Source organism: Nuphar pumila, chromosome 2, assembly GCF_984573655.1.
Source record: "Nuphar pumila chromosome 2, dmNupPumi1.hap1.1, whole genome shotgun sequence".
NCBI classification, from domain to species: Eukaryota; Viridiplantae; Streptophyta; class Magnoliopsida; order Nymphaeales; family Nymphaeaceae; genus Nuphar; species Nuphar pumila.
Window position 1 is genome coordinate 135,870,772 of NC_143250.1, and position 144,179 is coordinate 136,014,950.

The 144,179-nt window shown below is 37.1% G+C and overlaps 2 protein-coding genes and 2 pseudogenes across 2 annotated transcripts; 2 read left to right on the top strand and 2 right to left on the bottom strand.

Moving 5' to 3' along the window:
• Positions 1 to 21,875: 21,875 nt before the first annotated feature.
• LOC149847219 (Vacuolar protein sorting 55 (VPS55) family protein) lies at positions 21,876 to 63,858 on the bottom strand. The gene is made up of 4 exons (XM_089996874.1): positions 63,795 to 63,858; positions 23,162 to 23,201; positions 22,977 to 23,061; positions 21,876 to 22,192 (listed from the first exon to the last, which is right to left on the bottom strand). Exons 1-4 carry the CDS (start codon positions 63,825 to 63,827, stop codon positions 22,009 to 22,011), a joined length of 342 nt encoding a protein of 113 aa, XP_089853000.1. The 5' UTR covers positions 63,828 to 63,858; the 3' UTR covers positions 21,876 to 22,008.
• Positions 63,859 to 79,487: 15,629 nt separating this feature from the next.
• Positions 79,488 to 81,429, top strand: LOC149847220 (transcription factor SRM1-like). The gene is made up of 2 exons (XM_089993634.1): positions 79,488 to 79,760; positions 81,133 to 81,429. The coding sequence occupies exons 1-2, from the start codon at positions 79,488 to 79,490 to the stop codon at positions 81,427 to 81,429; spliced, it is 570 nt and encodes a 189-aa protein (XP_089849760.1).
• A 16,013-nt stretch (positions 81,430 to 97,442) lies between these two features.
• LOC149847221 (benzyl alcohol O-benzoyltransferase pseudogene) lies at positions 97,443 to 98,021 on the bottom strand (annotated as a pseudogene).
• A 24,932-nt stretch (positions 98,022 to 122,953) lies between these two features.
• LOC149847222 (transcription factor DIVARICATA pseudogene) lies at positions 122,954 to 125,473 on the top strand (annotated as a pseudogene).
• Positions 125,474 to 144,179: the final 18,706 nt, after the last annotated feature.

Here is a 144,179-nt window from a genome sequence, read left to right on the forward strand (position 1 = left end):
TATTTTGGTATTTTGATTTACGACGGCTTAGCGACAGAATAATTCTGTCGCTAAGACGTCGCTAAATGTCACGTAAATCCCTAATCCCATCCCTCTTTCTCTTTTCCTGTTTCGCTCTTCAACTGCTCCCTCCCATCGCCCTCTCCCTCCCGCCGTCCGTCGGCCTCTCTCCGGCCCCCACCGCTCGCCAGCCATCGCTCTCGATCAGCCTCCCGCCACCGCCCGGCGACGCGCAGGTAAGCGCTTCCGTCGGCTGGGGGTCGACCCCCCCCCCCCCCCGCGTTTCCGGAAGGGGGTCGCCTCTCCGCGTTTCCAGCAGGGGGTCGACCCCCCTACATTTCCGGTAGGCAGGGGGTCGCCCCCCTGCGTTTTCGGCAGGGGGTCGCCCCCCTGCGTTTTCGGCAGGGGGTCGCCCCCCTTGGGTTTTCGGCAGGGGGTCGCCCCCCCTGCGTTTTCGGCAGGGGGTCGACCCCCTGCGTTTTCGGCAGGGGGTCAACCCCCCTGCATTTCCGACAGCAGGGGGTCGATCCCCCTGCGTTTCCGGCAGCAGGGGGTCGCCCCCCTGCATTTTCTGACAGGGGGTCGCCCCCCTGCGTTTCCGGCAGCACGGCGCAGAGGGTCGACCCCCCTGCATTCCCGGTAGGCAGGGGGTTGCCCCCCCTGCATTTCCGGCAGGGGGTCGCCCCTTGCGTTTCCGGCAAGGGGGTCACCCCCTTGCATTTCCGGCAGGCAGGGGGTCGCCCCCTTGCGTTTTCGGCAAAGGGGTCGCCCCCTGCGTTCTGTGAAACTGCATCTGCCTCGGGGTTTTTTTTTTCGGCAGGTGGTGACTTCATTTTAACACAGTGTTTTTTGCAGATTTCTCAACAGAACTCGCTTGTGCCCCGACACCCGTGGTAAGTAAGTGACAAAAACAATGCAAATCGGGTAAATACCTGTGGTGAGTAAGTGATGCAAGTGCATCACATGTTATTTAATTTATTGGATGTAACACTTTATTGTTCACACACTCACTTAGTTGTTGATATCTATGACTGCTTTGTTGGAGTTCGGAGATCATACTGAGCATGATTTTAATGTATGAGAATAGAAGTGTTCTTATTTTTGGAGTATGAATTCCATGCTAGGCATGGTAGTAGTTAGTGGGATATTAAAGTGTGTTTGCTGCAGGTACATGTTTGACATTTGTTTGATATGAATGATTTCGATGTATTGCAATGTTTGATGTGATTGTATCCATGCTTGCATGTAGTTACTTTCAATTTGATTATGTCTTCCATGTGAAATTGTATAATGAAAGCATGCTTCAAATGAATGTATCGTATCATGAATAGTTTGCACATGAAAATATTAAGTTATCAATGCATGCATCATAATTCTTGTGATTGTATGACATCATATATTGCATGATAAATTTGATATTTTCTTCATCATAGCATTCTGATGGTTCTCTTTTAACTGGTTAGGATACTATTTGTAACATCATACGACAAAATGACTGCAAATCGTGAATGGATGTACCGTAGGATAGTGAACAATGAGTTATCGCATGAATATATGGATGGTGTTGACAGTTTTACTGAATTTGCAACGGCAAGTGTCCCTGCAAGATTTGTAAGAATAATCGATTTGTAGAACCTCATGGCGTTAGACATCACCTATACAGGAAGGGTTTGTGAGTGATTATCAAAATTGAATGTTTCATGGAGAAGAATTTAGAAACAATTTTGATGCACGGGTGAATGTGGAGCACGATAATTCATATATGAATTTGATATTTGATGCCGCATGAACAGAACTGGGTTCTGCTATGAGTCCTAGTGATGTAAAAACTGCAGTAGATGAAGAATCACCAAACGATGCAGCTAGTAGATTTTATGATTTACTTAGAGATGCTGATGAGCCACTTTGGAACGGTTGTGAGAGTCACACTATCTTGTCTGCAGTTCTTCAACTAATGAATTTGAAGTTCGAGTATAATTTGAGTCAATCATGTTTTGACCGTTTATGCATGATTGTGAAGAGTATGTTGCCCAAAGATGAGAAATTGCCACAAAATTTCTATTGTGCGAAAGTTATAGTCAACGCTCTAGGTATGGGGTATAAAAAGATAGATGCTTGTCCAAATCACTGCATGTATTTCAAGGATCAGGAAAACAACATATCATGCCCATCATGTGGGCATCCTCGGTTCAAGCCAAAGACAAGAGGCAATGGTAGCACGAGATCAAAGGAAGTTTCATACAAGTCGCTTCGCTATTTTCCTATCACTCCTAGATTGCAACGATTGTATATGTCTTCAAGGACAGCTAAACACATGAGATGGCATGCAAATAAAGTTTGACACGATGAAGACAAGATCACGCATCTTGTTGACGTTGAAGCTTGGAAGCACTTTGATCGTACTCATCAGAACTTCGCAATAGAAGTGCGAAATGTTAGACTCGGTCTATGTACAGATGGATTTAATCCATTTGGGGGTAGATCAACTCCATACTCATGCTGGCCAGTATTTGTAACTCCATACAACCTTCCACCAAGCTTGTGTATGAAACGTCTAAATCTTTTCTTGTCTCTGTTGATCCCTTGTCCGACCTTACCTGGCCAAAATCTTGATGTATATTTAAGGTCATTGATTGATGAACTAAAAGTATTATGGGATGACGGTGTTACCACGTATGATGCCCACAAAAAACAAAATTTCAACATGAAGGTCGTTGTTCTATGGACAATCAGTGACTTCTCTGCATATGGTATGCTATCTGGTTGGAGCACACATGGGAGATTGGCTTGTCCGTACTGCATGGAGGATTCCAAAGCTTTTAGATTGAGGCATGGAAGGAAGCCTTGCTGGTTTGAGTGCCATCGTCGATTTCTACCCAGCGATCATCCGTTCCGACGACAAAAGAATGCGTTTAAAGCAGGCACAACTGAAACAGAAGGTCCATCCTCAAGATTGTCTGGCATAGAGATTCTAAGAAGATTGCGATACTTTCCAGATGTATTAACAGATGCCCGCAGTCCTACACCCTTTCGTGGATTTGGGAAGGATCACAATTGGAGGAAAAAATCTATTTTTTGGGAACTACCGTATTGGCCGACTCTATTGATACGACATAATTTGGATGTGATGCATGTAGAGAAAAATGTGTTTGATAATGTGTTTAATACAATAATGAATATTAAAGGAAAAACTAAGGATAATCCGAAGGCCCGTATGAATTTAAAATTAATATGTAAAAGACCAGAATTGGAACTCAAAGAGTATAATGGCAAAGTACTGAAACCAAAGGCAAAGTACGTGCTCAGACCTGATCAAATAAAACATGTATGTCAATGGTTGAGACAACTGAGATTTTCAGATGGATATGTCTCCAACATTGCTCGGGCTGTGAAGATTGACGATAGACAGTTATATGGGTTGAAGAGCCATGATTGTCATATCTTTATGCAACGATTGATACCCCTAGCATTCCATGATATGTTAGACAAACCTATATGGGGGGTATTGTCTGAGTTGAGCGGATTTTTCAGAACATTGTGCGCATCGGATGTCGTAGTATCAGATGTAAAGAATCTCGAGGACTCTGTCATCACCACTGTTTGTCTGCTAGAAAAGATATTTCCGCCAGCATTTTTTGATGTTATGGAACATTTGATCATACATCTGCCATATGAACTAAGGGTTGGTGGCCCTGTGCAATATCGATGGATGTACCCATTTGAAAGCTATATGTTTTTTTATATTTGTCTCTTTAATGACAGATATTTAAAATTTGAAATGTATATTCTTGTCAGATGCATGTTCGACCTAAAAAAAAAGGTTCGTAATAAAGCAAAAGTAGAAGGCTCTATTTGTGAGGCGTACACTTTAGAAGAGATTTCAAATTTCTCATCTATGTACTTCGAACCTCATATTCCAACACGTTACACATGCCTGCCCTGTAACGATGATGGAGAACAAGTAACTGTAGCTGACAAGCTGTCGATATTTCAACCACTTGGGCATGCATTTGGTAGTTGCCGATCAAGGCTATTGACAGATCGAGAGCAAGATGCAACACACATCTATATTCTTTTTAATTGCTCAGCGATTGACCCATACATCGAATAAGTATATGTATATGCAACTCAATTATAAATCATTTTATGTTCTATATGTGGATACATGGCTCGATAATATAAGTATTTGTGGTTTGCAGACGATTTGATCTGGAGTTGCAAAGCGAAGTTTCACATCTCACTGATGCAGAAGTACAAAAAGAACGTGAAACTAAGTTTGTGGAGTGGTTGAAACAGTTGGTAAAGAAGCTAACATAATTTTTGTACTTATAAACAACACTAAATTACTTAATTGATCGTGATCACAATCATTGTTTATGTTTGTGCGTAGGTTCGCCATGGTGATGTTAAAGATCAAGGAATATGTGATTTAGAAAATGGTCCGACCAAAGTTGTGCAATGCTACAACGGGTATATCGTAAATGATTATCGATTCCATACAAAAGATTATGATATAAACAAATCAACGATAAATAGTGGCGTGTGTGTCAAGGGTAGAAGCTACGGTGAAAATGAACATGATTACTACAGTGTTATAGAGAAAATAATGAAGTTAACTTACTTAGGCATGAATAACAGGGTAACTTTATTCATGTGTCATTGGTTTGATCCAACTGCAACAAGACTCGACAAAGCTTCAAGCATTGTGGAGGTGAATCATAAATCCAGGTTTGGAACATATGAACCATTCATATTAGCCTCGCAAGCTCAACAAGTTTATTATACTTCATATCCAAATATAAAAAGTCAGATAGAAATGAATGGTGGGCAGTTTGCAAGGTGAAGTCCAAACTATACCCCGAGTATGATCAGTTACAGGAAGATGAGTTAGTTGAAGACAGCGATTACTATCAATCAGATAATGTCTATGACTTCGCTTATGGTCACGATGTTGCGCATGATATGCATGTCATATCTCCATTGACCGATGAAACATTCATAGAGGAATGTGATCCAAATGATGTACCAAGTGGATGGGCAAACAATGAAGAAGAAGAAAAAGAAAAAGAAGAAGAAGAAAGTCAAACTAGTGACGAAGAAGACATCTCAAGCTAGTGAGCAAAATCTTATACTACAAACCTCTATTTAAATGCATTGTAGTACTTGATGTGAGTTGTATTGCAATACTTGGTGTGAATGATTAAAAATTTTATTTGAATGTATTGTAATACTTGATACGAATGATTCGAATGCATTGCAATACTTGATGTGAATGATTTGAATTATTTGAATGTATTGTAATACTTGATGCGAATGCATGAGTTGTATTGCAACACTTGATGTGAATGATTAAAAATTTTATTTGAATGTATTGTGATGCTTGATACAAATTATTTGAATGCATTGTAATACTTGATGTGAATGATTTAAATTATTTGAATGTATTGTAATACTTGATACGAATGATTCGAATGCATTGTAATACTTGATGTGAATGATTTCAATTATTTGAATGTATTATAATTTATGCAACGAATTATTTGAATTATTGCAATACTTGATGTGAATGATTTGAATTATTTGAATGCATTGTAATACTTGATGCGAATGATTTGAATGCATTGCAATGCTTGATGTGAATGACTTGAATGCATTGTAGTACCTGATATGAATGATTTGAATTATTGTAATACTTGATGCAAATGACTTGAATGTATTGTAATACTTGATGTGAATGATTTGAATATATTGTATGACATATGTTATTTGTTAGAATATGATTCGTGGAGGTTACAGTGGTCATTCATTCAGTAGTAGCCAGGCCCAACCTTCATCTTCAGGGGCTCCTGTGATAGATATATTGATTAACTAATTAGATGCTTGATTAGTTCAAATGCGCATTCTGAGAACTTCTAACGTATTTTTTTACAGATGATGTTTCGCTTATAGACGACCCACCTACATCAGTTGATCACACAAGTCAGGAGCCAACACAGGAAGCAGGGTCTTCTCAGTCTGGTATAAGAAGACTCATTCGAATAGTGTATATCGATAATCGACCGTAAGTATTTTGTTTTCAATTATTGCATATCCTATAAATATTTTATATTGATATTTACTGTGTAGCAATTCATGTGCAGCACGAGGTTTGAGTCACAAGAAGTAGTACGGGAGATTAAGAATTCACTTCTTCAACATCTACCAAGACCGGTTGCTCAATGGAAAGAGTACCCAAAGGAGGTGTTAGACAGATTGTGGTCCTCATTCACGGTATACAGTTGTTCCTCATAGTTAATGTGTTTCATATTTAATTTATTTAAGTAATGTCTACTAACTGTCTAAAAATATTTGTAGGCTTCGAATCGCTTCGCAACTACAATGGAAGAAAATGATGCAAGAAAGGTGTGGCAGAAGGTGGCTGCAAATCGATTTGCAGACATGCTGCACACTATGAAGACTGCAGCAAAAAAAGCATCTGGCGTAGTAGATGATCCATTACTGTGGAAGGGCCATGACCCTATTACTATCAGGAGAGATTACTGGGATGAAATGTGTGATAAGTGGGCGAGAGATGCATTTAGAAATCGTTCTGCGAAGGCTGCACAAAATCGATCGAAGATGCCCAAAGCCCATCTACACACAGATGGATCTAAGACATTTGAGAGCCACCTGAAGAAAATGGTAACTCATCAATATATAATATTAAATTTATAAGTATTGTTGCAAACTTGTGTACTAAATCTTTTGTCATTTAACTTCGCAGGAAGCAGAAAAAGGAGACAGTGTACCATATAAGGATGTGTTTGTTGAAACACATAGACGTAAGACCACGGGAGTCTTCGTATCAGAGAAGGCGAGAACGACAACGGTATGTATTTATTCTATTAATAATCATTGCAATATATATGCAAGTTATCATAATGTTATCATTAATTATTAATGAATACTTTAAACATTATTTTGTAGGAGGCATATGAGCAACAGATGGTAGAGCGATATGGCGATGACGCTACTCAGCATCCATCATTTGATCCTACAACATGGGTGATTGCAGCAGGTGAACCCAAAAAAGGTCGGGTGTTCGGGTTTGGGAGTAATATAAACACTTCACCAGTTATTGCTTCTTCCAGTTACGGCTCACCGACTTCTTGCGCCGACATAAGCTCCAAGCAGCAGACTATTCTTTCCGGTGATGATGTACGCCAGATCGTTACGGAATCACTGAATAACTACTTCCATGACACCGCCGCCCCCTTTCTCCGAAATGAGATCAACAATCTTGTTCTGAACAGGGGATCTTCGATTCCAGGTCCCTCTCAGGTATAATCACATATTCAGTTTTTTGTCTGCCTTAGAACACATAGGAGCATAATTGAATCACATATATAACTTTTTGCCTGCCTTAGAGCACATATGAGCATGATAGAATCACATATAGAGTTTTTTGCCTGCCTTAGAGCACATATGAGCATGCTATAATAACATATAGAGCTTTTTTATTGCCTTAGAGCACATATGAGCATGCTATAATCACATATAAATTTTTTTGCCTGCCTTAGAGCACATATGAGCATGCTATAATCACATATTCAGTTTTTTGACTGCGTAAGAACACATATGAGCATGATAGAATCACATATAAAGTTTTTTTGACTGTCTTAGAACACATATGAGCATGCTATAATCACATATTCAGTTTTTTGACTGCCTAAGAACACATATGAGCATGTTATAATCACATATTCAGTTTTTGACTGCCTTAGCACACATATGAGCATGATAGAATCACATATAGAGTTTTTTTATTGCCTTAGAGCATATATGAGCATGCTATAATCACATATAAAGTTTTTTTGCCTGCCTTAGAGCACATATGAGCATGCTATAATCACATATTCAGTTTTTTGACTGCCTAAGAACACATATGAGCATGTTATAATCACATATTCAGTTTTTTGACTACCTTAAAATACATATGAGCATGCACAAATCACATATAGAGTTTTTTTACTGCCTTAGAACATATATCATTTATGATAGAATCACATATAATTTTTTTTGCTTTGCCTGCCTTAGAGCACATATGAGCATGCTATAATCACATATTCAATTTTTTAACTGTCTTAGCACACATACGAGCATGATCGAATCACATATATAGCTTTTTGTCTTCCTTAAAGCACATTTGAGCATGGTAGAATCACATATAGAGTTTTTCTAGCTGTCTTAGAACACATATGAGCATGCTATAATCACATATTCAATTTTTTGACTGCCTTAGCACACATATGAGCATGATAGAATCACATATATAACTTTTTGCCTGTCTTAGAGCACATATGAGCATGATAGAATCACATATAGAGTTTTTTTATTGCCTTAGAACACACATGAGCACATGATAGAATCACATATAGTGTGTAATTTATTTCATTATATTTTGTTTATCAATACTGACTGTTCTTTTCTTGTGTAGGTTGCTAGCGATAATCAGCGTAGCGGAGCTGAAGGGACAGATAAAGGCAATGAATAAGAAGACGCACAAAATCTTGGCGATGATTAGAGAACTGTGTTGAAAAAGTTCTATTTTTTTATGTTTTCTAATTGTAATTGTTGAATTGTAAATAATTAAACTTGTTAATTTTAAGGCGGAACGATTAATTGTTGTAGATTCTTTTTATATGGAATTTTTTGTGTGGTTTGTTTTTTATTTACAGGAAATATAAATTGTACAGGAAATATAAATTGTACCGTTCTCGGTATTTAATTTTCAAATAAATTTTTTAAATTTTTTTCGTGTTTGCGACGGATTAGCGACGGAACCATCCGTCGCTATTCATATAAATCTAGCGACGACATAGCAACGAACGTAAATCCGTCGCCAAGCCGCGGTCACCGTTTAGTACCGGCGGATTGGCGACAGAATACAACGCTCGTTAGTCTGTCGTAATTAGCGACGGACCTGGCGACGGAATAAATCCGTCGCCAGTTAGCGTCGAAAAATTCGTGATGTAAGCATACTGTCGTCTCGTCGTCGCTAATCCATCGCTACGCCTGTTAGCGACGGATTAGCGACAGAATGTGGTTGTCGCTAATCTACTGCTTTGTTGTAGTGATTGATTTTTTTTACCTCTTTAAAAATACACATTTGAGCATAAAGATGTTTAATAAAAAATGTGTTTTATATTGAGTAAACAATGATAGACACATCTAACAGTTCATATCTAACATAAAACATCTAAAACTATGATTTTTGCATAGTTCTAATAGTAACCTAATGAAAAAGGGCAGCATAATCCCCATTCTTATATATATATATATATATATATATATATATATATATATATATATATATATATATATATATATATATATATATATATATATATACATACATATATATGGTTCCTCCTAATGGTAGGGTGGGAAGGTACAAACAATCTTATTTTTTCATTTTTTTTGGAAACTGATGTGATGCACATGGTATGTTTACTAGGAATAGACTTTTAGATCATCCAATTATGACATGTAAGTTTATTGTTAAACGCTTTAAAAAACCCATGACTTAGATTTTTATTAAATTTAAGAACTCATAAAATCATATTCTTATCTCAAAAGAACACAAACCAAGAGTCAATCTCTAGCCAATGAATCATAATTAATATATATGAGGCATCACATTTGCCAAACATGACTTGAAACATAAAAAATCAGTGCTATCTATACCATATGAACTATTAGAGGGAACCAATTCTTTCTCTCTCTCTCTCTCTCTCTCTCTCTCTCTCTCTCTCTCTCTCTCTCTCTCTCTATATATATATATATATATATATATATATATATATATATATATATATATATGTGTGTGTGTGTGTGTGTGTGTGTGTGTGTGTGTGTGTGTTGGGGGGTGGAATGGGGGTGTAGGGAGGGGATATTTGGTACCCTTGTGGGTAAGAAACGCCTAGATGGAACTTGGTGTGAAGTTTTATCATAATCTAACATCATGGATGTGTTCAACTTAGTCAAAGTAGTTAGTAGAATCGACTTGAATCATTTTTTTTTCAACCTAAAAATATTGAGTGCTGAAAAAAATTAGTGTGAAGTCATTTTATCCAAATCTAATGTCATGAATGACACGTCAAGGTTAAGGATCATATTGATAACAATTAGATTCGTCAAAGCAAATATGTAGTCTCCTTCGAGTGCCTGATGTGGTCAAGCAAGTTGTCAATAACCAGGTATGTGGTCCTGGGGAGTCTGATCACCTTAAGTGGTTACTGTAGGTTCAGTTTTCCGTTAAGTCGGCATGTGTTAATGATTCCATCTTATCGTTGACAAGGCTGGCACATTACATTTGAAGGTAACATGATAAGTTGCTAACATTGGTTATTTTTTCCTGATTTTGTGCCAACTAAAATATGGCAAGATTGAGATCATATTTGTTGGATAAGGAATGCTAGATTGACCTTAGAAGGCTCTCCTCTCAGCCAATTACGAGATATGTAACAACCACTTTTTTTGTTCTCTTATTTTTTACTTTTTCTGTTAGTTGTTATATTCCACAAATCATGGGTTTTACATTTTCATGTAAACATACAAATTATATCATTTCAAAATGTGAAACAATGAAACCAATTTTCACTCATTCACTTGAAGGGTCTCATCTTCACATGGTATCAGAGCATGTGAAAAGCTCTCATGTGAATTGAGTATTCTTCTTCTTCCTTGTGCTCCATCGTGTTCATCGACCTTCACTATGTGCCAAGGCGAGATCAATAACGTTGAGCACTTTAAAACTCAAGGGAATAATGAGGCAATCGATAATCCCTATTACCTCCATCATTCAGACAACCTACGATAAATCCTGATGACAAGTCCTCTCATTGGTGACAACTAGCCATCATGGAGTCGTGCCATGATAGTTGCTCTATCCGTCAAGAATAAAATGGGATTCAACGATGGATCCATTTTGAAGCCTTAGTCTACGTCCGCCCAACTGCTAGCATGAGTTCGATGCAATAATATAGTACTTTCTTAGATTCTTAACTCCTCTCATGATTTATCCGAGCAAGTCATTTATGGCAAAACTGTTGCCACTGTTTGGAGTGATTTGTTCTCTCAGAAAAATGGATCTCGAATATTTGAAATTCAAAGGTCTATCATCACATTGCGCTAAGATAATGTGTTTATTGTTGCATACTATACAAAGATTAAAACCCTTTGGGATGAACTTTTTACCCAAGTCACACTACATACGTGTCAGTGTAGAGCGGCAAGAGAACTATTCGAGCTACACCATCAAGAACATCTCATTCAGTTTTTGATGGGACTGAATGAGATGCACACACTGTTCACAACCAAATATTGATCATGGATCCCCTCCGAGCAGTGAACAAGGCCTATAATCTGCTTCTCCAAGAAGACATTCACCACCCATTTTGGATCATAACATGGCTACTACAGTGAACATTGAAAATCGTCCATTGCATTACCAAGGCTATGATAGACGTGCCAAAGACAAAAAATCAGCAGGAGAGACCCAAATGTGATCACTGTAACAAGCTCGGCCACACTAAAATCGATGCTACTTTCTTCACGATTTCCAAAAAAAATCTGCTAATGTTACCCAAACAAAATTGGACAATGAAAGTTCTTCAAGTAACATAGTACCATCGATCATTGTAGACCAACGTAAACAACTGCTATTGTTGATCTCCGCAGGTAAACCTCAACCAATGGCCAACATGTCAGGTAATCTCCATTCCTCTCCAAAATCAATTCCTTTAAAATTTTGGATGTTAAACATTGGAGCCATTGATCATAGGTGCTCCTCCATTTTTTTACTCACCACATCAAAACCGAGTGAGTTTCTCAAGCCCGTTAAATTACATGACTGATCATTTTCCCCTATAACTCACATGGGGACAGTCTCAATAATCTCAAAAATCCAACTTGATCATGTTTTAGTTGTTCCTTCATTCAAGTGTAATTTAATCTCTGTAAACAAACTCATAAAGTCCTTGAAGTGTAACATTGTTTTTTTTCATCTCATTGTGAAATTCAGGACCTTCTATCGAGAAAGGCAATTGGAGTGGGCATAATGCATGTAAGCCTATATTTTCTTAACATGGAGCCAAGTAGCATAAAAGAGAATAAAGTTAGCGTTGTGTCCACCATCCCTGCTCCCCTATTAGACCTTTGGCATTGGCGTCTAGGCCACATTCTATTATGTAGATTAAAGTTTATCTCTCAAACTTTTAATTTCATTCATTTTAATGATTTTCATTGTGATATTTGTTCTCATACTCATCAAACATGATTATTGTTTCCTCATAGCGAAAAGACTACCTCACATCCTTTTGATTTAATTCATATAGATATTTGGGGTGGATATTTCATACCATCTATATGCGAGGCTCATTATTTCTTAACCATTATGGATGATTTCACCATGCAGCCAATTGTGTTTGGTTGCTAATAAGGACAAGCAATGTGAGGCTTAGCTTGGGTGTCTAGCGCACTCAATAGTGCATTGGTCATTGTCGGTTTGGGACCCTAGTCAGCCGTTGCATCCTTGGGTGCTCCCTTGCTACTTAGGGGAGTCCATCGCGGCCTAGGGGGTTTGGTTCTCTGTTGCAAATAGGGGTGCGTCCTTGTGCATGTTGGTATTGTCACCATGGTTGTTGTCACCATAGTTGCTATGTGATGTTGGTTGGTTGAGCTGTCAGCCCAGTTGGACTTGCTCCTGACCTGTGGCATGCGACTGTGGCATTGGTGATGGTCACGTCGGGGGAGGAATCATTGTTAGTATCAAATCTGACAATGCAGTATTCAACTCTATAAAGTTGTCATGTAGGGATTGGGGCCTCCAAAGGCAAGTACTGCATGTAGCCTACAATTGTGTCGTGCATACATGGTCTACGCATGGATGAAGCATCAATCCTTCCTTGGTATGTGTTGTATACATGATCTCCATAGAAGCTCGTTGGGCTGCCACATTTGGTGATGATTGAATGATAACTTGTATTGCTCTTTCTAATCTACTTGGAGTCTCGCACACATTCCCTATGATGTTCGGTCTTTTAGATAGCAAAACATCACTCATGGGGAATCAATACTCATCAATCATCCTTCTCCATCCAGATTTGCTTTGTTCAACTAGACGGAGTAAGGATTTGAAGTGCATCTCGAACACCCTATTATGGAGTGTCCACAACAAGTTTCCAAGGGACATATCCATGTTTCATATATGTTCCCTCTATTGGATCAACTTTACCCGTAATACGATCTTTCGTATAGCGTTTAAACTTCTCAACCATTTTTACTAATGCATGTCTCATCCTTTTATTTGGACTGAGTCTCATGTCATACATCATTTTCATGATTGCGACTATATCCACATGTAACGTTTAAAGTAAGTCATAAAATTCATGTCCTTAATTTGAGCCTCGTGACTTGACTTGCTTAAATTTTATCTTAATACTATGGGGTACCCTAGTATAAACACCTCAAATTTTCCAGGTTCATTCCGAACACCCTCCTTTTATAGATGACAACCCCTTGTAGTACAGTGTAGGAGTCTCACCCCTAGGTATATCCCACTTTATAGGTCATTTTACCCTATTCTGTTAGTAAAATTACCATTTTACTCCTAAGTCACCCTTACATCTTTGTCAGTTAGACTCAATCAATCTCATCTTAAGTTCAGAAGAGTTACACTACAACAAAGCAATGGATTAGCGACGAATTCATTTTGTCGCTATTCCGCCGCTAATTCGTCACTAACCGGCTTAGCGACGAAGTAGCGACGGATAGCTTACGTCGCAAATTTTTTGACGCTAACTGGCGATAGAATAAATCTGTCGTCAGTTCTGTCGCTAATTGCGACGGAACAACGAACGACAAATTCTGTCACAAATCCACCGATACTAAACGACGACCTCGGCTTGGCGATGGATTTATAGTTGTCGCTAAGCCATCGCTAAATTATATGTATAGTGACGGATATATATGTCGCTAATCCGTCGCAAACAAGAAAAAAAATAAAAAAATTTATTTAAAAATTAAATATCGAGAACGCTACAATTTATATTTCATGTATAATTTATATTTCCTGTAAATAAAAAATAAAGTACACATAAAATTTTATATAAAAGGAAACTAAAACAATTAATCGTTCCACTTTAAAATTAACAAGTTTAATTATTTACAATTCAACAATTACATTTTCGAAACAAAAAAAATAGAAAAAATTCAACACATTAATCTAATCATAGCCAAGATTTTGTGCGTCTTCTTGTTCATTGCTTTGATCTGTCCCTTCAGCTCCGCTACGCTGATTATCGCTAGCAACCTACACAAGAAAAGAACAGTCAGTATTGATAAACAAAATACATTGAAATAAATTATACACTATATGTGATTCTATTATGTGCTCATATGTGTTCTAAGGCAGTAAAAAAACTCTATATGTGATTCTATCATGCTCATATATGCTCTAAGGCAGGCAAAAAACTCTATATGTGATTCTATCATGAATGATATGTATTCTAAGACAGCTAAAAAACTCTATATGTGATTATATCATGCTCATATGTGCTCTAAGGCAGCCAGAAAAACTCTATATGTGATTCTACCATGCTCATATGTGCTCTAAGGCAGGCAAAAAGCTATATATGTGATTCGATCATGCTCATATGTGTTCTAAGGCAGTCAAAAAACTGAATATGTGATTATAGCATGCTCATATGTGTTCTAATGCAGTCAGAAAAACTCTATATGTGATTCTATCATGCTCATATGTGCTCTAAGGCAAAGCAAAGAACTTTATATGTGATTCTATCATGAATGATATGTGTTCTAAGGTAGTAAAAAAACTCTATATATGATTCTAGCATGCTCATATGTGTTTTAAGGCAGTCAAAAAACTGAATATGTGATTATAGCATGCTCATATGTGTTCTAAGGCAGTCAAAAAAACTTTATATGTGATTCTATCATGCTCATATGTGCTCTAAGGCAGGCAAAAACTTTATATGTGATTATAGCATGCTCATATGTGCTCTAAGGCAGACAAAAAACTCCATATGTGATTCTACTATGCTCATATGTGCTCTAAGGCAGACAAAAAGCTATATATGTGATTCGATCATGCTCATATGTGTTCTAAGGCAGTCAAAAAACTGAATATGTGATTATAGCATGCTCATATGTGTTCTAAGGCAGTCAGAAAAACTCTATATGTGATTCTACTATGCTCATATGTGCTCTAAGGCAGGCAAAAAGCTGTATATGTGATTCTAGCATGCTCATATGTGTTCTACGGCAGTCAAAAAACTGAATATGTGATTATAGCATGTTCATATGTGTTCTAAGGTAGTCAAAAAAACTGAATATGTTAAGGCAATCAAAGTTACATGAAATCTAACGACATGCAATATATTGCATGAAACTTTCATACCTGAGAGGGACCTGCAATCGAAGTTGCCCTGTTCAGCAAAAAACTGTTGAACTCAGCTCGAAGAACGTCAGCGACGGTTTCATGAAAATAGTCACGCATTGTGTAAAAACCCATAACATGTGTAAAAACTTCATACTTGAATATGAAAAGATTTACACAAGTGTGTGAAAAATAACTCATACCATGTATGAAATCCTCATACTTGATAATGAATGATAAAAATCCCGTAAGATTATGTAGAAACATAAGCCATATCATGTAAAAAAATATCATACCTAGATATTGATATAATCCAAAGAATTGTGCAGTTTTATTTAATGCATGTTTTGTCATGAAGTGCTATATATGATACATGATACATCGATTATGATATAATATGGTTGTTCACCTCGTATGGCCAAGTGAAAGATGTTGGATCTTGAAAATTGAATTTAGTGTGGCCAAAGGGGCTTATAATGGAATCTAAGGAGCCACACAATTGTGAGCTCGTAACTCACAAAACATGTAAATTAAAATTCCATTATAACATAATAAATAAGATTAAAATCTCCATTCAATGCTGGAAAAATGACTGCTCAGGAAAAATCTATAAATCCCCCGCCCTTACGCACTACAGGAAATAACCGAGCGACATCCCCCCTAACGCAAGGTGTTTTCCTCAATATCCTTCTTCTCTCTTAGTTTTCTCCTCCCGCATTGTGCACACTTTGGTCCCGGAAACCCAATATCAACATAGTTTATTTGATAAGAATCATGCTTTGAATCATGGTTTTTAGACAAAACATTGAGATTTTTTAAGTCATGAAATTTTGATACATTGTGAGCCATTGATTTTTAAAGGTCTTAAAAATCATATATGTATGTTATAATCACATGATCCAAAACTTGTTTTCTACTAAATAATGCTTATAGATCATATCTGTAGGGACTGATTGACAAAAAAAGTTTAAGAATTTTGAAAATTTTAAAGCTTCTATTAGGTGAGAGTAGGTACTCCAGAAACACCTTATCATTATCAATATAAATGAGTAATGCTACGGTGCTCTGGAAGTACCTACTCTCACATGTTAGAAATCATGGTTGTAGGTTGTATTTTCTCAATCAATCCTTATGATGCACTCAACATAGTTTATTTGATAGGAATCGTGCTTTGGATCATGTTTTTTTAACATAAAAATAAGATATTTTTAGTCATGAATTTTTTATACATTGTGAGCCATAGATATTTAAAGGGTTTTAAAATCATACATGTATGCTATAATCACATGATCCAAAACTTGTTTTCTATTAAATAATGCTTGTAGATAATATCTATAGGGACTAATCACAAAAAAAGCTTAAGAAATTTGAAAATTTTAAAGCTTCTATTAGGTGGGAGTAGGTACTCCAGGAGAACCTTATCATTACCAATACAGATGAGTAATGCTACGGTGCTCTGGGAGTACCTACACTCACTTATTAGAAATCATAGTTGTAGGTTGTATCTTCTCAATTAAACCTTATGGCATTCAACATAGTTTATTTGCTAGGAATCATACTTTGGATCATGGCTTTTAGACATAAAAATAAAATTTTTAAGTGATGAAATTTTGATACATTGTGAGTTGCTATGGGCTATGGCCTTCACTATATATATAAGCAATTATTGACTTTTTTATTAATTTCATTGACAACATATATTTCTACTCAAGATAACATGCCTCTTCCTAGTATGGGTGCAAAGGGATTGGATACATGCAAGATCATGCCAGATCTAAATTTGAATCCAGATTCAAATAATAGATCAAATCCAAATCATATATATGCGAAGATGCATTGTTTAATTTAAATATGAAATATATGTGATTTTTTTATTACAAGTTATAATTCAGGATTACAGATCTTCTAGTGAAAAAAAACAGTCTGGAGGCTTGTCCTTCCAGACCCTATCTTGACTAGTAATACCCAGCCGAGCTAGGTGCATTGCCTCCAAACTACAATATTTGTCAACATGGACACTTTTTTTTTTTGGATAATCTAAGGGAAACCCCTCATCACCGACAGCACCTTGCCTGGCCTCCGGTTGGTAAAACCCTTAAGGTTCCCCCTGCCCACTGAGTACTACACCCAGATTCGACCATGCGGCAAGGGATGCCACCCGTGGGTTTTGAACTTGTGATGTCCCGTCAACTTGGTGACATTCACAAGTCGCCCCTACCAGGTGAGCGGAGCCCTTGTGGGCAACATGGACACACTTGATAAGTTCGGAATTGAATAACATAGTCACAAGGGAGGATTCCATGAACACTAGCAGCCTCTTCCATGACATATTTACTTGGAACTAGCTTAAATCCCATCTAAAGTACTGGTCCAAAACAAAAAATAATTGGATTTTGCAAGTACAAATTCAATTCAAATGTCCATTTGGATCTTATTTTAATATTTTAAGGATCCAAATTTGTAATAACATTTCAGATATGGAACCATTATCCAACGATATTGGATCTATTCTCATTACTAACTCCTATGCAAGGGTAAGGACATAATCACTTTTACACCCTTTGACACATTAGAGCTTTCAGTTTGGCTCAAATTCAGACAAATTCAGCTCCGAACCCAACGGGGGTACGTTCGATTATCTTTGGATTAGAGATCCAAGGTTTTTGAAGTAGAGATCCTCCGATTAAAGTCCGACCCCCAACTGTACTTGAAAACCTCGGTTTTGGAGCGGTTTTGGATAAGAAGGTTGGATCAAGGCATGGGCCCCATGCCTCAATCCTGTTTTTCTTAGAAATCCAAGGTAATCAAACACACCCTTCAATATTAAAGTCAGCCAAAAAAAACAAGAACTGTAGACACCCCAATTTTAACACATCATAATTCTATGGATTTTATACAAATGATCGTTTTCTCAAAACACCGATGTTTTATGTTCAAAATGATTGGATCCACTTTAAAGGAATTTTTGGCCTAGAAAATGATGTTTTCAAGCTTTTCATCAAAAAGATAAGTTGAAGATAACATCATAAAATTTTCAACGCACTAAAAATTACATCAAACGGACACTCCGATCAAAAGATATGGCCAAAACATAGTTTTTAGCTTATTTGGATTTGTTTTTTGATCCACATCCAATCTATGGTGTCACCCTGCCTGTGAGTTGCCGCCCAAATTCACTTTTTTCCCTAAGTAATTGGATCAAGAACGTAGTGACCATTCTAAGTTTGGATCTAGACCCAAGTTGCTGCCTAAACTGAATGGATTTGGATCAAATTCATTTCAGTTGTCACCATTTATGTTTGGATCTGTATCAAGACCAAACCAAGTTGTCACCCTAACTAAGTTGTAGTCCTAACAGTTTGCATCCAGACCCAATCTAGTCTAATTTGTCGCCCTTGCATTTGGATCTGGATCAAATCCAAGCCAGGTTGTTGCTTGTATAGCCTACTGGACCCATTTTGTTCAAACCGTAACCTAGGTTATCGCCCAAGCTAGTTACCCATTTTGTTTAGACGACAACCTAGGTTTTTGCCCAAGCTAACAGGGTGTCACCTGGACCCAAAATTATTGTTTTGGATTTAGTTCTCACTTGAAAGGAGTTTTTGATCTTAGAACTTGACAAAACTCGTCTCATAAACCTTAAAAGACCCTAGCTTGGCCCCCTCAACCTGACTTGTTCAATGAGTTAAACCTCTTTCCACTAAGAGCTTATCACATTATTCTTCTTCCAAGCTTCTGCATGGCTCTTGAATATGGATCTTTTGGCTCATATTCTCGTAGATCTAAGTTCAGGACCTAATCTTGTACCTATAAACAAGTGACGTATCCCCTAGTCCAGCATCTATGATCTTGAAACCTCTGCATCCAACTATGCTAGATTGACATCGGTCTAGTGCACCCCTACATGGAACCTAGACCCCACCCCTGATCTAGATACTTGTCTCACCCACTCTCAAGAGACTCTGCCTAGTCGAAGCTCTGCTAATTCGTCGCCACACTTGTCACCATCGACCATCGTAGAAAGGGCTATTTAAGCCTAAAGTGACTCATATTCGTGTGTTTTTTTATTTTATTTGTTATTTTATTCAATTTAAGTGTGAATTTGTTTGACAGATCATATTTGTCTTTTTTTTTGTTTTTTCGAGTCTTGGTAGTGTCTCTGCACTTCAAGGTCACTTGTTTTTTATAAGACTACGTACGAGGTACATTGATTTGCATGCCATAGCCAAGATAGAGGGGGCTGGCGTTCTTGGCCAGGTTGATCCCTTCTCACTAGAGAAGAAAAGATGCTCAAATTGCAAGCGAGGATGTCATTTTTACAATAAAATCTTGATCTAGTCCAACCAAAACATTGTTGAAGATAGTCAGATCTAAACAAAGAATGGTGATCGTGATGGGATTTTTACTTATTCATATGAACACATAGCAAGGATTGAGCTTACAAAAGGTAAAGGATGCCATATCAAAGTAACTTCTCCCATAAAGTTGCCTAAGGGGGTTGGCATAGTGAGGTGGGGCCATGACCACTATATGGGCAGTCAAGGTTCGATTCCTGCGAGAGTCACCTCTCTGTGCAAGGCGACGCGCAACATAGGCCCTGGGAAGGGGGGTCCTAGCCTCGGAGTTTTACGCTGCCAGCACGATGACGACAGATATGGCAAGCTTAGCCAATTATCCATTTTTGTAGCCCAGTCCTAGCCCAGCCCTGACTGCAGCAAATAGTTTGATTTGTCCATATGAAATAGATTTTTACATGAATCCTAGCTACGCCCCTGGTTGGTGGGGGCCATGACCACTATATGGGCAGTCAAGGTTCGATTCCTATGAGAGTCACCTCTCTATGCAAGGCGACACCCAACATAGGCCCCGGGAATGGGGTCCTAGCCTCAGAGTTTTACGCTGCCAGCACGAGTGCGTGGTGCGGTTTCTTCAGGTTATAAAAAAAAATCTCTCATAAAGATAAGAACCAATAAGAAAAGAGTGAAGGCAGCAAAATTATGTGCACGTGACGTAACAATTATTATAAAAAAAAAAAACTTATCATAGAAAGAGATATTTATGAAAAAGAAACATTAAGCAAAAGAGATAGAAAGAGAGAGCGCTTGGGGGTTTTATTATTGGTTAAAAAATCCACCTATTACTTAAATATTTATTAGTTTGACTACTCTATCATATAGGTCTTGATTTTTTACTGATCTATTGCAAATAGTATTTTAATTTTTAAATTTTTAACAACTTTTGATTAAGATGACAAAAATTAAGCGTTTAACTAAATATCAGTTTTTAAAATCTCTAGGATGTAGATGATTTCTAACATTAAATATTTTCACGTTTAAATAGATGAGGCACAGATGGTAGTAAGCCTTTCATGCCTAACACTGATTCCACATTATTTATTGTATTAAGATTAAACTTGCCACGTGTCTATGGTAGTGGCTCAATTTCTTTACTAAATATTATTAACATTTTACTCATTTTTTTGCAGGCAGTAATGAGGAACAAAACAGGGGAATTTGAGCGGCGATAGGAATTATATTTGGCCTTATATATCTTCAATCCTTCAATTTGTACTATTAAATTTTTTCATATTTAAACAACAGATGTTATTATGCCACTCGTTACACGTTTTGATAATGATGATTATTTAGGTTATTCATGGTATGAGGACAAAGAGGAAAGCGTATCTTTTTTTTTTTTTTTTTTACATGAAAAAAAAAATGACATATACACTGAGAAACCACCACCAGGATCAGAAACCTAACAGCACTAGTTTGGACTGCAGTATTTCCGGTTGCTGTCCTGGCAGCGTAAAACGTGTGCATGGTTGCAACTCAGTTTTATTGGTAAACATTTTAAAGTTGAGTGGCCAAAAGAATTGGCTTCTGTAATTAACAAGACGTGGACATGGTTGTAGATGAGTTTGATTGATAAACATTTTTTCTATTTTTCCACCCAATAGTAAGGAACCAAATGAGTCGTTTTGAATGGCAAAGCAGATTAACTTTTTGAATTTATACATTCCTTTACCAACCAAACATTAACATTTGCTATCATCCAACAAGAGGAGGGAGCCGCCTTGATCTTTTCCCCTTTATATATAGTATAGATATAGAAATAGATTTATTGTCATTGTTATACTCTCTCTCTCTCAGAGTAGCTAATGTTCATGTAATTGTCTTGGAGAAGGCAGACATGATACTCATGAAAGGAATCTTTATCATCAAATGGAAGCTTACATGACACGACAAAGTTCTATCCCAAGCTTAATCACACTGTAATACTGTCAAAGACTTGACAGGCTCTTATGAACAGAAGTCCCTCCAACATTGTTCCATTGCATTTAGTTGGATGCCCAGCGAACACAAACAAAGTGTTGTCCAAGAATGCTTTCAATCTGACAGATGGCAGAAAAATTAAACCAAAAAACTAACGCAGAAAACAGCAAACTTCCACATTTTGGATATATATTAAATTGAAAAAGCATCTTCTTTCAGCCTCCAAGTAAAATATACATATTTTCCTTTATTTGTACAGATAACGGTTAACGGGTTAAGCAATACAAAATAGCTTCACCAATCTTCCTCAAGGCTCACTCTATGGAAACACAAAACCGTGCAAACAAGAATGAAGAAGGAAGTAAACTCGATGAACATTGCACCGGTTTCGATCAGATGGGCGTGTCTCAAAATTGCAGGGATGGCAATACTTCCAACAGCAGATGCACCAGTTAGGAATTTTGCAGCATCTATCCATCTGTCAGAACAATAAACACTGCAAAAAATCAACACCAATCATGTAAAAGTAAACAGGACAACTAGACCATATTAACAATTTGGATTGCATAAGACACGAGGATTGAATACTACTGAAAGCCTTCATTTTTAACATTGCTAGTTCTAGTCTTGGTGTCCTACTCGACTAGAGTCTGGTAATCCAGGAACTTTTCAGCAAGGAAGTCTATCAAGAATACAAAATTTAAAAAAAAAAATCATTTTGCAAAAATAAATATTCAAACTTAATGAACACCAAACAGTTTCCTACTCAACTAGAGTTTGGTAACCCATGAACTTTTCAGCAAGGTGCTCCATTAAGAATACAAAAAAACAAATCATTTATGAAAATAAACATTCCAACTTAATGCACACCAAATAGAGAAATACATCTGGAGAGATTGATTCATGAACTCTGAGCATACTGCAAACTTCTTAGCCACACTAGGATGTTGTCAAAGAACCAAATGATGCAGAGGCTTAGATGCATGAACTCAGACTCCATCTAACGTTTAGGTGACTTTTCATCAAATATGAATTGAACAAAAAGGCACAAAAACCGTAAAGTGGCCGATTTTACATTCTTAAGGATAGTCTTGAGAATATTCAGAAGTAATAATTAACCAACTCAGATTTTAGACAATGTCCACTAGGATTTGCGCTAACTAAGCACAGGTGTGATGATACACGTCTATCCTACTAGAGCAAGCACTGTGTACTGAAGGATTTCTATTATTTACTGAAGAAAAATCAGAAAAATTACTCACCCACCACCGTCTCTGGAGCTCAGGAACTGAGTTGAACCACCACCAAAAAATAAGCAGGGCATAGGCACCAACACATACATGAGAGCTGCAGCCATGTAGAATTACCACAAGTAAATTTCTCTCAATTGTAGAAAAAAATGAAATGCTTCCTTTACTAGAAATATGACACAATTCAAAATATTTACCTGACAGTAAAGGCCACCAGTTGCTATATAAGGCACAAGCCTGCCCAAAAGAGAGGAATAATCTATATATTACATGGTCATTATCAAGATCAAATGCCAAAACTGTATGCAACAGGTCCTAATTGACATTTAGAAATTTCAAGTTAACCTTAATCTTAGAGCGGATTCTTGGTCAGATTTGCCAAAAACCTTAACCAAAAACCCAAAAAAAAATCCCGGTTCCAGACTTCACATAAAACCCAAAACAAAATATATCTGAGACACATACATCATATTAAAAACAAAAGCCCTGCTTTTCCAGGGTTTGCTCCACACCTAAATGAGAAAATGAACACGTATGAAAATGGACATTTTCTCACCATTTTGGGTGTTGAGAAAGGCCCTAATGGAAGTGTTTGCTTCACATCTCATTAATGTAAATGAAAGTTGATTATCACCCATGATGAATTCGTAGCCATTTGATTCCCTCCTTGAGAGCTTTTGACTTGCCCATCCGTCTTCTAAAACTATCCCATCTTTTCTATGATTTTGTCTATTTATTCACATCCGAACTTTCTCTTGCATTCTTGACATATGCTCGAACACAATAATGTCATTGGTGCTCCACTGGCTTATTGTAACCTCTCTCTCTCTCTCTCTCTCTCTCTCTCTCTCTCTCTCTCTCTCTCTCTCTCTCAGAAACTTCATTGAAAAGAAAAAAGAGTTAAAACTTACAACAAAATATATGGGTCGCCCCCTTTTCTAACTGCACATATGAAATGGAACAAAAGACCTCTCATTTTGACTTTTACGACAATACTATAATAATGGACAAGACTGCCCTTAATAAATAATAGAAAATACTACATGAGGTAGCACTGGACAGAGTAATACAACTATATTATATATTTCAACACTTTCCCTCAAACTTGGGATGATGCCAATGGAATCATTCCAAGTTTGGAGAGGAATGACTTCAAATACAAAGCAAGACTCTTCGTAAACACATGTGCACTCTATCCTTAGAGCTTATGTGTTCAAGAGAAATAACTTCATCTTCATATACCTATGTCACAGGGACACTTCAACGTGCCATGGTGTCGGGTTCTCTTGTATACTACTCTTAATAGAAAATTGCATAAAAATGGTGTGTCTCGTATTCTTTTAGCCGTGTCCTTGTGACAGTCATATACTCTCCTTGTAAAGCGACAATCTATCTCAATATGCTTTATTCTCTCAAAAAAAATTGGATTCTTTGCAATATAAATTCCACTCATGTTGCCATAGTACAAGGTAGTTCTCCCACATACACTAACCCCAAGCTCTACTAAGTACACACCCACCAAGTAACAAAGTTCTATTAGTCTCCAAGATATGTTGATTCTTTCTTAATGCAACTTCATTATATTAAGGGTATAAGGACATGACTTTTGATGAGCAATCCCCCATCATGCAAGAAACTCTCAAACATATGACTAAAATATTCACCACTAGAATCAATATGAAGAATCTTAATCTTAGCAATAAACTGTGTTTCAACCATATAGCACAAAGTTTCTTAAAAATCTCAATGAGTTCATTTCTATCTTTCATGAAATAAATCCAAGTGTATCTTGTACAATTATCAACAAAGGTGACAAAGTATGCAAAACCACCCTTAGAAAAAACTGGTGAGACACATCATAATGTACAAGATCAAAGGCTATATCAAACTCCCTATCACTAGACCCAAAAGGTATAACATAAGATTTAGCCAAACTACAACTCTCACACTCATGAATTGACTATTTTATACCCATCTAAACTCCTCGAAGACACCAAATGTTGCAACCTAAAGCTGAAAATATAACCCAGTCTCTAGTGCCACAAAGCAGACTCATCCAAAACTGCAACTCCCAACCCGAAACCAACTCCATATCTCCTCTAAGTACTCATATCCGGCCAATCCAAGTAGTACAAATTCCCTCTCCTTATGGACAATCTCAATGCTCCTCTCTAACAGTTGATCTTGATAATTTAGTCAACAGAAATAAGATTCATAGCAAGAGAAGAGACATGATAAACTTGCAAAATATTCAATTTACTTCCGGGAGAAGAATTGGAAGTAATGGATTTAACTTTAAAGACAAACATAGAAGACTCATCTAGAGTGCAAAACATATCACTGCACAGATGTCAGTTGGTTAAGTTAGACTCATGAGCAGTCATATGAGATAATGCTCATGCGTCTATCAACCAAATAGGATAATTAATATAGATACCCGCATAAGTAGTACTAGAAGATGAAAGAGAAGGAGAGGATGCACAATGACTGACTAAACTAAGAGTCACAACTGTTGCATCTACTCCAAAGACTGTAACTGACTACCACCCAAATGCTCAGAAGAACTCACTGCATAAGGGGTAGTAGACTAAGTATGCCCACAGCTATCAACTTTCCCATCCTTGGGTCTCCATCCTTCTCCAATGGAAGGAGCTACAAAGACTCTACCCTTCTGCATTAAGTTTGGGCATGTATTTTTCATATGATCATATCTTCTACAATAAGTGACACTGAATTGAATTCATATCTCCTCTAGTACCTCCAGATTTACCACCTCCTGACTGCTGGGCTACTGCAAGCATTGTCTCCTTTAAAGACTGAGAGCTAAGAGACTTAATCTCAGTCACTTTCAACAGCAACTCTGTCAAAGTCTGGGCAAAGATAGGGAGGAAAGGACAGTGAAGAATGCCATTGCAAATGCTATCAAACTCGGGATGAAGTGCCATTAGAAAATCAATTATACACAGCTAGTCTCACTTTTGCACTCTATGCACTCATCACACTTCATGCACTTGGTGTAAGGTAACATCAAGGCTAAGGCATCAGGTAGATGCTAGAACCTAGCAAAGAACACTTGAATAGACTCATTTCCCTGTCTTAATGCCTTAAGTTATTGCTCTAGCTGATACCTTTTAGCCCAGTTTGACTGTTTATAAATTTGCTTAATATACCCTCAAGCATCTTTAGCTGCTTCATAGTTCAAAATATTGACTACAATATTTTTCTCCACAATACCCAAGAGACATGATTTAAATTTGGCATTGTCCTCCCATTCTACAATATCGGTGTCATAATTTGCATCACCCTTCTTTAGCTTAGATTTGGTACCACCTAAGTACCTTAGGTGCCCAAATCTCTTTACCACTGTCCTTATAAATTCAATCCAACAGGCATAATTTGTGCCATCAAGTTTGATGGAAATGATTTGAATGGTTTCCTTCTTCTACATAACTCACCAAACAATCAACTACAATATTTAAAAATCTTGCACAAAGCAAAGTACAGAAAATTGAATCACAGTTACAGCAAGCAAACACTACAAAACTTCAAGGATAAGCACTACCAATGGGAAGCCAAAACTGATACCTACAAGAACCACACAAGAGTCACCACCCAAAATGCTACAATAGGTAATGCCAGCAAAAATATCACTATACTGGTGCCAGCAGGCAATTATTACTACCTCCAGTAATATCAAGACACCAGCAACACCAAAACTTGACTATAGAATAAAGAACCAGTTACCGCCCAATACAAAACACCCAAACCATCAATAGAATTCACTTGAATCTCAATATTAGGCACCCAAATCACATTCAAAGGCTTACTAACTCAAAAACGCCCTGAATCCATCTGATTTGCATACCCAAAAGCTACCAATAAGACCAAATGCATCAGATCAATCAAACTGGACTTTATTTGGCATGAAATCCACAATATAGAGAAAAAAATGTAGAAAAACCAATGACTCCGATTTACACGATTCTCGATACAAACAGCTAAAATCAACACCTAGTAAAATCCTACATCAATCAAAGAAAACTCAACTCCGATGCTGACATCAGCAACTCAAAAAATGAACCCCAATGGCTAGTTCTGTTTGACTGAGGATGAAGCATTTAGCACCTCCAAATCATGCTCTAATGGCTCCTCTCCAGTCTAGATATGGCTCTGAGATCATATCAAGCAAAGAAGAAGAAGATGCACAAAAGAGGGTGTGAGAGAAAACTATTCAAAGAAACTTCATTCAAAAGAAAAGAGTTACAACATATATGGACCCCCCCCCCCCAAACGGCACATCTGAAATGGGACAACAAAAGAGCTCTTACTTTGACTTTCACAACAATACTACAATAATGGACAAGACTGCCCTTAATAAATAATAGAAAAGACTAGTGGTAGCACCTGTAATGAAATATGCGGAAAAGAAATGTATGTCCTACAATGGACATTCACACATAGAAATCAAAGAACAAGTCCAAAAGAGGACATACACAAAAGCCAATAATGGCTAGAAAGCATAAAATCTTATAAATGCACTAAAGGGCTTGAAGAAGCCACACATTACAAAGGGGGAGACCCCACTTATTTATAGGCAAGAGAGGAGTGAGAGAGGGTTTAGAGAAAGGAGAGAAAAGGCACCATTGGGAGACCCAACAAGGTGTTGTTGGGCTCCCAACGGTCACAATTGTGACCGTTAGGGGCCCAACGACTCCTTGTTGGGCCCCCCAATGAAGGTGCATTTAATGCACAAAAAAGAAAAAGAAAAAATAAAGAAAAAGGAAAAAAAGGAAAAAGAAAAAGTAAAAAAAGGAAAAAGACTATACTGCCCCTATTGGGCGATTTTACAGAAATACCCCTTATCGGGTATGGGTGAATATATTTATATATATATATATATTTATATATATATATATATATAAATATATTGATTACATGTATATTTTAACACCCCCCCTCAAGCTTTATGGGGATACAACCGAAAGCTTGTTGAGAAGAAACATGAAACGAGGAGTAGCAAGAGCTTTAGTGAAGAAGTCCGCCAACTGGTACTCGGATGTGACGTAGGGCAGTGCTATGGTTCCTTTTAAGTATTCATCTCGAACATAGTGGCAGTCCATCTCTATGTGTTTAGTCCGCTCATGGAAGGTGTGATTGCTTGCAATGTAAATGGCACTTTTGTTATCACAACACATCTTCGAAGGAGTGGAGATGATTACGCCCATATCATTGAGGAGATTGTTAAAATGTATCATTCAACATTTGTAATATTATATATATTTTATATATATATAAAGTATAATACATATTCATATATGGTATATATGCATATGTATTATCCTAATTATATATATAAAATATATATTTCTCTATTTATAGGCATAGGGGTAGTTTAGACATTTCTAGTTTTACGCATATTCCATTTGGAATATGTTTGTAATTTTTATCTTTTATTTTATTTTTTATTTTTTCCTTTTTTCATGGTTTGCGCAACCTAGGATGGCTCCCCAAAGAGTCGTTGGGGAGCCCCCAACGGTCACAAATGTGACCGTTGGGGGCTCCCAACGACTCCTTTGGGAGCCCCCTAGGTGGCCCCTTTCTTGTGTTATAAATAGGGGTCTCCCCCTTTGTATTTTCTACTTCTTGAGGGAGCTTATGCTCCATTGTAATGGGGTTTTTACCCCTTCTCCATTATTCTTCAATGATATGCAACTTATGACTTTATGTCATATTTTTCCCTTTTTATGGGTTTTATGTGTTAGCACATTATGTGCTTATGTTGTTTCCCTTTAATGGGTATATTTGCACTCCACGTGCATAAGTATGGGTTCATTATTGAACCCAATGTATTCCAAGTCACTCTCTAACATGGTATCAAAGCGAGGTCATGATGGGGCTGTCTCTTGGTGCAACGGAAAGCGTGTCGCTCAAGAAATGGTGAAGTATTCATTGCTCTTCCTAAAGTATTATGCTTTTGAAGTTATTTGGTATGTATCCCTTTTCTTAAAGTATTATGCATTTAAAAATATGTTTCTTGCATATAGTTTGTTCGTTTAATGGTTATGATAGTTGAATTATGTCTTTTCACATTTCGTGTGCTCGTATATTTTAAAATTATCTCCCTCAAATTTGGTGAACTCGTTTGTTGTTCAAATATATAATTTATGTTTATCAAACTACTCATCGCATATAATAGCAATTTATGTTTTTTTTTAATTACCTTCAATTATGTGAGATTTATAATTCTTACATAACTATCTCATGATTGACCTATAAGTTATTTTTTAAAATTATATATATGATTTCTTGCTAAAGTAATGATCTTTGCTTAAAATTTCTTAACTCTCATATGAACTCTAAGTTGATTTGAGTTCCTCTTTTGATTATGAATTTTAGTGCATTCTTTGAAAAATTTGATATAATCCTTATATGAAAATCTCTCTTATCTAAAAATCTTTGTTGAATCTTAAAGTAGTTCTTGTTAATGATAACTTATAAGAACTCCTAAAAGTTTTTCAATGTTTCTTTTTTGAAAAATTGTTTATGATAAACCATTAGGAAAGATTTTTTAAAAAGAATTTCTCACACTACATAGAGTGCATAGTTCATCTTTTGCATCCTTTTGGTATAAATGATTTCATTTTTCATCTTGTTGGTTTGTATTTTTCATAAGGTTTCGAAACCTCTTAATAATATCTTTTAAAAATGCCTACATTGGCCATAATATGGTTTTCTTTGTCCTCAATTGCAAATTGTTAAAGTTTGAGAATTTCAAGCATTGCTCTTTTTATAAAGTGCATACTTGCTCACTTTTGTGTATTTTTGTGTTTTGTGCACATTTGTTTCTCAAATATTTGCGCTTGTATGCATTCCCTCTTTTTATGAAATACATGCCTTAGTGCATGTTTGTTTACACCTTGGTGTGTATTTGTTCAAGTATTGTATGAGTGCCCTCGTGCACATCTTTTATAAAGCCTTTTGTGCTCACATGTGTATTGTCTCTTCGTAGACATTTTTGCATTATGGAGCCTTTATGCACATTTATTTTTGTGAAAAATATATTTAGATATTGAGTCCTTTTTAAATCATTGTAAGTGCTTTTAGCACTTTGAATGTTTCCGCATATCTCATCACAATCAAAGGTTTTTTTTAAAATTGTTGTATGGGATTTAATCCCAAATTTATAAATTTTCAAGTGTTTTAAATATTCATTCCTTGAGTATTGTGTTAAAGCCTTCTTTGTGAACCATTACGGTTCTTATGATTTCTTTGATTAAAAGCTTGATTGTCTTGATGAATTCTTTATGTTGTTGTGGTTATTGCTTAATAAGTCCTTTTTGGTATAAATGACTTGTTTGAAGATTAAGCATAATTTGTGTTTATACAAAATTGTTGTTATAAAACACATTATTGATTATTGGACCTTTTTGATTCAATTTTTTAATCGGTCCTCTTTTCTTTGAAAAATGATTCCTTAAGTGTTTATTGCCTTTTTGTGGCATTTATATTTGTCCATCACATGTTATTTAATGCATCTTTTATTTGGCCTTATTATTGTTATATTAGAGATGTTTGTTGAGGTGAGTTATGGGCACCTCGTGTTATATCATTTTAGTTTGTCCACCTTCCATATTATAGATGGTTGTTGAGGTGAGTTATGGGCACCTTGGGACTCTAAAATGATTTGTTGTATGATCTCTAATTATGAGTGTGTCACTCATTTTTTCTCTTGTGGCCATTGATATTATGGATGCTTCTATGTAAATGTGATGGACATATGGTGTTTTGAAACCTTAAATGTTTTAAGGTATATTTAAAATCAAGGGTTTTGGGATTATTGCCCAACCTTTTCTTGCTTATGGATCTTATGAGTGCATTTGCACATTTATGTTTTTGTGTTTTTGTGTTTTTGTGTTTTTGCACAAGTGTTCTTAGTGTGTGTATGTTCACACATTTGTTCTCAAGAATTTTTATCGATTATAGTATCTTGTTGAAGATATTTTTTACATGCATTTATTCCAAAATGTTATTGTTATGAGAATTCTTTTTAAAAGGAATATTATGTTAATTCAAGGTTTTATTGTTGTCATTACAAGTTTATTGTCTCAAAAGTCTTTTCCTTTTATGCCCATTATCTAAGTGTCATCATATGTAGACAAGAATTTTATTACACCTTCGTGTGTTTTTAGCCCTTTGTTGGCTTTTGCTCTCTTGGTCTAGTAGCTGAACACACTTGTCTTGAGTGATCTTATATGTAGACAAGACACGTTGATTCACACCATCGTGTGTGATCTTAGTCCATGTTGGCGTTTGTGTTCTTGTTCAAGTCGCTTAGATGTATGCCCATGGTTGGCTTATTTCACTCATTTCAAGTGCCATCTTATATAGACAAGAGATGTTTTATGTTTTAGCCCATGGTTGGCTTATTACTCTTGTTCTAATAGCTGAACATACTTGGTTTTAAGTGTATTTTTACGTAGACAAGAGATACTTTTTAGTCCATGTTGGCATGTATTCTCTTGCTCTTGTCGTAGATGCACTTATTTCAAGTATTAATATATGTAGACAAGATGTTCGTTTACACACCTTTGTGTGTGTCTTTGGCCTTTAAATGGCTTTATATTCTTGATCTAGTAGCTTATACACTTGATTTATGGGTTTTGGAGGACTAATGAGGAAGTTGTTTGTAATGAATAAACTATTATTGAAATTTGCAAAATTCCATTCATGACTTGTGTTTTTCAAGTAAATCATCTTTTTGATATGCATATCAAGTTGATTTCTTAGCATTTAATCTATATATTAAGTGCTTATGGTTTTTGCCACCCTTATATGTAAAATGTTTTTTTCATTAAGTGTGACTTTCATAAATGTTTTTAAAAAAAAAAAAAAACCTTGTGAACTCTTGGGTTTATTTTGCCTAAAGTATGCTTGGAGACTTCGTTTCTCTTTTTTGGAAATTCACTACATGTTTGAAGCATGTTTTAGTTCTTTGAGTATCAATTCATATTATGATTCGTATATGCATATGCTCTTTATGGCCTTTTTTTGGACTCTCATTCAATAAAGCATATGTATGTTATGCCTCTTCGTAAGCTTCTTGTGGTATCCCTTTGTGGATCATTTTGTTATTCCCCATTATGGGGTTATATTTGTCCAATGTTGGACCTTATGAATGCATTATGCATTCTTGTAATTTATTTTTGCATAATGTGCTTCCGCTCATTTTTGTTTTAACATAATGTATGATTTAGAAACTTTGGTTTTCTAAATTTTTCGTTTCATGCTAAAGTAAGTATCATATTATAGATAAATTTTTGCACCTTGTTAGGAATGTTCCTTTTTGAGTAAAGTGCAAATGTATTTTTTACTTGTTCTTTGTTGTTTTCTTTTCTCAGGATCTTGAAGATAAGAGAAAAGGAAGTCCCTTGGATAGAAGGTGCTCATCGATAAAGACATTGGAGGAAGATATTTACAATGACATTCGTTCTGAAAGCTCTTGAAGCTTTGAGATTCTTCCTCTTGCCGTCTTCAACCTTTTTGTTCCCCCACGCAAAGCTTGAGGGGGGGTGTTAAAATGTATCATTCAACATTTGTAATATTATATATATTTTATATATATAAAGTATAATACATATTCATATATGGTATATATGCATATGTATTATCCTAATTATATATATAAAATATATATTTCTCTATTTATAGGCATAGGGGTAGTTTAGACATTTCTAGTTTTACGCATATTCCATTTGGAATATGTTTGTAATTTTTATCTTTTATTTTAATTTTTATTTTTTCCTTTTTTTCATGGTTTGCGCAACCTAGGATGGCTCCCCAAAGAGTCGTTGGGGAGCCCCCAACGGTCACAAATGTGACCGTTGGGGGCTCCCAACGACTCCTTTGGGAGCCCCCTAGGTGGCTCCTTTCTTGTGTTATAAATAGGAGTCTCCCCCTTTGTATTTTCTACTTCTTGAGGGAGCTTATGCTCCATTGTAATGGGGTTTTTACCCCTTCTCCATTATTCTTCAATGATATGCAACGTATGACTTTATGTCATATTTTTCCCTTTTTATGGGTTTTATGTGTTAGCACATTATGTGCTTATGTTGTTTCCCTTTAATGGGTATATTTGCACTCCACGTGCATAAGTATGGGTTCATTATTGAACCCAATGTATTCCAAGTCACTCTCTAACAGAGACTTCTAAGCCATACAAGCTCCATGGTTGTAGTGGCCATTGCACGATATTCCGCTTCAGTTGAGGATAATGACACCTTTTGCTGCTTCTTGCATCTCCAAGAGATCATAGAGTCACCTAGGAAAACACAAAAACCGGTAGTTGAGACTCTATCATTAGGGTTTCCTTCCCAATCAGCATCAGTATAAGCAATTAAATCAAGAGATGATGAAGAGGAAAGAAAAACTCCCTTAGTTATGGTGTTTTTAATGTATCTGACTATTCTTAAGACTGCACTCATGTGCACAGATGTAGGTGCATGTTGAAACTGACTGACTGAGTGAATTGCATGAGCTATGTCTGGCCGAGAGATGGATAAGTAGGTCAGGGCCCCAACAAGTTGCCGGTAGGGAGTAAGATTCTCGAGAAGTGTTTCATCTTCCAACCTTAACTTTGCATTGATGACCTCAGGGGTGTCTGCCTTCTTATCATCGGAAATGCCAGATTTGGAACAAATGTCAGCAGCAAGTTTCATCTGAGAGAGAATATACCCTCGGGGAGAGTAGGCAACTTCAATACCTAAAAAATATCTTAAGAAACCAAGGTCAGACATATCAAAATTTTCTTTTAAAACTTTCTTAATATCATGGATTCCTTGTTCATCACTTCCAGTGATGATCATATCATCAACATATAGTAGTAGAATCACTACTGAAGATCCTGCACTTTTCACAAACAACGCAGTGTCAGTATAACATGGACGAAAATTCAAACTAGTCATTACACTGCTAAATTTGTCATGCCAAGCTTTCGAAGCTTGTTTTAACCCATATAGTGCCTTTTTTAGTTTAAGTATTTTGTTTTCACCAATAGATACTCCCGGTGGAGGATCCATATAGACCTCTTCACTTAATTCGCCATTAAGAAATGCGTTCTTAACATCCAATTGATAGATAGGCCATTTTTTAACGGATGCAACTGCAATAAGAGTCCTAACACTAGTCATTCTAGCTACGGGAGCGAAGGTTTCTTCATAATCTATTCCGTACTCTTGAGCATACCCTTTGGCTACCAACCTAGCTTTATAACGCTCTAATGACCCATCACTTTTAGTTTTAATTTTGAAGACCCATCTACATCCAATAGACTTCTTTCCAGTGGGTAATGAAGATATTTCCTAAGTTTTAGCCTTTTCAAAGGCACTAAGTTCTAGTTTCATGGCTTCAACCCATTGAGGAATGTTTTTGGCTTCATTATAGTGTGATGGTTCATGATAAGAGTGTAATGCAATTAGGCATGCCCTATATTTAGGTGTTAGGGACTCATAGGAAACAAACCTATTTGGTGGATTGGAGATCCGGCTAGATCTCCTTAAAGAGGTTTCTTCTATGTTGGAACTTTGAGAATATTTTTCTAACGCACTAATGGGAGTTTCTTGACCACGCCTAGCATAGGTTTGAATTAACCTATTTTCAACATCATTACTTCCATTTTCAACATTACTAAGAGGAGTATCCTCTAAATCATTAGAAACATCCTCAACGTGGGGAGTCACATCTTCTTGAGAGAGAAGATCAAATAAGAAAGCATATTCGCTTTCATCAATATCTTTATTTTTCTCAAAACCGTTCTCATTTTCTAAAAAGGTAACATCTTTGGATACATATAGTTTGTTGCTTTTGGGATCGAAGCACCTAAAACCCTTTTGATTTTCTCCGTATCCTAAGAACACACATTCGATAGCTTTGGGAGATAACTTATCTCTTTTATGTGTAAGGACAAAACACTTACACCCAAAAATTCTTAATCTATTAAAATCGGGTGTTCTTTCAAAAAGTTTTTCATATGGAGATATATTTTGTAGAGATGAGGATATCATCCTATTTATCAAATAAGTAGAGGTTAAGGCGGCTTCGGCCCAATAACATTTTGGAATTTCTTTGGAAATGAGAAGAGTCCTAGAGGTTTCCAAGATATGTCTATGCTTTCTTTCGGCTAGACCGTTTTGTTGGGGAGTCCTAGGACATGACCTTTGATGACAAATTCCATTGGTTTCCAAATATTCTTGAAATTCATTTGATAGATATTCTCCACCGGAATCGGATCGAAGAATGGAGATATTAGTTGAAAATTGATTTTTGACAATTATATGAAACTTTTTAAAAAAGTTAAAGACTTTGGATTTTAGATTGAGAAAATATATCCACACATATCGAGTGAAATCATCAATGAAAGTAACATAATACGAGTATCCTCCTTTTGATATGACCGGAGAAGGACCCCAAACATCCGAATGAACTAGTTCAAAGGGTCTTTTTGACACAAATGTTCTTTTTGGAAAGGGGGTGGATTTCATTTTTCCAAAAATACAACTCTTATAAACAAAATGTTTCTCATTACAAAATTTCTTTCCAAAAGGAAAGGAGTACATTTTTGAGAAGCTTGGATGTCCAAGTCTTTGATGCCAAGTTTCTATATTTTTATCTTGGACATGATTACAAAATGAGTTAGTAGGAAGTTTCAAATTGGTCATGTAGTAGAGATCTCCCCTCCTATGGCCTTGCCCAATCCGCTTCCCGGACTGGAGATCCTGTATAGAGCAATCTTGGGTTGAGAAGGAGATTTCACATCCATGATCACATATTTAAGAGACAGATAAAAGATTTAAATTAAGTTGAGGTACTACTCTTACATTTGGCACAAAAAAATCTTTTGAAAAATCTAAGGTTCCAAAACTTTTAACTTGTAAAGAGGTACCATCGGCGGTGGAAACATAGGAATTTTTGGAGTTGCTACATACATTGGATAGTCCATTTTTAATAGGGGTCATATGAAAAGATGCTCCAGAGTCAAGAATCCAAGAAGGCGTACCTGGAGGAGAAGAAGAGGCAATGGCGGCTCCCGAAGTTGATGGTGACTTGAGTAGGATTTGAAGTGCTTCGGATAGTTGAGCAAGGGAGAAAGACTCTTTTCCTTTCATTGGCTCCTCCTTCTTTTGCGGGATTTCTTCAATAATAGCAACTTTACCTTTTGGAGGTTCATTTATCTTTAGACAATTAGGTCTTATATGACCCGGTTCTTGGCAATGATGGCAAATGGCTTTCCTATAATTGCCATTATAGTTATTTTGCCTCCCAAAGTGTGGAGGCTTGTAGGTTTTCATATGATTGCCGGGTTTAGTCACGGCAAGAACTTCATCTCCTCCTTTAATCATACCAAGACGTGTTTCCTCTTGGCATATTTCGGCTATTGCATCTTCCAAAGGAAGTGGTTTGGATCTATGAAGGAGGGAGGACCTCACTTGTTCATATTCGGGCCTAAGCCCATGTAAAAATTGGAAAAAGTGTTCTTTCTCCATTTGTTCTCTTCGCATTTCCACATCTTCACTTGATACCCATTTAGGTTCAAGAAGAGATAACTCATCCCACAAAGGGCCAAGAGTGCTATAGTAATCTCTTACACTCATTTCACCTTGCTTAATGGTACGAATTTTTTCTTGGATAAAGAATTGACGAGCAAGGTCTTTTTGGGTATACATACCTTTCATAAAGAACCATGCTTCATTTGCTAGGCGGAATTTAGCAATGTTTGCGCAAATCTTTAGCTCCACGTTGTTCATGAACCATGCAAGAATTTTTGCATGCTTACTTTCCCAATCTTCAACCTTGGATTGGTGATCTTCAATAGCCTTCATGCGAGCATTTCCTTCTAGGGCTTTTTCTTGATCACCATCTATTTTCGTAAGTTGAAGTTGAGGTTCCCTAATGGTGCCCATAACGTATCCCCAAAGCTTTTTACCTTTGAGGTTGTTCTCCATGGCGGCGGCCCACATCATGTAGTTAGTACCATTGAACTTGAAGGAGAAATCAATCTTTTGTTCTCCTTCCATTATATAATCAACAATGGAGGACAAGCAAAGAGAGATAGAACAAGACAACTAGCTATATGAATCAAGAGCACAACCAAGGCTCTGATACCATGTAATGAAATATGCAGAAAAGAAATGTATGTCCTACAATGGACATTCACACATAGAAATCAAAGAACAAGTCCAAAAGAGGACATACACAAAAGCCAATAATGGCTAGAAAGCATAAAATCTTATAAATGCACTAAAGGGCTTGAAGAAGCCACACATTACAAAGGGGGAGACCCCACTTATTTATAGGCAAGAGAGGAGTGAGAGAGGGTTTAGAGAAAGGAGAGAAAAGGCACCATTGGGAGACCCAACAAGGTGTCGTTGGGCTCCCAACGGTCACAATTGTGACCGTTGGGGGCCCAACGACTCCTTGTTGGGGCCCCCAATGAAGGTGCATTTAATGCACAAAAAAGAAAAAGAAAAAATAAAGAAAAAGGAGAAAAAGGAAAAAGAAAAGAAAAAGTAAAAAAAGGAAAAAGACTATACTGCCCCTATTGGGCGATTTTACAGAAATACCCCTTATCGGGTATGGGTGAATATATTTATATATATATATTTATATATATATATAAATATATTGATTACATGTATATTTTAACAGCACCAGGCACAGTAATCCAACCATATTAGATATCTCAACGGTCATATTGCACCCTTTATTTGCACTCAAAATATGCTCTAACCCAAAAATAGCATACCCTTCTCATACACTAACATAATTCTCTTCTCCCACAATAAGATCTAGTGTACCCGGAATATACATGGGTCTGTGAACTCCAATGATCATCTACTAATATATCAAGGTCTTTGGTCATCTTAGGCCTGCAATCAGTACACAATTATCCTAGCAAAAATGTCATCATAATGCTCACTGTCCGATTGATACCGCCATCATCAATCACATCCATTTTTGACAGGTTGCTCCTAATGAACATCTGCATCAAGTTTAGTGCCAAGAGATCTGTATTGACTCAACATCATGCTTAAATTCTTGGAGGTGACATTTGCTTGAGTTCATGAAGGTGATTAATGGTACCATCAGCAAAACGGTCCTGGCAAAAAACTAAGCAAGCATAATGTTGTGACTAGGAAGCAGAAGTTCAAAGTGATATAGAAAGTAAAACCAAGAAGCACACATTTTAAAATTTCCAGAAAGCAAAAGCGGTAATCAATTTGAAAGTGAAATCAGAAGCAAAGCAAAGTCAAGAAAATTGAATTTGAAACAAAAAGGGAATCAGATAAAAGAAATAAGAATCAAATAATCAAACCAAAAACAGAGTCAACTGAGAAGCAAACACATATTGTTTTTTCTTGACCAACATGATCCGTGCTACTATTGAGATATGAAATTAAAATTATCACAACCTTAAAAAGTTAAAACTAGGTCACATATACAACTATAATATTATACCTTATCTATTGGCAATTAAATGATAATGGAGTTCTTTGATGTTGTGCTCTATTTTTCTATTCAAAAGTGCATTGCAAATCCTAAAACGGTCATTATATTAAGTGAAATCATAGTGTTCATGGAGTTGGTAGAGAATTACATGAGTAAATTCAGAAACAAGCGGGAAAGAATGTAAAACCGACTAATAGTTTTAACTCTTTTTTAACTAAAATTACTATTTCACGATTTTGTTAAAGCATGCTCAAATGTAGGGATGGCAGTGGACCAGAAACAACGGAGCCCCGCTTCGCCCCGTTTGGACCGGGGATGAAGGGCATGAAACCGGGATGGAGGCGGGGATGAAGGTTAAAATCTATCCCCGTGCGGGGATGGACTTACACTTTCCCCCACCCCGCCCCATCTCAATCCCCGCCTTGCCCCGCCCCGTCCCTAATCCTTCAAGGGATGACTATAGACCAAGGGGAAACGGGGCCCGCCCTGCCTCGCCCCCATTTGGACCGGAGATGGAGGACATGAAACGGAGATGAAGGCGGGGGTGGAGGTTAAAATCCATCCCCGGCGGGGATGGAGGCATGGATGGAGGTTCAGATTTTAAAACGGGGCGGGGGTGGAGACCTTGTCCCCCACCCCCGCCCCGGTCCACTGCCATCCCTACTCAAATGTTTTTCCCCAACTAGAAAGAAAACTCCTATTCTTGAAAATTCATGATTTTTAAGATCCCTAGACCGAAACTCAGGAGAGGAAGTGTGAAATGAAGCATGTGGGAAGAATAAGAGTAAGTGTAGGGAAAGCGGACAGGAGATGCAATGGAAGCATGAGCCAAGCATGCTATATATCTTGCTCCGGAGGTGAGGCATCCCATGCTCCCTACCTCTATATGGTGCTTTCAGAACTCACTCAACAATTTTATAAATAAAAAGCATCTAGACTGATGGACGGTTAAATAAACCAGAACGCTTTTTTTTTTTTTTTTTGTGTGTGTGTGTGGGGGGGGGGGGGGGGGGGGGGTGAATCAATTGATTTAAAATGTATAGCTGGAAAAACCCTTTGATAAGGGGTTTCAGAAGAAAAAAGAGAATGGATTTTGCCAAATCTTTGAAGGGTTAAATGTGTGACATATCATCTTCATCAAAATGCAAGTGATCATCTGCTTCACTTCAAACTAAGATCATGATTAAGACAAGGAGAAAAGTACTAGCATTAACCTACAGGGCACATATGGGAAATGCTTGAACTATAAAGAAGTACTAGAAAAGATCATGATAGCATAAAATCTACCTTACTTCCACCATTGCGAGAAAAAATAATATGAATTAAATGCGCCAAAATCATTCTAAAATGCCTCTCATCTAGTAGTTTTGCACAGGTGGGGGATCATGATTTTACAGTTTGCAAGTGCAAGGACAAAAATAAGATTCGCCGAACTATTATTCACATGCACACTCTCACTCACTTATGCCCGCCATGCACACAAAGTGTATGCACCCGTGGTGCAAGGTCAAAAATGAGATTCAGTGATCTAGAATTCACACACATGCACGCGCAGGCATGCAGCCATGCACACAGATTCGATTGTACTTTATTTTAAAAAATATGGCACCTCTCAATGTCCAGACCACTCTAAAGAAGTAGGAGGAGAAAAGAAAAAACAGAAGCTGCTGCTGAACCAATTCCCAATGAGGAACCGTGAGATAGGATGCTGTTATTTATAGAGTATGAGATAGTCTTTTCTTTACAACAATAGCTATTTTCTTATGCAATAAGGAAACTAAAATACAAAGGTATATTTCCTTATACAAGAGGGAAACTGGATAATAAAGGAAACAACAATTATAAGGAAACCACACAAACAAGGAAACGTGATCTCCTATGCATGCTGAATCTAGGTACTGGATCTGGATCAGATTTGGATCTAGATCCAATATCCAGAGTCATCTGACGTTAGCTCTTGATAGCCTTCCTCAAGTTGAACATGGTAAACACCAATGTTGCCAACTTGGAAGCGGAAGCGGAAAACGATACGGAAAGCGAAAGCGAGAAGCGATGCATTTTAAAATGTATAGGAAGCGGGAAGCGAGGAATAAAAAAAGAAATATAAGAATTGAATGTGAATCAAAATGAAACACAAATAAAAACTAAAATAAAAGTGACTAATATTAAATTTCATGATTTTTTAGTGTAAAAATTAAATTTTAACAAAATATACAAATACTGACTGCTAATTTAGAGAAAGCACATGGAAGTGAGTGAGAAGAGTGAGAAAACATATAAATAACATGAAAAGTTGAATAAGATAACATATAAGAAGAATAAATGAAGCGTGTGGAAAGCATAGGAGATGCGTGAAGGAATCGAGGTTATCATCAAGTTTCAGAAGCGAAGAGTATCACGCTTCCGAAGAAGTTTTCAGGAAGAAAGCTTCACACCTATCTAAGAAGCTTCTGGTAACTCTGATAATCACCATGGACAACTTGGACTTCAAAAACCAAAATTTTTGCTTTGTCAAGCTCTTTGTAAAGAGATCTACTACTTGGATTTTTGAACCAATGAATCTTGCTTCAAATTCTCGGATTTGAATTTGGTTTTTGACAATCATATGGAATTTCCTAAAGAAAGAAAACACATCGGATTTAAAATCAAGGAAGTAGATTCATACATATCTAGTGAAATCATCGATAAAGATGACATAATATGAATATCCTCATTTTGACACGACAGGAGGAGGTTCCCAAACATCTGAATGCACTAATTCAAAAGGTATCTTAGAGACAAAAGTTTTGTTAGGAAAAGTGATGGATTTCATCTTTCCAAATATACAATCTTTGCAAACTAAATCTTTTTTGTTACAAAATGTTTTCCCAAAAGGAAGAAGATACATCTTTGAGTAGCTTGGGTGTCCAAGTCTTTTATTCCAAGTTTCAATATCCTTATCTTGGACATAATTACAAAAATAATTTGAAGGAAGATTTAGATAATTCATGAAGTAGAGATCTCTCCTCCTATGGCCTTGCCCAATCTGCTTCTCGGACCGAAGATCCTGTACGAGACAACCCTTAAATGATAAAGAGATTTCACATTAATGATCATAAATTTGTAAAATGGAAAGGAGGTTTAAATTTAGTTGAGAAACAACCCTAACTTTTGGCACAAAAAAGCTTTGAAAAGGATTTAAGGTTCCAATACTTTTAATTTGCAAATATGTTCCATCGACAGTTGAAACATAGAAAGTTTTTGAGTTAGTGCAGAAATCGAATAGACCATTCTCATGAAGTGTCATATGAAAAGATGCCCATGAATCAACGATCTAAGAAAACATACCTGGAGGAGAAGATGAGGCTATCACGACACCCGATGTAGATGATATTTGAGTAACAAATGAAGTGCCTCCGATAATTGAGCAAGTGAAAATGAATCTCTTCCTTTGATTGGTTCTTCCTACCTTGGTATGGTTTTTTCAACGGACGTCACTTTGTTCTCAGGAGCGTCATATGGCTTGGGAGAATTCACAAATAACCTTCTTGTAGCCACTATTATAGCTATTTTGCCTCCCAAAATGTGGACGCGTGTAAGTTTTTACATGATTGTCAGGTTTGAACACAACTAACACTTTATCTCCTCCTTTTATCATACCAAGACAAGTCTCTTCTTGGCATATTTTGGCAATAGCAACTTCCAAGGGAAGGTGCTTAGATATATGAAGAAGAGAATATCTAACTTGTGTTAAAATTGTATATATATATATATATATATATATATATATATATTATTATGTATATATATATATATTTATATAAATATATATTTTTCTCTTTTTTCTTTTCTTTATTTGTAAATGAACTACTCAACACGTGTTGACTAGTCAAACATAAGAGTTGTTGGGGTCCCAACAGCTCTATTTTGAGTCGTTGGGTCTCCAACAACTCTCTATGGAGTCCTCCTCCTTTGTGTATAAATATGGGGCAAAGCCCCCACATTATGCATGCTTGTTGGATAAAGGTTATCAATAAAATATTATTTATTTTAGCCTCTTGTTCTTGCCCCTTGTATAATTGTTTAGTTATACACTGTCGATCCCAAGCCCAGATAAAGGAGGAGGGTTGCGGAAACTTAGTCACACCCTATGAATATGAACCAATATGAGAATTTCGTTGGGGCGTTCCCTACTGAGCGACGCGTTGTACTCTATAGGCCCGGAGGCAGTGATAAATGGACAAGGGTTGCTAGGTCGTCGCCGAGAAGCGACGCATCACACCGACGCCCGGGTGTGGTGTCAAATAGGCAAGGGTTCCCTCACTTTGTTAGACGGGTGGGGGGTAAAGAAGATAGTTCAAGACCATAAAATTAGGTTAGCCACTAGGAACATAGGGTCTTTAACTGGTAAATCGGTAGAGTTAGTAGATGTTATGTGTAGGAGAAAGATGGATATTTTATGTCTACAAGAAACCAAATGGGTAAGTGAGAAAGCAAAAGTGATAGAACCTTGGGATATAAGATTTGGTATACAGGAATAAATAGGAATAGGAATGGAGTAGGGATTGTTATTAGTCGTAAGTTTATAGATAATGCAGTTGAGGTCCGTAGGAAGGGTGATAGGATTGAAAGTTTTCCTTTGCACCTGTATTGAGAAAAAGAAGAGAGAGAGAGAGAGAAATCGATTGCGGCTGTCACGATTTCAGTAAAAATGAAATCGTGACCTAAACTTGTGTATTTAAGTTTACATTACAATATGGGTCCGGGTTTGGTGTATCCAGACCCGATAAATGCAAAAGGGTTACATGGTCTTTACATGGATCGGGTCAGATCCTTTGCACCTTTTTCACCCCCCCTCAAGTTGATCATGGTTTTGGACCATGAACAACTTGCTTTTAAGCATCCAAAAGTGATCCTTGGTTAACCCTTTGGTAAATATGTTTGCAACCTGTCTTTCAGTGCTGACAAACTCAGGCTCAATCTCTTTTTCTTCAACCTTCTGTCTCACAAAGTATTGGTCGATCTCAATGTGCTTGGCACGACTGTGATGTACTGGATTGAATGACATGTTGATAGCACTTTGATTGTCACAGAGCAAGGTAGTGTGAAAGATCTTTTCTCCTACTTCAATTAGAAGATGTCTGATCCATGTGACTTCGGTAGTGGCAGCAGCCATGGATCTATATTCAGCCTCAGTGCTTGATCTAGCGATAGCTTTTTGTTTTCTACTGCTCCAAGAGACTAAATTTCTTCCAATGAAGGCACAATATCCTGATGTAGATCTTCGTTCGTCAGGATCTCCTGCCCAGTCTGCATCACAATATACAGTAATTTTATGCTCGTCTTGGCCATATGACTGTGGTAAATATATCTCCATCATGAGCGCTAAGTTTTTTATGAAGTACACTCGGAGTTCCTAGAGGTTTGCAGTCTTTCATGCCTGCCTTGCTGAGAACATCTACGGTGTACTTGTGTTGAGTGAGTGTCAAGCCATGAGCTTGGTTATCAACTTCTATACCAAGGAAATAGCGTAGAACTCCAAGATCTTTCATTTTGAACCTTTGACCTAATAAGTCTTTTATTTCTTGGATGTGGTCCGCAGAGTTTCATGTGATGATAATATCATCGACATAAATTAATAATAGAGTGGTCATAGGCGAGCTTTTAAAAATAAATAATGAGTGGTCCAGCATGGAACGTGAAAATCCATGTTTTTGAATCTCTAGCGAGAAACAATCAAACCAAGAGCGAGATGCTTGCTTAAGGCCGTAGATGGCTCTTTTTAGCTTGCATACATGGGTTTTACAATTTTGTTCTTGATATCTAGGGGGTTGTTCCATGTATACTTCCTCCTTCAAATTCTCATGTAAGAATGCATTTTTTACATCAAGCTGACTCAACTTCCATCCATGTTCAACAGCCAAGGAAATGATAATTTGAATCGTTCTCATTCTTACAACCGGACTAAAAGTCTCATCATAGTCTTGCCATGCTTCTTTAGTGAATCCTTTTGCTACAAGCCTTGCCTTATATCGTTCAATGGTTTCATCTGGCTTGTACTTGATTTTGTAGACCCATTTGCATCTGACAACATTTTTGTCAGGTGGTCTAGGAACAACTTCCCATGTTCCACATTCATGCAAGGCTTGCATTTCATCATTCATGGCTTCTACCCATTTCATAGAAGCGGTTGCCTGATAATACATGATGGACTCTTCGTCCTTATTAATGGCAGTTAAAAACAGTTGAAGATCTAAGGAGAAGTTGTTATAACTAACCCACCTGTCAATAGGATGTCGTATGCGGTTTGATTTTCTAGCTGCAAGAGTATGAGAAGGAGTAGGATTGGTGACTGAGACATGATCTGAATGGCTTGATGTTGTCGGTCTCTGTCTAGAATAGACAATGCCTTTGTATCTGCCCGATACTTCATCTGCATTCTGTGACCCCGACGTCCCAGTGTTCTCAAACACCTCTTCTTCTTGTTGCACGCAATTTGAGGAACATGCTTCATTGGAGCCAGCAAAAAGTTCTGAGCTCAGCCAAGGATAGTAAATTTCAATTGACATATTCGTTGTGTCAGCTCCGTGATCAAAATTTTGTTCATCAAAGACAGCATTTCTTGAGGTTCTGATGCGTTTGTTGGTGGGATCATAACACCTATATCCTTTGTAGTCATCTGCATATCCCACAAATCTGCACTTTTGGGCCTTGTCTTGAAACTTGTTTCTCAGGGACTGATCGATATGCACATAGCAGACACATCCAAAAACACGCAGATCATAATAACTAGGATGAGTTCCAAAAAGACAGTGATAAGGAGACTTATTTTCCAGAATAACCATAGGCAGTCTATTTATCACATGCACGGCAGAATGGAAAGCTTCTGTCCATAGGTTGATGGGAAGATTGTTGTCATGAAGCATACTCATGGCACTTTCAACGATATGCCTGTGTTTTCGTTCAACAATTCCATTTTGTTGAGGGGTGTGAGAACAGGACACCATTCTTCCTATTCCGTTATTTTGAAGAAAATAAATAAAATCACGGGATGAGAATTCCCCACCTCCATCACATTGGAAAAATTGAATGGACTCAGAAAATTGATTTTTGACAAGGGAAAGGAAATTTTGAAACAAAGAGAAGATTTCCGACTTATTTTTTATGAAATATATCCAAGTGTATCGAGAATAGTTATCAACAAATATTAGATAGTATTTGCTCCCAGATCCAGAAGCAATTGGGGCGGGTCCCCATACATCAGAACAGATTATCTCAAAAGGTTTTGAAGTTCTCTTATTAATGAAATGAAAAGGCAATACATGACTCTTGCAGGAAAGACAACTGGAACATTTGTGACTGTTCTCATCCCTATTGAGACTTTCTTTTGGAATGAGATTATTAGATACAAGTTTCTCAATAAAATTACTCCCACAATGTGCTAATCGACTATGTCATAAGAATGGCTTATTACATTCAGAAATACTAAAAACATTAGCAGAAGAGGATGAACACGACTCTAATGAAGGCTTTGAATTCAGGTGGACAGGGCGAACAACACAACAAGGAGCTTCTTCAAAGACATACATATTGCCTCGTCTCTTTCCTTCGGCGAATGTTTCCCTCGTACGTAGGTCCTTGACCTGCACAGAGAAGGGAGTGAATTCAACTGAAGCATTATTATCATCAATAAGTTTGGAAACAGAGACAATATTTTTCTTAATGCCAAGAGCATGAAGAACGTCAGAAAGAGTAAGAGTGGAATATGACATGGGAATGACAGTTTTTCCAACATGAGAAACAGGATGGTGGGATCCATCTCCAGTGACAATCTTACTTTTTCCAAAATAAGGAATGGGATTAGAAATCTTACCTGCATCACCTGTCACATGAGTCGCTGCCCCTAAGTCGACAAACCAAGTGCCTTCATCACTCTGCTTCAATTTCAACTCTGACAAGGCAGATATCAGCAGATCTTTAATCTCTCCACTATTTGAGAACTTCCTTTTGTTTTCTGTCTGTGGACCCTTTCCTTTATTCTCTGGATTATGCCAACAATTCGCCTTGATATGCCCATTTTTGTTACAAAGGAAGCAAGTATGAATGGATCTTGATCTCTGTGCATGAGCTAACATATTTGGAGTGGGAAGCAGACCACGCCCTCCGTGTCCACTTCGCCCTTGTCCTCCTCGTCCTCGTCCTCTACCATAAGTCACTCATGTGGCAAAAACTTTCTGAGAATTTGTGTGAATGTGAGATTCCTCAGAGAACCCTTTCAGAGTCATCTCATACTGAATCAATTTTACTCGCAACTCATCAAAGGTAGGAAGGGCAGGGAGACACAATAGTGAAGTGACGATCATATTATAGTCGGATCCCAATCCACTCAGAGTCTGTTATACCATATCACTGTCACTCACCGCGCATCCTATAACTGCAAGTTGGTCTGTGATAGTATTCATCTTGTTCAGATATTCTATGATGGTCATGGAATCTTTTCTCAGCATCTGAAATTCCCTCTTGAGAAAAACCATTCTCGCTTGCGAAACTTGTGAATATGTTTGAACCGATTTTTCCCAAAGTTGCAGAGCAGTACAATTGTCGGGAATTGCAACAAAAACCTCTTGGGACAAGGTAGAAGTGATATATGCAACCACTGACTGATCTTTCCTTTCCCAGTTGAGGTACTCTAAATTCTTGACATACACAATTGAACTTACTCCTTTGTCGTCTTTTTCCTCTCTCGTAACAAATTCGAGTGGAGCGGGAGTGGTTCCATCAAGGCGACCTAAGAGACCTTGACTCCTTATAAAAGGAATGATTTGTCTCTTCCAAATCAAGAAGTTTGAGGTAGTTAACTTTTCAGAAACAAGTTGAGTGAGAAAACTTGAAGAAAGATTAGATGAAGAAGAATGAAGATCCATAAAGAAAAGAGTTTTAACAATAAAAGGAACCCTTTTTTTTGTTACCAGAGTATTCACAGAGTGCTCAGTCTGCAGCCAGAGAGGTTTGCTGATCGTCTTTTTTTTTTTGACAATTGAGTAACTCAAAGATTGGCGACCAGAGGTTGTCCGAAGAAGGACTGAATTTTCTCTTCTACCTTCTGTAAGGTTGGATATTTAAGCAATGAAAAAAAAATCAGACTGTATTTTTAATGTGGATTCCACTCGTAACAGTCAAAAGAAATATGATACGAGAAAGGATAAATGAGAGCAAAAGGAATGAGAGTCGAATCAATGCTGGACAGCAAAAAAGGTTTAGAATCCCAGATTTGATGTCGCAGGTCTGCCCGAAATGCACGATCAGACCTGGATATCCAGCCCAGTAGAAGAAGGGATACGCAGAAAAAAAAAAAAGGTTTGAATAAAGAATGAAGTGTAGGTTGGGTTATAATTTGACCTTAGTGTTTCACGTGGAACAGGAGATTCACGTGAAACGAGCTTTTCCCTTTCTTTGATGTACAGGGTTTTCGTGAACCAGATTCACGTGAACTCTTCGTGAAAAGAAAAGACTGGGAAAACAGAAAAGGGAGAAACGAGAGATGGAGATTGGGAATGGAGGTAGAGAAAGAAGAAATCTGAAGGAGAAAAGAAGATGAGAGATGAACGAATCCTCAAACCTTTGATCTGTCGCACCTTTGGAATCTTCTTCAACCCCTAGATGGATCTATGCTCTGATACCATGAAAGTTTTCCTTTGCACCTATATTGAGAAAGAGAAGAGAAAGAGAGAGAGAGAGAGAAATTGATTGCGGCTGTCACGATTTCAGTAAAAATGAAATCATGACCTAAACTTGTGTATTTAAGTTTACATTACAGTATGGGTCCGGTTCTGGTGTCTCCAGAACCGATAAATGCAAAAGGGTTACATGGTTTTTACATGGATCGGGTCGGATCCTTTGCACCTTTTTCAAGGATTTTACTTATTAAATTAGTATTAGGTACGGATATTATTAATATTATTAGTGTTTATGCACCTCAAGTAGGTTTAGATGATTCCATTAAGCATCAATTTTTGGAAGATTTAGATATAGTAGTACAAGAGATATCTTATGAAAAAAAGCTTTTCATCGGCGGTGACCTTAATGGACATGTAGGCATTAGTAGGGATGGATTTGAGAGTATCCATGGAGGCTATGGTACAGGAGAAAGAAACGAAAGTGAAGAAAGGATTTTAGATTTTGGTTTGTCCTATGATATGATCTTTGCAAACACTTGGTTTAGGAAGAGTGAGTCTCACCTAGTAACATTTAAAAGTGGGGTTAATACGAGTCAGATAGATTTTTTCCTACTTAGAAAGAGAGATAGGGGTTGTTGCATCGATTGTAAGGTTATACCGAGAGAAAGTGTAGATACACAACTTAGAGTCTTAATTTTAGATTTTAGAATTAGAAAATGTCGCAAAAGGGATAAACATAGGATAGATCCTAGAATTAAATGTTGGGCACTGAAAGGAGCTAAACAAAGAATGTTTGTAGAGCAGGTAATTAAGGAAGTTGATTGGTGTCTCGAGGAAGATTCAGAATCAATGTGGAATAAGATAGCGGGTGACATGAGAAAGATGGCTAAGGAGGTATTGGGTGAGTATAAAGGCGGTGCACCGCTAGGTAAGGATACATCATAGTGGAACGAGGATGTCAAATTAGCTATTAATGCTAAAAGAGAGTGTTATAGAAATCTAAGTAAGAGTCGTGATAATGAAAATTTGGAGAAGTATATGATAGCAAAGAAGGAAGCTAAAAAAGTAATTTGAAATGCGAGGGATAAGGTATATAAGGAAGTTTATGACAAGTTGGATATCAAAAGGGCGAAAAGGATATTTATAGGCTTGCAAAGATGAGAGATAGGAAATCGAGGGATCTGAGTATGGTTAGATGTATCAAAGATGAAACGCAAAGGGTTTTAGTCAAAGATGAGGAGATTAAGGAGAGATGGAAAGATTATTTTGATAAGCTATTTAATGGAAGTCATGCTCAGGATCTTGGAGACTTCTTCATTCCTTTTCATGAGATGAATCGTGACTTCATGCGAGAGATTCAAAAGAAAAAAATTGCAGAGGCTTTGAAGAAAATGAAATCAAGAAGGGCAGTTGGCCCAGATGGTATAACTATCGAGGCTTGGAAATGCTTGGGTAAGAAAGGTTTAGAATGGTTGACAAATCTTTTTAACAAGATTTGGCGGACAAATAAAATGCCTAATGAGTGGAGGAAGAGTACTTTGGTGCCTCTATATATGAATAAGGGTGATATACAAGATTGCACAAACTATCGTGGTATAAAACTCATGAGTCATACTATGAAACTTTGGGAGAAGGTGATTGAGTATAGGTTGAGGAAGGTTGTCATGATATCGGAGAATCAATTTGGTTTTATGCCTGGAAGATCAACTATGGAAGTTATACATCTTCTTAGACAACTTATTGAGAGATATAGAGAGATGAACAAAGATTTGCATATGGTTTTTATTGATTTAGAAAAGGCATATGATATAGTACCTAGGGATGTTCTCTGGTGGACAATGATGAAGAAAGGTGTTTCTCTAAAGTACATTAGTATAATTAAAAATATGTACAAAGGAGTAGTAACCAATGTCCGCACTTGTGGAGGGGTGACAACCAATTTTCCTATAACAGTTGGGTTACATCAAGCATCTGCATTAAGCCCTTTCCTATTTGCTATAGTGATGGATGAGCTTACGAGATCAATTCAAGAAAATGTGCAGTAGTGTATGTTGCTTGTTGATGATATTGTTTTGATTGATAAGTCTAGAACTAGGGTTAATGCCAAGTTAGAATTATGGAGACAGACATTGGAAGGAAGAGGTTTGAAGTTGAGTAAGAGTAAGACAGAATATATGGAATGTTAGTTTAGTAAGCAACGAAGTAGTGATGGGAGTGTAGTGAAGATTGGTGAGCAAGAAATATCGATGGATGTCTGTTTCAAATATTTGGGATCTATCATTAAAAAGTATGGAGAAATTGATGGAGATGTAAATCATAGGATAAAGGTTGGGTGGATGAAATGAAAAAAGTACAACTGGAGTGTTGTGCGATCGTAGAATGCCATTGCGGTTGAAGGGAAAGTTTTATAAGACGACAATTAGGCCCGCTTTACTATATGGTACGGAATGTTGGACTGCCAAGAGACATCATATTCAAAAAATGAGTGTAGCTGAGATGCGTATGCTTAGATGGATGTGTGGAAATACAATAAAAGATAAGATTCGAAACGAGGAGATATGTAAGAAGGTAGGCTTTGCATCCATTGAAAATAAGATGAGAGAGAATCGTTTATGGTGGTTTGGGCATATTCGGCGAAGGCCTAATGATGCTCCAGTTAGAAGGATGGAGAAATGGAAAAATATATTAGTTAAAAGAGCGACTGGGGTAGGCCTAAGAAGACTTGGATGGAGATGATAGGAAAGGATATGAATGCTTTGAACCTCACCGAGGACATGGCATTGGATAGAAATGATTGGAGGAGAAGGATTCATATGGAAGACCCAGAATGATTTTCTTTTTTGGTTCATATCGCTGACCCCAATTGTTTTGGGATGAAGACGTAGTTGTTGTAGTTTTTGTTGTTGTTCTTGCCCCTTGTGTGGGTTTTGTGAGTGAGCTTATTTGTGGCTGTTGGTGTGTCCACTTTTAGCATTGTGGTGGATATTGTTAGAGGTTTTCATTTTTTTACATGGTATCAAAGCAAGGTTCGCTCTTGACTCTTAAGGATTCCGTATTTCCTCGTTTTTCATGCTCCTTGAAGAAAGAAAGAATTTTTTGGTGATTCAAGTGTTCATATATTCGTGGTGGTGTGCTCATACTACTACTCTCTCCTTTCTCGTCTATTATCTTTCTTTTTTCTTCTCTTTCACTAGGGGTGACAATGAGAAAGTCATCATTGTACCCATGAAACTCAAGGATACTAATTTTGTAATGTGGTCTTCAATAATGAAGTGCCACATATGAGAAAAAGGATTATGGAGATTAATTGATAGTTCCGATCCGAAACCTGAACTAGTCCTCACAAAGGTAGAGAACGAAAAAGAGGTGCCTCTTGCAGATGGTGAGAAGACTAAGGTACTATCTAAGTCACACAGACTCGGCTAGGGAGGTGTTGCATCCGAGTCGACACGCCCCGACACGGGTGCTGACACGGGTGCGGCTTCGGACTCGGCCTGGACTCGGTCAGCGTCGAGTCGGACTCGGTCAACGCCGAGTCGGACTCGGTCAACGCCGAGTCGGACTCGGTCAACGCCGAGTCGGACTCGGTCAACGCCGAGTCGGACTCGGTCAACGAGTCGAGGCCGAGTTCGTCCACATTTTGGACTCGGTCAACTTTGACTAAGTCCAAAAATATCCATTTGTCCCTAAAAATGATTTTTTTTTATATTTTTTATTTAAAATATATATAAAGAGTCACAGTGCACAGTCACAGTGCACAGTGCTGCAGTCACAGACTGTGACTGTGAGACTGTGTTGTGTCTGTGCACTTTTTTAAAAATTAATAATAATAACTGTGTTGTGTCTGTGCACTTTTTTAAAAAATAATAATTATATATATATAGTAGAGTCCCCGTGTCCAAAAAATTTAAAATTGCGCCGCACCCGTGCCGCACCCGCACCCATGTGACATAGGGTACTATCCACTTGTGGAAAAGTAGAAAGAGTGAAGAATGGGGCATGCCAAGATCATGTCTTGGTAAATCAATAGCGTGGATATTAAAAAATGCCCTAGTCTCGCAAAATTTGAGCATGCAACAAAGCTTGAGAATACCTTAAGAATATGTACTCTCTTACGGATATTGCTTATGTGTGCAATCTTCAAAATAAAGTTCGAACAATAACTCAAAAGACAAGTATTAGGGAATACTACAATGAATTATCAGAACTTTGGGAAGAATTATCTATTATTGAGCCTAAGTGGCATTGCGCAAAAGATATAGAGCTTCGGCAAAAACAACATGATGCAGAACATTTCTATAAATTTATAAATGGCTTGAGACCAGAGTTTGAAAGCACCAAATCGGCTCTTCTTTATAGAGGAAAAGTACACACTATTGTTGATACTATTAAAGAATTGAGTATGGAAGAAAATAGGCTAAGAGGGCACTCCTTGAAAAATGAAAGTGACTCCGTTTTGGTCATCTCTAGACCAAGAAACTACATTAGTAATATCGTGTATTTTTTCATGAACTTCAAATTCAAAAAATATGATTTTTATATTATATATTTAATTAAATTGATAAAAATCATGGAAAAATATAGCATTTTATAGGTGACGTCAATTGGGTCTAGGCGTGACCCAGAGCTTACTAACAAGACCTAGTTGAGCCAATTATGATTTGAGAAAATTTTTCATTTTTAACCTTTAAATTCGAGTGAAATTCAAGTGAAATTCAAGTGAAATTCAAGCAAAATTTGAAGGCGAAATTAAGGCATGAACACCGTTAGATGCGCCTCAAAATACTGATCGCGTTGGCAGCCGGTTTTTTCGAAATCGGATTACGGTTGGCCCAAAAATCGCATTTTTCAAAAATGACTCGCCTCTATTTTTGAATTTTTCTGGATTGGGTCAGACTGGATCTGTTTTGTTTGATCCAAGTTAATATGGATTTAGACCCAGTCCAGGATCCATATTAACTAGGATCTGGTTTAGGCAGGATCCATATGGATTTGGATATGAATTTGAATCTTGAATCCATATCTAGATCAAAAATCCATCCAGGGCCAATTTAAAATTTTAAAATCAACTTAAAATTTAAATTAGATGAGGTACAGTTCTACCCCACGAGACTTCTAGAGGAGAGCAACACCCTCTAGAATATTCTTTAGATATTAAATTAAATAAAATAATTAAATTTAATATCTAAAGAATATTCTAAAGGGTGTTGCCCTCCTCTAGATAAAATAAAAAATAAATAAATAAAATAAAATAAAATAAAATAAAATAATTAAATTAATTAATTATTTGGGATGAAGGCATAGTTGTTGTTGTTTGTTGTAATTAAATTAATTGATTAATTAAAAGGGTAATCTAGGAGATAATGTAGAGTTCTACATGGAGTAGAACTCTACTTAATTAGGCCTTATCTAGAGGAGATGTCACCCTCAAGATTAATCCAAATTAGAAAATAATAAAAAAAGAAGATAAAATATTAAACAAATAATATAAAAGAGGGTAGATCTCTCCCTCTCTCTAGAACTCGTGTTCTAGAGAGAGAGCTAGAGGAAAAAATAAAGGAAAACTGCAAAATCGTGTGAGGAGAGAGAGAAAAAGAAAGAAAGAAAAAAGAGAAAAGAAAGAAAAGAGAGAAAAGAAAAGAAAGAAAAAAAATAGTTTTTCCACACACCCATTTTTTTCTCCGATCTTTTCCGCACTCCGATCAAGGTACGTGTTTCTCTCTAAGTTCTTAAGGGAAAAAATATGTTAAATCGATTCATGTATAGGTATTAGAGAGAAAAAGGAAAATTTGATTTCAAAACAATATATATTTATGTATACATTGATCATATTGTTGAACATGTGCATACGACCCTTGTGTGATGAATTTTTGGCATGTTTCTGAAAGATATCATATGGTTGAGATTTTTTTATTCATGCTTATCGTATATATATACACTTTGTTCAGAACTGATAATTTCTTGACATGCATATGGTTAATAAATGGGTTTTATTGTTCCAGATTTATATTTGATGCATACAGACAGATCTACCGATTTTCATATAGTGATAAATCTGGACAGATCTGCCAAGTGCATGGGTTGACAAATCTGATCTAGATTTGCCGATTTTCTCAAGTGTGCAAATCTGAAAGGTTGGGTGCTTTGTTTCTGATCAGACTTACAGAGTTTTATTTGTGTGCAAATTTGATCAGACTTGCCAAGTTTCACTATGTGCACATCTGATCAGACATGTCGATTATTATGATATGTAAATCTGATCAATCTGTCCAGTTTTATGATATGCAAATCTGGTCAGACTTGCCAATTTCTTTTTGTATGCAAATCTGATCAGATCTAACAAGCTTTTATATATATGCAAGCTTTTTATGTATGCAAATCTGATCAAACTTCCCAAGCTTTTCTTAAAACTGTTTTTCAGGCTCGGATGCTCAGTAATGTCCTGACTAACTGGCTGGAGACTGCGAGCCTTGTATGACTAGTTTTTGGTTTCTGACATGTTGCCTCTATTGAGATAGACGATTTTTCTGTCTAAACTATTTGATATTAAATATTGAATTAATAAAGTTTGATTTATTCTTCATTTGATTCAATGGGCAGTTGGGTTTGTGGGTTGGTATATTAAATCTGAGGCCCCGGATCCTTGGGCTAATTTCCGTAATTGTTTTAAAAAATAATAATAATTTCACTATTTTTACGAGGGTCAGTTGGGGTCGTTACAACATGCGCCCCTACAAGCCACCTCATTGGAAACAAAGAAATGGGCATGATAACAAGTCTTACTGGAAACAAGGCAATGATTATGACAGAAAAAAAATTCTTATAACTGTCATGAACTCGAGCACACTAAACCTTAATGCCCAAAGTTTAAAAGAAGGTGGCTTCAGTTGGCTCTTAACAAGAGACTAATAATGCACATGTATCAATGTCACAACTTATGAAAATTCTCCAACCGCTTCTCAAAGGGGTATCTTCTTCAAATGAAGCCTCAATTGGAGTAGCAATTTCTTGGCTTCTTGATTTTGGTGATTCCTTTTATATGACTTCAAATAGTAAAATTTTATAAGAATGTCATATCAACTCAAGCAAGTCAAATGTTTTTGCATTCGATGGTACATCTCTTGAAATAGAAGGACTAGAGAATTTTGAAAAGTTTTAACAAAACTCTAAAAAATTTACCATTCCAAAAGTTAGATATATTCCAAGTTAAATTTAAATCTCTTATCAGTTTGACCATGGATATAATGTAATCTCTTCTGATGGTTGTTGGGTATAGGATCACCACTTGGGGAAGCTAATTGGGAAAGACCATAAAGAAGGAGGTCTCTACTGCATATAATGTTAGGAAATCAAAGTTGGATTTATGGCATAAACGACTTGGTCATCCTAATGTATCCAAAATTCAACACTTTCCACAACAACAACTATGCCTTCATCCCAAAAAAATTGGGGTCGGCAATATGAACCAAAAAAGAAAATCATTCTGGGTCTTCCACATGAATCATTTTCCTCCAATCATTTCTATCCAATGTCATGTCCTCAGTGAGGTTCAAAGCATTCATATCCTTTCCTATCATCTCCATACATGTCTTCCTAGGCCTACCCCGACCTCTTTTAACTAATATATTTTCTCATTTCTCCATCCTTCTAACTGGAGCATCATTAGGCCTTCGCCGAATATGTCCAAACCACCGTAAATGATTCTTTCTCATCTTATTTTTAATGGGTACAATGTCTACCTTCTTACGTATCTCCTCGTTTCGAATCTTATCTTTTATTGTATTTTCACACATCCATCTAAGCATACGCATCTCAACTACACTCATTTTTTGAATATGATGTTTCTTGGCAGCCCAACATTTCGTACCATATAATAAAGTGGGCCTAATAGTCGTCCTATAAAACTTTCCCTTCAACCGCAATGGCATTCTACGATCGCACAACACTCCAGTTGCACTTTTCCATTTCATCCACCCAACCTTTATCCTATGATTTACATCTCCATCAATGATAGATCCCAAATATTTGAAACAATCATCCACCGGTATTTCTTCCTCACCAAGCTTCACTACACTCTCATTACTACTTCGTTGCTTACTAAACCGACATTCCATATATTTTGTCTTACTCTTACTCAACTTAAAACCTCTTGCTTCCAATGTCTGTCTCCATAATTCTAACTTAGCATTAACCCCAACTCTAGACTCATCAATCAAAATAATATCAGCAAACAACATACACCATGGCATATTTTCTTGAATTGATCTCGTAAGCTCATCCATCACTATAGCAAAATTCAACACTTTCCAAAATTTTAAAAATTTTGTAACTGAAAATTTTACATGTAAAGATTGTATTCTTGGTAAAATGAAGAGATTATCGTTTCATGAAAAAACTTTTTTTTCTTCTAGAATGCTTGAGCTAATACATTTAGATGTTTAGGAACAACACCAGTTATATCAAAGGGTGGATATGCATACTATGTGATTTTTGTTGATGATTTTTCTAGGTATACTTGGATCTACTTTTTCAAACATAAATAATAAGATGTCACATTTTTAAATAATTCACAACTTGGTCAAAAATAAGTTTGAAAATGATATTTTTTTATTTTTCATACAAATTTAGGGGGAGAATTTTTATCAAAGGAATTTAAAGATTATCTAAATTTGCATGGTATCACACATCAAAGATCTTGCCCCCATACACCACAACAAAATGGTTTGGCTAAACAAAAACCTAAACATACTATGGAAACAACCAGAACTCTATTAATAACAAATCAAGTGTCAAAAGAATTTTAGGCTGAAGCAGCTCTCTCTCCAATAGAATGCATTCTTCTTCTTTGCAAAATATAACATCAGTTGAAAAACTCTTTAAAGTATCTCCCACTCCTTAAAGTATCTCCTGGTTATGCTAGACTAATTATTTTTAGGTGCAAATATTTTGTTTTTACTAATAGAAATGATAAACTCTTCCCTCGTGTTATTCCTTGTACCTTCTTGGGTTATGCAAATAACCAAAAAGGCTATAGGTGTTTTGATCTTAAAAATAAAAAATTATATGTTTCACATAATGTGACCTTAGAAAAAAAAGTTTCTTTGACTTTGAAAAGGCGAAGGAAATAGATGAGTATTCTTTTTTATTTGATTTACGTTCAAGTCATGAAAAATGTGATTATAAATGTGACCTGAATAGTGGTCTTGATATAATAGATGAATGTGATTTTGATAATGGTCATGATGATATAATTACTTAAGAAAAACCTCATAGGAACAAAAACTATTTACAATATTCTAGGCATAGGGACCTTAACCAACCATGTGCACTGGAGAAATATGGTGACTGAAGTTTATATTAGAAGGTCATCTAGGATTTCCAAACCACCTGGAAAGTTTGTCTTATAATTCTTTTTCTCCAAAATATAAGGCATTCATTCATTGCATTAATTCATTTATACGTGGAACCTTCAACCTATACTCCAGCTAAAAAAACATTTTGAATGGATAGAAGCCATGATAATAGAGTTTGAAGCTTTAGAAATGGCTAATACTTGGATCATTCAAGATATTCCAAAAGGAAAGAAACCTAATAGGTTGTAGGTGGGTATATAAGATTGAAACAAAGAGTGATGGAACTCTTGAAAGATATAAAGATTAGTTGTCAAGGGCTATTCACAAGAATATGGCATAGATTACAAGAAAACTTTTGCTCTAGTCGCTAGAACGACCATTGTTAGAACTTTAGTAGCATTAACCTCTGTTCGAAATGGCCTATATTTCAAATGGATGTTAAAAATATTTTTTTAATAAAAACTTAGTTGAAGAAGTTTACATGGCAGCACCATCAGGTATAAGTGTTCATAAGGGTAAAGCACTTCGTTTGGAAAAGGCTCTTTATGGACTTAAACAAGTATCAAAAGCTTGGTATGATCGGTTTAATCGAGTTATTCTTGATATTGGATTTAAAACTTGTTTGACAGACACTACACTGTTTGTTAAGATTTTTTAGGCAGGTATTATTATTATTATTCTCTATGTGGACAACATGATCATCAATGGAGGAGATAAATAGAGAGTTGAAAATATTAAAAAACTTCTCATCAAACATTTTGAAATGATTGATTTAGGCTTCTTAAAATATTTCTTAGGAATCGAAATTGCTTACTCTCCTAGAGGATATTTATTATCTCAGTCTAAATTTGCTTTTGACCTGTCACATAGGGTGCGAATACGGCGATGTGGCACTTTTAAAAAACTTGGGTGCTGGGGTGCAGGGAGTGTGTGTGTGTATATATATATATATATATATATATATATTATAACAGTTTTAAGTTATCACTATGTGTATTTGTGTGCATTTATGTATTTATATATATAATATAGATAAAAATGGACTTGATTAGGGTTAACTGAATCTACTTTTGGATAGAAATGGACCTCAGTGTGGTTAACTTCACCTAACACAAAGGAAGTGTCCAAGTGTCGCACCTGCAGTGCAGGTGTGGTGCCCTGTTAGAAGAGTCCATGTGACATAGCTTCTGACATTGTTTTTAGGTTTGGCATCACAGATGATAAGAGAGTTGATACCCCTGAGATTGCCAACACCAAGATGCGAATTGATGATTACAAACTTTTACTTACTCTTGGAGCACTCTCTTATCTTTTAATTACTATACCTGATATAACTCACATACACACAGCTAGTCAATTTCAGCACGCTCCCACTTCTATTCACATGGGACCAGTTTTGCGTATTATTAGATATATTCAGACTTCTCTTTCTCGAGGCCTCTTTTTGTCTGCTTCATCTTCTTTAGATTTAATTGATTATACTGATGTTGAATGGGGAGGTGATCCCAGTAACAAACACTCAACTATGGGCTTTTGTGTTTTCTTAGGTGAATCTCTGATTTCGTGGCAATGCAACGATAAAGGTTGAATATCGGACCATGACAAGTATAATGATAGAGGTAATCTAGCTCGGAAGGTTGTTGGGTGATATGGGAGTTCAAGTGACAAGAGCCTCCCGCACGTATTGTGACAACAAGAATGCGATCTACATTGCCAGCAATCGTACTTTTTATGAACGTACTATACATATCAAAATGAATTGTCACTATGTTCGAGAGGAGTTTCTACATGAGACCATTGATCTGACTCATGTTACATCAGAATACCAGTTAGCAGATTTCTTTACCAAACCTCTCGTTGCTTCCCGTTTTCAATTTCGATTATTACACCGTAAGTTTAAGGGAGAGTGTTAAAATTGTACATATATATTTTTATTTATTTATATATATTTATATAAATATATATTTTCCTCTTTTTTTCTCTTTTTTTCTTTATTTGTAATTAAACTAGTCAACACATGTTGACTAGTCAAACATAAGAGTTGTTGGGGTCCCAACAACTCTATTTTGAGTCGTTGGGTCTCCAACGACTCTCTATGGAGTCCTTTATATATAAATATGGGGCAAAGCCCCAACATTATGTATGCTTCTTGCGTAAAGGTTATCAATAAAATATTATTTATTTTAGCCTCTTGTTTTTGCCCCTTCTATGGCTTTTGTGAGTGAGCCAATTTGTGGCTTTTGGTGTGTCAACTTTTAGCATTGTGGTGGATCTTGTTGGAGACTTTCATTTCTTTACAACTTGTTCATATTCGAGCCTAAGCCCACGTAAGAATTGAAAAAAATGTTCTTTTTCTATTTCCTCCCTTTTTAGTTCATCTTCATTGGCGACCCACTTGGGTTCAAGAAAAGATAATTCATCTCATAAGGGACTAAGAATACTAAAGTAATCACGAACACTCATGTCCCCTTGTTTGATGGTACGTATTTTTTCTTATAAAAAAAATTGATTTGCAAGGTCTTTTTGTGTACACGTACCTTTAATAAAAAAACATGCCTCATTAGCCCTTCGAAACTTAACAATATTGGTACATATTTTGAACTCAACATTGTTCATAAACCATACAAGAATTTTTGCATGTTTACTTTCTCAACCTTCTATCTTGGATTGATGGTCTTCAATGGCATTTATGCAAACATTTCCTTTTAATGTTTTTTCTTGACCTTCTTCCAACTTAGGAAATTTGACTTAAGGTTCCGGAATAAAGCCCATCACATATCCCCAAAGCTTCTTGCCTTTAAAGTTATTTTTCATGGTAGATGCCCACATCATGTAATTGGTATCATTTAACTTGAAAGAGAGATCAATCTTTTGATTATTCTCCATTTTGGCTTAGTAGAAGAGAAAAGAAAGATTATGGAAGAACACGGAAGAGCCTCCTCCACTTGAGTTACAGCAACCACCACGATCCGCAATTCAGAATCTTTCAATGGTCACTTTTCAAGAGACCAAGAGCACTATGGCTCTGATACCATGTAATGAAGTATACGAAATTACAAGAATAAAGTGCAAAAGCACATACAAGTCCAAGAGTGGACAATTACAAAGGCACAATACAAGCACAAAAGTGTATAAGCAAAAGTCCACTAAGAAACAATACAAAGAGCCAACAAAGGGCAACACGATCAAGTAAAAGAATAGGATATTATTAATAATATGCTTACAAAGCATTGAAAAATATAGGGAAAACACCTCCCCTATTTATATACAACAATGAGGGAGACCATTGGGAGCGCCCTTCATAGAGACGTTGGGGAGCTCCCAACGGTCAAATTTATGACCGTTGGGGCCCCTAATGGTATGGAAAAACAAAAAACAAAAAAAGAAAAAGTAAAAAAAAGGATAAGAAAATAAAGAAAAGGAAAATATAGCTGTTTCTAATAAACAGCTATAATTACATGTGAAAATACTAAAATGCCCCCTGTCGGGCAAACTATTACAATACAGATTATATATATACATATATATTTTAACATTAGGTTGTGAGTTATGTTTAGTATTGAGACCGGGAATTTTATCATGTTTCTTTTTTATCAGCTAGAATTTTAAATGCAACGCCGCCATGTTACGTGCTTATGGTCTTTTCAAGTTCAAAGTATTATACAGTTGTGATTTGATCACTTGTTTGTGTAATATATGATGATCCTTATTGATTATGAATTTGGATTCATTGGATTATATAAAGCATTAGCTCAAGCTTTTTTTAAATTAATTTATTTTTTTGTTATCTACCTCCATATTTGTGTTTTTATATGTAATTGTAATTGATTGATTGCTTGTTTTCATAACTGTTTATTTCTGTTTATTTATGCTTTATATGTAAATTATAATTGATTCTTTGTTTCTAAAACTCTGAGTTTTTAGTCTTTTCTTATATGAATTTTTGCAATTGAGGCTTACGCTTTACACCTTGAGGCTTACGCCCACTTTGGTTTTGGTGGAGCGTCTCACTATGCCTCAACACTTTTCACAACATTGCTCCTAATAAAAGGAGTTATTTGCCTCTTCCAAGTTAAAAGTTAGAATTATTTAATTTTTCAGAAACCAAATGTAGTAGGAAGTTAAAGGAAAGGGACGGTTGAGAAATTGAATCCATAAAAGATATGAAACGAAGGAAATACTTAATCAATCACATCAATGCAAACAAAGTTGGCACGTCAATGCAAAGAAAGCTGGACCGACCTTTTTTTCTGGTCGGTAAACCAGGTAGATAGAAAGAGTCACGTATTCTTCATAAACCCACAGTTCCTGATATAAAATATCCTTTTTCTTTTTTCTTTTTTTTTAATATTGAAGACCAAATAGTGACGTGATGATCAAGAGGAAATAAGCAAATCAGATTTTCTGTAATCTGGTTTCAGATCTGAAATTCTGAATAAGAAATTGCTTTAAGACAGATTTCAGATCTGTAAAGTAAAAACAACAGGGTAGGAATTTAAAAGAAACAAGAAAATCTCAAGGGTGTAACGTCAAAACAAGAAAAACACGAAACAAATATTGAAGTCAATGAAGAACAAGTAATATATGCTTAATCATATGACAATAGCGTAAAGAAGATTGTGAACGAAAAATAACAGGATAATGGAAGAAAACGAGGAAGAAGAAGAAAGAGATGAAAAACTTGGAAAAGCAAGGTATGAAACCCAAGATCTCTTAGAACGTACCTTAATGGATCAAATCAATCTTCCGCTCTGATACCATAATAAATATGGCAACTCTCAATGTCCAAAACATTTTCAAGAAGTAGGAGGAAAAAAGAAAAACAGGGGTTGTTGAACCGATTCCCAATGAGGAACCGTGAGATAGGATGCTTTTATTTATAGAGTATGAGATACAGTCATTTTTTTACAACAATACCTATGTCACATAGGTGCAGGTGCGGCGATGCGGCACTTTAAAAAAACTTGGGTGCGGGTATATATATATATATATATATATATATATATATATATATATATATATATATATATATATATATATATATATATATATATATATATATATATATATATATATATATATATATATATATATATATATATATGTTTTTTTTTGCCCTAATCCCCAGCTCAGACCCTTTCATCATTTCTTTTTTCGGATCCAGGTCTAGACATTTATGGCCTTGGGTGCGCGGCTTGACCGCACCGGGTGCCACACCCGAGTCGCGTCGACACGGGTGCAGCACCCTATCGGCCTAATCCCTGTGACATACAACAATACATATTTCCTTATGCAATAAGGAAACTTAAATACAAAAGTGCATTTCCTTATACAAGAGGGAAACTGAATAATAAAGGAAAAAGCAATTATAAGCAAACCACACAAACTAGGAAACGTGATCTCCTATTCACGCTGAATCTGAATCTGGATCTGGATCCAATATCCAGAGCCAGCTAACGTTATCTCTTGATATCTTTTGGGTGGACTGACAAGCTGAGGACAGTTCAGGGTTACCGGAAGCACCATACCATATGGGGATGCGTGCTTCCCCGAAGCACATTTTGAAAGCGTGAAACATGGGGTTTCTAAAACGTACAGGGAAGCGCCAAAAATTTGGGAAGCGCGCTTCCCATTTAGGGGAAGCTCACTTCCTCTTACTTTTTCATTCTTTTTCTGTGTTTTTTTTCTTACTTTTTTTCTTTTTTCGCTTCCCCCTCGCTTCCTAGGTTGCTTCTAGTTCGCTTCCGGTTCGCTTCTAAATCGTCCCACGCTTCTCACTTCCTAAAATTTTGGAAATGCCTCACTTCCCGCTTCCACTTCCCGAATTGCTTCACGCTCCTGCTACCCCGATTGGCAACTCTAGGATAGTTCCTTATGGGATCTGAACACAACAGCCTATGATTGAGACACTGCAACTCAACCGATCCATCTATCACATTAGACCCAATTGGAAAATTGCATACCCTACATAAAATCTCATTTTCAACTGCATCGAATTTAAGCCATAATAGAGTACATGAAATCATTTTCTATTGAAAATTACTTCACTAGGTCAGCAAAAGAGTGCCAAAAGAGCATCCATTTTTTTTTTTTTTGCCAGAAAACTAAAACATTTAGATCATGAGGTAATACATTTGAATAAATTCATCAGCTGAAATTAAGCTCAAACATGTTTCTGTAAGCAGGTAAGGATGAAATTCCTAGGCAAAGAATTCTATAATAAGCAGTTTCTGTATAAAACGAGAATAAATTTTATCATGATATGTGCACCAAAGCAAACAAAACCAGAGGTTGCAAGTACTACAAAGTACAAACTATACCAATATTTGCAAAAGAATGCTTGCAGAAAACATAAATGCAAGTCCAGCAAGCCTGCATAATAGGACAACATAAGAAGAAAATCAAATGCAAAATTTGTTAAAGATCAGAAACAGAAAAACTTAAATAGAAGAAAAAAAATAAAAAGTAACAATTGGGCTTACACTAGAAGATACACAATCGAGAAATCACGAACCACAAGATGACATTGCAAGGAAAAAAAATGAAAACAAGTTAGTAAGGACGAAAAATATACTATAAGCAAGCATCCACATCTAAAAGAAATCGATAACAGAAGGGATCAATCCATTGCTGTAAAGTTTTTTATTGCAATTAGTGGAAATATAACTTTTTGTGTAACATTTTTGCTGTAAACATATATCATCCTCATGTGGCATTTATTGTGATTTGAATGTGCACAATAAGCTTATGTTCCAGAAGGAAAAATCCAATTCCACATAAGCCAGATAAAATAATCGGACCATATTCTAAGATTCTCAGCATCAAATTATATTGGCCATAAGTATAATTTGGGAGTCCATCTCAAGATCCCTGAAATAGTAATCCTAATCATAAAAACAGTGATGCTAATCTCAAGTTCTTAATGTCAGATTATATACATGCTCATCACCATCATCATCATTTGAGAGGGACTATTTTGCGGTTTCTAGCAACTTCTCACAAATATATAACAGGGAAAGCAGCTCCTCCCAGATAGTTGCAACGAAACATTCTGCAACATTGGCATAATGTAGTAGGAAGTAGTAAACTAAAATTGTTATGACACCTGAAGTACAATACAAAGAATTTAAGAGTTGAATGTTACAGCATACACACAAAATTTCTTCCCAATTTCAAGTTCACACTTGGTTACAGCATGCAGAGAATTTCCCCAGAGGTGCATACTTGCATGCATGCGAGCAAGCAAGCGTGGCTCACATCTATCTAGTAATGAAAAGTGTCATTTCTTTTGCAGAAAACATATGAAGAAAACTTTTGACAAAAATACATGTGTCAAACATATGAAAACTTTTCTTGTTAAACTTTAAGATTCTCTTTTTTGAGTTTTTTAACTAAATTAGCTTCATTAAAAAATGAACTTCCTAAATCTAAAGGAAATGTCTTATCATTTTAAAGGTCCCAAATAAATCAAAATATACTTGCAGCTGCCTCATTGTATTAATTAGAAAAAAAGTGCAAACGGAAGCAATTCCGAGCCATTCAAGCATGTTGACCTATTTCTGTAGTTCAATAAGGTAAATGATTGGTCAAAGAGTTACCAGAACAATTTGATTACAAACTAAATACCTTAATTTTGTTCATTTACGTAAAGGTGCACATTCTAGGTGCATATTCTAGAACAGTTGGGTGCCTTTGGTTTTCCACAGGAACCACTTTCTCCTGAGAAACAGACTAAACCAGTCTTGCACTTCATCTGAACAGTGCAGCAAGGAAATATCCCCTGTTAACCTTATTTTCGGGACAGACTGCAACTTATGTCTGAAAGCAAACACACATTTATGGTGTGTTTGGATCTAACTGACATCCGGTAATGGGGATAGGGGGATAAATGGACATTGTATCATGTCCCACAACAACTTCTTAGAGTATCCCACTTTTCAGCATAAAAGGGTGGAAGGGTTATGAGTTTCAAATATCAGACTCTGTTTCATCTAAGCAAATAGGTGAATATTGGATAGTTTAACATACAAAAAGAAAAGTGGGATATCAATAAGCTAGCAGGGCCCTCACAAGAGCAGCTGGCCATTAATTTACGAGCTGCTCCAGAAAGGGCCCCTCTTATATCCAACCAATAAAACAATCCTCGGGTACACATTAAGCATCTATAGGGTGTCTCTGGATGCCCAGAGTTATCCAGAAAACTGAGACAAATGAGGAACCTGCAATGTGGTCCGTGATATAATTGATAATGCGACTTCCCCACTTATCCCAGTTTCCTCAATAACTGGCCACATCCAAAAGCACCCATAGCATTCTATACAGAAGAAATACTCCAAAAAGGACAACGTAAACAAAAAATCTGGCCACCAAAATGCAATCAACCGCGACACTAACACTATGAAGCAACTACCCGTGCATGAAAACTCGACCTAACAACTAAAACCCGCAATTATAATCCGATGATCTCACGTCCCCCTCACACTGTAATCGTATAATTAATCGCATATCTAACGAGTTATGCATCCCCCAATTCCCAAACACAATCTTAAATTCATTATCCAAGAAAAAAAATCAAACAACAAGTTACACCAGAAAGGCAAAATGTCCAAGCAAGAACAAGTAGCGTGATTTTGAGAGAGATAAAGGAGAAATAATCAAATAATCGGATGATATTAAGATGGAATTCTGATCGATAGCCAAAAGATTAACGAAAACCCCGAAACCAATACATAATCATAACCAGAAATTATATTTTCTTGTCCACTCTGGTTTGCCCATGAAATTCCATCACGAGAAATAGGGTGAAGATAAAAACCCTGATTTCCTCAGACAAGAAGAACTCGTATCCCTTAATTGTAGGTAAAGAAAACGAGATTTCAGGAGCGAAACCCAGAAAACTAGGAACGAACAGCATAAATAAACAAGGGGACACCCGTATGGGAATCGAGAATTTCGGGAGTTCCAGAAATTGGGAGGCAAGAAACCCGTTACCTTCGATCGTCATCGCCATTTCTAGAATTTCTGGGAATATCCGAGGAAAGTCCCCGTTCACCGACGATAAGAGCAGAAGGGGTGTTGACGCTTAAATAGGTACAAATCGACTCGGAACTCCATGTAGAATCGAATCGGAAGTTTTCCGGTTCTCTTTTTGAGAAAAAGGTCCGTGGCTGGCTCTTTGGACATCCATCTCATGGGTCCACTGGATCCGTTTAGCCAAGCTTTGTAGTTTGTACCGACTGCCCAAGTTTATGGGCCCAGACCAGATGGTCAGGGTCCATTTCTCGTTTTGTGTGTCTGGCATGGCCTTTATCCCAATTTGTCTAGTAAAATCCTGTTTTTTCCACCAAATTTTCATGTAAAAAAAGGTTGGGCATCAACTAAATCACGTGAGATCCAGATCCATGTTTGGGCCCTAGACCAAATGTTCAGGGTCCACTTCTAGCTTCTTGCTAACCATCTACAAAAGTTTTTTGCATTATAACAGTGCTTCATGATGCTTTGTTGTTTATGAAATTGATTCAAAGGCATTTAGCTGATAATTTGCTTTCAAATTCTTAACTTAATGTCAAAGAGGCAATACATCACCTATACACCAAATCATTATCGCTGCCATTTAGCATAGAGAAGAAGAAGCACATTCTTGTTCCACTCCAAAAATTTCAGATCTATGTTTCTGTTCCAATTACCCACCTTTTAGGGCATCTCATTGAACGACTATAACAAAAAAAAAAAAAAAAATAAACCAAAAGAAAAAGATAATATCGCCAGATTTTGAATTTCTTTTGAGAAGAAAAAAATTTTTATCATTAGATTTATTTATTTTTAAAAAAACATATTTAAATTAACAGCAAAAGAACCACAAGAATACATGCCCGTAAGGCTAGCTTACCCTCAGTCATCATCATCAGTGAGAAGCCAATGAGAGGGGAAATACATGTTTGTAGGTTACTAGAAGGGCTACAAGGTTTTTTTTTTTGTGAAGAAATTGCATTTCTTTGTGAAGAAATTGCATTTTTTTGCAATTTTTCGACATACTGGCATTAGGGGTGGCAATCGGGTCGGGTTGGCGGGTCAGCATACCTCAACCCGAACCCGACCCGTTTAATAAACGGGTAACCCGACACGACCCGCCAACCCATTTAATAAATGGGTTGGGTCGGGTAAACGGGTTTTCAGGTTCGCGGGTCAGGTTGGCGGGTCGGGTTGGCAGGTTGACGGATCGAGTAGGCAGGTTGGCGGGTCGGGTTGACGGGTCGGGTTGGCGGGTCGGGTTGACCCACCCGCCTAACCCGTTTATTAAACGGGTCAGACGGGTTGGCGGGTTGGCATACCCCCAACCCGAACCCGACCTGTTTAATAAACGGGTTACGTGGGTCGACCCGTTTATTAAACGGGTTGGCTTAAGCCCAACCCGAACCCGCCTAAGAGGCGGGTTGGCGGGTCGGGTTGGCCGGTCGTGTCAGAAATTGCCACCCCTAACTGTCATGGACTAACTTACCACCCCCAAACTGCATATGAAAGATCTGGTCTCGGGATGGTTAAATAGTTGAGTTTATCTACCAGTCTCTAATAGTGACTCGCGCTTCATCCTAGTAGGTGTCTCTGCCATTCGGGTCGCAAAACTTTCTCTGATTTCAAAAAAGTGGCTAACACTTTATAAGTTTTCGCGCCGAACACTGGACCACGCATCCTAAAGCTTCACAGTTGATTGTCACTGACGTGAACCCTTTTCTTTTTATCCAGGCTTGGGGCTGCATTATAGGGATCCAAATGGGTTGGATCCTGGATAAAGGTTTTATAGTTTTTTGCTGTTATGGATCCAATCTGGATCTGACTCCCTATGTATTTAGCTGTTCTGGATCTGACTCGTTTGCATCTCTGTTGCATTAGTATAGTTGAAACCTCTTAATGGCAGAGGCGAAGCTGAACAGTAGGCTACAAGGTCCAGATCTGGTAAAGTTCAAGTTTCTGACTTCATAAAGATCCAATTCAACCCAAGTTTCAAACCGGAAAGGGTCCGAGTAAACAAAAAATTTTCAAATCATCTTTCTGGCCCAACAAATGCATATACCACACATTTAGGGTTTACCCGGTCTAAAATCAAAAATATTTGCAACTCAAAAAACATGGCAATTGATCACTATATTTTAAAATTATTGGTGATATTATATGACATAGATTGATCTTAAGTTGTGCAAATGGTATGTGCTGTGTGTTGGAGGCTTCAAGCCATCAAATTTTTATAAAACATTTTGTTTTAAGTCTAAAAGTTGTTCTCAGACTAACATCAGCTTTCCACAGAGAATTTGAGTTAAATTTTTGTACACATCAACCCTTCTATGATTTCTCTCAACAAACTAACTACAGAATGTGGTCAAATTGAGTCAGTATAGCTTGAATGTATGAGTTTCAGCTCAATGGTTCTGTACCTTCATTAGTACCACATAAAACACACGCACTTATTTATTTAACTATTTTTATCTGTTTATTTAATTATTTAATTGTATACTTATAATTGAGCCCAACTTTCTTCAATATTAGCGTTTTTCTAACCGCATTTTCAAGTCCAACCTGCAGCTGACCTAACTAGGCTATATAATATCATGCCATTTCAGAAAATTTTGGTGAACACTTTCAAAATATCAATGTTTAAATGCGTATCTCACAATATTGTGCTCATCGATGTAATTTCCTTTAGTCAGTAAAAGAGAAGAGAATTCAATTCATATTACCACATATTTCGGTCCAAGTCCCATCTTTTTTTTTAAAGGCAAACTGGGGTTTGGCAGACCCCTACCAGTTACGATTATACCATTGGGTTTTGAACCTGCAAAGTCCCATCACAAGGTGACGAAGAGACCCCGTTGGTGGTCCACGTCGTATCTTTATTTCAACACAAGTTTGAGATAATCAATGGGGAGACTAGTCAAGCTTCTTTTATATATATATATATATATATATATATATATATATATATATATATATATAGAGAGAGAGAGAGAGAGAGAGAGAGAAAACGGCGTAATATCGCCCTTCTCATTCGAAATCGGTCGGACATACCTGGTGCATCTGATAGTTTTAATTTTCGCTATTTTGACCTTTAGTAGCAGTCTAAAAATACAGTTAAAGGGTCATTTAAAAAAAAACGATGTTTCCACCATTGATTTGGCATGATCAGCGGCAAAAACGGGTTGTGTTTGATGATACTCTCTCTCTCTTTCTCTCTCTTTCTATATATATATATATATACACACGATTGGGCGTAACAATGAACACCCAATTGTCGAACTAATATCGGACATGCCCAGCGCATCCGATTTTCTTTTTTTCTGTGTTTTGGACCTTTAGTAGCAGTCCTGGATAGCTGCTAATGTGCTGAGCGGAAAACCCATCTTTAGCGACGGTTCTCGACCCACTAAAGGTTTTTTCTTTATAAATTTAGCATCCGCCACTGATCGCGCGCATGATCAGCAGCGGGCCCGCATCCATTAACAGTGAATGACTTATGTCGTCAACAGTTATGCCTCTCTCTCTCTCTCTCTCTCTCTCTCTCTCTCTTCATATCTCGAACGTCAGAAAATTTATCCGTGTCGTTAGGAGAGAGCCTCTTGAAGCCTGTTCTGTCATGGCGCTGCTTGACTCGCCTTTCTTTTTTCGAGAGCTTCCGCATTGGGTCGCTGATCAGGGTTGGCAGCAGGTTCAATCTTCATGGCAACGCTCTTTTTGTGCCCTTCGCACAAGATCTCAGTTGCGACGCGCTAGACCGGGAGACTGGTGGTGTGCATCATGTTTGTCTTTGAATTTTCAGAAACGCTTTGACTGACATAGGTGTGGTTCATCTTTCCTTGCTCGTCGTCATCCTCTTTGGAAGCGAAAGCGAATAAATGCTTCTCACCAACATTCAACCGGGAAGCCTCTTGACTCCAACGAACCTTCTGTGTTGGGGACCCACTTTGCCTGTCAGAGTTCTAAGCGACCTTCGCGACGTACTTCTTTTTCGCCATGGGTGCAGATTGGAGATCTTCAGGAGCTGCAGATTTCTTTTCATGCCATTAAGATTGAGACTATCTGGGTCCCGATCCAGTTATCACATGCTCTGCCAAGGCAGCTTACCAGGAAATCTTGTTCTAATACGGTTCTGGCTTTATCATCTACATCTTCGACGTTCGTTGCCAAACCCAACACGTCTGCTCAACTTCTCGCTTCTCGCTTTCAACGGCCGTCGAACGTGCTGCTAGGGAGCCCTAAGATATCTGCCGCAACTAATTCTGAATATTATCCTACTGGTGATAAGTCTATCATTATTCCACATGCTCATGCCCATCATGGTTTATCTGTTAGTGACTCTGTGCCTTACACGACTAGCGCCCCTTCTCGAGGTGGATTGGCAACTCGGTTAGACAGTCATGCTAAAGGTGAAAAAAGGTTAATTTTGTCATCGTTTTTCATTATTTTTCCATTTATGCTCTTTGATTATATGGCGGTTCACATTATGGCGTTTAATGCTCGTTCGACTGAGGCTCACAGATGCATGATTATTGGTCTATCAGTTCCTTTTCCTTTATCGCCGGTCGTTACTGAGGCCACTATTACTGCATCTATCGTCACTGATTCTGTGTGTAGTTCTTGGAGGTGTGAGGTTCTCCCAAGTGTGGCTCTCCCTTCCTCTCCACCTATTCCTCGACAGTCCCCCCCTCTGTCGCCCTTGGGTGTTGAGGTTGAAGAGGCAGCCCGGATGCTTGATATCTCTCTCTCCTCATCTCAGCTGCATCATATAACTGTCGATATGGTATCTACCATTTCGGTAGTCTCTACTATCTTAGGTGGCTCATTAGGTCCTTCACTTGATGTTGTCTCTGATCTAAGGGGTGATTCTCCCGGTCCTTCGAGGGCTACTCAGCGTATGGGGGTTGTTCGGCACCGACAAGTTAGCAGTGGTAGTAGAAGCAAGAGGAGTAACCCACTCAATGTTACGACTTTCGATGGCAGGTCTCCACGAAGGTCAGCGAGGTCACACACCCCCCGGATTTTTCCAGATTGTGTGTCATAAAGTCTCTTTGCTGGAATATCAGGGGCTTGAATTGCCCCACTAAGCGTAGGTTTCTGGCGAATTGGGTTAGTCAGAAGAAGCCTGACCTGATTGCTATTTGTGAAACTAAGATGGATGAAGTTTCTCGCTCTGTTGCCTCTAGTATATGGAGGGGTGCTGACTATTTTTTTAAGCCTGCGGTCAACCATGCCGGTGGTATCCTTATTTTGGGGAAGCAATCTTTAAATATTTCTCAACTGGACATGGGTCTGTTTTCTTTGTCTGTTGCCTTCACTTTGCAAGACAGTGGCAGGAGGGTTGTGGTCACTGTTGTATATGGCCCTAATCACGCTGTCATGAGGCCTGCTTTCTGGAACGACTTAAATAGGATCGTCGTCTCAAACGGGGAGTACCATTTTCTTATGGGAGACTTTAATTGCCTTTTGTCTATTCATGATTCTAATAACCCCGTTCTTCCAAATCCATCTATGCGAGGTTTTCAAGATTTTGTTCATCGGCATCACCTTTACCCAATCCCTTTTAGTGGAGAGTGTTACTCTTGGTTGAATAGGCGAATTCGCCCATGCTGCAGAGTTCTTGACAGGGTTTTTGTCACTCCAAATTTGTTGGATCTCATTCCAGATGTCAAATGTGTCTTGCTGGCTCCTTCTATCTCGGACCATGGTCAGTTAATCACTACTTGGGGGGGGGGGGGTTTAATTCCGCCAAGAGTTTTGTGTTTGAACAATGGTGGCTCCAGGAGCCAGATTTTCATACTATTATTTCAGACTCTTGGAACAAGCCCTCCAATGAGCAGTGGGCAGCTATCCAGTGTCATGAGAAGCTGTCTTGTCTCGCTAAGGATATCAAAGCTTGGCTCCATAATCGAGACGTGGTTAAATTTCAGCAAATGTCTGCTTGGGAGCAAGAGATTTCAACATTGTATCAAACTATGTCTTCCCCGGAGTCTCTATCTGATTCACACTTGCAAAGTTTGCAGGCCACATCTATTGAGTTATCAACGCTTTTGAAGAACTGGAGGGTCAAAGAGGAAATTAGATGGAAGCAACGGGCAAGGGTGAAATGGCTTGCGGCCGGAGACGGTAATACTAAATTTTTTCACTCATATGCTTCTCATCGTCATAGGAGGAATGTCATCCCATCAATCACCATTGGGAATGTTTCGTTCCTTAATCAACACGTTATTTCAGCTGTCACTCAGTATTTCAAAGATTTATATTCTGTTTCACTTACTGCGAATGGTATCATTGGTCCTGTTTCTGTTGGTTCGATTCGGCAAGATCAAGCTAGAATTATGCAAATGAAGTTCTCTGAAGATGAGATTTTTAGGGCAATCAAAGGTTTGTCAGGGTGGAAAGCTCCAGGTTATGATGGGTTTCATGTGGATTTCTTCGAAATTTTTTGGCCTTGTGTGAAGCCTGATGTTATTAACATGTTTGATGAGTTCTATCGCAACTCTAGATTGCCTATTCAAACCCACTTGGCAATTATTTCTTTAATTCTGAAAGATGTTGCTGCTACTGATATCTCTAGGTTTTGCCCGATTTCTGTTATGAGTGCTCTTTATCGGATGATTGCCAAGGTGTTGGCTAATAGGTTGAAGGTCGTGGCTCACCAATTTTTTTCTAACTCTCAGTTTGCCTTTATCCATAATAATAGGATTCAACATTCATTCATCTTGGCCTCTGAAGTCATTCACTCCTTACATCTTAGTGGTCATGCCTATTTTTCTCTTAAATTAGATTTTCATAAAGCCTTTGATTCTGTGCATTGGCCTCTCTTATTTCAAATGTTATCCAATTTTGGCATTAGTCGTCGTTTTTCTGGGTGGGTGAGGGAATTGGTCTCTAATGCTCAGGCCATGATTAAGATTAACAGCACTAGAGGTGGTCAGATCAAATTGGGGCGTGGACTAAGGCAAGGCTGCAAGCTTATTCTCCAGTTTTTTCTTTCTCTTTCTAGGCTTTCCCTAAATGATAGCAAATGCTCTATTACTATGTTTAATGTTCAGTATCCTATGCTTGCAGCGGGTCAACGGATTTTCAATTGTGCAATCTCTGAGTTGCCGATGACGTATTTGGGCCTGCCGTTACAAGTGAAGCGCCTATCTTCCGCTGCTTGGGCTCCAACTATTCAAAAAGTGAAAAACAAGCTTTTTTCGTGGCAGGCGTCTTATCTCTCCATTGCTGGCCGTCTGACTTTAATCAGACATGTTCTTTCTTCTATCCCTGAATTCTTCATGTCAATGTTCGTGATGCCTGTGGGCGTGGAGAAGCAAATTTGTCGTTTAATGACGGATTTTCTTTGGTCTGGGTGTCAGCTTAAGAGTAAGCGCCATTTGGTTGGTTGGCGAACGTTGGTGTTACCTAAGCGTATGGTTGGCTTAGGTGTTTTTGCTCCAAGACAGAGGAGTATTGCTCTTGTGGCCAAGCAATGTTGGATGACCCATCAACCAGGTTCTCCTTGTGCTCGTTTGCTTCATGCTAAATATGGTGCTCCTGATTTATCTAACTTTCGTCATGGAACCCGGGGGCTGGCGATCTCGCACTTGCGAAGCATGTGGCTGAGAGCCTTATCGTCCTTCAGAGATCAAATTGGGGATGCAGGTAATTATGATCAGTGGTTGCATTGGGCTATTGCACCAAATGGTGCGTTCCACACCCATAAAGTGTATAGATCGTTGCTCCCCCCAGGGGCAGATTGGTTCCCTGAGTGTGCGTTATGGGGTAAGGGCCCTACCCCAAGATCTCAGGTCTTGGCTTGGTTAATTTTGCATGATAGGGTTCAGACTCACAGTTATTTAAAAAAGTTGGGCTTTCAGTTCCCAAGTTGGTGTGTGCTGTGTCAAGCTGCTGAAGAAACTACTTTTCATTTATTCTGGTCCTGCCCAATCTTCGTGGCCCTATTTAATAGCACGTGGAGATCTCCAAACGTAATTGTTAAAGAGGAGTCTTTTGCGCTTGATCTGCTCCTAGGCCCTATTGAAATTAGACGTTGCAAGCGGTGGAGACTGATCTGGAAGACATGGTTGCTTACTACTTGGTGGTTTGTTTGGATGGCACGCAATGCTGCTACTTTCCGTCAAATTCCGGTCATCCTTAACAATCTTGTCCATAAAATCTTGGTTGATGTATACGCGATTCTACGTATGCATCTTAGAGACCTCTCCTTCCGTCTGAACAACGTTCACTCATCGGTGGTTCCTTCTTTTCCAGAGGATCCTGGTTGAGCTTGGCTTTGTTGTTTGTTGCTAGCTGGCTGTAGTTTCTTTTTCTTTTTCTTTTGCTTTTGTTTTTCTATATTTTAGTTTTGTTTTCTATTTTGTTGGGTTCATGGGTTCAACATTTTGTTGATCTTCATGTGTGATAATGTTGATCCTCTTTCGTCTCTCTCTCTCTCTCTCTCTCTATATATATATATATATATATATATATATATATATATATATATATATATATATTAATGACTGTTTTAATCGTAAGCGAGAAAGAAGTTACTCATGGTAACAGGAATAATATCCTGCTTACCATGAAGTGAACAAGGCTTGAACAGACGGTACTATAAGGGAGAAAGGGTAATGCAGCCAGTGTGTTGGGAAAGCCCATTCTGGTTATGCTTTATATCAGTCGGTGGTTTTTCCTTTCTGCTCAACATATCAAATCTATAAGAAGGGAGAAAGGGTAAATCATAAGTGTACGAGGATGCATGTTCGGCATTTATGTGCCAGAAAAGAAACAGGTTCTCGATCCAAGAAGCTGCCCTTCTTCCATACTCAATACAGCCAAGGCATTGATGTGTTACCATTCTTCTGATCTGTGGTATATGCATAAGCGAGGATCATTTTTTCTCATTTCTTGTGTCACAAAATTTTCTTCTCTTGCTTGTGCACTGTTGGTAATTAGTTTAGAAAGGTAAAATTGGAAAATATGGAGAATGATAGGGGCATTTTAAGCATTCTGTTTTCAATTTGGGGTACTTGGGTGAATACACTGAAGAGTATCTTTTGGTATTACCTATACTAATCATGGGCCTTATGAACCCTTTTAGTAATTGGCATGGTAACTAGAGAAAAATACTGAAACAATGCCGTTGGCTACATCTGTTTATGAACCCTTTTAGTACTTTTCTAGTCTTTGAATTTTTGAATCCATCCGACTAGCCAAATAATGGTATTGGCTACATCCGATCTGAATCTGAGCCGTTTACATCGTTAAAACTAGAAAAGTACACGTAAGATTGTTTTATGAACAATAAACTTAAAGCACTTTTTATTCAACATTATTTATGATGGCAACATGTAAAATAATTTAGAAGTCAAAACTTGGAATCTACATGCAAATAGGTGGGTATAGGTAAACTCATCTATACAATATGGGCTTCAAGCACACAGATATGCAGTAAAACAAAAGGGTTCATGTTTGATTCAGTGTCAGCTCCCCAAAAAGAGGGAAAAGTACAGAATAAGACAGCCTCTTGCTTATGATGTTATGACAATCCAGCTATCTCACTCAGCCACCCAACACTTTCTTCCATTACAAACCTGCATAACAACAGAATCTGCTCACATTTATGGAGCAACTTGAGTTAAATTACAGACCAAAAGGGGCACCTTATTATCAGTACAGTAGTTGGCACAAGCACATCATAATGCAGCAGAGATGCAACACCTTATCAAGAAAATCCCGAAACAGGAAAGAAAGACAAAAGGTCACTAGAGCAAGATGGGGAAAAAAAACTAAAAAAGGAATTGCATATATGATATTAAGTTGAAAGGCAAACTGGACAGGAAGTTAAAATGTTACATGGTAACTTCATGATGGTTCTATTGTAAACTCTCAAATCTCATAGTGCACATTACATTTTCATCCAATCTGATCTTGAACAATTGGATCAAAACCAAAAAAGATTTGTTCTCCATCAAATTGTGCTCTATCAAACACTCTCTCTTTAGCAACTTACATCAAGTTCCAGGAAGCTAGTTTAGTCTTCCAAATCAGAGAAATGCAATTGCATCTGTGACAACATCATTCAACATGCCATACCAAGAAAACAATAAGCATAGAATAAGAAAAGATTTGCATGCTTTCATACCAATTGCTAATATCAGTAAGCTATTCTTCCTATAAGTAACAGTTTCTCCTCATGTAAAACATAAACACGGGAGACTGACATAGTATTATTTTTTGAGATGAGCATACACGCAACAGTATTGACAGACTATCATAAGAATCTTTGGTTCCAAAGTTATCTCAAAGCTTATGTATTTTTCCACATAGTTGAGAAAAAAATCATGGGCCAGTGTATATTACTATGTTTTACCATCTGAATGCAAGAAAATAATGAGAATAAACCTAATAAATTTTTAGGCCTTTTTTGAGACCAATAAGTTTTTTTTTCTATATGAAATGTTTTTCCAGATGTCAAAAACATACCATCAGAGTCCAGAATATAATAAGAAACCAGTTTTCTGTTAGAAACCACAGCTGCTACTACAACTAAGGTAAAGCTTGAAGCTTAAAATGAAAACTCTCATGGTAGGAAACTGAGAAATCCGCAAATGCTGTGGATTTAGCATTTCCAAGTTAGTAGTTGGAATGAACATGAATAAACAGCACATTGATATGTATCAATAAGATTCTCCCCATTATATACATTTACAGAAGCCAAAAATCAATTAAAATACCAATTAAAAAGAGAAGGAAAATATTGAATCACTGCCATCTTCACTAGCAGCGAGCTTGCAGGGATAAAAAGCCATTAAAATATATTTGATGTCATTTGTGTTAGGAGGAAAATAAACTGATTAGTCTGATTTTATAAGGGGTGAAAGCACTCATATGCTTTCTAAAATTCCCATAAGATGCTCCATACATGAGTTCAATCAACTGAATCAATCTTCCACCTGTAATTTTTTTCACAGAAGCAACTGGGACACTCTTCTATCATTTCATTTTTCACAGATTTATCAAAAAACAAATGGGCGTTGCCCAGCTTTGAAGTGATAGCATGAAAGATCAAACAAAATGAGTGAAATGTTTTGTAAAGGCTATCTAAAGCTGGATTTGAAAGTTCCAATTTGATATTTGGCTGTAGATTGAATTTTAACAGTTGCTGCATGTTCCTCTGCACAAGATACAACAGAATCTGTGCTAGAAACAACATGATCACTCTTTACTGCTTGGTGCTTTCCTAGATCAAATGATGAGACCAGTTCTTTGGAGGACAAAAACATTGCAATTGCTGCAATAACTTCTCTAGTATTTAAAATAAATTATGGATATGAGGCAAGAAGCAACACATATCTAAAATGCTTATCACTGCCTATTTTGACAGGTCTTGCAACATGGTTCACACTTGCGCATCAGAGAATTCTCAAGACATATTTGCCAATTACCAAGAGTGGCCAAGTTGGTCTGAATGGCCCCAGCCATTCTCATAACACACGTGTGAACTCATGGTCTGAATGGCCCCCGCCATATGTCGGTCAACAAATCATAAAGAAAAGGACATGAATGAATTATGGAATCCATGAAGCTGACCCAAACCTAAACTGCGATGGACATCCTGATTCAACAATTATTCCCTTATTTTCATAAATGTGTTAATGCTTCTTGTTAAAGTCATTAGTAGTTACTGGAGTAGTTTTATTACCGTAATATTGCTAATTATCTTCAATGAGAAAGGGATTATAGGTATCATACAATTAATATATCAAAGGTAAATTTCAGCTATCAAAGTAAACAAAAGAATGGAGGTGCCTTTACACTAAAGCAGCAACTTATGGAACTTACCGTTACTCTGCATGTAATGATCACAGCTACTCTAAGTTGTAACCCATATATTGGTTTACAGGCAAGATCATGTAGTACTATAGTTTTCTGACAAATTTTTAGAAAATATTGACATTTTAAATTATTAAAATAAAAAATAATGCAAAAAAAAAAATGTGTTTCAGTAATATTTTCAGCAAAGATGTAAAGAAATGCATTTAAAACATAAAAAAAGATGAACAATAATTAAATATCCTATTTAAACTGTTAAAAAGAAAAGTAAAAATATGAAGAAAATAAAAATATCATAGTAAATTAAACAGTGAAAATGAATACATTTCGATTTTTCCTCAATATCTCTTGGAGGATTCAATTTTTCCACTTCTAATATTATTATTTTCAAAAATTCCCAGAGATTTATCAGAAAAACTACTCACCACAGCCAAAATCAAGCAGCTGAAAAAAAAGGTTGGGTGGGAAGACTGCATTAGAAGTTGTACACTATCTAGTTGTAAAAAAAAAATCCCAGAGATTTATCTGAAAGATTGGCAGCATGAATGAAGCCCACATTAGAAGGAGAAATAGACTGAATTGTATCGAGAAAACGACGACGATGGATACCTTTAGGAGAAGAGATGAGGCGGGTGGCTTTGGGACGGGCTATGAAGTGGCATTAGGATTCGGGCGATGGGATTCAGATGATGAGGATGAGGATGGTCTTTGGCGCTTCGGTGGGGCTGTGGGCTGCCGGAGATGTCGTCCGTTGCGCTTGCTCTTGCTTGGGCGGGATGGGAGTCGTGGATTGCGCTTCCTATCGGAGCTCTGCATCTGCGCCTGATGCCTTTGTGGTGCCTGTCGACGGAAACACACTCGAGCGCTCAGCATGCCCTACGATCGAATAGGGTTCTGAGATCGAAAGGGGAAAATCGGCCGGGAAGAGGTTTGCCCTACGATGGATCCCCGAAACAAGAAACCCCTGCTCGCAAGGGAAGAAGAAACCGAGAGAGAGAGAGAGAGAGAGAGAGAGAGAGAGAGAGAGAGAGAGAGAGAGAGAGAGAGAGAGAGAGAGAGAGAGAGAGTCTATTCCGTTAGAGTGTCTTGTTCAATTAGAGTTTCAAAATTTATGGTCTCTTCCCTCCAACTATTTAATCAAAAGCAAAGAGAGCCTCTAGGCCTCTTCATTTGAACCAAAGATGAACATGTTCCCACACGGCTTCCCCAACACTTCTGCAACCCAACCATCATGCAGTAGAGCTTGGACAAAGGAGGAGAACAAGGCCTTTGAGGTAGCCCTGGCCAGGATCCCCGAGGACATAACGGACCGGTGGGGGGTGATCGCGAGCCTGTTGCGTGGAAGAACCCCATTGGAGCTAAAGAACCGATACGACGAGCTCTTGCACGACGTAGCAGAGATCGAGTCCGGCCGAGTGAGGCTGCCATGGCAGCACCAAGATGATCAAGAACGTGTTTGTCCCACGCTTCCCGTGTCATGCACAAAATCCAGATCCAACAAGTCAGAGAGGAAGAAAGGAGTTCCCTGGACAGAAAGCGAGCATAGGTTAAGTTCTTGAGCAGAAAATATATCCTTTGCTTTCTATTTTAGATGTCTATAGCTTTGTTCTTTCTTTTGGTTGATAATGGACAATAAGATTGGGATCGCCAAACTCAGGTTGGTAGGATGAAGGGATCAAGTCCAAGAAACCTTGGTTGCCGTTCATCATCAAGATGAATGCAGCCCAAAGATCCACCATAAATAATGTGTATCACCTGAATAGGCCCATTGTGCTGTTGAAATATGCTTGTGAATCCATAATTTCATGCCATTTTCTGCAGCACTTTTGTATGTGGCAATACATTTTTTTGGATCAGCTGCATGTATCAATATTTAGTTTTTGCATAAAAAATACATCATGATTAAGCACCTTTAAAGTAATTTCAAACAGACTTGAAATCTTGACAAAGAAAGCTGTTGAAGGCAGTAAAAATCATTTGATATGGCAAGATATTGGTTGTAGATCTATTTTTAGGTGCAAACTTGCTGTCCTTATACCTGTACTTGAGGAGGATTACTATTCACGTGGGATCAAAGGACCACGATTTTGAGAGGCTTAAGCTTCGGCAAGGGAACATCGTTCTTGCACTAACCGAAATAAGTTTGTATCAGCAGTTATTTACGTTGGTTGGACCAATGCTGAACCTAATTATCACTTATTCTCTTATCATTGGAAAGCAAAGAAATAGAATGGTTGCAAGGAAGAAGGAATTGAATTTGCGTAGTTATAGATAGATTCTCAATTGGCTCATGGAATGTATTGGCAACTTGTTTATATATATCCTGAATATGATGGATCTAATCAGCAGCTTGTTAATTTTCAAAACTGAATGCCCCATCTTGGTGGGAATGAACTTTGATGATTCTGGGATCAAATTCACATGGGTTGAGTCCAATCTGATCAAGACGAAACTTGTTTTTTTTTTTTTTGTGACATATACCTTTGGGATGGATTAGGCTCACTTAGATCTCAGGTTGGTAGTGAAACTTCATATCATAATGTGTATTCAATTGTCAATGTGATTTAACACACAAACAAACCCGACCAGCATGCTTGGCTCAACCTGACAATACTACCTCTTGCACCGCAAAGCCATCCTGAGTCTAGCCCACAATGAAGCAGATTAAGTTGGCTATGTTGGTCAGCCCAACACAATAAGTTTGTGAGTTATAAGTCTTAGATGCATATAAAAAAGGTGAGCTTATGTATTATATCCCCCCTAAATCTTGAAACTAAAATCCTTTAATGTAAGTTATGTATCAGGTCATTTCTGCGTGGACTGAAGTTATATGGTAAGGGAGACTGGAGGGGCATTTCGCGGAATGCAGTGATCTCAAGGACGCCGACCCAAGTGGCCAGCCATGCTCAGAAGTACTTCATTCACCAGAACTCGGCTAAGAAGGACCGAAAGCGAGCAAGCATTCATGACATAACAATGCCAACGGAGGCCTCAAATCGCCAGTCGCCACAAGAAAGCTCTAGTCCAGGGAGACCACCAGGAGGTTCAAGTGACAAAGCAAGGGAGCAGCAGTTCCCTGGGGAAGACACTTCTGAGTATGACCACTTTGGGTATGATGGGTAGTATGCAGTTATTCCAAACAAATGGCCTATATATATGTCAATAAGATACATTTAGATATTTTAGTTTTTCTCACTTTATGTTATGTATATGTTAAACTGAATCTCTGAAATTTCTCCTTTCCCTAGCGATGTGAAGTCTACCAAAAAGTTTTGTTGTCAATAAAGTTGTTTGTAATATGATAATGCTTAGTGAATTGATCCGATCAAGCTAGTGATCATTTGAAAATTAAGCTCCCCATTGATGTTATGTGTGTGATCCAAATTCACAAACTGAAAGTAACCTGCTATATTTTTCTGCATATTGAGCAATTCCTTATTGTTGTGCATGTGGCAGTACTTGAGTGGGAGTTTGATTTTAGATGAAGTCATAACCTTATTACTGAACATATAAAACAAAAAATATTTGCAACTAAAGGTTTGAACCAAACTTACTGGAAGCTTCTTAGGTGGGTGGGAAGTGCGCTTACCAAAAACTCATTTTGGAAGCTCCTCACTTTTGAAACTTCATGAGAATCTCGATTCATCGAGGTTTCTTCTATGCTTCCCACACATGGTATATGTTTCTTTTTTGCTTTTTTCATATTTTTTTAAATATTTTTCATGTGTTTCCTCTCGCGTTTTCACTCACTTTTCATGTACTTTTTCTAAATTGGTAACCATCATTGTTATATTTTAACAAAAATTTAACTCTTTTACAGAAAATTTATGAAATGTAAGAATAATCAATTTTATTTTAGGTTTTATTTTCTTCTTGTTCGATTCTTATTCAGTTACCATATTGCTTCATATTTTGTTTATAATTCAAATTGATTGCCCGCTTCCCGCTTCCTATAGATTTCAAAATGCCTCGCTTCTCGCTTCTCTTCCTCGCTTATGCTACCTAGTTTGGCAACCTTGGTTTGAACTTATATGGATCATTGAAAAACACAACATTTGATTACAAAATTTTCAGATTATTGGTGATATTTATGGCATAGATTGATCTTAAGTTGATACATCTACGCCGTGTAGAGAAAATGGTATGTGCTGTGGGTTGGAGGATTCAAGCCATCAAATTTTTAAAAAAGGTTTTATTTTAATTTTAAAAGTTGTTCTCGGACTAACATCAGCTTTCTACGGTGAGTTGAATCCTTTTACACATCAACCTTTCTGTCATTTCCATCAACAAGCTGACTACATATAAGTGTCTAAGTGTCGTCGGATTGAATAAGTATAGCTTGCATGTATGAGTTTCAGTTAAGCTCAGTCGTTCAGTACCTTCATTAGTACCACATAAAACACACACATATATTATTTATTTTTATCTATTTATTTATTTATTTATTTTATAGTTATAACGGAGCCCAACTTTCTTCAACATTAGTGTTCTTCTAACAACCTTTCAAGTCCAACCCGCAACTGACCAAACTAGTCTATAATATCATAAGACATTTCATAAAATTTTGATGAACACTTTCAGAATATCAATGTTTAAATGAGTATCTCACAATTTTGTACTCATTGACGTAATCTCCTTTAGTCAGTAAAAGAGAAAGAGAATTCATTTGATTGCCACATATTCATGTCCACGTCGTATCTTTATTTCAACAAGTTTGAGATAATTAATAGGGAGAATAGTCAAGCCTCTTATATATATATATAGATAGATAGATAGATAGAGAGAGAGAGAGAGAGAGAGAGAGAGAGAGAGAGGCATAACATCGGGTGCTCATTTAGCCAGAAATCGGTCGGACGCGCTTGGAGCATTCGATCATTTTTTTGTTGGTTTGACCTTTAGCAGAGGTCTGGGCAGAAAAAATCACCTTAAGCAGCATTCCAAAAACGCAGCTAAAGGGTTGCTTAAAAAATAATGTTTTCGTTGCTGATCTTGTACAATCAACGGTGGAAACGGGTTGTGTTTGATGATTCTCTCTCTTTTTCTTGCACTACAAGAAATCAGACATTTACTGGCACTAAATTAACACCAATAAAAGATTCCCTAGCGCCAGAAGTTTCGCCAGTAAAAGTGTTGCCGGTAAAAAATTTATTGGGTTACTGCATAGGGACAGTGAATAGGTTTTTAGTGATGCTAAAATAGCGCCAAAAAAATGCCTTTACTGATGCATGAAAAAATTGCATCAATAAAAGTAGCCAGTATTAGAAAAAATTATACTATAAATATATTAGTATAGTAAAAATTATGATAAGTTATTCAGAGCTCTAATTTTTCAAAAACCTGAAAAATCATAAATCATACTTGAAAAAAAAACTCTATAAAATGCAAAACCCCTAAAATAAAAAACTTGAAAAATTATAAATTATAAATAATACTTAAAATAAACAAACCCTAAAATCTAAATCATAATGAAAAAATTGGATTTAGCATTTTTTCACTCAAGAAATTATAAGAATATGGATTAAAATGCAAAACTTCTAAAATCAAAATCATACTTGAAAAAAAAATCAAATTTAGCAAAAAATTCACTCAATAAATAACAAAAATATGATTAAAATACAAAACCGCTAAAATCTAAATCATACATGAGAAAAAATAGATATAACATGATTTCACTCAAGAAATTATAAAATATGGATCAAAATACAAAACACTTAAAATATGAATCATACTTGAGAAAAAAATTGGATTTAGCATGCTTTCACTGAAGAAATTACAAAAAATGTAATTAAATTGTACTTGTAAAAAATGGATTTAGCATGAATTCACTCAAAATAACAAAAATATGTACTAAAATAAAAATTTCCTAAAATATAAGTCCAACATGAGAAAAAAATTTGGATGCAGCGTATTTTCACTCAATAAATTACAAAATTAGCAATTAAAATATAAAATCTAAATCATGTATGAGAAAAAAAATTAGATTTAGCATACTTTTACTCAATAAATTATAAAATTAGCAATTAAAAAATAAAATCTCTAAAATATAAATCATACTTGAAAAAATTGAATTTAGCATGCTTTCACTCAAGAAATTATAAAACATGGATTAAAATGCAAAACCTCTAAAATCTAATATACTTGATAAAAAGTCAGATTGAGCATGCATTCACTCAATAAATAACAAAAATATATATTAAAATACAAAATCTCAAAAATCTAAATCATACATTATAAAAAATTTGATAGAATAATATTTCACTTAATAAATTAATAAATTAATAATTAAAATGCAAAACCCCTAAAATCTAAATTATATATAACAATAAAAATGAATTTAGCATGCATTCACTCAATAAATAAGAAAAATATAGATTAAAATATAAAACTCCTAAAATTTAAATCATACATTTGAAAAAAATCAATAATCTTGTTAGGACCTTGCTGATTTTTTCTTTTACATGAATTACCATCAAAATCAATAAAATTCAAAGAAAAAAATACCCTAATTATTTCAACTCACATATAATCAAACAACACAGAATTAGAAAGAGAATGACGCCAAGTGATGTAACAACAGAGTGAATTACCCGTGAGTAATTAGCGATGAAGCAAATAAACATATGACACGACATGTTTTTCTAGATTAAAATCCGAACAACTCCTCCTTCTCCTTCACTTCCACCACTCAATCGATATGTACCATCAACCCCATAATTGGTGAATCAGAAAAAGAGGGAGAAAGAAAGAGAACACAAAGAGAGGGAGAGAATGTCGGTCGATCAATGAACCTAGAGATAAGGGAGAGAAAACACAAAGAGAGGGATAGAGCGTCGAACCGCAATGATGCTCGACCAATGAACACATAGAGAGAGAGAATATAGTGAAAGGGAGAGAGTGTTGACTGACAATGGTGGTTGGCCGATGAACACAGAGAGAGAGAGAGAGAACACAGAGAGAAGGGGAGAGCGTCGGCGGACAATGGTCATCAGCCGATGAACACATAGAAAGAGGAAGAGAGAATACAAAAAGAGTAAGGGAGAGAGTGTCGATCGGTAGTGGTGGTCGGCCAATGAACACACACACACACACACACACACACACACACACACACATATATATATATATATATATATATATATATATATATATATATATATATATATATATATATATATATATATATATATATATAGAGAGAGAGAGAGAGAGAGAGAGAGAGAGAGAATACAAAGCGAGGGAGAGCACCGGCCAACGGTGATGGTTGGCTAGTGAAGAGAGAGAAAAAGGGAAAGAGTGCTCACCAACATGATTTTTTGTTAAATTCACATCTTCTTACTAGCACACTTTATATATGCACTAGAAAAAACCTTTTTTTATTGGCGCTAAGAAAAATAGCCCCAGTGAAAGAGGAGATTTCTAGCAAGAGAGAGAGAGAGAGAGAGAGAGAGAGAGAGAGAGAGACCGCCAAAGAAAAAATCAGATTTTTTTTAATGTTGAATTGCTGGCGCACTTTTAATAAGCACATTTTTTTTTTGTTATGCACTTCCTTTTTGTGCCAGAAAAAAATTATTTATATTGGTGCAGCGCCAGAAAAAGTTTATTACATTGGCGCTGTATAATTTGCGCTAATATAACTCACTTTTTCATTGGCTCTAAGTAAAATATGACAAGTGAAAATGCTCTTTAATTGACGTGTTAAAGGGGATACACCAGTAAAAGCGGATTTTCTTGTAGTCTCTCTCTCTCTCTCGTGGGGCACTGAGAGTGTCGCTAGCTGGGAGCAGTCACCTTCCTCTGCGGGCGACGCCAGCAGGTGGTTGAGGTAATACTCGTCTCGTCTCGTCTGCTGCTACTACTATTTTCTCGCTGTGCTTCGTATCTTCTCCTTTGTACTTTGTCAAAAACTGGCTTATGTGTTCTTTGTCGGTCTGGGTCCTGTGTGTTTTGTTTGCCGGTTTCAACGTCTGTTGAACATGTCGTAATGTTGATATCTTTGATTCGTCTCTCTCTCTCTCTCTCTATATATATATATATATATATATATATATATACACCCACACAATTGTGCATAACAATGGATGATGAATTGTCGAACTAATGTCAAATGCACCCAACACATCTGATTTTTATTTTTTTTGCATTTTGGACATTTAGCAGTGGTCCTGGACCGCCGCTAATGTGTTGGGTGGAAAACCCATCTTTAGCGGTAATCAAGAACCACACTAAAGGCTTTTTCTTTGTAAATTTAGAGCCCACCATTGATACCACACGTGATCAGTGGCGGACTTGCCTCCATTATGTCATCCATTGGTACACCCTACTATATATATATAGATTGTCATAATAAGTGTGCAAGAACTCACCCGTGGTAACAAGAGAGGGTGGTGTATGTTCGCCCCCGATGATTCACTGAATCCCACGTCTGTGTTCGGGGCTTTGAATGAGCACCACATATACAAGCACATGGAGCTCGTATTCCCGTGTATGTTGACATAACTTTGCATCGAACTCTGGTGTTGTTGCAAAGACTTAAGTACCCTTTCTTGCTATTCTTCTCATAAAGTTTGAGAAAATGACAAAAATGCCCTTCATTCAAAAAAGAAAAAATAAACAGTTCAAAAAAAGGACAAACATGTCCTCCATCCAGAAAGTCGATGATGATGTTGACTCTTCAAAGTCTTCTTCTTCTTTCTCCGTTCAAAAAAAGGACAAACATGTCCTCCATCCAGAAAGTCGAGGATGATGTTGACTGTTCAAAGTTTTCTTCTTCTTTCTCCGTTCAAAAAAAGGACAAACATGTCCTCCATCCAGAAAGTCGAGGATGATGTTGACTCTTCAAAGTCTTCTTCTTCTTTCTCCGTTCAAAAAAAGGACAAACATGTCCTCCATCCAGAAAGTCGAGGATGATGTTGACTCTTCAAAGTCTTCTTCTTCTTTCTCCGTAAAACACTGTAAAACCCTCTCTCTCTCTGTAGAGAAGAAATCAAGGGAGGCAAAGAGTTCTCCCTAGAGAAGGCCATGAACATCAACCCTCTCACTCTATCTCCCTTTTCTCTCTACTTCTGTGCACATCCAACATACGATCCTACATTGCTCCATCGTCATCTTCTTCTTCTTTCTTCTCCGTAAAACACTATAAAACCCTCTCTCTCTCTAGAGAAGAAATCAAGGGAGGTAAAGAGTTCCCCCTGGAGAAGGCCATGAACATCAACCCTCTCACTCTCTCTCCCTTCTCTCTCTACTTTTGTGCTTGATTTAGAGTTTTTGCTTTTAAGGAAGGGGGGTCCGGGGGCTCCCCTCCGGACCAAATTTTTTTTGGGCCTTCCAATAACGATTTGTAATATTATCGGTCTTTCCTACAGCAATTTGTAGTATTTTCGGGTCTCCAACGAAACGCTATAGTGATTTGCGGAAGACACTACAAATCGCAAATCACTATAGCGATTTGTAGTGTCTTCCGTAAATCGCTATAGCGATTGGTAGTGTCTTTCGCAAATCGCTATAGCGATTTGTAGATTCTTCCGCAAATCGCTATAGCGATTTGTAGTGTCTTCCGCAAATCACTATAGCGATTTGTAGTGTTATTCAGTAAGCAAATCGCTGTAAATCGCTACCCGAATTAGGACAAACTTGTGAGGGTCATATCTCTCTAACCGGAGGTCATATTCCAAATCCGTAAAAAGTGGTGTCTTCGTTATTGAGTCTAGTTTATTTCTGTAAATTTTCAGTGATTTCTATTGTCATTTCATTGATCATTTTAACTAAAAACTAGACCCCTATTATTTTTGTGTTATTTGAGTTGCACAACACCATTCTCGCTTGACATCCACATCTTGATTCTGGCATGCTCCTTGTTGGATTTTTCATTGATTTCTTCCAACCTTACTTGGAACAAAAATATGTCTTTCTCACCACGATACCCTATGCATTTTTTGACCACAACACCCGGGACCCGTGTCGGGAGGAGCCCCCGGACCCCCCTCCTGTAAGGGCAAAAACTCTAAATCAGGCTCCACAACGAATCAAGTTGAACGATGCTACCCACTCTGGGAGGAGCCCCCAAACCCTTCTCCTATAAGGGCAAAAACTCTAAATCAAGCTCCACAATGAATCAAGTTGAACGATGCTATCCACGCTGGGAGGAGCCCCCAAACCCTCCTTCTATAAGGGCAAAAACTCTGAATTAGACTCCACAACTCATCAAGTTGAATGATGCTACCCATGCTGGGAGCACTACAACAAAGCAGTAGATTAGCGACGACCACCTTCCGTCGCTAATCCGTCGCTAACCATGTTAGCGACGGATTAGCGACAACGCGGCGACAGTATGCTTACGTCGCGAATATTTCGACGCTAACTGGCGACGGAATAATTCCGTCGCCAAGTCCGTCGCTAATTGCGACGGAATAACGAGCGCTACATTCCGTCGCCAATCCGCCGGTACTAAACGGCGACCACGGCGTGGCGACGGATTTAATTCCGTCGCTAAGCCGTCGCTAGAATAATATGAATAGCGACGGAATCATCCGTTGCTAATCCGTCGCAAAAACGAAAAAAAATCAAAAAAAATTTATTTAAAAATTAATTACGGAGAACTGTACAATTTATATTTCCTGTACAATTTATATTTCCTGTAAATAAAAAACAAACCACACAAAAAAATTCATATAACAAGTATCTATAATAATTAATCGTTCCACCTTAAAACTAAGAAGTTTAATTATTTACAATTCAACAATTACAATTAGGAAAAATAAAAAAAATAGAACTTCTTCAACAAAGTCCTCTAATCATCGCCAAGATTTTGTGCGTCTTCTTGTTCATTGTCTTTATCTGTCCCTTCAGCTCCACTACCCTGATTATCGCTAGCAGCCTACACAAGAAAAGAACAGTCAGTATTGATAAACAAAATATAATGAAATAAATTACACACTATATGTGATTCTATCATGTGCTCATGTGTGATCTAAGGCAATAAAAAAACTCTATATGTGATTCTATCATGCTCATATGTGTGCTAAGGCAGTCAAAAAATTGAATATGTGATTATAGCATGTTCATATGTGTTCTAAGACATCTAAAAAAACTCTATATGTGATTCTACCATGCTCAGATGTGCTTTAAGGCAGGCAAAAAACTATATATGTGATTCGATCATGCTCGTATGTGTGCTAAGGCAGTAAAAAAATTGAATATGTGAATATAGCATGCTCATATGTGCTCTAAGGCAGGCAAAGCCAAAAATTTTATATGTGATTCTATCATAAATGATATATAACATGTTCATATGTGTTCTAAGGCAGTTAAAAAACTCTATATTTTATTATAGCATGCTCATATGTGTGCTAAGGCAGTCAAAAAACAGAATATGTGATTATAATATGCTCATATGTGTTCTTAGGCAGTCAAAAAACTGAATATGTGATTATAGCATGCTCATATGTGTTCTAATGCAATCAAAAAAACTTTATATGTGATTCTATCATGCTCATATGTGCTCTAAGACAGACAAAAAGTTAAATATATATATATATATATATGTGATTCTATCATGCTCATATGTGTGCTAAGGCAGTCAAAAAATTGAATATGTGATTATAGCATGTTCATATGTGTTCTAAGGCATATAAAAAAACTCTATATGTGATTCTACCATGCTCAGATGTGCTTTAAGGCAGGCAAAAAACTATATATGTGATTCGATCATGCTCGTATGTGTGCTAAGGCAGTAAAAAAATTGAATATGTGAATATAGCATGCTCATATGTGCTCTAAGGCAGGCAAAGCCAAAAATTTTATATGTGATTCTATCATGCTCATATGTGTGCTAAGGCAGTAAAAAAATTGAATATGTGATTATAGCATGTTCATATGTGTTCTAAGGCATCTAGAAAAACTCTATATGTGATTCTACCATGCTCAGATGTGCTTTAAGATAGTCAAAAAAACTATATATGTGATTATACCTGAGAGGGACCTGGAATCGAAGATCCCCTATCCTGAACAGCGGCCTTGATCTCATTTCGGAGAAAGGGGGCGACGGTGTATTGGAAGTAGTTATTTAGTGATTCATTAATGATCTCGCGTACATCATCACCGGAAAGAATAGTCGGCTGCTTGGAGCTTATGTCGGCGCAAGAAGTTGGTGAGCCGTAACTGGAAGAACCAATAACTGGTGAAGTGTTCATATTACTCCCAAACCCGAACACGCGACCTTTTTTGGGTTCACCTGCTGCAGTCACCCATGCTGTAGGATCAAATGATGGATGCTGAGTAGCGTCTTCACCATATCGCTCTACCATTTGTTGCTCATATGCCTCCTATAAAATAATGTTTAAAGTATTCATTAATAATTAATGATAACATTATGATGACTTGCATATATATTGCAATGATTATTAATAGAATTAATACATACCGTTGTCGTTCTCGCCTTCTCTGATACGAAGACTCCCGTGGTCTTCCGTTTATGTGTTTCTACAAACACATCCATATATGGTACACTGCCTCCTTTTTCTGCTTCCTGCGAAGTTAAATGATAAAAGATTTAGTACACAAATTTGCAACTATACTTATAAAATTAATATTATATATTGATGAGTTACCATTTTCTTTAGGTGGCTCCCAAATGTCTTAGATCCACCTATGTGTAGATGGGCTTCGGGCATCTTCGATCGATTTTGTGAAGCCTTCGCAGGGCGATTTTTAAATGCATCTCCCGCCCACATATCGCACATTTCATCCCAGTAATCTCTCCTGATAGTAATAGGACCATGGCCCTTCCACAATAATGGATCATCTACTACGCCAGATGCTTTTTTTGCTGCAGTCTTCATAGTGTGCAGCATGTCTGCAAATCGATTGGCAGCCACCTTCTGCCACACCTTCCTTGCATCATTTTCTTCCACCGTAGTTGCAAAGCGATTCGAAGCCTACAAATATTTTCAAAAAGTTAGTAGACATTGCTTAAATAAATTAAATATGAAACACATTAACTATGAGGAACAACTGTATACCATGAATGAGGACCACAATCTGTCTAATACCTCCTTTGGGTACTCTTTCCATTGAGCAACTGGTCCTGGTAGATGTTGAAGAAGTGAATTCCTAATCTCCCGTACTACTTCTTGTGGCTCAAACCTCGTGCTGCACATGAATTGTTACACAGTAAATATCAATATAAAATATTTAAAAGATATGCAATAATTGAAAACAAAATACTTACGGTCGATTATCGATATACACTATTCGAATGAGTCTTCTTGTGCCAGCCTGTGAAGACCCTGTTTCCTGTGTTGGCTGTTGACTTGTGCGATTAACTGGTGTAGGTGGGTCGTGTACAGGCGCAACATCATCTATAAAAAAATACACACCAAGTTCTCAGAATGTGCATTTGAACTAATCAAGCATCTAATTAGTTATATGATATACCTATCACAGGAGCCCGTGAAGATGAAGGTTGAGCCTGGCTACTACTGGATGAGCGACCACTATAACCTCCACGAACCATATTCTAACAAATAACATATGTCATACAATACATTCAAATAATTCACATCAAGTATTACAATGCATTCAAGTCATTCACATCAAGCATTGCAATGCATTCAAATAATTCAAATCATTGACATCAAGTATTGCACTAATTCAAATCATTCGTTAATTGCATAAATTATAATACATTCAGATAATTGAAATCATTCACATCAAGTATTACAATGCATTCGAATCATTCGTATCAAGTATTACAATACATTGAAATAAAATTTTTAATCATTCACACCAAGTATTGCAATACAACTCACATCAAGTATTACAATGCATTTAAATAGAGGTTTCTAGTATAAGATTTTGCTCACTAGCTTGAGAATTCTTCCTCGTCACTAGTTTGACTTTCTTCTTCTTCTTCTTCTTCTTCATTGTTTGCCCATCCACTTGGTACATCATTTGGATCACATTCCTCTATGAATGTTTCATCAGCCAATGGAGATATGACATGCATATCATGCGCAACATCGTGACCATAAGCGAAGTCACAGACATCATCTGATTGATAGTAATCACTGTCTTCAGCTAACTCATCTTCTTGTAACTGATCATACTCGGGGTATAGTTTGGATTTCACCTTGCAAACTGCCCACCATTCATTTCTATCTGACTTTTTTATACTCGGATATGAAGTATAATAAACTTGTTGAGCTTGCGAGGCTAATATGAATGGTTCATATGTTCCAAACCTGGATTTATGATTCACCTCCACAATGCCTGAAGCTTTGTCGAGTCTTGTTGCAGTTGGATCAAACCAATGACACTTGAATACCGTAACCCTGTTATTCATGCCTAAGTAAGTCAACTCCATTATTTCCTCTATAACACCGTAGTAATCATGTTCATTTTCACCGTAGCTGCTACCCTTGACACACACGCCACTATTTATCGTTGATTTGTTTATACCGTAGTCTTTTGTATGGAATCGATAACCATTTACGATATACCCGTTGTAGCATTGCACAACTTTGGTCGGACCATTTTCTAAATCACATATTCCTTGATCTTTAACATCACCATGGCGAACCTACGCACAGACATAAACAATTATTGTGATCACGATCAATTAAGTAACTTAGTGTTGTTTATAAGTACAAAATTTATGTTAGCTTCTTTACCAACTGTTTCAACCACTCCACAAACTTAGTTTCACGTCCTTTTTGTACTTCTGCATTAGTGAGATGTGAAACTTTGCTTTGCAACTCCAGATCAAATTGTCTGCAAACCACAAATACTTATATTACCGAGCCATGTATCCACATATAGAACATAAAAGGATTTATAATTGAGTTGCATATACATATACTTACTCGATGTATGGGTCGATCGCTGAACAATTAAAAAGAATATAGATGTGTGCTGCATCTTGCTCTTGATCTGTCAATAGCCTTGATCGACAACTACCAAATGCATGCCCAAGTCGTTGAAATATCGACAGCTTGTCAGCTACAGTTACTTGTTCTCCATCATCGTTACGGGGCGGGCATGTGTAACGTGTTGAAATATGAGGTTCGAAGTACATAGATGAGAAATTTGAAATCTCTTCTAAAGTGTACGCCTCACAAATAGAGCCTTCTACTCTTGCTTTATTACGAACCTTTTTTTTTAGGTCGAACATGCATCTGACAAGAATATACATTTCAAATTTTAAATATCTGTCATTAAAGAGACAAATATAAAAAAACATATACCTTTCAAATGGGTACATCCATCGATATTGCACAGGGCCACCAACCCTTAGTTCATATGGCAAATGTATGATCAAATGTTCCATAACATCGAAAAATGCTGGCGTAAATATCTTTTCTAACAGACAAACAGTGGTGATGACAGAGTCCTCGAGATTCTTTACATCTGATACAATGACCTCCGATGCGCACAATGTTCTGAAAAATCCGCTCAACTCAGACAATACCCCCCATATAGGTTTGTCTAACATATCATGGAATGCTAGGGGTATCAATCGTTGCATAAAGATATGACAATCATGGCTCTTCAACCCATATAACTGTCCATCGTCAATCTTCACAGCCCGAGCAATGTTAGAGACATATCCATCTGGAAATCTCAGTTGTCTCAACCATTGACATACATGTTTTATTTGATCAGGTCCGAGCACGTACTTCGCCTTTGGTTTCAGTACTTTGCCATTATAGTCTTTGAGTTCCAATTCTGGTCTTTTACATATTAATTTTAAATCCATACGGGCCTTCGAATTATCCTTCGTTTTTCCTTTAATATTCATTACTGTATTGAACACATTATCAAACACATTTTTCTCTACATGCATCACATCCAAATTATGTCGTATCAATAGGGTCGGCCAATACGGTAGTTCCCAAAAAATAGATTTTTTCGTCCAATTGTGTTCCTTCCCAAATCTACGGAAGGGTGTAAGACTGCGGGCATCTGTTAATACATCTGGAAAGTATCGCAATCTTCTTAAAATCTCTATGCCAGACAATCTTGAGGATGGACCTTCCATTTCAGTTGTGCCTGCTGTAAATGCATTCTTTTGATGTCGAAACGGATGATCGCTGGGTAGAAATCGACGATGGCAATCAAACCAGCAAGACTTCCTTCCATGCCTCAATCTAAAAGCTTTGGAATCCTCCATGCAGTACGGACAAGCCAACCTCCCATGTGTGCTCCAACCAGATAACATACCATATGCAGGGAAGTCACTGATTGTCCATAGAACAACGGCCTTCATGTTGAAATTTTGTTTTTTGTGGGCATCATACGTGGTAACACCGTCATCCCACAGTACTTTTAATTCATCAATCAATGGCCTTAGATATACATCAAGATTTTGGCCAGGTGAGGTCGGACCAGGGATCAACAGAGACAAGAAAAGATTTGGACGTTTCATACACAAGCTTGGTGGAAGGTTGTATGGAGTTACAAATACTGGCCAGCATGAGTATGGAGTTGATCTACCCCCAAATGGATTAAATCCATCTGTACATAGACCGAGTCTAACATTTCGCACTTCCATTGTGAAGTTCTGATGAGTACGATCAAAGTGCTTCCAAGCTTCAGCGTCAACAGGATGCGTGATCTTGTTTTCATCGTGTCGAACTTTATTTGCATGCCATCTCATGTGTTTAGCTGTCTTTGAAGACATATACAATCGCTGCAATCTAGGAGTGATAGGAAAGTAGCGGAGCGACTTGTATGAAACTTCCTTTGATCTCGTGCTACCATTGCCTCTTGTCTTTGGCTTGAACCGAGGATGCCCACATGACGGGCATGATATGTCGTTTTCCTGCTCCTTGAAATACAACATGCAGTGATTTGGACAAGCATCAATCTTTTTGTAACCCATACCTAGAGCGTTGACCATAACTTTCGCACGATAGAAATTTTGTGGCAATTTCTCATCTTTAGGCAACATACTCTTCACAATCATGCACAAACGGTCAAAACATGATTGACTCAAATTATACTCGGACTTCAAATTCATTAGTTGAAGAACTGCAGACAAGATAGTGTGACTCTCACAACCGTTCCAAAGTGGCTCATCAGCATCTTTAAGTAAATCATAAAATCTACTAGCTGCATCGTTTGGTGATTCTTCATCTACGACAGTTCTTACATCACTAGAACTCATAGCAGAACCCAGTTCTGTTCCTGCAGCATCAAATATCAAATTCGTATATGGATTATCGTGCACCACATTCACCCGTGCATCAAAATCGTTTCTAAATTCTTCTCCATGAAACGCCCAGTTCTGATAATCACTCACAAAACCCTTCCTGTATAGGTGATGTCTAACGCCATGAGGTTCTACAAATCGATTATTCTTACAAATCTTGCAGGGACACCTAATCCGACCTGTGGGATCTACCGTACTGACACTCGCCGTTGCAAATTCAATAAAACTATCGACACCATCCATATATTCATGCGATAACTCATTGTCCACTATCCTACGGTACATCCATTCACGGTTTGCAGTCATTCTGTCGTATGATGTTACGAATAGTATCCTAACGAATTAAGAAAAAAATAATCAGAATACGACGATGAAGAAAATATCAAATTTATCATGCAATATACTATGTCAAACAATAACAAGAATTTTGATGCATGCATTGATAACTTAATATTTTCATGTGCAAACTATTAATGACATGATACAATCATTTGAAGCATGCTTTTATTATAAAATTTCACATGGAAGTCAAAATCAAATTGAAAGTAACTACATGCAAGCATGGATACAATTACATCAAACATTGCAATACATCATAATCATTCATATCAAATAAATGACAAACATGTACCTGCAGCAAACACACTTCAATATCTCACTAACTACTACCATGCTTAGCATGGACTCCGTACTCCAAAAATAAGAACACTTCCATATTTCTACATTAAAATCATGCTCAGCATGATCTTCGAACTCCAACAAAGCAGTCCTAGATATCAACAACTAAGTGAGTGTGGGAACAATAAAGTGCTGCATTCAATAAATTAAATAACATGTGATACGTTTGCATCACTTACTCACCACGGGTATTTACCCGATTTGCATTGTTTTTGTCATTTACTTACCACAGGTGGCCGAGCATGAGTTGGTTCCGTTGAAAAATCTGCACAAAAACAAAACAAATTAAGTAACAAACTAACTAATCATGAAACAAGATGAAACACTAACTAAAAAAATTAAAATAAATTAAAACAACTCTAACTAATTGAAAGAAGAGAAAAGAAAAATAGTATATATGTTAAGCCAAATCTAACTAGAAGATGCTAATTTAACAAACCAGCTATAACATGTTGAACCAGTCGACTAACATAAAGTCATAGACAATTTCTAATCTGAACTACTTAGCAAAGGAATAGTAAATCAATCAATTAGTTTACTAGAAAAGATGTGAACTCCGTTTAACCACCACTATCATAAAGAATTCAAATAGCCCTAATCTAACTAACTGATTGTGAGAACATTAAATACCAATCTATCTAAGAAAAATATAATTATAAAAGACTAATAGATTGAAATACTCTAACTAACCAGATTTCAAGAAAACAAATTGAAGTAAAACTAACTACCAGTAGACATTAACAAACTAACAAATTGAACAACATGGACAACTTGTATATATACATTACAAAAAAAAATTCAACTTAAAATCCATATGGACAACATATATGCAAACTACACTTAAAACCATATGGACATCTTATATACACATATTACAAATTTTTTTTCAAGCTAATCACATGGACAACATAGGGATCACATAATAACTTTTTTTTTTTTAAAAAGAGATCACATGGGCAGCATAGGTATCCATAACAAAAATTCTTTTCAAAACAGATCACATAGGCAACGTAGGTATCTCATAACAAATTTTTTTTAAAAAGAGATCACATGGGCAGCATAGGTATCCATAACAAAAATTCTTTTCAAAACAGATCACATAGGCAACGTAGGTATCTCATAACAAATTTTTTTTAAAAAGAGATCACATGGGCAGCATAGGTATCCATAACAAAAATTCTTTTCAAAACAGATCACATAGGCAACGTAGGTATCTCATAACAAATTTGTTTGGCAATGAATTGATCTTTATTCACAAAGCAGATAAGATAAAAACAGGTTCTGTGGACTTTTGATCCGGGGCGGGTCCGTACAGCATCTTTTTGAGCTCCCGTTCAAAGATCTTCATAGCTGGAGCAGGCAAGGAAATCGGGATCACCATCCCTTCTCCCCCTTCGTTATTCTTGGAGTTGACGTAGAAGCTAACCAAGCCGGGGATTGGGCCGTCACTGCCCTTGGCTGGACCGCCGTACACCGGCATTCCCCAGCCGAGGTCCAGCTCGCTAAACCCGGCATGCCTGATGTCCGAGACCACGAAGGTGCGGACCACCGTGATGTTAGGCCGGCCCTTGAGCACCATGAGGTCCGCCACTGACCTCATGTACTCGTCTGTCACCTCCTCCTTGGCCTTCTTCACGAGCTCCACCGCATAACCTAGTGGGTTCGCACAGAGCTTCGCCGCTATCGAGACAGCTGCCGGGATTACTATCAGGCATTGCCGTAGTACCCCTGCGGCAGCGGCGGAATGTACCGGGACCGCGCGTTGAAGATGCACAACAGGCGAACCTCCTCCTCCGGATCGGGCTGGAGGCCGGCAGTGCGGCACCGCCATAGGCAGGGGGTCGACCCCCCTTGCCGGAAACGCAGGGGGTCGACCCCCCCTGCCGGAAAGCACGGCAGGGGGTTAAACCCCCTCCGTTTCCGGCAGGGAAGGGGCGTACCCCCTGCGTTTAGAAGAAGAAGAAGAAGAAGAAGAAGAAGAAGAAGAAGAAGAAGAAGAAGAAGAAGAAGAAGAAGAAGAAGAATATTACCTGCGCTTCGCCGGACGGTGGCGGGAGGTTGACGGGGAGCGGCAGCTGGCGAGCGCCGGCTGGCGAGCGGTGGACGGGGAGCGGCGGCTGGCGAGCGGCGGTGGCCGGACGGTGGCGAGAGCCGACGGGCGGGAGGGAGCAATACAGAGAAACAGGGAAAAGAGAAAGAGGGATGGGATTAGGGATTTACGCGATATTTAGCGACGGCTTAGCGACGGAAACATTCTGTCGCTAATTCGTCGCTAAATCAAAATACAAAAACCGCGACGAAATATATACTATCGCTAATCCGTCGCTAATGAGCGACGGATTAGCGACGACAGAGTTCCCTCTCTAAATCCGTCGCTAAACTGGTGTTCTTGTAATCAAAAGTAGCGACAAAAACATGCAGTCGCTAATCCGTCGCTAAGTAGCGACAGATTAGCGATAAAAGTCGTTTCTTCGCTAATCCGTCGCAAATTAGCGACAGATTCTATCTCTAGCTAATCTGTCGCTAAGTAGCGACGGGAAAAATCCGTCGCTAATTTCCGTCGCTAATTAACAATTTTCTTGTAGTGGAGGAGCTCTCAGACCCCCCTTTATGTAAGGGTAAAAACTCTGAAGCAGACTCTACAAATCTTCAAGTTGAATGATGCTACCCACGTTGGGAGGAGCCCCCCAGACCCCTCTCCTGTAAGGGCAAAAACTCTGAATCAGGATCTATAAATCATTTAGTTGAATGATGCTACCCACGCTGGGAGGAGCCCCCAAACCCTCCTCCTATAAGGGTAAAAACTCTGAATCAGACTCCACAACAGTCAATGTGCAGGTCAGCCGGTGCTTGATGGAGCAATGTAAGGTCTTTTGTTGGATGTGCATAGAAGCAGAAAGAGAAGGAAGAGAGAAAGAGTGAGAGAGTTGATGTTCATGGCCTCCTCCAGGGGAGATTTCTTTCTCAGATAATCCTGAAGTGCAGAGACTGGGTCTTAAATAATCATCTTCGGGGCACTTAAGTCTTTACAACCACTCCTTTTCAAGAATCATCATTTTTTTGCCACCAATGGAGGAGAGGGTACTTAAGTCTTTGCAATTGCATCAAACTCCAATGCTAATTAATGCTGACAAACATGGGGATACGAGACGCACATGCTTACATACGTGGTGCTCTTTGAAACCCCCGAACATGAGATGTAGCTAACTGCTCTGTTCGGGGGGGGGGGGGGGACATATAACCTGCTTTGCGGTAACAAGGATAATAGACTTAGCACTACAAAACAACTACTGGTTCACCTTCCCATGGCACCAGCTTCAAGTCACACAACGCTATGCGTCTAGTGTCTCTCATCCTCTCAAGTAGATTTAAAAAATTAATCCACATTGAATTTTTTTTATGATGAAGGTACCTCTGCCGAAGAGAGGGAAACCCCAGGTGTGGCCCACGATCACCCTGCCTTATGTGGCCCACCTTTAAAGCTAGGGAAGCATCCATGTGGCAGTGGGGTTTGATCTGGTGCCTTCATCTCAACACCCTCACAACCACCTTGTTGGCAAAGTGAGCGACCTCTGCAGTGATAATAATTCACTTGATTGAAGACCTTTTTTTATAATGGGGAGAAACCACTACTATGGTTCGAACATCTGGTTACAGATGAGACCTGTCATGTTAACTATGACCCTATTTCCATGTTTCTAGTGAGAAACTCCCCCCGTCCTCCACATCAACAACCAAAAAATTGGAAGAAAAATTCACTGAAGACATTTTTCTATTAGTGTTGACTTTGCATCCAGGGAGACACCCTGTATATCCATATTACAATGTTCTTTAACTTGAATGCCTTAAGCTGGCCCACTTAGCCAAATGTGTGAAGCCCTTTGCGCAGTTGAAGACTGGTATATTATGGCAATTTGTTGAATAAATATATAGCCTTCTCTTACCACTTAGCATTTTAATTATCAAAAATCCAACTGTCAACTTTAGAGATGCTGTGAATGAAAAACTTGAAGCATTTAATAAATATCATCTTAAGATCACGCTAAATTGCTTAAGAGGGGGAAAAAGATTTCTTAAGATGTGTATGAAATTGTAAACAAAGTACAAAGAAAAGTAGTTTGTTAGAGCAATATATAGCAAAGTTGAATTGATATATGTAAATAATATCACTATAACTTGGGCCAATGCTCATGAAAACTCCAATATGAAAAGAATCCAGCAAGCATCATGACATAACACCACCAATGGAGGCCCTCGGATTGCCGGTCGCCACGACAAAGCTCTAGTCCAGGGAGCCCACCAGAAGGTTCAAGTGACCAAGCAAGGGAGCAGCAGTTCCCTGGGGAAGACACTTCTGGGTATGACCACTTTCGGTATGGTGGGTAGTCTGTAGTTATTCCAAACTAATGGCCAATTATGTCAATAAGATGCATTAGGACATTTTAGTTTTTCACACTTCATGTCATGTATATGTTAAACTGAATCTCTGAAATTTCTCCTTTCCCTAGCCATGTGAAGTCTACCAAAAAGTTTTATTGCCAATAAAGTTGTTTGTTATATGATAATGCTTAGTGAATTGATCCGATCAAGCTAGTGATCATTTTAAAATTAAGCTCTCCATTGATGTTATATGTGTTAACCAAAGACAAACTGAAAGTAACCTGCTATAATTTTCTGCATATTGACCAATTCCTCATTGTTGTGCATGTGGCAGCACTTCATTGGGAGTTTGATTTTAGATAAAGTCATAACCTTATTAGTGAACATATAAAATAGAAAATGTTTACAACTAAAGGTTTGAACCGGACTTACCGGAAGCTTCTTAGGTAGGTGAGAGGCGCACTTCCCAGAAATTTGCTTTGGAAGTGTGATACTCCTCGCTTCCGAAACTTCATGAGAATCTCGATTCCTCCACGCTTCTTCTATGATTCCCTCACATGGTATTTGTTTCTTATATGCTTTTCTCACTTTTTTATGTGATTAATGTATTTCCTCTAGCGTTTTCACTCACTTTTCGTGTACTTTTTCTAAATTGGTAACCATCATTGTAATAGAACAACAACAACAACAACTACGCCTTCATCCCAAAACAATTGGGGTCGGCGATATGAACCAACAAAGAAAATCATTCTGGGTTTTCCATATAAATCCTTCTCCTCCAATCATTTCTATCCAATGTCATGTCCTCGGTGAGGTTCAAAGCATTTATATCCTTTCCTATCATCTCCATCCAAGTCTTCCTAGGCCCACCCCGACCTCTTTTAACTAATATATTTTCTCATTTCTCCATCCTTCTAACTGAAGCATCATTAGGCCTTCGCCGAATATGTCCAAACCACCGTAAACGATTCTCTCTCATCTTATTTTCAATGGGTGCAACACCTACCTTCTTACGTATCTCGTTCAGAATCTTATCTTTTATTGTATTTCCATGCATCCATCTAAGCATACGCATCTCAACTACACTCATTTTTTGAATATGATGTCTCTTGGCAGCCCAACATTTCGTACCATATAGTAAAGCGGGCCTAATAGTCGTCCTATAAAACTTTTCCTTCAACTGCAATGGCATTCTACGATCGCACAACACTCCAGTTGCACTTTTCCATTTCATCCACCCAACCTTTATCCTATGATTTACATCTCCATCAATTTATCCATACTTTTGAATGATAGATCTCAAATATTTGAAACAATCATCCACCAGTATTTCTTGCTCACCAAGCCTCACTACACTCCCATCACTACTTCGTTGCTTACTAAACCGACATTTCATATATTTTGTCTTACTCTTACTCAACTTAAAACCTCTTGCTTCCAATGTCTGTCTCTATAATTCTAACTTAGCATTAACCCCATCTCTAGACTCATCAATCAAAACAATATCATCAGTAAACAACATACACCATGACACATTTTCATGAATTGATCTTGTAAGCTCATCCATCACTATAGCAAATAGGAAAGGGCTTAAAGCAGATCCTTGATGTAACCCAACCGTTATAGGAAAATTGGTCGTCACCCCTCCACAAGTGAGGATATTGGTTACTACTCCTTCATACATGTCCTTAATTATAATAATGTACTTGAGAGAAACACCTTTCTTCATCATTGTCCACTAGAGAACGTCCCTATGTACTCTATCGTATGCCTTCTTCAAATCAATAAAAACCATATGCAAATCTTTGTTCCTCTCTCTATTTCTCTCAATAAGTTGTCTAAGAAGATGTATAGCTTTCATAGTTGATCTTCCAGGCATAAAATCAAATTGATTCTCCTATATCGTGGCAACATTCCTCAACCTAGACTCAATCACCCTCTCCCAAAGTTTTTTAGTATGACTCATGAGTTTTATACCACGATAATTTGTGCAATCTTCTATATCACCCTTATTCTTATATAGAGGCACCAAAGTACTCTTTCTCCACTCATTAGGCATCTTATTTGTCCGCCAAATCTTGTTAAAAAGATTTGTCAACCATTCTAAATCTTTCTCTCCTAAGCATTTCCAAGCCTCGATAGGTATACCATCTGGGCCAACTGCCCTTCTTGATTTCATTTTCTTCAAAGCCTTTGCAATTTCTTTCTTTTGAATCTTGCACATGAAGTCATGATTCATCTCATGAAAAGGAATGGACAAATCTCAAAGATCCTGAGCATGACTTCCATTAAATAGCTTATCAAAATAATCTTTCCATCTCTCCTTAATCTCCTCATCTTTGACTAAAACCCTTTGTGTTTCATCTTTGATACATCTAATCATACCCAGATACCTCGATTTTTTATCTCTCATCTTTGCAAGCATATAAATATCCTTCTCGCCCTCTTTGGTATCCAACTTGTCATAAACCTCCTTATATACCTTATCTCTCACGTTTCGAACTACTTTTTTAGCTTCCTTCTTTGCTATCATATACTTCTCTAAATTCTCATTATCACGACTCTTAGATTTTTATAACACTCTCTTTTAACCTTAATAGCTAATTTGACATCCTCGTTCCACCATGATGTATCCTTACCTAGCAGTGCACCGCCTTTAGACTCACCCAATACCTCCTTAGCCACCTTTCTCATGCCACCCGCTATTTTATTCTACAGTGATTCTGAATCCTCCTCGAGACACCAATCAACTTCACTAACTATCTGCTCTACAAACATTCTTTGTTTAGCTCCTTTCAGTGACCACTTAATTCTAGGATCTATCCTATGCCTATCTCTTTTGCGGCATTGTCTAATTCTAAGATCTAAAATTAAGACTCTATGTTGTGTAGCTGCACTTTCTTCCGATATAACCTTACAATCGATGCAACAACCTCTATCTCTCTTTCTAAGTAGGAAAAAGACTATCTGACTCGTATTAATCCCACTTTTAAATGTTACTAGGTGAGAGTCCCTCTTTCTAAACCAAGTGTTTGCTAAGATCATATCATAGGACAAACCAAAATCTAAAATCCTTTCTCCACTTTCGTTTCTTTCTCCTATACCATAGCCTTCATGGATACTCTCAAATTCATCCCTACTAATGCCTACATGTCCATTAAGGTCACCACCGATGAAAATCTTTTCTCCATAAGATATCCTTTATACTACTACATCTAAATCTTCCCAAAATTGAAGCTTAATGGAATAATCTAAATGTACTTGAGGTGCATAAACACTAATAATATTAATAATATCCGTACCTAATACTAATTTAATAAGTAAAATCCTATCACCCTTCCTACAGACCTCAACTACATTATCTATAAACTCACGACTCATAATAATCCCTACTCCATTCCTATTTCTATTTATTCCTATATACCAAATCTTATATCCCCAAGGTTCTATCACTTTTGCCTTCTCACCTACCCATTTGGTCTCTTGTAGACATAAAATATCAATCTTTCTCCTACACATAACATCTACTAACTCTACCAACTTACCAGTTAAAGACCCTATGTTGCAAGTGGCTAACCTAATTTTATGGTCTTGGACTAACTTCTTTACCCCCACCCGTCCAACAAAGTGAGGGAACCCTTGCCTATTTGACACCACACACAGGCGCCAGTGTGAAGCGTCGCTTCCGGGCGACGACCTAGCAACCCTTGCCCATTTATCACTACCTCCAGGCCTATAGAGTACAACGTGTTGCTCAGTAGGGAACTCCCCAACGAAATTCTCATATTGGTTCATATTCATAGGGTATGACTAAGTTTTTATGTTGGCTGTCACTGGCCTACAGCAACCCTCCTCCTTTATCTAGGCTTGGGACCGACAGTGTATAACTAAACAGTTATACACAGGTGGAGTTTACCATCATTGTTATATTTTAACAAAAAATTAACTTTTTTACTAAAAATTTATGAAATATAAGAATAATCTGTTTTATTTTAGGTTTTATTTGCTTCTTGTTCGATTCCTATTCAGTTACCATATTGTTTCATTTTTTTATTTATATTTCGCTTTCAAATTGATAGTTCGCTTTTCGCTTCCTATAAATTTCAAAATGCCTCGCTTCTGCTTTCAGTATCGTTCCTCGCTTATACTTCCTAGTTTGGCAACCTTGGTTTGAACTTATATGAGCCATTGAAAAACATGACAATTGATAATGAATTTTTCAGATTATTGGTGATATTTATGGCATAGATTGATGTTAAGTCGATACATCTACCTCGTGTAGAGCAAATGGTATGTTTTGTGTGTTGGAGGCTTCAAGCTATCAAATTTTTAAAAAAGGTTTTATTTTATTTCTAAAAGTTGTTCTGAGACTAACATCAGCTTTCTACAGTGAGTTGAATCTTTGTACACATCAACCTTTTTGTCATTTCTCTCAACAAGCTGACTACATAGTATGGTCAGACAGTATAGCTTGCATGTATGAGTTTCAGCTCAGCACAGTCGTTATGTACCTTCATTAGTACCACATAAAATACACACACATATCATTTATTTATTTATGTATTTTTATCTTAGTTGTTTTGTATCATAATTATTGTATATTGTATGCCCGAAGAGGGTGCAAATAAGGCCTAGTCATCCTTCCGAAGTATTTTTGAGAACAACCTGGCGTGATTCTCCTGTCATTCCTCTCCTTTAACATAGTTTTTCGCAATTTCCTCATCAATATATCGCACATCAAAACAAATGGTGATTGCAGAATTGTTGAATAAATTCAATTGCATAATGCTGCAAATCCAGACATCTTTAAAGTGATCCTGGTACCAACGATGATTTACAGTTGAGAAACTCAGTCCATAAAAATAAGCCGGATTTTCATGTATGCTCATATTTATAGCTCCTGTAAGTCGGTGTCAGCAAATCATCTTTTACTGAGCATGATTGATCTGTGCCTTTGAAACTTTTATTTCAAGTATTTTGTTAATGTGCTTTTGCATGTAATCTGGATGACAGACACCCTTGACTTAATCGATAGATGTTGCTGTTTTCTGCCTTCCTTTAATGGGAACAAACTTTCCAAGTTACCTCAAGGAGGCTCACAGGATTCTTAAACCAGGGTCAGTATATTTCACCAATCTTTTGTTAATTGCGAATTTTTGTGTGACCTCTCTATGAGAAGCATATCCATATAATTGAAAGCAGCTTTAATCCCACCAAACTGTGTTTGTTTCTTTATGTCTCCAATGGTCGGCTGCTGATAGCAGAAGTTAAGAGCAGGTTTGACCTAAACAGTGGAGGTGCAGCCAGTCTTTATATAAGAGTGGTGGTGGTGACCCAATCTATTGTTGATATTCAATGACCAAGATTGAAGTCCTGTTTATATAAGAGACGTCGAACGTGGGAGCTTAATGCAACCATAGTGTTGGGAAAGCACATTCTGGTTATGCTTTATATCAGTCGGTGGTTTTTCCTTTCTGCTCAACATATCAAATCTATAAGAAGGGAGAAAGGGTAAATCATAAGTGTATGAGGATGCATGTTCGGCATTTATGTGCCAGAACAGAAACATGTTCTCGATCCAAGAAGCATCCATAAAGCACAGGCGGATTATGCTGCCCTTCTCCCATAATCAATACAGCCAAGGCATTGATGTGTTGTCATTCTTCTGATCTGTGGTATATGCATCAGCTCATGAGGATCATTTATTGTCTCTTTTCTTGTGTCACAAAATTTTCTTCTCTTGCTTGTGCACTGTTGGCAATTAGTTCAGAAAGGCAAATCAGAAACTATGGAGAATGTTCAACTTGGGGGCAATTAGGTGAGATCACTGAAGAGTATCTTTTGGTATTACCAATACTAATCATGGGCCTTATGAAACCTTTTAGTAATTGGCATGTGTAACTGGAGAAAATTGTGAAACAATGGCATTGGCTACATCCGTTTATGAACCCTTTTAGTACTTTTCTAGTCTTTGAATTTTCGAATCCATCGACTAGTCAAATATGGTATTGGCTACATCCCATCTAAATCTGAGCCGTTCACATCGTTAAAACTAGAAAAGTACACCTAAGAATGTTTTATGAACAATAAACTTATACTTTTTCTTCAACCATATTTATGATGGCAACATGTAAAATAATTTAGAAGTTGAAACTTGGAATCTACAAGCAAATAGGTGGCTATAGGTAAACTTTGATGGCCAGAATTTTAATGACACAAGAAAATTAATATCATCTATACAATATGGGTATGAAGCACACATATATGGAGTGAAGCAAAAGGGTTTATGTTTGATTCAGTGTCAGCTCACAAAAAGTTTACCGAGTATAAAAACTAAAGTGATTCTACCTCAAGGACAAAAAATAACAGTTACCAGTAGCAGTGAGAACAACCAGACATGATGAAAGTCACCATATTTAGGAAAACACTCTCTTGCACTAATTCGGCACAATCGGAGTCAAGGAAGCAGCATTGCTAGCACATTTCTGAAATTACAGTAGTACTGTGAACACCCCAAATTTTCAAAATTTCAAAAATTCCCTTTTTGCCCCTGGAACCTATAAGGAACTAGGTCAATTTCTATTTTTCAGATTCATTTCCTTGTTGAAGATCTGAAACCCAATTTCATTTTCCATATTTGGCCCAATCTCGGATCCAGATCTGATATCTGAATCCAATTCTAAGTTCGTATTTTCTATTTTTCAAAAATCAAAAAAATCAAATTCCCTGTATTTGCCCAGATACTTTATCCGGATCCAATCTCAATTCGAGATCCAAACTCGATATTTTCTAAAAAATCTCAGATCGAGATCCATTTTGAAACCCAATTTTTAAGATCAATTCCGCTATTTTACAAAACCCTTCTTTTTGTAAAATCCTCAAATTTTTAAATTTAATATTTTTGCATAAAGATTTCAAAAACCTTGTATGGATCCCATCTTTTAAATCTCTCGCATTTCCCTCGTATTTTAGGTCTTTCTTTCAAAAACTTAAAAGAAAAAAAAATGAAAAAGTAGCTTTACCCCCTTTTCTGAAAAACCTTGTAAGTAGAACCACCGTTTAAAAATAAAAAATAAAAAATAAAAATAAAGGATCATTTTTGAAATTTTTGTAACGGTCTCCCCCATTATAAACCAAGAGGGGGGGGGGGGAGACGAGCATCCATCCATCTCATCCGTTCAGCCCATCTGCCTCACACCCATCCATTTTTCTCATATCCATTCAGTTCATCGATCGACCATCTCCCATCACATTCCTCCCCTTCCCTTCTCCCTTTTCCTCTCTTCTCTTTTCTGTCTCTTTCCTCTCAAAAGGAGGAAAAAGAAGAAAAAGGGAAAAAGAGGAAAAATTTTGCAACGATCACAGAAGTGGCGACCGTGATAGGACACGTCTTCATCTAATTGAACTAATGTCTTTGCCCTGTTGAAAGTTGTCTAAATCATTATTCTTTAAATGTCAGCTTCATTTTCATACAACCTTAGAAACCAAGAATCATACTCAGCTGACATAATGCATATAGGATTAAGTATGGTTTGGTAGGATCATATTGAGGAAATTTATTCATGCTCACTTAGACTTAGGTCTGAAATACAACACTTCTCAATTCACGAATTGAATGCAAACAATGTATGCAAGTCTGTGCTTGTTTATGATTTTCAAAATTCTACTTCTTTAGGACTTTGCATTAAAGCCATCTGATTTCTTGCATGCTGATCATATTTTTAAAACATCCCAACCTACATTATCTTAGTCTTCACGTTGCTGGGCTGTCTCACTAAACCATAGTTCGAGAAAGAGCCCCACAACTGGGCCACTTATTTGGGTTAATACTCCTCTGTCACGTACTAAGGGCCATAGTCCAAAGTATATCGACAGGTGCTCAAGGATGCTGGGAAACCATTGCCTTAGAACCAGAGAATTTTTTTTATGCCACGTACTTCAAGTTTCGGCTTGAGTATATCGGCGTATCTTGGTTGGATTCAGATGATCTAAAACTTAGAGTGAGGATTAAGGTCCTACAAGCCTTTTCAAATATTATATTTAGAGTCAGCTTTTAGGGAATATTGTTTTGTGCATCATTGTTTGTGTAGCTTTGCTTCTTTTTGTGGATATTATCTTGTAAAGCCTCATTTACTACACCTTTTCAAAAAAAAAACCTGGATATCAATTTCAAAATTTTCCTCTATTTCTCAAAATTCAGGTATGTATTTCTCTTTCTTTATTTTCTTGAGAATAATTTTCTTAAACCCTGGATATCTTTCAAGATTCCCCTACATTTCTCAAAATCCAAGTGTATACTTCTCTTTCTTTATTTCTTCAGAATGATTCTCTTAAACCCTGGATATTTTTCAAGATTTCCCTGTATTTCTCAAAATCCAGGTGTAGATTTCTCATTCTCTTCTTTAGAATAATTTTCTTAAACTCTAGATATTTTTTTAAGACTTCCTTATATTTTTCAAGATCCAAGTATATATTTCTCCTTATTTATTTCTTCAGAATAATTTTTCTTAAAACCTAGATATTTTTTAAGACTTCCATATATTTCTCAAAATCCAGGTGTATTTTTCTCTTCTTTATCTCTTCAAAATAGTTTTCTTAAACCCTGGATATTTTTTTAAGATTTTCCTATATTTCTCAAAATCTAGGTATATATTTCTCTTTCCATATTTCTTCAAAATTATTTTCTAAAACCCTAGATATTTGTTTTGAAGTCTTCTTCTATCTTTCAAAGTCCAGGCGTATATTTTCTCTTTTTCCTTATTTCTTCGTAACTATTTTTTCCAAACCCTAGAAATCCTTTTTAAAGCTCTCCTTAGATTTTCAAAACTCCAGGTGTATTTTCTTTTCTTCTTTTGATTTCTTCAATTTCTCTTATCCTACCTGCAATTTTTTAAATATTCAAATCTTGCTATCTGTTTTCAGCTTTCTTCATATCTTCTAGTATATCTCCTAGATTCTATTCAAAATTTCCATTTTCTCGCAAGACATATCCTTTCAAGATTGTCAAGCTATCTCATCATTCTTTTTCTAAAGTTTGTTGCCTTCAAAACTCCTTTTTTTTTCTTCTCAGTCTAAACCACCCCCTTTATTCTACAGAGGAAACATTGGCATTGGGATCTGGGAAGAAGACAATACTACGGTACAGAAAAAAATGGACTCTCCAAGATCAGCCAGAGGTCAAAATCAAATAGACGGCGATGACATCGATCCTGCCATGTATAATTTATTTCAAAAGATGATGATCAAGATGCAATCAGATCTAGCCAAGGTAGGTTCAGAAAAGAAACCATCCAAGAAGAAATCCAATGGAAATCTCATGAGAAAACTTGTCAAAGTTATCAAGAAAAGGGTTCAACTTGACAACAGTTCAGAAGAGATAGATTCAGTAGAAGAAAACTTAGAGGAAAAGCAGCCTGCATTTTTCTAAAACCCCCTGTATCAGCCCAAGAAAATCATTGAGGAGACTGAGTTAGTGAACAAGCCTAAGTTTCAGATCCCGATAGAAGATCTGATCCAGCTGTAATTAAAAGAGATGACTCACATGGTCAAAGATCTATAGGCTCGGAACAAAGGCAAGAGAATCTATACCAGCAAGGATTTCTATGATGGCCTAGAAGGGGATGACAACCTGGAGGACCTTCCTTGTAAATTCATTAAGTTTGACAGAACTGGTAATCCAAAAGAACATTTGGATATGTTCTTCACAGAGTGCAGTCGATTCAAAAGAGATAATAGGGATTTATTCATATGCTTTCCACTCAGTCTTGAGAGAATAGCAGGAAAGTGGTATGCGGAGCATATCAATTCTATAGAGCTACAAGAATTTGACAAAGTTGTCAACTTGTTTATTGAGCAGTTTCTTTTCAATACTAAGGTTTTGCCAACCCTCAATCATCTTTGCAATCTAAAACAGAATGTCAATGAAAAAGCCAAAGACTTTATTCATAGGTGGAGATCCACCAGCAACAAGATGAGGGATCCGATATCAGAGAGGCATGCATTGTCAATGATCCTGAATAATTTCTCCTAACCTCTGAAGGGCCTGATCTCTACTTCCTCGGCACAATCCTTTATCGAATTGATAGAACGAGATGAATGACTCGAAATTGGGATAGAGAATGGAGTATATGAGAGCCTCACACTCTCGAAGAGCAACTCAGATACCAAGAAGAAGTCATAATTCACCTTCTCTACAAATACCACTGGCAACAACAATGGCAAAAGCAAAAGGGGTGGCAGAAAAAATCACACTGGCAGCTCAGAAAACCTAAATCCCGACAGAGATGACCACACAGGACAAAAGGACAGAATAGACAAGTGGAATGATAGTCCTCCCTCAAATATCCATCTAGAATTAAAACCACAGGGAAAACCGAAGCATGACGGTTGGGGATACGACTGCGAGTTTACTCTCTTAGAACAACCGCTTGAACAAGTTCTTGAATATATGATAGCTAAAGGGATGGTTAAACTTCCAAAGATGGCTGATCCTCCTGTGACCATGAGAAGATTTAAAGATCAGTTTTGTAAGTTTCAGCGAATAATGGGTCATGACATTGAACATTGCTTTATCCTCAAAAATATCGTTCAAGACTGCATTGACAAAAACCTCCTTTTAGAAGAGGAAGAGGACAAACCAGCCGACTCATCAACACCTTGAGAGAAACAATGTCAATGTTTTCTTTGCCTTCTTCTTTTTGTTTTCTTTCCTTAAAAGGACATCATAGTCCTAGTTTCTTCTGCTTAGTTGGTCATCCTTTTGTAAATATTTTCAAACATCAATGAAATATCAATTTTCCTTTGCTATACTGGGGCATTTTTTTGTTGTTTTGTTTATTATGAAACTCTACTGCCATTTCAAATCTCCTATATGCAGATAGGACCAAAATCTTTTCATCATCAATTCTTTCCCCATTCAGGGTAAGGGGCAATCCTGAAGCATTATTTCAACCATAACATCCTACGAACATACAAGATTGAGAGAATTTTCTACCATCAATTATTGTCATCTCTTAAACAGTTTCTTCATTTCTTATTCAGGATAAGGGATAATCCTGAGACTATTCATAGAAGCAATGTAGTCTTCTATAATAGTTCATTCAAATTGTGAATCTTCCTGAGTTCAAAATTTTCACAAAATATCATCACAATTATTAAAAGCTCTCAAAGCACCAATATTTTGCTAAACTCAGCCTATAAAACAAAATCATGCTTTTGAGTTGGTCGGGCAATCAAAATTCTGCTTTCGAGCTGGTCGGTCAAACAAAATCCTACTTTCGAGCTAGTCGGTCAATCAAATCCTGCTTTCGAGCTGGTCGGTCAAACCAAATCCTGCTTTCGAGCTGGTCGGTCAAATCAAAATCCTGCTTTTGAGTTGGTCGGTCAAAAAAAATCCTGCTTTCGAGCTGGTCGGTCAAACAAATCCTCCTTTCGAGCTGGCCGGTCAAACCAAATCCTGCTTTCGAGCTGGTCAATTAAAATCAAATTATGCTTTCGAGTTGGTCGGTCAAATCAAATTCTACTTTCAAGCAGGTCATTTGATGTCTTCTTTTTATAAAAGGATTTTTTTAAAAAAATTTAATTGAAAAGCAATATGAAAACCAGACACCAAATAATAAAACTGGTTCTCACTAGTGGTAGAGACCAGGTCGAACTCAGGGAACGAGTAATACTTTGTATTCAAACACACAATTAACTATTCTTTATTGCCAGAATTAAAAAAAATATGAAAAATGAACTACTTTTACAACAAATGAATACCCTACGCAGAGGGTTCAAAATAGTTTTATTATAACCCACAAATTGAATTGAATTCCTAATTCTACAAGAAAAACAAAAGATGTCTTCTACGTTCATGCCTCGTGTCACGTGTCGTACGCGTGCACAAAGATATGGCTTGCTTGCTTTCTTCGTGCTTTCCTACACAATTCAAAAGTACACGAGCAACATAAGAGATGATAATAAAACTATACTACTATGCACTAAATGACTACTTACAGATATATGCTAATACAAACACAATCAAATGCCAAAAAGCTAAACATACATACATGACAATGCTAAAGTATACTAATATAAAGCAAAAGACTAAACACACCCGCACATTTAATGAATGCAAGTAACCATACAAAATTAAGATTTAACTAACTAATGTGCACAACACAATCTGCTGTGTTCACTCAACACACACTCACACACATGCTACTTCTCAACTCACATTCACAACACTCACTTTATTTCACACTCACATTCATTCTACTCTCACTAACACTCAGCACACAACACTCTCACTATCAGTCACAACACTCACTGTAGCCACTCAAAGCACACTCTCACACATTTGCTAACACACACTCACAAACATTTCTGTAAACAACACTATTTCTATCTGTCACGACACTCACACATCACACTCTACTCTCACTCACAATCGACACTCTCACAACACTCACTGTAGCACACTCTCGCACATTTGTTGCACTCACTTTCACACTCACATCATTTTTAATACTTACAACACTCACTCTGTCACAACGCACCACACTCTCTCACTCACACTCACAACACACAACACTCTCACTCTCTATCACAACACTCAACACTCTCTACACTATACTCACAATCACAACACACTCTGCTGATGACACTAAATGCTAGAATGATGAGGAACAAGATAAAAAAAACTAAATGAACATGATTATGAGAATCTAAATGAATAGGGTTGCATCTACATGAACAGGATTACATGTGATACCACTTGCAGATATTAGATAAGAAGAATAGTGCACAAAATATCAGTAAGCTACATTTCAGATGCATTAATTATGAAAAGGCCCTGCACTAGATCAATGTGCAAAAACAAGGTGCAAACATTCACAGCTACAGAGATCATGCAGATGCAAAAGAGTAAAAAAGTACATAAAATGAGATGCTGATGCAAACATGAAATTTGCAGTTATTACAGTGGATATAGATGGAGTTGTGAGCCAATATTAACAAATAAATTAGATGACCTTAGATAATCCAGATACAGATATGCACAGACTGCTAATTCTGGACTGAATCCAGTGGATTTGCAGAGGGAATGGGGTGCGTATGCTATGCAACAGATCATATCCAATATTGGATCGGATCTGAAGCCATTGCATATACAACGCTAAGGATTAGTGCCTTGTAGATGCAATGTTATGCAATGTTTAGGAAAAACTAATGCTCATGTATGCAATACACACTGCTACAACAATCAATAATGAAGATAATGAACCGATGATACTAACATGAAGCTGTGAAACAAAGCAATACAAACAGACAGAAAATCACATACACGATGAAAAATGTATGATATACAGAACATGATTAACAATGCTCTGATGCAATTGACGTCGAGTGTTTCCCGATCAATCATGTGCATCGAATGCACAAATTGACGTTTGCAGATGATGAAGGCGTATGCACGATGCTGAATTCAAATGTTAACAACACACAATGAAATGAAATTAAACAAGCGCAATGTATAGATGCAATCATAATGCAGAAGAGATATGTAGTATAAAGCTAGAAATCGCAGTAAGAGAAAAAAACACGCAGACAAAGGTTGAATCAAACTTTAACAGGAAAGAAACATAACAACAATCAACAATTCATCTATCTATTTTTTTTTATTTTTTCATTTTAGAACAATTCAACTACCCTATAATACAAAACAAAGAGGAGAAAAATGAAGGAATGAAAGGAAAATAAGAAGGGAAGAGGGAAGAAGACGAGGAATAGAGAAGGAGAAGAAGGAAAGGGAGAAGAAAGACTTGCCGTAGGTTTTGGAAGGGTTGAGAAGAAGAGGGCGATCTCCAGCCCTTGCGCCACTGCAGAATCGTGCTCCACCTAAGAGAAAGAAAGGGAATGAGGAAAGAGAAGAAGAAAGGAAGGAAAAAGAGAGGGAAGAAAGAGGAAATAGGGAAATCTGATGGTAGAGAAGGGGAAGGAAAAGAGGGCTTAGGCAAAGGGGAAGACGCCTCGCTTTCCCTCTTCATTCAATTTTTAAAGAGGTTTGCTGGCAGTCATGTGATTTTTTCATAAACCCCCTATTGTTTTTCGAAAATTCTAAAAAGAGCCTCTATAAACTAATATTTCCTAAAGTACTAATTCCTACATTATTTTACCAAACTAAGCTATATCTATTTTCTAAAAAGCTTTTCCACTTTATTTTTCTAATCTAACCTACTAAGTTGATTGTAAACGATAAACTTTGAAATAAATCGCAAAACAAACTCATTTTTAAGCATTTTACGTATTCTATTATTTTCACATATTTTCTCAAAACTAGCATAAATTTGGGTTTTTAAAACATTTTCTCATGAAATCATGCATAGTTTAATGTGAATTAAACCCTAAAATATATGCATAATCATCGGTCAATCAAATCTTGCTTTCAAATTGGTCGGTCAAATCAAATCCTGCTTTCGAGCTGATCAATCAAAATCAAATCCTGTTTTTGAGCTGGTCGGACAAACAAAATCTTGCTTTAGAGCTGGTCAATCAATCAAATCTTGCTTTCGAGCTGGTCGGTCAAACCAAATCCTGCTTTTGAGTTGATTAATTAAAATTAAATACTGCTTTTGAGCTGGTCGGTCAATCAAATCATGTTTTCGAGCTAGTCAGTCAAATCAAATCCTACTTTCGAGTTAGTCAATCAAAATCAAATCCTACTTTCAAGCTGGTCGGTCAAAGAAAATCCTGCTTTCAAGCTAGTCGGTCAATCAAATCATGCTTTCGAGCTACTCGGTCAAACCAAATCCTGCTTTCGAGGTAGTCAATTAAAATCAAATTTTGCTTTCGAGTTGGTCGATCAATCAAACCCTGCTTTCGAGTTGGTCGATCAAACAAAATCCTGCTTTCGAGTTGGTCGGTCAATCAAATTATGCTTTCGAGCTGGTCGGTCAAACCAAATCCTGCTTTCGAGTTGGTCAATTAAAATTAAATCCTGCTTTCGAGCTGGTCGGTCAATCAAATCCTACTTTCGAGCTGGTTGGTCAATCAAATTATGGTTTCGAGCTGGTCGATCAATACAAAATTCTGCTTTCAAGTTGGTCGGTGAAAACAAAATCTTGCTTTCAAGCTGGTCAATCAAAACAAATCCTGCTTTCGAGCTGGTCGGTCAAATCAAATCTTGCTTTTGAGTTGGTCTGTCAAAACAAAATCCAATGCTTTCACTGGTCGGGATTTCCAAATTTCAGTTCAAGGTCCCATCAAAATTGATATTAAGTAATCATTTCACAAAGGATTCTCGTACATTTTGCCAATTTCCTAAAAACATTTATTGATTCCAATATTTTACTCCACAAAAGAATCGCCTCAGATTATCTCTAGTATTTTTTTCTAAAAGGTGAAGCTTGCTAAGAAAAAGATCAAAATTCAAACATTTTCCCTATTGATCAACCAAAAGGATAAGAGAAATATCCTTGGTATGATAAGCGAAGAAAATTTCAATGATTTTGAAAAGCCAGAAGCGAATTGATACTGATTATAGCTATGGTGCATTTTTAAAGATGATTCTTCTAGCAAGAAAGCAATGAAAATATTCTGAGCAATAAAGAATCCACTCAATTTCCCAATAAAGCAAGTATAATTGATTATCTACAAAAGGGATTTCTCAACTATCGTCAAGTTGAAGATGAATATGCGAGTTAGACTCCCGGGGCCAAAGAAGATTCAGATCACCTCCGAGTTGAAGGAGTGTGTGACGTATCCTTCCAAGAAAAGTTCAAATCATCGTCAAGTTGAAGGCTGATGTAATAAACCTCCCGACCAACCCTAAAAAATATTTGATTCATACTATCAAAAGATTTCAATTAAAAGAAACATCTTTATCAATTTCTAGGGACAAGAAAAATCCTGATCATCTCCAAGTTGAAAGAGTGTGAAGTGTTCTTCTAGAAAAAATCAAAATATCTTCGAGTTGAAGGTTGATGTGATGAAATTCTTGTCAAACCCTAACAAAAGAATTCATCACTATGTCTTAGAAGGTGCAAAAAGCATATCTCAGATATCAAAATTGCCAAAAATTGCAAAGAATCACCTTTTCTCATGCAAAATTCTTTTATCAATATCTTCTCAATGCTTGCTTTTATGAAATTGAGAATGGTTCTTTTCTTTTCATATCATGGGAATGGATAGCTTCCTTAAAGAAAATCATCAACGTTAAAATTTGAATTTGACTCTTAAGTTCATGGAGTTAACCACGTTGGAGAAAATACTCTAGGTAAAATAGGGAATATATTTTGCACATACGTGCACATTTTAAAGCATTTGAATCAACTAGAATTTCATCTTATTGGCAAAATTTTCTGGCTATTCAAAAGTGAAATAAATACTCAATGTCTATCTTGATGTAACCTAGCATGGTTTACATCTTCGAAAGAGTTGCCTCATTCTGATGAAGTATTTCTTTCAGTCTCATCATAGTTTTCCCCATCCTGATGAGGAATCTATATTTTTCATATTCATCCAGGTAAGGATCGTACCTGAGCCTCATCTCACGAGGTATTTTTCAGAAATGTCCCATCATGGATTCTCCATTCTGATGAAGAATCCATATTTTTTATTCTCACTCGGGTAATGGTTAAACCTGAACATCATTCTGACATATTGTCGTCCCATCCAGGTTAAGGGCTAAACCTGAGTCTTTTCAAAAAGCTTATTTTATCTCAATCATGAGACTTCATCAAAATCTCTCTTCCATAATTTAGAGATCTTCATCCAAAAGTCCCATCACGATTTCTCATTTTCTTTTATCCAATTATTTCATTCTCAAGGATTTTGTTGTTTTCCAAGCCACTCAGAATAAGGTGTTAAACCTGAGAATAATTTCCACAAAACAATTCTTCCACACCTAGTTCAGATTTTTTGAATGGGGCATTTTTAAAATTTGGTGTATTTTCTTTACTATTAAGCTCAACTTTCAACCGGCTTAGCAGCAAAGAGGGGTATCTGTGAAATTTTCAAATTTTCAAATTTTCAAAAATTCTCTTTTTGCCCTTGGCACCCACCTTTTAAGCAACTAGGTCAATTTTTATTTCTCGGATTCATTTCCTTATTGAAGATCCAAAATCCAATTTTATTTTCTATATTTGGCCTAATCTCGGATCCAGATCTGATATCTTAATCCAATTTTGAGTCTGGATTTTTTATTTTTTAAAAATCAAAAAAATCAAATTTCCTGTATTTGCCCATATACTTTATCCAGATCCAATCTCAATTCGAGATCCAAACTCGATATTTACTCAAAAATCTCGGATCCAGATCTGTTTTGAAACCCAATTTTTAAGATCAATTCCGCTATTTCACAAAACCCTTCTTTTTGTAAAATCCTCAAAATTTCAAATTTAATATTTTTGCATAAAGATTTCAAAAACCACATTTGGATCTCATCTTTTAAATCTCTCACATTTCCCTCGTATTTTAGGTCTTTCTTTCAAAAACATAAAAGAAAAAAAAATAGAAAAGTAGCTTTACCCCCTTTTCTGAAAAACCTTGTAAGTAGAACTGCCATTTTGAAAATTTTTAAAAAAAATAAAGGACAATTTTTAAAATTTTTGTAACGGTCTCCCCTGTTATAAACCAACGCAGGGGAGGGGTGGGGGGGGGGGGGGGGAGATGGGCATTCATCCACTTCATCTATTCAGCCCATCCGTCTCGCACCCATCCATTTTTCTCACATCCATTCAGTTCATCGATCGACCATCTCCCATAGCATTCCTCCCCTTTCCTTCTCCCTTTTCCTCTCTTCTCTCTTCTTTCTCTTTCCTCTCAAAAGGAGGAAAAGGAAGAAAAAGGGAAAAAGAGTAAAAAATTTGCAACGATCACATGTACTTCAATGTTTATCAAACTAATGAACTGTAATGTAACTTTCTCTGTCATACCTTTTCCTCTCATTATGTAGATATCACATAATGCATAACATACTCACCATGCCTAGGAATGACTGCAAAAGACTAATTTGATTGAGAAGAAACATATGGAATAAAATTTTCATGGCATAAAAAATTCTAATGGCGGGGTAAGTTTGAATAGGAAATGAATCAGAGACGGAAAATAAATTGTTCAAGCTGAAAAAAAAAAAGCCAGGCACACGCATAAAAAAACCAAGTTTGGCACAATAAGATTCCATAGTTATGACGAGGATAACATTCATTATTTGATTTAGGTGAACAAGAAAATTAGCTGGAATTGTTCCAAAAATAGCTAAAATTGTGCAAAGAAAAACCCTAGTCTTGAAAAGCAAAGGCAGGTCCAATTTTCATATGTCGCAAAGAGCAGAATAGGCCATCATGGTAATGGGAGACAGAGGAGGAACCCCAAAAAGAGGGAAAAGTACAAAATAAGACAGCCACTTGCTTATGATGGTACGACCTAACCATTCAGCTATCTCACTCAACCACCTAACACTTTCTTCCATTACAAACCTGCATAACAACAGAATCTGCTCACATTTATGGAGCAACTTGAGTTAAATTACAGACCAAAAGGGGCACCTTATTATCAGTACAGTAGTTGGCACAAGCATATCACAATGCAGCAGCGATGCAACACCTTACCAAGAAAATCCTGAAACAGGAAAGAAAGACAAAAGGTCACTAGAGCAAGATGGGGAAAAAAAACTAAAAAAGGAATTGCATAGATGATATTAAGTTGAAGGGTAAACTGGAAAGGAAGTTAAAATGTTACATGGTAACTTCATGATGGTTCTATTGTAAACTCTCAAACCTCATAGTGCACAATACATTTTCATCCAATCTGATATTTAACAATTGGATCAAAACCAAAAAAGTTTCGTTCTCCATCAAATTGTGCTCTATCAAGCACTCTCACTTTAGCAACTTACATCAAGTTCCAGGATGCAAGTTTAGCCTTCCAAATCAAAGACCTGCAATTGCATCTGTGACAACATCATTCAACATGACACACCAAGAAAACAATAAGCATAGAATAAGAAAAGATTTACATGCTTTCATACCAATTGCTAATATCAGCAAGCTATTCTTCGTATAAGTGAGAGTTTCTCCTCATGTAAAACATAAGCACGGGGGACTGACATAGTATTAATTTTTTAGATGAACATATACTCGCAACAGTATTGACAGACTATCATAAGAATCTTTGGTTACAAAGTTATCTCAAAGCTTATCTATTTTTCCATATAGTTGGGAAAATTTTCATGGACCAGTGTATATTACTATGTTTTACCATCTGAATGCAAGAAAATAATGAGAATAAACCTAATACAGTTTTAGGCCTTTCTTGAGACCAATAAGTCTATTTTCTAATATGAAATCTTTTTCCAGATGTTAAAGGCATACCATCAGAGTCCATAATATAATAAGAACCTGTTTTCTGTTAGAAAGCATAGCTGCTACTACAACTAAGGTAAAGCTTGAAGCTTAAAACGAAAACTCTCAAGGTAGGAAACTGAGAAATCCACAAATGCTGTGGATTTAGCATTTCCAAGTTAGTAGTTGGAATGAACATGAATCAGCACATTGATATGTATCAATAAGATTCTCCTCATTATATACATTTACAGAAGCCAAAAATCAATTAAAATACCAAATAAAAAGAGAAGGAAAATATTGAAGCACTGCCATCTTCACTAGCAGCGAGCTTGCAAGAAAAAAAAAGCCATTAAAATATATTTGATGTCAATTGTGTTAGGAGGAAAATAAACAAATTTTATAAGGGGTGAAAGCCCCCATATGCTTTCTAAAGTTCCCATAAAATGCTCCATACATGAGCTCAATCAACTGAAGCAATCTTCCACATGTAATTTTCTTCACAGAAGCAACAAAGACACTCATAGATCATTTCATTTTTCACAGATCTATCAAAAAACAAATGGGCGTTGCCCAGCTTTGAAGTGATAGCATGAAAGACCAAACAAAATGAGTGAAATGCTTTGTAAAGGCTATATAAACCCGGATAATAAGACCTTGAAAATTCCAATTTGATATTTGGCGGTAGATTGAATTTTAACAGTTCTTGTATGTTCCTCTGCACAAGATACAACAGAATCTGTGCTAGAAACAACATGATCACTCTTTTCTGCTTGGTGCTTTCCTAGATCAAATGATGAGACTTGTTCTTTGGAGGACAAAAACATTGCATCTGCTGCAATAATTTCTCTAGTATTTAAAATATTTTATGATATGAGGCAAGAAGCAACACATATCTAAAATGCTTCACTACCTATCTTGACAGGTCTTGCAACATGGTTCACACTTAAATCAGAGAATTCCCATGACATATTTGCCAATTATCAAGAGTGGCCAAGTATGGCCCCAACTATTCTCATAACACACGTGTGAACTCATGGAATAAATGCCCCCCGCCATATGTTCCTCAACGAATTATAAAGAAAAGGATATGAAGAATGAACTATGGAATTCATGAAGCTGACCCAAACCTAAACTGCTATGGGCATCCTGATTCAACAATTATTCCCTTATTTTCATAAAGGTGTTAATCCTTCTTCTTACAGTCATTAGTAGTTACTGGAGAAGTTTTATTACCGTAATATTGCTAATTATCATCAATGAGAAAGGGATTATAGGTATCATACAATTAATATATCAAAGGTAAATTTCAGCTATCAAAGTAAACAAAAGAATGGAGGGGCCTTTACACTAAAGCAGCAACTTATGGAACTTACCGTTACTCTGCATGTAATGATCACAGCTACTCTAAGTTGTAACCCATATATTGGTTTACAGATCATGTAGTACTATAGTTTTCTGACAAATTTTTAGAAAATATTGACAACAACAACAACAACTAAGCCTTCATCCCAAAACAATTGGGTTCGGCAATGTGAACCAAAAAAGGAAATCATTCTGGGTCTTTCACATGAATCCTTCTCCTCCAATCATTTATATCCAATGCCATGTCCTCGGTGAGGTTCAAAGCATTGCTTACCCCGACCTCTTTTAACTAATATATTTTTCCATTTCTTCATCCTTCTAACTGGAGCATCATTAGGCCTTCTCCGAATATGTCCAAACCACCTTAAGCGATTCTCTCTCATCTTATTTTCAATGGGTGCAACACTTACCTTCTTAAGTATCTCCTCGTTCTGAATCTTATCTTTTATTGTATTTCTACACATCCACCTCAACATACGCATCTTAGCTACACTCATTTTTTGAATATGGTGTCTCTTGGCAACCCAACATTCCGTACCATATAGTGAAGCGAGCCTAATAGTCGTCCTATAAAACTTTCCCTTCAACCGCAATGGCATTCTACGATCGCACAACACTCCAGTTAAACTTTTTCATTTTATTTTAGAAAATATTGACATTTTAAATTATTAAAATAAAAAAAATAGATAAAATAAAAAAATTGTTTCACTAATATTTTCAGCAAAGATGTAAAGAAATGCATTTAAAACATAAAAAAAAGATGAACAATAATGAAATATCATATTTAAACTGTTAAAAAGAAAAGTAAAAATATGAAGAAAATAAAAATGTCACGGTAAATTAAACAGTGAAAATGAATACATTTCGATTTTTACTCAATATTTCTTGGAGAATTCAATTTTTCTAGTTCTAATATTATTATTTTCAAAAATTCCCAGAGATTTATCAGAAAAACTACTCACCACAGCCAAAATCAAGCAGCTGAAAAAAAAGGTTGGGTGGGAAGACTGCATTAGAAGTTGTACACTTCTAGTTGTAAAAAAAACAAATCCCAGAGATTTATCTGAAAGATTGGCAGCATGAATGAAGCCCACATTAGAAGGAGAAACAGACTGAATTGTATCGAGAAAATGACGACGATGGATACCTTTTGGAGAAGAGATGAGGCGGGTGGCTTTGGGACGGGCTATGAAGTGGCATTAGGATTCGGGCGATGGGATTCAGATGATGAGGATGAGGATGGTCTTTGGCGCTTCGGTGGGGCTGTGCGCTGCCGGAGATGTCGTCCGTTGCGCTTGCTCTTGCTTGGGCGGGATGGAAGTCGTGGATTGCGCTTCCTATCGGAGCTCTGCATCTGCGCCTGATGCCTTTGTGGTGCCTGTCGACGGAAACACACTCGAGCGCTCAGCATGCCCTACGATCGAATAGGGTTCTGAGATCGAAAGGGGAAAATCGGCCGGGAAGAGGTTTGCCCTACGATGGATCCCCGAAACAAGAAACCCCTGCTCGCAAGGGAAGAAGAAACCGAGAGAGAGAGAGAGAGAGAGAGAGAGAGAGAGAGAGAGAGAGAGAGAGAGAGAGTCTATTCCGTTAAGAGTGTCTTGTTCAATTAGAGTTTCAAAATTTATGGTCTCTTCCCTCCAACTATTTAATCAAAAGCAAAGAGAGCCTCTAGGCCTCTTCATTTGAACCAAAGATGAACATGTTCCCACACGGCTTCCCCAACACTTCTGCAACCCAACCATCATGCAGTAGAGCTTGGACAAAGGAGGAGAACAAGGCCTTTGAGGTAGCCCTGGCCAGGATCCCCGAGGACATAACGGACCGGTGGGGGGTGATAGCGAGCCTGTTGTGTGGAAGAACCCCATTGGAGCTAAAGAACCGATACGACGAGCTCTTGCACGACGTAGCAGAGATCGAGTCCGGCCGAGTGACGCTGCCATGGCAGCACCAAGATGATCAAGAACGTGTTTGTCCCACGCTTCCCGTGTCATGCACAAAATCCAGATCCAACGAGTCAGAGAGGAAAAAAGGAGTTCCCTGGACAGAAAGAGAGCATAGGTTAAGTTCTTGAGCAGAAAATATATCCTTTGCTTTCTATTTTAGATGTCTATAGTGATAGACATTGTGGTACTTTGCTCTAGCTTTTGGTTGATAATGGACGATAATATTGGGATCGCCAAACTCAGGTTGGTAGGATGAGGGGATCAGGTCTAAGAAACCTTGGTTGCCGGTCATCATCAAGATGAATGCACCCCAAAGATACATCTTAAAGAATGTGTATCACCTGAACGGAGCCCATTGTGCGGTTGAAATGTGCTTGTGAATCTATAATTTCATGTCATTTTCTGCTACACTTGCTCTTTCATATATCAGTATTTAGTTTCTGCATAAAAAAATACATCATGACTAAGCTCCTACATCATGATTAAGCTCCTTTAAAGTAAAAAGTATTTGATATGGCAGGGTATTGGCTGTAGATCTATTTTCAGGTGCAAACTTGATGTCTTGATACCTGTATTTGAGAAGGATTATTATTCACATGGGATCAAAGGACCATGATTGGCAAGGGAACATCATTCTTGCACTAACCAGAATAAGTTTGTATCAGCAATTATTTACATTGGTTGGACCAATGATGAACTTAATTATCATTTATTGCATTACCATTGGAAAACAAAGAACCAGAATGGTTGCAAGGAAGAAGGAACTGAATCTGCATGGGCATCTGTCAATTGGCTCATGGTTAATGCTAACTTTAGTCAAAGAATGTATTGGCAACTTGTTCATATATATCATGAATATGATGCATCTATTCAGCAGCTTGTTAACTTTCAAAACAGAATGCTCATCTTGGTGCGAATGAACTTTGATGATTCTGGGATCAAATTCCCATGGGCTGAGTCCAATCTGATAAAAAAACAAACTTGTTTTTTTTTCTTACCTTTGACATGGATGAAACTCACTTATATCCCAGGTTGGTACTGAAACTTCACATCATAATGTGTATCCAATTGTCAATGCGATCTAAAACTCCTACAAACCAGACCAGCATGCTTGGCTCAACCTGGCAATACTACCTCTTGCACCGCAAAGCCATCCTGAGTCTAGCCCACAGTGAAGCAGGTTAAGTTGGCTAGGTTCAAAGGCGTAGCTAAGGGGGGGGCAGGACTGGGCTGTAGCCCAGTCCTGCCTCCCGAAACAGTTAATTTTTTTTTTTTAAAGCTCAGTCCTATCTCATCCCTGATTCCATATGAAATAGATTTTTATCCATTTTTGTAGCCCAGCCCAGCCCTGACTGCAGCAAATAGTTTGATTTGTCCATATGAAATAGATTTTTATTAATAATTGTAGCCATTTTTTATTTTATCTCAAAAAAAAAAATTCGGGGGCGCTGCCCCCGAACCCCCGACTATGGCACAAATAAACTTTTTTTTCCTACACCCCTGTTCCCCCCCCCCCCCTCACACAGGGGCGTAGCTAGGGGGGGGGGCAGGACTGGGCTGTAGCCCAGTCCTAGCCCTGCCCTAGCCCTGCCCTGATTCCATATGAAATAGATTTTTATCCATTTTTTAGCCCAGCCCTTACTGCAGCAAATAGTTTGATTTGTCCATATGAAATAGATTTTTATTAATAATTGTAGCCATTTTTTATTTTATCTCAAAAAAAAAATTTTTTCGGGGGCGCTGCCCCCGAACCCCCAACTATCACACAATTTTTTTTCTTTCTACACCCTGTTTGCCCCCCCCCCCTCACATGAATCCTAGCTACGCCCCTGGCTAGGTTGGTCAGCAACACAACAAGTTTGTGAGTTATAAGTCTTAGCTGCATATAAAAATTGTGAGCTTACTTATGTATTATATTCTCCTAAATCTTGAAACTAAAATCCTTTCAATGTACATTCTGTATCAGGTTATTTCTGCGTGGATTGAAGTTATATGGCAAGGGAGACTGGAGGAGCATTTCGCGGAACGCAGTGATCTCAAGGACGCCAACCCAGGTGGCCAGCCATGCTCAAAAGTACTTCATTCGTCAGAACGCTGCTAGGAAGGACCGGAAACGAGCAAGCATTCATGACATAACAACACCAATGGAGCCCTCAGATCGTCAGTTGCCACGAGAAAGCTCTAGTCCAGAGAGCCCACCAGGAGGTTCAAGTGACCAAGCAAGGGAGCAGCAGTTCCCTGGGGAAGACACTTCTGGGTATGATGGGTAGTATGCCGTTATTCCAAACTAATAGCCTATTATGTCAATAAGATGCATTAGGATATTTTAGTTTTTCTCACATTATGTTATGTATATGTTAAACTGAATCTCTGAAATTTTTCCTTTCCCTAGCCATGTTAAGTCTACCAAAAAGTTTTATTGCCAATAAAGTTGTTTGTTATTTGATAATGCTTAGTGAATTGATCCGATCAAGCTAGTGATCATTTGAAAATTAAGCCCCCCATTGTTGTTATGTATGTTAACCAAAGACACAAACGGGAAGTAACCTGCTATATTTTTCTGCTTATTGAATAATTTCTCATTGTTGTGCATGTGGCAACACTTCATTGGGAGTTTGATTTTAGATGAGGTCATTACCTTATTACTGAGAATATAAACAGAAAATGTTTGCAACTAAAGGTTTTAACCAGACTTAATGGAAGCTTCTTAGGTATGTGGGAAGCACGCTTCTCGGAAACTTGCTTTGGAAATGCAATACTCCTCGCTTCCGAAACTTTATGAGAATCTCAGTTCCCCCACGCTGTGCTTCCCACACATGGTATATGTTTCTTATATGTTTTTCTTACGTTTTTTTAATGTTTTCATGTCTTTTTTCTCACGTTTTCACTCACTTTTCGTGTACTTTTTCTAAATTGGTAACCATGGTTAGATTTTAACAAAAATTTAACTCTTTTACTGAAAATTTATGAAATATAAGAATAATCAATTTTATTTTAGGTTTTATTTGCTTCTTGTTCGATTCTCATTCAGTTACCATGTTGCTTCATTTTTTATTTATATTTCGCTTTCAAATTGATAGTTCTCTTCCTGCTTTTTATAAATTTCAAAATGCCTCGCTTTTCACTTTTGCTTGCCGTATCGTTTCTCGCTTTTGCTTCCTAGTTTGGCAACCTTGGTTTAAACTTATATGGGCTATTGAAAAACACGACAATTGATCTTAAAATTTTCAGATTATTGGTGATATTTATGGCATAGATTGATACATCTACCTCGTGTAGAGCACATGGTATGTGTTGTGTGTTGGAGGCTGCAAGCCATCAAATTTTATAAAAGGTTTTATTTTAATTATAAAAGTTGTTCTCGGACTAACATCAGCTTTCTACAGTGAATTGAATATTTGTATACATCAACCTCTGTCATTTCCCTCAACAAGCTGACTACAGTGTGGTCAGATTGAGTCAGTATAGCTTGCACGTATGAGTTTCTACTCAGCTGAGTCATTTTGTACCTTCATTAGTACCGCATAAAACACACATATATACCATTTATTTATTTATTTTTATCTATTTATTTAATTATTTACTTTTATACTTATAATGGAGCCCAACTTTCTTCAATATTAGTGTTCTTCTAACAGCCCTTTCATGTCCAACCTGCAGCTGACCTAACTAGTCTATAATATCATATGCCATTTCAGAAATTTTTGGTGAACACTTTCAAAATATCTATGTTTAAATGAGTATCTCACAATTTTGTACTCATTGACGCAATCTCTCTCTCTCTCTCTCTATATATATATATATATATATATATATATATATGTATATATGTATATATATATATATATACATATATATATATATATATATATATATATATATATATATATATATATATATATATAGAGAGAGAGAGAGAGAGAGAGAGAGAGGACGTAATATCGGATGCCCATCCAGTCAAAAATTGGTCGAACACACTTGGCGCATCCAATCATTTTTTTCGTTGTTTTGACCTTTAGCAATGGTCTGGGCAGAAAAAATCATCTTAAGCGGCATTCCAAAAACACGCTAAAGAGTTCCCTAAAAAAATGATGTTTTCATCGCTGATCTTCTACCATCAACGGTGGAAACGGGTTGTGTTTGATGATTCTCTCTCTTTCTCTAGCACTACAAAAAATCAGACCTTTAGTGGCACTAAATTAACGCCAATAAAAGTCCAGAAGTTTTTCCTGTAAAAGTGTTGCCGGTAAAAAATTTATTGGCGCTAATGCATAGAGAATAGGATTTTACTTATGCTAAAATAGCACCAAAAAAATGCCTTTACTGAAGCATGAAAAATTTGCTAAGTAAAAGTAGCTAGCAGAAGAAAAAAAATATACTATAAAATACTAGTATAATAAAATTTATACTAAAATAATTCAGAGCTCTAATTTATCAAAAACTTGAAAAATCATAAATTATACTTTTAAAAAAACTCTCAAAAATGCAAAACCCCTAAAATAAAAAACTTAAAAATTCATAAATTATAAATAATACTTAAAATGCAAAATCTCTAAAATCTAAATCATACTAAAAAAAATAGATTTAACATGTTTTCACTCAAGAAATTACAAAAATATGGATTAAAATGCAAAACCCTTAAAATCTAAATAATACTTAAAAAAATCAAATTTCATAGAATTTTACTCAATAAATAACAAAAATATTAATTAAAATACAAAACCCTTAAAATCTAAATCATATGTGAAAAAAAATAGATATAACATGATTTCACTCAAGAAATTATAAAATATAGATCAAAATGCAAAACCCTTAAAATATAAATCATACATGAAAAAAAATAAGATTTAGTATGCTTTTACTTAAAAAATTATAAAAATATAGATTTAAATGTAAATCCTACTTGAAAAAGAAATAGATTTAGCATGCATTCACTCAAAATAACAAAAATATGTATTAAAATGCAAAATCCTTAAACAATAAATCCTACATGAGAAAAAAAAATGGATGTAGCATGCTTTCACTCAATGAATTATAAAATTAGCAATTAAAATATAAAATCTAAATCATACATGAGAAAAAATTAGATTTAGCATGCTTTCACTCAATAAATTATAAAATTAGCAATTTAAATATAAAATCTCTAAAATACAAATCATACTTGAAGAAATCAAATTTAGCATACTTTCACTCAAGAAATTACAAAAACATAGATTAAAATGCAAAACCCCTAAAATCTAACATACTTGAAAAAAAATCAGATTTAGCATGTATTCACTCAATAAATAAAATATAGTTTAAAATACAAACTCTATATTATACATTATAAAAAAGATTTAATACAACATGCTTTCACTCAATAAATTAATAAATTATTAATTAAAATGCAAAACCCCTAAATTCTAAATTATACATGACAAAAAATTGAATTTAACATGCATTCACTCAATAAATAACAAAATTATAGATTAAAATACAAAATCCCTAAAATCTAAATCATACATTTGAAAAAAATCAATAATCTTGATAGGACCTTACTAATTTTTTTCCTTTACCTAAATTACTTATCAAAATCAATAAAATTCAAAGAAAAAAATACCCTTATTACTTCAACTCACATCTCCATGAATCGAACAACATAGAATCAGAAAGAGAATGATGTCAATAGATGTAACAATAGAGTGAATGAGCGTATCTGTGAGTAATTAGCGATGAAGCAAATAAACATATGACATGACATGTTTTTCCAGAGTAAAATCCAATTAACTACCCCCCCCCCTCCTCTCCACTTCCACCACTCAATCGATATGTTCGATCAACCCCATAACTGGTGAATCAGAAAAAGATAGAGAACACAAAGAGGGGAGAGAGAGAGCACTGACCTGCAATGACGGTCAGCCGATGAACACATATAGAGAGAGAGAACACAGAGAAAGGGAGAGAGTGTTGACTGGCAATGGTGGTTGGCCGATGAACACATAGAGAGTGAAGACAGAGAGAAGCAGAGAGCATCAACCCACAGTAGTCATCGGCCAATGAACACAGAAAAAGAGGGAGAGAGAACACACACAAAGAGAGGGAGAGAGTGTCGACTGGTAGTGGTGGTCAGCTGGCACACACACACACACACACACACACACACACACATATATATATATATATATATATATATATATATATATATATATATAGAGAGAGAGAGAGAGAGAGAGAGTTGGTGTGAGTTTTATGAAAATAAATTTTTTAAATAATATTTTTAATGAAGAGTAAGTGAAAACCTGACACCAAATAATAAAAAATGGCTCACACGAGTGGTGGAGTCCGGGTCGATCTAAGGGAACGAGAAATACTCGTATTCAAACACACAACTACACTACTCCTTATTGCCAAAATAAAAAAATTAATTAAATAATTAACTAACTAAGGGAGTACGACCCTACGCAGAGGGCTTAAACAGAATAAATAAATGGTTTTATTACAGACCCAATTAATAAAATAAACTCTAATCTAAAACTAAAAGGAAGATCTTCAGTGCTTTGAGTCTTCTTATCCCTTCTTGAGGTAATGCATGTTTTCTTGAACTTTTGCTTTTCTGAGGGCTCTATGAGGGCACTTCTGAGAGCTTGAGGGGACGTCAGAGAGTATGTTTAGGGCACGAAAAGGGTTCTACCACATATTTCAATGCTTCCCTGTAAAACACAAAAACAAAACAAAAAGCAATATCACAGAAACTAGATAAGAAATTAATAGCTAATGATTAAAAATATTCACCAAAAGCAAGATTTGAATTAACTAAACTAAACATGAACTAACTACGAACTAACTTGTAACCACCTATACCAAATGCTGAAATAGCATAACAACTAACTAATTAATCAAGAAACCAACATCTAACAAACTAATGACTAACATCTAACTAAATCAAGAAATCAAGAATTCAAGAAACTAAAGTAAGCTAATGAAAATCAAGAAAGTACTCAACTGAACTAAGAAATTAAACTATTTAATCCATTAATCTAACATCAACAAGATAATAAAAGTAAATAGGAACTAAGCAAGCTATCAAGAATTAATTAACACAAGTTACTAAACTATATGCAAGACTAATGGCTATCAATCAACAAAATAAAACTTGTTGTACGGATGTCAAATCTGAAACGAAAACTAACTATGTAATATTATTAATTATTAATTATTAATTACTAACTACTTACTTGAATGAAAACAAGAATCAGCTACCTTAAATTAGTCTAAGGTAATTACTCTAATTAAACTAAGTTAATGGCATTCAACTAGGAATAGCACTAAACTGATTGCTGGAAAGGAAAACATAGCTCACGTGACAGTTTAGAAAACAAAGATTAACTAATATTAAACTACAATGGAACCACGGCTAAAAAAAATAACAAAATAAAAGACATTAGATTATAATATACTATGTGACAGGAAAACTAGCTAGAAAAATCGACTTCTATGTGCTAATTGACAAAACTAAGAAGCACATGATATGAGGTTAAAGGAAATGTTGAAACAACCAACTCAAACAATATAATATTACCTAAAAAAACAACTAACATTAATTTCTAACCAATGATTATGCTGCTGAATAAACCAAAACGATGGTGCATCAAAATCTAAACTAACTGACTAACACACCTGAAATAAAACTAGCTAAAAAAACGAAACAAGAAAGCATGATGATTATACAAAACACGACAAAAGAAAACTTTCTGAACTAAAAAAAACAATTGACGTGCATCCAGTTAAAACTACAATGACTGCTAAATTGAAAACTATACTAACATGTAAAAACTATGCGTAAGGCTAACCCAATTTTTTTTGTTTGTTTTTCAGATGCAAACGTGGATTAACCTAAATGAATATGAAATAAAAACATGCTGAACAATAAACAATAAACTATATATATATATATATACACACACACACACACTCAAGATGGGATACATTATGCAATGCACTATAATTTACATGAAAAAGGAAGAAGAGAGAACAACCTGTTGCAGATTGTTCCAATGGATGGGTTAACGAAAGAGCGGCCTCTCCACGATCTATGCCTGTCACGTTGCACCCCTTTATGATAGACAACGAAGAAGACGCCGACGAAAAAAAAGGGTAGAGGAAGAAAAGAAAGAGAGGAAAAGAAGTAGAATAAATAAGAAGAAGAAGATAGGTGAAGAAGAAACCGTCTGGAGAGAGAGAGAGAGAGAGAGAGAGAGAGAGAGAGAGAGAGAGAGAGAGAGAGAGAGAGAGAGGCGCCCCTCTCTTTCTCAAACTTTCTATTTATAATAACTTAATTAGGTTTTGGAAAACTTTTTCAAAAAGTGTCAGTATATTTTTCAAATATTTTAAACAATTCTATTTTCTGAAAGTATTTTCTAAAAACTTAATTAATTACTCAAAAAGGCTCAGAAAGGGGCTCATGTTGCTCAAATTGAAATTTGAGAAAAATCTTTAAAAACCCTCCGAACAAGTATTTTTTAAGCTATTATTGCCCATGATCATGCATGAAAATATATAAATTTATGCATAAAAATTATGCATGATCAAGAGCACCAGCCGACAATGGTGGTCGATTGGTGAAGAAAGAGAAAGAGAGAAAAAAAAAGGGAGAGAGTGCTTGCCAACACTATTTTTTGTTGAATTCGCATCTTTTTACTGGTGCACTTTATTTATGCACTAGAAAAAACCTTTTTTTACTGTGGCTAAGAAAAATAGCCCCCAGTGAAAGAGGAGATTTCTAGCAAGAGAGAGAGAGAGAGCCTGCCAAAGAAAAAAATCAGATTTTTCTTAATTCCAAATAGTTGGTGCACTTTTAATATGCGCCAAAAAAATTTTATTTTTTTGATGCACTTCTTTTTCGTGACAAAAAAGTTTATTTATATTGTCACACTTTTTATGTGCACCCGAAAAAGTTTATTAGATTGGTGCAGTACAGTTTGCGCCACTATAATTCACTTTTTCATTGGCTCTAAGTAAAATAGCACTAGTGAAAATGCTCTTTGACACCAGTAAAAGCGGTTTTTCTTGTAGTGTCTTTCTCTCTATATATACACACACAATTGTGCAAAACAATGGACAATGAATTGTCGAAATAATGTCAGATTCGCCCAACACATCTGATTTTCATTTTTTCTGCATTTTGGACCTTTAGGGGTGGTCCTGGACTGCTGCTAATGTGCTGGGTGGAAAACCCATCTTTAGCGGCAGTCAAGAACCACGCTAAAGGTTTTTTCTTTGTAAATTTAGTGCCCACCATTGATCCCGCAGGTGATCAGCGGCGGGCTTGCGTCCATTAGCAGTGGATGACTTATGTCGTCCACTGTTATGCCCTATTATATATATATGTTGTCATAATAAGTGTGCATGAACTCACTCTTGGTAACAAGAATTATAGACTTGGCACCACAAAACAACTACTGGTTCACCTTCCCATGGCTCCAGCTTCAAGTCCCACAACGCTATGCTTCTAGTGTCTCTCATCCTCTCAAGTAGATTTAAAAAATTAATCCACTTTGAATTTTTTTATGACAAGGTACCCATGCCGAAGAGAGGGAAACTCCAGGCAAGGCCCACGATCACCCAGGCTTATGTGGCCCACTTTTTAAAGCTAGGGGAACATCCATGTGCCAGTGGGGTTTGATCTAGCACCTTCGTCTCAACACCCTCACAACCACCCTGTTGGCAAAGTGGGCGACCCCTGTAGTGAGAATAATTCACTTGATTGAAGACCTTTTTTTGATAATGGGGAGAAACCACTACTATGGTTCGAACATCTTGTTACATTTGAGAGCTGTCATGTTGACTATGACCCTACTTTCATGTTTCTGGTGCGAAACTCCCCCCGTCCTCCACATCAACAACAAAAAAAAAATCACTGAAGACAGTTTTCTATTAGTGTTGACTTTGAAGCAAGGGACTCTGTGTATCCATATCACAATATTCTTTAACTTGAATGCCTTAAGCTAACCCACTTAGCCAAATGTGTGAAGCCCTTTGCATAATTGAAGACTGGTATATTATGGCAATTTGTTGAATAAATATATTGCCTTCTCTTACCACTTAGCATTTTTATTTTCAAAAAACCAACTAACAACTTTAGAGATGCTATGGATAAAAAATTTGAAGCATTTAATAAATATCATCTTAAAATCATGCTAAAGTGCTTAAGAGGGGGGAAAGATTTCTTAAAATGTGTATGAAATTGTAAACAAAGTACAAAGAAAAGTAGCTCACTAGAGCAATATATAGCAAAGTTGAATTGATATATGTAAATGATATCACTATAACTTGGGCCAATGCTCATGAAATCTCCAATATGAAAAGATACGGCCTTTGATACTAAGGAACTATAACTCAGAGAGTATAGAGGTAGTTAACTATTAAAACACAGACTTTTTATTCAAACGAACTATCCACAAATAATTCACTATTAACCTATGTAACACGGACTCTTTTAATAGGGCACCACACCCGTGTCACATCTCACCCATGTGGGTGCGACACTTGGACACGACTTCCTTTGTGTCCAGTGAAGTCAACCACTCTGAGGTCCATTTATGTCCAAAAATAGATTCAGTGAACCCTAACTAAGTCCAGTTATATATATATATATATATATATATATATATATATATATATATATATATATATATATATATATATATATTCCCCACATCCTGCACCCAAGTTTTTTTTTAAGTACCGCATCGTTGCATCTGCACCCGTATCTACACCTGCACCAATGTGACATAGCTATTAACTAATTATTCAAAAGAATTATGAGATCCATCTATTAAAGAAAACAGCTAGGCTTGCTCTTAAATCCATTGAAACATCTATTGATGTCAATTACAAATGAGAAAGTAGAGAAGAGTTAATCAAAACCAACAATATATACCAAGGATTGGTTGGCCAATTAATCTACTAGACTTAACATGTGTGTGTTACGAAGTCACCTCAAATCCTTCCAAGGAATCTAAAAGAAAGTGATATATAGGTGCCTCGTGTATGGCATATTTACTTTAAGCACCTCAGATTTTAAATATTTAAGATGGATACCTAGCTTTTTGAAATATCACTTAATTAAGTCAGCTAGTGCCAGCACAGATAGGTCTCTGATCTTCAGGGCAGTTTTTTCGTGTAAATATATATATATATATATATATATATATATATATATATATATATATATATATATATATATAAAGTCATTTTCTAATCATATGGCATTCTAACATTTACACCTATGAAGGTAGAATGTGATAGTCAGTCTGTCATCAATAATATCTTTAATGTATCTCTTTATAAAGTGTAAAATGTGGCATGTCACATTCTTCTTCATAAAATATGCTCCATTACTCCCAAAGTTATCTCTTAGTTTGATTCAATGGTTGGCAATATGCGAGTATTGATTCTTCCATAACCAATAAAGTGCGTTTATGATCTAAAGTACCAGGACATGAGGATCAACCTGTTTCTTTATTGGGATATTGTAGATTGTCATACCCATGACAGAGTCCAGATCGTGCCATATGATGGCACAAAAATTTGTACTTAATTTACACACCCGATGGCCCTACAGGTCTTGGGACCCACAATTGACAGACCCTATCCCCAAGATGGAGGGTGATCAGGTGGGTATGGCACAAAATTTTGTATCATATGGCACCTAATCCTAGGGATGGCAGTGGGGCGGGGAGGGGAGGGGCGGGGCAGGGGACAAGGTCTCCACCCCCGCCCCGCCTCAAGATTTTATCCTCCATCCCCGGCAGGAATGGATTTTATCCTCCACCCCCGCCTTCATCCTCGTTTCATGTCCTCCATCCCCGGTTCAAACGGGGATGAGGCGGGGTGGGGCAGGGATATTGCGGGGAAAAGTGGTCGGGGCGGGGACGGGATGGGGAAAAGTGCACGTCCATCCCCGCCTCCACCCCCAGACGGGGATGGATTTTAACCTTCGTCCCCGCCTCCATCCCTGATCCAAACGGGGCGAGGCGGGGCGGGGCCCCGCTTTCCCCCGGTCCACTGCCATCCCTACCTGATCCATACCCCCCATGACATGATGCCTTGATATTTTTTTCTCATTAAATATGTCATAGGAATCCCAGTGTTACCTTCTTAAGTATTGTTTTATCTCAACTGTTCACTATGATTACAATATAATTTTTTCTTATTATGACAAAGATTATTTGTTAATTTCCTGATTCGGCCCTAGCTTTTTTTTATATTTCAAGTTGGGTGCCAACCTTTTCTAAATCTGAAATCCAGACCTAATGTTTCACTGTAAGTGTCAAGTAGGGATCTTGAGAAGAGAAAATGCATGTCGAAAACATTTAAAGATTTGTAAAATTCTTGTTATGAAAAACACACCTTGAAAGAGAAGTGATAGTGATAGTGACAGTGAGGAACCAGATGGGGTGAAGGGCAATTCAGGTTAAGTGTGTTAGAAGTTAGGCTGGGTCACAGCAGGTTCTTTTTGATAATTATCAAAAAAACTTGGATCCGTATCAAGAATTTCAGAACGAGGCCCTTTTGTAAATATAGTCCAAACATTGTTCTCTAAAGAGAAATTTCTCCAGATTATTTGGTGGGAGTCTAAATAATTTTTTTCCTTGAAAAAATAAACTGCAATGCCTTCAAGCTTTCACACGGTATGCTTTTTTGATATTTACATATAGAAACTGGCCTCGGGAACAGACACCGAGCTGCGCTGGCTCTACCTGTCGTGCTTCCGGTCACTGTCCTGCAGGAAGCGTAAAACTTTGTAGGCTTACCCTTTGCCCCTAGGAGTGGCTTCTCACGGTATGGTTTTGAAGAATGTCAGATTACTGAGGAATTCGTTATCATTCCATTGATGAATTCGGCAATAAATAAATTTACAAGATGCGGTTACATGATAAACATAACAGTAAAAAATAAAAATACAAACAACTTTGGATAAAGACTATGCGCAGACGGGTTGGATTATGCGATAATAGTGGACGTGCGATAGTAGATCCCGATAGAATAGCTGTGACCAGCTGATAAAGTTCAGGATGCGATAACCAACCCTTAGTAGATCTCGATAGAATCGCGGTAGCCAGCTGATACAGTTCAGGATGCAATAACCAACCCTGAGATAAGATCGAGTGAATAACGGATGCGTCAAATACTCCCCCTCAAGTTGGAGTTGGCAATTGTATGACGCCCATTATCTTAGAATTGCCAACTCCAACTTAGAATTGACAGCTGATTCCTGATCCCATTTTCTTTGATGAAGGGAGCTAAATAACTTAGAATTGACAGCTGCCATTAGGGATGCGCAACGAACCGAGCTAGTTTGTGCTTGGCTCGAGTTCGACCCATTTAAGCTCAACTTGAGCTCGTTTGAAAAATAAATAAGCCGAGCTTGAACAAAGGTTTAGGCTGGGTACAAGTATTGCTTCACATAATTATATAAAGAAATTAGATTTTATATATGTATATTAGTTTTCTATAATTGAATACAAAAAGTGGTCTTACCTTAGTGGGTGAGTATTTTGTTAAAGAACATTTGACACACATTTAAAAAAAAACTTTAAATTTTTTTGTAAATGTGTTCGGCTCAAGCCGAGTCGAGTTTTGCTCGAGCCTAGGCATAGGCTATTTAAGCTCAGCTCGAGCTCGAGCGCTCGAGCCAAACTTGAACAGCCACTTCTTCTTCTTGAGCCAAGTCAAGACAGCCTACGACGCTCGAGCCCAGCTTGAACAGCCACTTATTCTTCTTGAGCCGAACCGAAACAGCCCGTGCTCGGTCCGAACCCGACTCGTGTGCATCCTTAGCTGCCATTAACTTTTGTTTGACAAATATGCAACCCTTATAGCTGCCAAAGTTCTCTGACACTAGAGATTTGTTGGTATTCATAGAGGAGTAATATTTGTAGATGTGAAAAAAGGATAACGCACAGTCGCTACTTTTCCAGTGGATGTGCACCTTTCTTGTGGTGCAGCCCCAGGCTTACATGTTTTAAATATTTGTGATTTGTCACTATTCGTATTTTGTCATGGTTCCCTTTTAGTGTTTTTCAAAGATGTGATATGACAGGTGTTCATACTTTAGTTGCACTGTATCAAGAAATTGTAGATCTTGGTTCAATTCGAGAATCATTTCACCTTTATTTTGTAGCTATCTGTGTCATCCACGTACTGTATTTTCTGGATTTTGTATATGGTGAGGTTGTATATCACAGGCGTTCATACTTTAGTTGCACTGTATCAAGAAATTGTAGATCTTGGTTCAATTCGATAATCATTTCACCTTTATTTTGTAGCTATCTGTGTCATCCACGTACTGTATTTTCTGGATTTTGTATATGGTGAGGTTGTCATGTAATAGTTCATGAGAAATGGAACCCTCTAGGTCTCACAAATAAAATCATAAATAGTTAGAGAAAGTGCATAATATGATAAAATTAGATGAGATGAATTCAGGGTAGGCCTTGTAATTTTTCATCTAGATAGCTCTTCAACCTAGTGGAGTTTGAGATTGAACGAGATCCAGGGCTTGCTTAAGTGCCTGCCTATGTGACACAGGCCAATCACATCACATGACAGCACAAAGTCCTGTTGTGTGTCACATAGGTAGGCAGTTAAGCGATCTTTGTATCCCTGTTCATTTGAGATGGGGATACTTATTTGATAAGCCAAAAGAAGAGTGTTGGCATGTGATTATGATGGCGATCTTAATACATGTGATTACTAATGCCAATTATGAATATGGATAAAGGAAGAGTGTTGGCATCGGTAGCAAACGACTGTGAAACTTTAACATCCTATGAGTGACAAATCCTAAGACAAAAAAGAAGAGTCTGGATCAGGTACCATGTGATGGCACAAAAAATTGTGCCTTAGGCACTTGATCGCCCTCCATCAGGTCTTGGGCCCTGCAACTGGCTATCCCAAAGATGGAGTGATATCAGGTGCCTAAGGCACAAATTTTTGTGCCATCATATGGCACGTGATCCGTGTTAAATAAGAATGGCTGACAATGCTAGTCACGTTTTATAGAACTCCAAATAGGAAGAAATAAACAAAATAACTCATACAACTGATCCCGTTTAATTGTTTAAGGGTTGGTGATGATGATGATGATATTGATGGATGTCTGACTTTAATACATAGGCATGGGAACCAAGTAGTAGAATCAGTAACAGAAGCACAACTTCTGAATATATAAAACTAATCTTTTAGTCCCTGCCATGGCAAGCTCCTATGTCACCAGAGACAGACCTACATTGGGGTTTCTGTGTCCGTCCCTGTATGTGACAATCATCCAAGACTCTTATTGAGCAGAATAAATTGTCCAACTTGGTATTTGATAGAATTGCTGCCACATGCATTGAAGTGGTCTAGCAACTTAAGAAAAAAAAAAGAGGGACACCCACCCTTGGGCTGCTGACCCCTTCGTTCCAGTTTGAGTTGCTGTCTCGCACTCATCTACCCCCTCGTGCCGGGCCCGGCTTTCCTTTACTACAGCCATCAGTGTTCCACTTAGTCATGCTATGATAAGAGAATTAGGTGTGTGGGTGCCTCACTTATGGGCTTCATAAGGGCTTGAGTGTTGGAAACCCTACCTGAAGATTACATGCATGAGCGAAGAGTTCTGTCATAAAAGAGAGAGAGAGAGAGAGAGAGAGAGAGAGAGAGAGAGAGAGAAGAAAGAACAAGAAATCTTTGAGATGTATTTATTGAAAAGTAAGCATATGCTTTGTAGTGTCATTTTTTTAGAAGCTTTAGCAGTGAAATTGATAATATGGGGATTCTTATCTCTTTTCACTTTTTTCTTTTTCTTTTTTAAGTGTGGATTGCTTGTGTGCTTCTCAAAGAAGCTCTAATAAATTCCATGCCTTTTACCTTTCTTGATTCATGAGAAGTTCCATAATTGGAAAGTTTTGGCACTTGAATTGTGCGTTACTTTGTGATCCAAACACGCCAGTATATTGGAGGGGAAAGATCTCGTTCTTTCTTTGGCATTTAAATGAGTTTTTTTTATAATGGACCCTCCTTTTATAAAACATTCCCAATATGTCCTTCATTTATTCTATGTTTCAAAATCATCCTTAAGAAAACTAAAGGCCACACGACACTGGAAGCAGCAGATCTAATGTTCTGTCCAACTAGGTGTGAAAGTGGCTGCCCCCCTTATTAAAGATGGAAGCCCTAGTGTCCCTCCCCACCTACCTACCTGTTGGAGGAGTGTAGATCTTGATATAAATTTTTAATTTTCTCATATCCAACTTCATGATAAATTGATGGGCGTGGGCCTCGAGACCAAAAAATTTGAAAAGTAGTTATATGTAATTTTACTGTAAAGAATTTTACTCTAAATAGGTCTCTCTGGACAATTATTTAAAGGAGGCAATCGGCCTTTTGTAATCCTTGTTCCGTGTGATTGTTTTTTCTCTTCTTCTTCTCGTCTGTTTTTTTATTTATCAATAGTGTGATTTGTCCGTTATATCTTTCCTCAACACCCCCTCCCCACCCTATTTCAACATGATTTTTACCCAAATTCATGTGTTAGCTAGATCATCCGATCACATTGTACAAATAGATCTTTAAAGGTTTTAAAATTCAATGGTACCACAATGAGTACAAATTTTACCTTAAGAAAATCATATTTTTACCTCAAAACTACTAGAAGAAAAGTGCATTCCCTAGTGAAAAGACCAAGTTGCATTGTTTGATGAAATAAAACTTGCACCTATAAAAGTTATATGGAGAGTACACTACTATAAAATGTAGCCAATATTCTCCCCTTCAACTTTGGTTTGCTTAGAGAAATGGGCTAAATTTAAATTATGATTTGGATGACACTCAAAACCATGTTTACCTGATTTTAAGTGTAAAGCTGGTTTGGTGCATGTTTATTTGACACTAAAGCTGGTTTATTGGGACCAGGTTTTCTAAAAAAAACTGGTTGACCCAGGCGGCATCTTGTCTGATGGCTGGCTGAAAGTGGCTGACATTTTTTATTTTCTATCTTTTTTATTTTATTTTGTGTATTTTATTTTTTTAAAATCTAAAACCCATTTTTTAAGGTTTTGAGTCATCCAAACACCAATAAAACCTACTTTTTAGCGAATTTGGTTTTCGCTATTGTCACCAAACAAGGCTTAACCCTAATAAAAGTTCAAGTTTAGATTGTTTAGTAAATGAGCTAAGTGTGCTAAGTTTCAAGTTGGAGTGCAGTTTGTTTAATAAATAAACAATCTCATGAAACCTAAATCATAGCAGCCTAAACTCAAGTAGCTTGCGCACTACCTGGTTCACTGTCCACCCTTAAGACTCCCCGTTAGAATTCTGGAAAAATATTTAAAAGAAAACAACTTTAACCGGGCATTTGAATATGCGTCCGTGCGCGCAATGCACTCAAGCAGTCAAACGTGGGATGCATGAACGTGCTGTTCCACGCATACCCCCGGATGCTCTTTTTGTCACTCAAACCCCCCTGGACAGAGTGGATAGGGATTAGGGATGGCAGTGGACCGGGGGGGGCGGGGGCGGGGGCGGGGGACAAGGTCTCCACCCCTGCCCATCTCAAAATTTTGCCCAACATCTCCGGTCTATCCCCATCTTAAAATAGCTGTCCTCATCCTCGTCCTTGTCCCCGTTTTCATCTCGGTCACATCTCAAAATAACTTTATTCTAATTTTAAGAGGAATAAGAAGAAAATAAGGAGATGAAGTGTTTAGGGTTAGGAATATATATATATATATATATATATATATATATATATATATATATATATATATATATATATATATATATATATATATATATATATATATATATATATATAAGTATATTAATAATTTCATTAACGGGGATTGGGGAGGGAAATGGGAACGGAGATGGGGACGGGACGGGACGGGACGGGACGGGGAGAGGCAAGAGTAAGTTCATCCCCATATGGGTTTTGATTTTCACATTCATCCCTGGTTCATTCTGTGTTTTATGTCTTTTATCCCTGGCAGGTTCGAACAAATCCCCGTTTTTCTCTGATTCACTGCTATCCCTAATAGGGATGGATTTTTTTAATAAAAGATTTTTAAAAAATATGTCCTGGTCATTCTGGACAGTGTGTCCTGGACAAAAACATTTGCCTGCCTATGCTGGTCAGTGTGTTTTGTCCAATCCTGAACAAGCAGTCAAACACCCCCTTATTTTGAACAAAAAAAAAGTAGGACAAATTTTTTTTTTATGGTGAAACAAGTCAGAAGTCCTTTTGAACCCTTATGCCTAACTTTTTTTTTTACAAAACATACAGAAACTGACAAAAAAAAGTTAGGTTAAAATTTTTCATGTTTATAAATATGGAAAAAATGGTGTTTTTCACATCTTTTGGAAGAAGGTTTTCCTTCTTCTAAAACTTTTTTTTTATTTATAATCAAACTCGGGCTTTATGAAAATGGAAGTCAGATGTCCCTGCATTTGATTTTAGACATCCGATTTTTTTTCTTGGACAAATGAACCAGAATTGACCAAAAAGTTCAAGTTAGAGTTCGTATTTGATATGCAGGGTACACCCGCACAGGGATAGCCCAGTCCTCACCCAGGCAGCATCCTGCTTTTGATACGCGCACCATGTATAGTTCGGGACAGCACAAATGGTGTCCCGGACATGTTATAACGCATGAGCGTGGGGCGCTCCAGTCGCAACCCCAAGGGTTGTGACCTGCCCGTCCAGGACAAACACCAACATAAGGTGTTTGTCTTCCGAATCAAACAGGTCCTTACAGTTTTTCTTATCAAAACATGAAAAATTGCATGGGACTATCTCTCCATCTTGAAATAAGTTTTTGCTTCTTCTAAAAACTTTATCCTACAGTCAAACGGTACCCAAGGGTAGGGGAGCAACAAAAGCTCATCCTAGAACAAAAGTCGGAGCAGGTTATATGCCCCCCCCCCCCGAACAGGGCCGGTAGCCACATCTCATGTTCAGAGGGTCCCAATGAGCGCCACGTATAAGATGCAGACCGACTAGTATCCCCATGTGTGTCCGCATCACATTGCATCGTAATTTGATGTCGTCGCAAAGACTTAAGTACCCTTTACCGCCATTATCTTTCTCTTCGTGGAACAAACATAAATGCCCTACATCTAGAAATCTGAATCGGTGGTTCGTGAAAAGGACAAAATTGCCCTCCATCGTGATCGCGCCAAAATTTTCAGCAAAGTTTGCATATGTAGCAAGATTTGTGTTGTAGGATTTAAATAGTTCAAAACAATCCATTTTTGCTCTAAGCAGAAAAGTCTACCGGAGCATACTTTGCCTTCATCTGTTGTCGCCGGATCATCTGTTAGCCTTCATCTGTTGTCGTCGGATCATCCGTTGCCTTCTTCTGTTGCCGCCAGAGCATCCTTTCCTTTTTTCTGCTACCGCCAAAGCATCTAGTTCCGTCTTATGCGCAGTCGCAGCATCGTTGCCACCATCTGTTGCGTATACGTTCTGACTGTTTCTTACTCTACAGTTGGACTACCCAAAATCCTATCGTTTCGGTGAATTTTGTGTAAGGTTTCGTGATGCAACCTGAAGGTTGCGATTTATACAACGATTTATAAGTTTGAATCAACGATAATTTATATATTCAATGCAATAGCGATGTGTGTTTATTAAGATACCTCGATTTGTACATAAGTTTGCTAAATCTTACAACGATGTGTACTTATGAAGCCAAATATTATGATGATTTGTAATCATGATGATTGTTTAATGTGTTGTGCAGGTTAGCAATGTTTGTGGCTCATCAGAGAAGAGATACTCCATCGTTCTATGGGTTGTGTATTAGAGAAGTGATCTTTCAGTCCCATCTATCTTAGTTTTTTGAAAGGTACCAAAATATACTTAAGATTGAGAATGATAAAGACAGAGGAAAAGCGTTGAAATTGTATTATGCAGAGGATTATCCATCATATATCGAGGCTGCGGACCAAAGGGAGAATATTGAAGAACTAAAGATGCAGAAGAAGGATGACCAAGAGAAGGCAAAGCAAAGAAATAAGGAGGACAATGAAAAGAAAAGGCAAAGGAAGAAGGCAGAGGAGAGGGAAATTAAGGCAAAAAAAGAATGAGGAGGAGAGAGAAAGGCAATTGAACAATTTAAAGGAGGATGCTAAGACGGAAATGCAAAAGCTGTTGTTGGAGTATATAGCAATGCGAAAGAGGGTAAAGCTACTGAAGGAGGCGGAGGAGAGGCGAAGGCAATTGAATAAGGAGGAGGAAGAGAAGGAACAAAATAAGCTTCAGGATGAGGAAGAAAAGGAAAGGCGAAGGAGGGAGAAGGAGTTTGAAGAAGAGAAGGAAAGGCAAAGAAAGGAGAAGAAATTTGAGGAAGGAAAAGAAATGCAAAAGGAAGGAGAAGGAGGATGAGGAAAAGAAGGAAAGAGAAAGAACGGAGAAGGAGGAGGAGGAAGAAAAGGAAAGAGAAAGGAAGAAGCAGGAGGAGGAAGTGGAGGAAAAAAGGAAACAACATGAGGAAGAGAAAGAAAGGTGGCAGAAGGAGAAGGAGGACGAGGAAAAGAAGGAAAGAGAAAGGAAGGAGAAGGTGGAGAAGGAAGAGAAGGAAAGGGAAATGAATGAAAAAATTGAAAATCAGACGATACTGGTGATGGAACTAGGGACGGTAGAAGTGAAAAAGCAGTGGGAGGCATTGGACCAACCAGAAAGGCCTAGGTTGGAGAGATTAGTCGAACAGGAGAAAAGTGCGACCAAGGTAAACAAATTTGTCCTGTCTGTGAAGATTTAATACTATATTTAGCGATTTTTGTATAGTGATTACTCTGTTATGTATTAATATGTATAGCGATTACTGTGATAGTATTGGTGCAACCAATATTATTTATAGCGATTAGTAGAATATTATTTATAAGTACAAATGGTACCAATTAACAATTGGTACGAATAATATGTTATTGTGTGTTACAGGGAGGTCAGAAGAG

Excerpts from the sequence above, each read along its gene's own strand:
- LOC149847219 (XM_089996874.1), bottom strand. The coding sequence starts at position 63,827 with ATGTTTTCTGCAAGCATTCTTTTGCAAATATTG. Across the intron at positions 23,202-63,794 it reads GCATTCTTTTGCAAATATTG|GCTTGTGCCTTATATAGCAA; the intron begins GTATAGTTTGTA and ends TCTTTTGGGCAG. Across the intron at positions 22,193-22,976 it reads AGCTCCAGAGACGGTGGTGG|ATGGATAGATGCTGCAAAAT; the intron begins GTGAGTAATTTT and ends TTGTTCTGACAG.
- LOC149847220 (XM_089993634.1), top strand. The coding sequence starts at position 79,488 with ATGAACATGTTCCCACACGGCTTCCCCAACACTTCTGCAACCCAACCA. Across the intron at positions 79,761-81,132 it reads ACCAAGATGATCAAGAACGT|TTATATGGTAAGGGAGACTG; the intron begins GTTTGTCCCACG and ends CGTGGACTGAAG.